This window comes from Equus quagga, chromosome 14 (genome assembly GCF_021613505.1).
Source record: "Equus quagga isolate Etosha38 chromosome 14, UCLA_HA_Equagga_1.0, whole genome shotgun sequence".
NCBI classification, from domain to species: domain Eukaryota; kingdom Metazoa; phylum Chordata; class Mammalia; order Perissodactyla; family Equidae; genus Equus; species Equus quagga.
In genome coordinates, this window is record NC_060280.1 from 76,337,335 (window position 1) to 76,481,513 (window position 144,179).

General features: G+C 37.8%; 1 non-coding gene across 1 annotated transcript; it reads right to left on the reverse strand.

Moving 5' to 3' along the window:
• Nucleotides 1-103,781: 103,781 nt before the first annotated feature.
• On the reverse strand, nt 103,782-103,888 carry LOC124225903 (U6 spliceosomal RNA). The gene has a single exon (XR_006885126.1). It is a non-coding gene; the product is annotated as a U6 spliceosomal RNA (small nuclear RNA).
• Between the last annotated feature and the right edge of the window lie 40,291 nt (nt 103,889-144,179).

Sequence of the window (144,179 nt, forward strand, 5' to 3'; positions counted from 1 at the left end):
CAGCATTTGCCCCTTAAACACTGATCCTTTGCAAATGCTAGACTCTCCATCTGGGACTTCATCCTTCTAACTCCTGTGCTTTCAGGGTCAACAACTCCCTGTCTGCTTAAGACTATGTTAGAGGCTTATCCTATACTATCGTAGCACCTTTTTTATGGCACTCACCCATTCTATTGGGATCAGTGATTTTCTTACGCATACCACCATTATTCTAAGAGCTTTGTGAGAGCAGGGATGTTTCCCTTTCAATTATGTATTCCAAATATCTACCTTGGCATATAGTAAAACAGTAAGTGGATACTCAGTGTTTATACTTTAAGAAGAAATTGCGAATACAAAATATATTAATTGACTTACTTTTCATAATCTTGCAATTTTTTTTTTCTTGAGGAAGATTTGCCCTGAGCTAGCATCTGCCAATCCTCCTCTTTTTGCTGAGGAAAACTGGCCCTGAGCTAACATCCATGCCCATCTTGCTCTACATTATATGTGGGACACCTGCCACAGCATGACTTGACTTGACGTAGGTCTGCACCCAGGATCCAAACCAGCAAACCCCAGGCTGCCAGAGCAGAACGTGTGAACTTCACCACCGCACCATCGGGTCAGCCCCTACAATCTTAGAATTTTTTAATCTCAGTTTTTGAAATCTAAGTAACATATATGCCATGCAAAAAAATGCACATTTCCTCCAGGCATATTTTGTGACTTTTGAAATTTGTAAGCTGGCATTCGTGGTTCATTTTGGGTACAAACTGAACTCACAGGTGCTGAGCTGTGGCAAGGATGAAGGTGAATAAAAAAGAATGGGCAGCTGAGTATGGACTCTAGAAGGTAGCATGTAAAATTCAAAAGGCTTCAGCTGGTAAGCTGGTAAGTGGGGACTGATGTCCAGGAAACCAGTTCAATGTCAGTACCAGCATGTTAGGGAATAATGGAGGGAGCCACACTGTTTATTGAGAAAATATCCACATAGGAAACCTCCACATAGGGGGAAATTGAGCATATTGCAGAAACTTATAGAAAAGTAATAGGTATATAAGGCATACTTTTCATCTCCAAAAATTGGCTCATTTATTTTTCCCACAAATCACTTCCTTCTCCAGACTTTACTATTCTTCAGCATACTGCTGCCTCCCAGTCACCTAAAAATATGAAACTTTCAGACTTTGGAGCTTTGTGTACTCCTTTATTTCCAATCATTAGTGATAATAAAAATAATTAATGAGATTGATAGCCCCATTTTAAAAATGAGAAAACTGAAGTAATGAGACACTAAGTAACTTTCCCAAGGTCACATGCTTAACAAAGAGTGGAGCCAGGGTTTGTACCCAGGCTGTCTGTTTCTAGAAGTCATATTCTTAACCACCAATTCCTAGTTATTTTAATGCTAAAATATATGCCGTTTCTTTTCACAAGTTGACATTCCCACATCCACTGATTTTGTTACAGCCCTGCCAGCCAACCTGTGGGTGAGTCTCCTTACCTCAGTCCCCCTCTGTTCTGGGTCATCCCTTACCCCTGAGGGATTAGGAAGACAATATGGCATTGGTGGATAGAAATGGGCTTGAGAATCGTACAAACCTAGATTTTACTGTCAGATTATTATCCATCAAATGATTTCTGAGATATTCCTTTCAATTTACTCTATTCCATAGCTTTGCTTACAAAATTTTCTCTATGTAGGATGCATTCTCTTTAAATTCAATTAAAATTCCAGCTGTTCTTCAAAGTTTATATTCTTCTTTAATTATTATCTTTGAGCATAATGGTGGCCTTCTGAATCTAAATATCTCCAAACATTGTCCCTGAAACCCATAAGTGCAGCAAGGGCAGAAATAAAACACATAATCTACATATTTGGCATTTTTTAGGGATAAATAATTTAAATTACCTGACAATAGAAAAATTACCATTTAGTTGCAAAAGAATTCCCACCATAGCCACAAGCCCATGGAAATGAAATGTGGGGGTGAGGGGAGCCTTAAGAGACGACAGGGAAAAGCAAAGAGAGGAGTGGAAGACATGGATGAATCACCTCAGACGCTAAGTGCCAAAAAAATGCACATAGATCTGGGACATGGTTGTTCACAGAATTGGCTGCAGGGAAGTTGCTCATTTGTTATTGCAACCAGAAGTGATGCCTCACAGGAACATTGCTTCTTTGAGTAAAAAAGATAAACAGAGAAGAAGTGGCGTCCCTTGAAAATGCAACAGCAATGTGAAAGGATGAATAAAAGGGGGAAACTGAAGGATCCTAAAGAAATGAGAGAAACAAGGTATGCCAAATCATTTTTTCTCTCCCCTCACCTCTTATGCATTATCTATGAAATTAACTGCATTTGAGTACACTCGCAAAGGAGAACAGTCTTAAACTAGAAACTTATCCACAAAATGCCTTGGAATAAGAAAAAAAAATCAAATAAACTCCAACAAAGTCACTGTAAAAAATGAAGGCAGAAAATATGAATAAAAACATTTCAGCTAATGAAAACGCTTCTTTCTAAACCAAACACAAAGCAGAAGAAAACTAATGCACAACTATTCAAATTAAGATAAATATTCTGAAAAAAATATCAGAAGATTTAAAAGAACATAAATACAGCAAGAATTAGAAATACAAATCTTAGAGCATGAATGGACAAAAAAAGGGAATAGATGAAATTAGAGTTGCTGAGTTCATTAAACCAAGGAAAAAAAAATTGGAGACAAAGACAGAACCATCTCATAAATGGAGAATAAATTACAACATGCTCTGGGGGGAATATGGAAATGAAAACGTCATAAGGGACATTAACAAAAGGCATGAAAACAGCTAAAGGATTGAAAATGAAATGAAAAAAAGAAAGAAAAGCATCAGAGAGAAAGAGAACATAGAAAAGAATCAAAGAAAGTCCAATATGCACATAATTGGCATCCCTGGAAAAGATAAAATAAACCAATAGAACAAAATTAATTAAAAATATAATCCAAGACAAAAAATAAAGTGAATTTATACATGTAAAGGGCTCACTGTATACCTGATAACATTGACCAAGAACAATTAAATCTGAGGATAACTTGCGAAATTATTGGGCTTTAGCAACAAAGAAGAAAATAATGTTTCCCACACAAAAAATATCCATTCCTTATAAGGATGAAAGGAAATGAGGCAGGCATTAGACTTCTCAAGAGCAACATAGAAAGCAAGGCAACAGTGAAGGAGCACTTTTAAGAAACTCAAGGAAAATGTTTGTGTCAAGATTTTTTATTCAGCCACGTCATCCCTTGTGTATAAAAGCTATGAAAATCAGATTTGAGAATGCAGTAACTCCATCAAAGAACTCTATCTAAGAATTCATGAGCACTTCCTAAGATTTCTACTAAAGGATGAACTTCACTCAAACAAAAGATAACAGGAAATTTCAACAAAAGAATACATGGTAATGTATGTGTGTGTGTTGTGTGTATACATATACACACACAGACACACATATATGATATATGCACCCCAAGGCTCATTGTAGCATTATTCATGGATATAACATTTTCTTTATCCATTCATCAGTCGATGCACACTTAGGTTGTTTCTATGTCTTGGCTATTATGAATACACACAATGGAATATTAATCATATATAAAAAAGAAGGAAATCCTGCCATTTGCAACAATATGGATAAATCTTGAGAGCATAATGCTAAGTGAAATAAATCAGACAGAGAAAGACAAACATTGCACGATTTCACGTATATGTGGAATTTAAAAAGCTGAGCTCATAGAAACAGAGTGTAGATTGATGGTTGCCAGTGATTTGGGAGTGGAGAGATGTTGGTTAAAGGGTATAACTGTCCAGTTATATGATGAATAAGTTTTGGGGATCTAATGTACAACACAGTGACTATAGTTAACAATACTGTATTGTATACTTGAAGGTTGCTATGAGCATAAATCTTAAATGTTCTCCCTACACACAAACACAATTGTAATTACATGAGGTGATGGATGTGCTAACTAATCTTATTGCGGTAAACATTTTGCAACATATACATGTATAAAATTATATTGTACACCTTAACATTATATAATATTATGAGTCAATTATGTTTCAATAAAGCTTGAAGAAAAAAGCAAAGCAATTTCTTTATAAATGTCAACAATGATTTGACAATCCTTTAGCTCAACTTACCAAACACTACAGGATACATTTAAAGTAATTATCAGAAAAAAATTCGTAGTCTTAAACATCAACATTAATAAAAATGGATAAATGAATTATATTCTCAATTCCAAAGCAAGAAGAAGAACAAAAAAGTAAAAAAAGGGAAAGTACATTGACGTTAATAAGAACAAGGGGGAAAAAAGAACAGTAGATAAAAGTAACAAAAATCTTGGTTCTTGGAAAAAAATTAACAAAGTATTTTTAAATCTTAAAAAAAATGCTGATTTAATCAAGATAAACCTAAGCTTCATAAATATACAATATCAGGGGTAAATAATCTTTGATATAGATGTAACCTAAAAAACTGTCAGGGACTACTTTCATACTTCTATGCAAATAAATTTTAAAATTTAGATACAATAAATAATTTCTTAGAAAATAGTTTTCTAAAGTTGAGCTACTATATCCATAGAGTGAATAGTGAAAATATCAAGAAACTACTCTATTAAAATTCACCAGATAGTCCCAACGCTAACTAAAGTGTTTCTGAGCATAGAAAATGAATAGGAACATCCAAATGCTTTTTATGAATGTGTTACAATATATCCTAAACCAATAAAGATAGCAAAAAATAAGAAAATTATAGATTAATATAATTTATGAACATTGATAAAAATCCTAAATAAAAAAATGTGTATATAATGTTTATATACCATTACTAAATGGGGTTTATAATAGGGATATGAGGATGATTCAATACTAGGAAGTCCATTAAGATAATTCGCCATATTAGTAGGTGTAATGAGTAAAATCATATGATTATCTACATATGCTGAAAAATCCTATGACAAAATACAACACCCATTGTTAAGAAAAAGCTCTTGAGAAAATAGGAAAAACACTAGAGGCATTAACACTTAGGTAGGAAGAATGCAAAGCATACCTAAAATTTGCACTACTGTATAATATTTTATTGGAGGTGTTAAGTCAACATTGGACAAGAGAAAATAACTAGAGGCATAAGAATTGGGGGTGGGGGATGGGAGTACTATCTCTATTTGCAGATAACATGATAGAATTTCTGCAAAACCCTGGAAAATCAAGGACAAAACTCAAACGGTTAAAAATTCTCAAAGCAGCAAGATATAAAATTAGCAATAAAAAATTAATAGCTTTTGCATATACAAATAATGTTAGAAAATATGAGAGAGAAATTTCATTTACGATAACAGAAATATAAAGATAAATAGGATAAATCAATAAGAAATGTTCAAAACTTCTGTGCAGAAGACTGTTATGCACTCCTGAATGACACAAAGGTGGACTTGAGGAAATGAAAAGACATCAATCTTTCATGGTTTGTATGACTCAACATCAAGATGTCATTTCTTGAAAGAGGAGAGATTACAATGGACACCTCAGAAATACAAAAGATAATAAGAGAATACTATGAAAAGCTATATGCCAACAAATTGAATAATCTAGAAGAAATGGATAAATTCTTAGAAACATAAAACCTTCCAAAACTGGACCAAGAAGAAGTAGAGAATTTGAATAGACCAATCATGAGTAAGGAGATCAAAACAGCAATCAAAAACCTCCCCCAAAATAAAAGCCCAGGACCAGATGGCTTCCCTGGTGAATTCTACCAAACATTCAAGAAGACTTAATACCTATCCTTCTCAAACTCTTCCAAAAAATTGGAGGAGGGGAGGCTTCCTAACTCCTTCTACAGGTCAACAATATCCTGATACCAAAAATAGACAAGGACAACACAAAAAAATAAAATTACAGGTCAATATCACTGATGAATATCAATGCAAAAATCCTCAACAAAATACTAGCAAATTGAATACAACAATACATTAAAAGGATCATGATCAAGTGGGTTTCCTTCCAGGGATGCAGGGATGGTTCAACATCCGCAAATCTATCAATGTGATACACCACATTAACAAAATGAAGAATAAAAATCACATGATCATCTCAATAGATGCAGAGAAAGCATTTGACAAGATACAGCATCCATTTATGATAAAAACTCTAAATAAATTGAGTATAGAAGGAAAATACCTCAACATAATAAAGGCCATATATGACAAACCCAAGCAAATATCATTCTCAATGGAGAAAAACTGAAAGCTATCCCTCTAAGAACAGGAACCAGACAAGGATGCCCACTGTCACCACTCTTATTTAGCATAGTATTGGAAGTCCTAGCCAGAGCAATCAGGCAAGGAAAAGAAATAAAAGGGATCCATATTGTAAAAGAAGAAGTGAAACTGTCACTCTTTGCAGAAGACATGATTTTATATGTAGAAAACACTAAAGAATCCACTAAAAAACTTTTAGAAACGATAAAGGAATACAGTCAAGTCGCAGGATACAACATCAACATACAAAAATTGGTTGCGTTTCTATACACTAACAATGAAGTAGCAAAAAGAGAAATTAAGAATACAATCCCATTTACAATTGCAACAAAAAGAACAAAATACCTAGGAATAAACTTAACCGAAGAGGTGAAAGCTCTGTACACTGAAAAGTATAAAACATTGTTGAAAGAAATCGAAGAAAACACAAAGAAATGGAAAGATATTCTGTGTTCTTGGATTGGAAGAATTAACATCATTAAAATGTCCATACATCCTAAAGCAATCTATAGATTCAATGCAATCCCTATTAAAGTTCCAACAACATTTTTCACAGGAATAGAATAAAGAATCCTAAAATTTATATGGAACAACAAAAGACCCTGAATAGCCAAAGGATTCCTGAGAAAAAAGAACAAAGCTGGAGGTATAACACTCCCTGATTTCAAAATATACTTCAAAGCCATAGTAACCAAAACAGCTTAGTACTGGCACAAAAACAGACACACAGATCAATGGAACAGAATCAAGAGCACAGAAGGAAACCCACACATGTACGGACAGCTAATATTTGACAAGGTAGCCAAGAGCTACGATGGAGAAAGGAGAGTCTCTTCAATAAATGGTGTTGCAAAAACTGGACAGCCACATGCAAAAAAATGAAAGTAGACCATTCCCTTACACCATGCACAAAAATCAACTCAAAATGGATTAAAGACTTGAATGTAAGACCTGAAACCATGAAACTTCTAGAAGAAAACATAGGCAGTAAGCTCTTTGACATCAGTCTTAGCAGCACATTTTCAAGTCCCATGTCTCACGGGCAAGAGAAACAAAAGAAAAAATGAACAAATGGGACTACATCAAACTAAAAATCTTCTGCACAGCAAAACAAACCATCAACAAAACGAAAAGACAACCTAACAATTGGGAGAAGATATTTGCAAACCGTATATCAGATAAGGGGGTAATATCCAAAATATACAAAGAACTCATACACCTCAACAACAGAAAAACAACAACCCAGTTAAAAAATGGGCAAAAGATCTGAACAGAGATTTCTCCAAAGGAGATATACAGATGGCCAACAGGCATACGAAAAGATGCTCAACATCATTAGCCATCAGGGAAATGCAAATCAAAACTATAATGAGGTATCACCTCACTCCGATCAGAATGGTTATAATTAACAAGACAGGAAACAACAAATGTTGGAGAGGATGTGGAGAGAAGGGAACCCTTGTACACTGCTGGTGGGAGTGCAAACTGGTGCAACCACTATGGAAAGCAGTATGGAGTATCCTCAGAAAGTTAAGAATAGATCTACCATATGATCCAGCTATCCCACTGCTGGGTATTTATCCAAAGAACTTGAAAACACAAAGGCATAAAGATACATGCACCCCTATGTCCAATGCAGAATTAGTCACAATAGCCAAGACTTGGAAGCAACCTAGGTGCCCATCAAGGGACGAATGGATAAAGATGTGGTATTTATACATGATGGAATACTACTCAGCCGTAAGAAATGATGAAATCCAGCCATTTTTGACAACATGGATGGTCCTTGAGGGTATTATGCTGAGTGAAATTTGTCAGAGGGAGAAAGTCAAATACCATATGATCTCAATCATAAGTAGAAGATAAAAACAATGACAAACAAACACATAGCAATAGAAATTGGTTTGGTGGTTACCATAGGGGAAGGTGGGGGGAGGGTAAAAGGGGTGATTAGGCTCACATGTGAGGGGATGGACTATAGTTAGTTTTTGGGTGGTGAACATGATGTAATCCACACAAAATTTGAAATATATTATGATGTACATCTGAAAATAACAACAAAAAATTTTAAAAGATATCATTTCTTTCTAAGTAAGTGTATAAACTTAGTACAATCTTCATTTTAGAGAGAGTTTTTCTGGAGTGAATCAAGTTGATACTAAAGGCTGTATGAAGAAAAGAAACATGCAAAATAACATAACTAGGGAAACACTTGAAAAGAAGAGCTGTGAAGGGAACGAGCCCTAACAGATGAAAAAAACATATTATAATGTCCCTATAATTAAAACGTGTTATTGGCACACAAATAGTCAGGCGTAAGAATCAAATTGAACAAAAGTCCAGAAATACACACAACCACATGTAAAACTCTAATATGATAAAGATGCATCTCAAATCACTGAATGGACTTTGGGATAAAAGGTATTGATATGACAGGAGAGCCATTTTAATAAAGATAAAATATAGATCCAGTTGTCAAATCATACACAAGAAAAAATTCCAAATGAGTTACCCATCTCCACATAAAACAATGAAATAAGACAAGGACTCGAAGAAAACATGAGGGAATAATCTATAATTTATAACCTGGCTGTAGGGAAAAGCTTTATAAAAATGATTCAAAATATAGATTCACTAGGTTGAGAATATGACAAAAAGGCAAAAGATATATCATGCATTATTAAAAAATCACATCAAGCAGTCAAAGACAAGTGAAAAATGAGGAGAATATATTTGTAACATGCATTACAGATATAGGACTAATATCCCTAATACGTTCAGATCTTCTAAAATTTGAAGGAAAATGATCAAAATTGTAGAAGTATGGGCAAAATATAGAACTAATCTACAAAAAAACTCGTGTATACATGTCTATGTGTACGCATATATGCCTTAGCCATATGAAAAATGTGACTTCACTCATAATTTAAAAATTGTAAATTAAAAGTACACAGAGATACCATTGATTATCCATCAGATTAACAGAAGTTCAAAGACTTAGCAATACGATTTGATGGTGGGTTTGTGGGGAAATATACTCTCGTACAATGCTGATGAGAATGCAAAATACTTTAATAACTATGGGGGCTGTCTGTATCTAATAAACCTACAAATGCATTTTACTTTTGAACTAAAAATCCCACTTCTAGGAATTTACCATAAAATATGCATCTAACAATAAAACATATACATATCTGATATTATCTATTGCAGTTTATTTGTAACTACAAAATAATTGGAAACTATGTATGTGCTCAAACAGGAAATTGTTTGAATAAACTTTGGCTTATAGACACAGTGGTGTATTATGCAGCTTCAAAAAAGAATTAGGAAGGTCTCTATGAAATGATAGAAAATTATGTTTGGGATATATGTTAATTGAAAAAAGCAAAGTGCTTATTTTTGCAAAAAGAAACAGAAAACAGTAAAATTGATTATCCACAAGCGGGTCAGAAGCGGAGGAGTAGTAGGGAGCTGTCCAGGGTGGAAGGGAGAAGAGAGCATTGACATTTTTCTGAATATAATTTATTGTACAGTTTTGACTTTTGGAAGCATATTAATATTATCTACATATTCAAACAAGTTAAATCAAGACGGGAGTTAACAAAAGAAAAATCTAAAGCTAAATGCCAACATAGAAATAAAACCCACTGAATTTCAAATAAATAACACAACCACACTGAAAAGTGAGAAAAAAATGGCTAAACCAAGTAATTTTTGAACATGGAATTTTGACTACGTACACTTAGTGTGGAGGTCGGGGAAACAGAGTGCAAACACATCTTGAATTCGTTTTCACAGGCTAGGGTTTTTCTAGTGGTATGGAGAGAGCAATACTGAACATTATTTGACGTGTTGAACAAATTGTAGAATTGAACAAATGCATGAGTCTGTTAATAGTGTTAGAATCCAGAGTTTTTCTGTGAAAGAAAGATAAAAATACGGAATAGCAGATGACAAGGGATAATGGGGTTGAATTAGCATTGGAGGTTGTGATGTGGAAAGAGCCCTGGGCATCATATTTTGAGAAATTTTGCCTTGCTGGGGATGTTTTAGTATGTTCCATAATAACTTTTAAGTATATTTGTTCAACTAGTCCTCAAAGATTCCAATTCTTCCTTATTCCTCAGACATACCTAGATGACCATGTATTTTATCTTCCAAATCTGGACTCTCTGAAAAACGTAAGAGTCATCATAATAGTTACTCTGGATCTGTCCCAGGCAAATTGGGATATATGGTCACCCTACAGGTACTCCTTGGATGCATGTGGTCATTTTTGATCTTTATCTCCCCTGTAGCAACGTTTACCTTGTAAATACATTGAGAGTAAGGAAATGCAAGCCTGAACTGGGTCCCTTATATGCCCCCTGAAAATGGTACTTTCTTTTCAGGACTAGCAATCACAGGATGCTTAAGTTATCCTGGAACTTTGGATTGGTTAAAATCCAATGCCCATCATTAACAGGTCAGTGACTCATTTTTCTCATTTGTAAATGTGGGGAATAATAGTTAGCTTATCGGTTGCTGTAGAATTAAACAAGATGATCTGTTACAAAGTACCTAGAGTAGTTCATTGCGCTCAATAAGTCATATTATTATTTTTATTGTTATTATTGTTTTCCTTTAGCATCACCCTCCAAAGTTAGCTTGAAAATACAATCTAATTTTCATTAATAACCCATTACAGATCAGTCATCTATGAATTTATTTAAGCCTCTTTAGGAACTATAATTCCTGTTTCACTTCTTAAAGTAATGAGTTCCATAAACTTTATTACTGCTGCGTAACATGGCATTTCCTTTAAATTGTTTTAACTTAGCTCCTCCAAGGATCAATAGATTCCTCACAACTCTAAAAACCCAGTATGTTTGTTTTGATCTAATTCATATCCCTAAAATTTTTATAGATGTCTGTCATAGCCTTTCACACTCATCATCATTCTAGACCCAATGATTTTATTTGTATTGTTTTAAAATTTGATTTGAAGCCAGAGATCTGAAACCTAGTGATAGCTTCATGAGTTGAAGTGAAGGAGGGAGGTCATTCTAGGACAGAAGCTTCTCTCTGCCCTTCACACTTATCGTCTCTATTACCCTAGCCTTCAGAGTGGGATTCTGAGGGTCTGGATGCTTCTTGTCACCAATGCAATGAATGACTTTAGGCAAATGATCCCTAACCTGGACCCAATATTATTACACTATCGGATCCATGTGAATGCTCTCCCTCAAACTGAAGGGAGATTTCCTAGAGTCTTTTTTGTGTGTACTTTAGCCTTGTCTGGGTTACAGGTAGAACATTGCTCCAAAGAGTGGAAAAGCAGAATCAATAATTTGCATTTTCTGAATGCATTTTAGAGATTAGTACAGTGCTGTCTCTGTGAGAGACACAAAAGCAACATCAGGTGTGATTTACATCTTTGTGGACCAAAAGTCTAAGGTAAGTTAGACAAAGACATGTAAAAACCAGACAGCAAGACAGTGCAGGCTCCTTGGGTTGTACGTCAGAAAAAAATTACTATAAGGAAGAAATTGGTATACCTCACTAGTGTACTCAAAATCCTTGGCAAGGGGAGGGATAAAATAGGAGAAAAACAAGCATAATATATTATTTTATGAAATGTATATGCACCTATTATTTTATAAATTTTTTCACGTACATAGTTTAAAAATCAAATAATTATCAAAGCTTTACAATTTAAAAAGCAGTTCCCTCCCCCCCCACCAAGTACCAATCCCAGGTGTAAATTATGTTCCACTCTTAGAGATTTTTTACTAATATTAGCCAAAATATTTCAAAACAACATTTAAATACTCCTACCTTCTATTTGCTTGAGTTTTAGATAGGTTCTATTGACTTTCTCCTTTGTAAAAGGGGGACTTTGCTTTCTTACAACTCCCTAAACACACATATTCTCACAGACACATACGCTTGTATGCATATTCACATCATACTCTTCTCACATCTTCCCAATATAGTTCTGCTATAAATTTTACATAAAAATACAGTTATTTAATTTTTTCTTGCTGAGCCAAGTAATTTTGATTTAACTTTCCTTTAGTAAATTTAGGTTTACATTTCATTTCCTATACAATCTTTTACGCTCCTTGGGGTTGATAATTGAGTCAATCCCCAGTCCCTCCCCTCCCCCCATCCTGTTCCCCTTTTCTCTCCCTCCCCCTCCCTCCCGCTTCCCTCTCCTCCTCCTCCCTGTCTTCCTCCTTCCCCCTCTCCTTTCCATTTCCCAGGGACCTAATATCCATTTATATACATTCTTTCAGTAGTGTAAATATCCTCTCAAAGTTTCAGCTACTACACTCTAAGCTGTCAATTTTTATTTCTTGGAGAAATCCCTCTGGGTGCCCTTTCTCTTCTTCTCCAGTGTGGGCTGGTGCTGCCAGGCTTGCTAGACACACCTGTTGTCCTCAGTTTGCCTTTGCCATCACTCAGGAATTCCCTTCGTCTCCTTCCTGTGATGGATTTATTTCTTGGATCTCATATCTTGCTTGCCCTTGATTTGTTTTGCCATGTTGCTGAAGCATTTCCTTTAGTAGCCTCCTTAGAAAGAATACTGGGGAAGTAAATGTTTGAGTACTCAGTACACATATAAAACTATCTCTATTTTTACCTCTTCCTTATTTATAGTTTGTCTGTAGATAGTTCTAGGTTGGAAATTATATTTCCTCAGAACTGTGAAAGTATTGCTGCATTCTCTTTTATCTTCTAATATTGATATTGACAAATATGATTCCTTATATTCTGTATGTGACATTTTCTTTCTATCTGGAAATTTTTAGAATCTTCTCCCCAAGATTTTCAAAACTTGAAAATAATATGGTTTGATGTGGTTCTGTGCTTTTTTCAGTCATTATTATGGGTACATATTGAGCTCATTAATCAAGAAACTTGTGTTCTTTAGTTATGGAAATTGTACTTCATATTTTTTGTTATTTATTTTTTTATTTTGTAGGTTTCTTCCTCTGTTTCTCTTTTCTCTCTGCTACTTCTCTTAGTAGATATTGGAGACCTAAACTGTCTTATCATTTCTCCTATTTTCATAGCTTTATCTTATTTTTTCTTTTACTTTCATGCATATTTCTTTAGATTAATCTACTGCTTTAAATTGAACGTTTTATACCTGCTTTCATATTTTTAATTTCGAAAAGATTTTGTTCTCTGAGTCCTCCTTTTCTACCTCATTTCCTCCTTATCTCAAGGAATCAATAAGTTGAATCTTCTCGCTCTGAAGACTGCAATTTCTTTTTCAAGTTTTCTTTTGATCCGTCAATTGCTTTTCTCTTCTCCAATTTTCATTTTTAATGTTTTTGTTTTTATATGAAAGGTGTTTCTCAAATATCTGATGTTTCTTAGCTGACAGTTAATATTTAAAGAGCCAGTTACAAAAACCTCACTTGGTTCTGTGTGCCTTGGAGGGGGTCTTGCCTGGTGGGGGTTTATCTGGATGGGAGAATTGAGGGACCCCTTCCTGTAAGTCTCAATTCAATTTCTCAGAAAGAAATCACTAATCTAAATCTCTAAAGCTCTAATAGAAAAACAAGAGTTTCTTGATAAAATGGGTTCAACGTATACCCAGGATAATCTCCTATCAGAGCATTGTAAGCCTGGCTATCAGCCAAGTGGAGAAAGGAGACTGGACATGGTGGGGAGCAGGCTCACCATTCCACAGAGAGACTTTCAGTCAATTCCCGTTTCTACTAAACAGTCAATTGGGTCTGTTAGTCAAATATCCAAACTGTTTCTGGATCACTTCTTCTAGGAGTATGTTTCTGGTGTTCTGTCTGGAAGAGGAGGGGCAGTTTCCACAGCTTGCTGGGGTTGGGGGGAGGGGATCTGGGGCTCAGGAGCCTGAAACAGTGCTGCTAGAAAAAGATCAGGCACCCAGTTAAATCTGATTTTAAGATAAACAATGTTTTTTTCATATAAATTATTACACACAAATTAAAATATTTGTAATTTACCTGAAATTCAAATTGAATTGAGCATATGCTAAACCTTCTGGAGACAGCAACTAGTCTAAGGAGACAGGGCCATCTGCAAGTCCCCTGGCCTAAGAAGATAAGGCCCCTAAGCAATTGGCAAGCTAGGAGAACCAGATAGAGGCCACCAAGATCCACATTCCAGAGCCTCTGGACTTTCCTGGGCTTACGCATGCACCATAGCACCCAGGAGTCCACTGAAGGTGACCCTAGCCCCATCGGCATAGTACAAATCACACCCAGGGGTGGAGAGCTAGCATGCTAAGGATACATGCAACAACGTGTGTGGTGGCATGTTGAACAACAGCACAGGCACAAGGAAAACCCCATCTCTACACACCATGACAAGGCCCTCCTCCTTGGCCTTCACCTAATAAAAGCCCCACAATCCTGCCCCCTAACAAGCTGATCACCTGCCCCTTTCCTTTCTGCACTGGCATCCTTGTGCCTCTCCTGTGCACAAGCTAATAAACGTTTATTTTTCTACTCCCGTTTGTTGTCTCTCTTGATTTCCAGCCTGGGGAAAAATAAGAGGGAATGTGCCAGTAACATTGTGACCCTAATCTGGAATGACTACAGACTTTTACCCACTGTTATTGATTTTAAACCAATCTGTGCTTCTACTCTCTAAGGTGCCTGGCTGGAGTCACTAATGTTTGAAGCTTTCTGGGCTTCTGTGGTAAAAGTAAGACTGCTTTGGCTCATTCTTGCCTCTACCACCAGCACTTCAGTTTTCTTTTTATACTAAGTCAGCTGAAATTTTCCAGCTTGTTTCCAGATTCTAGAATGATATTAATGTTTCCCCTTATTTTCTCTATACTTGAGGGTTTATATTAAACATGTACACACACACAAAAACTCCATTTTGGTGGAATTTCATATGTTCTTCAATTCACTGTGTTTAATCAGGATTATTAATAATGTTTCTAAATGTGTGAATAGTCAGTGGCAATGAATATCATATCCTGGCTGTCTGGTTAAAATAGAAGATTAACCATATGCATTTATCTTCCTTTTCTCTCCAAAACCCACTAAATGATGCCCAAAGAATTTAAAAACCTAACAGTTGCAGAACACCTTTCAAGTTGTTTTTTGGAAGATAGAACCATATTAACTGGCTGCCCAGTATGGAGGGAGTTACAACTCAGAACCTGGACATGGGAAGACTGTTAAGAAGCAGCAGGTTTTTCCCACTCTCCCCTGAGATTGCTTATCCTTTGGAAACACCAACTGCCACAGCAATCCAGGGTGATAGGCTGGCTGGCAACAGGCTCACTAGTTTAATATCTCTGTACGGGAAACTCCTCAGACACCTTCTCACACACTGGCATCCGGGTAACTCTCCCTCCACCCACCCCCATCCTGATGCAAGAATGACTGTTCTCTGGACAAATAGAAATGGAAAGAGCCTCTTATGTGCATTAACGCAGAAGATAGAAGGGGTGATCTGTGACACCCAAACGAGGGAGATTAATTAAAAAGTACCTACAGAGAGAACCCCAGTGTCCTTCTCTCATCATGCTTCCAGAATTCTTCCAGACGTTACGTCTTCACACCTCATGTAAGACCTTAGGAGATTCTCTGGAGACAGAGCATCCCAGAACCGAGATCTCCCTCCATATCCTGATATTGAAGGGTCCCCTAATGAAGAGGACAACTCATGACTTCATTGTCCTCAAGTGCTACCCACAATTGAGAGGTCTACACTTACAGAAATTCCAATCAGCTTGCTATGGCCTTGCTCTTTAATATGAACAGACTTTAATATGAACAAATATGGATTACAAGGCTTCAGACTTTTCAAGAACAACTCCAATATGAAAGAAAAAACAAACTGGATAAAGGCACTCAGAGAAAAAGCAACAATACATGCAGCACTAAAAGTCTTCAAAACATTATGATTAATATTTTCTGAGAACAAACAGAAGATACTGAATCCATCAAAAAAATGAACAGAGTGCTGTAAAATGAAATAATCAAACAAGAAAGAGAAGTTATAAACTGAATATAACTAACTCAATAATTAAAATGTTGGAAGATAAAATTAAGGAAATATCCCAGAAAGTAAAAGAAACTAAAAGAAGAGGAGAAAGATTAAAAAATTAAGGATGAGTATAGACAGTCCAACATCCAACTAGGAATTAGAGAAAAACAGGACAGCGAAGAAAAAATTACAGAAGAAATAATAGGAGAAAATTCTCCGAAGCAACTGATTCTTGTGAGTGTCCAGAGCACCTGAGTGCCCAGCATAATAAATCACACACACACGGACATAGCAATATTATTGTGAAATTTCAGAACAATGGGGACAAAAAGAAGATTGATCACACCAAAGATACTGGATTCAGGATAGCGGTGGATTTTTCATCAGCAATCTGGGATTCTAGAAGATATTAATTCTGAGGGAAAAAGATTTCCAGCCTAAAAATCTATCTCCATATCTGATATATGGTTTGCAAATATACTCTCCCAATTGTTAGGTTGTCTTTTTGTTTTGTTGATGGTTTCCTTTGCTGTGTAGAAGCTTTTTAGTTTGATGTAGTCCCATTTGTTCATTTTTTCTTTTGTTTCTCTTGCCCAGTCAGACATGGGACTTGAAAATATGCTGCTCAGAGCTATGTCAAAGAGCGTACTGCCTGTTTTATTCTAGAAGTCTCATGGTTTGGGGTCTTACATTCAAGTCTTTAATCCATTTTGACTTGACTTTTGTGCATGGTGTAAGGGAATGGTCTACTTTCAATCTTTTGCATGTGGCTGTCCAGTTTTCGCAACACCATTTATTGAAGAGACTCTCCTTTCTCCATCATATGCTCTTGGCTCCCTTGTTGAATATTAGCTGTCCATAAACGTATGGGTTTACTTCTGGGCTCTCAATTCTGTTCCATTGATCTGTGTGTCTGTTTTTGTTCCAGAACCATGCTGTTTTGTTTACTATGGCTTTGTAGTAAAATATACAAAGAGCTGATACAGCTCAACAACAAAAACCCCAACAATCCAATTAGAAAATGGGCAAAAGATCTGAACAGAGATTTCTCCAAAGGAGCTATACGGATGGCCAACAGGTATATGAAAAGATGCTCAACATCATTAGCTATCAGGGAAATGCAAATCAAAACTACACTGAGGTATCACCTCACTCCAGTCAGAATGGCTATAAGTAACAAGACAGGAAACAACAAATGTTAGAGAGGATGTGGAGAGAAGGGAACCCTTGTACACTGCTGGTGGGAGTGCAAACTGGTGCAACCACTATGGAAAGCAGTATGGAGTATCCTCAGAAAGTTAAGAATAGAGCTACAATATGATCCAGCTATCCCACTGCTGGGTATTTATCCAAAGAACTTGAAAACACAAAGGCATAAAGATACATGCACCCCTATGTTCGTAGCAGCATTATTCACAATAGCCAAGACATGGAAGCAACCTAGGTGCCCATCAAGGGACGAATGGATAAAGAAGATGTGGTATTTACACATGATGGAATACTACTTAGCCATAAGAAATGATGAAATCCGGCCATTTGTGACAACATGGATGGACCTTGAGGGTATTATGATGAGTGAAATTAGTCAGAGGGAGAAAGTCAAATACCATATGATCTCAATTATAAGTAGAAGATAAAAACAATGACAAACAAACACATAGCAATGGAGAATGGATTGATGGCTACCATGGGGGAAGGGGGGGGCCAAGAGGTGATTAGGCTCACATGTGAGGGGATGGACTATAATTAGTTTTTGGGTGGTGAACATGATGTAATCTACACAGAATTCGAAATATGATGTACATCCAAAAATTAATTAATTTAAAAAAATCTATCTCCATCCCAAATATCTACTAATGTTTACAGTACTCATTCTCAAACTTTAATGTGTATGTAAATCGCCTGGGGATCTTATTAAACTGTAGATTGTCATTCAGTTAGTTACCCATAGAGCCTGAGATTCAGCATTTCTAACAGACCCCCAGGAGATGCCAATGCTGCTGGGCCGTGGCTCACACTTTGAGTAGCATGGTTTGAGAAGATGACTCGAAAATCTAAAGGAGTAAACCAGATAAGAGTAAATCAGGAGATACGGGAGACAGGTGAATAAACAGAGGAACCTGGCAAATGGAAAACCCAAGACCATGAATGTGAAAAAAGCACAGAGAACAATCAGTTCAGACTGTAGCAGGTGGATGGAGGTGTGTGAAATAGAGTTTTTCATAGGAAAGTATGAAGAAGTGAATATTTTCAGAGATTTGAGAAGAAAATCCTTTTTCAAGTATTGGAGATAACTGGAGGATTTGGAAAAACGAGGCTTAGGTACATAGAGACCAAGCAAATTTAAAAAGACCAGGCAATCATTAATTCTAGGGGAAAAAACAGTTGTACAAGTAATAAAACATGCTCATGGAACAATGCTTGGCTCAGTACTGAACTATATTTACAAGGTCATTATTTCAACCATAATTTGTACTAGTTAGTGGAAGCTTGGTAGAGATTGTATAATATGTGTTGGTGGTAACTAGTATAAAGGGAAGTAAACAGAGTCTACCTAAAATTAATAAAAATGAAACAGCAGTGTAAGCTTAATTGTTGAATATAGAGACTAACAAACGAAACGGCTAAATCCTTTGAAAGAGATTGCTTCTGGGGAGAAGAATGAGGGTAGGCATGAGGTGAGCGACTGCTGACTTTTGCATAAGTTTTTTAGTACCATCTGACTTTAAACTTCCTAAATGTATTACTTTGATAAAATTGAGTGTGGTTGTGCACATGTGTAGTTCTATTTTGACTGTAAAAAAAATGGTAAAAGTTGTTTTTTTTTTTTTTTTTGCGTTCATGCTGCTGGATTGTGGCACTCTGTCTAATTCTATCATTTCTTACTCTTTGAAGGTGCCTGGGGGCTTGGGGAACTAGACACTGGGAACTCAGGGCCCATTCACTGCTGAGTCTGATGAGTGTTCCTTGTGTTCCATTTGTCTCCACCAGCAGACAGATCCCAGACCTACAGGCCCAGGCAATGGCAACCTGATCTTGCTAGTGTCCTTCGTTCATTCTGACAAGCCACAAGAAAGGGTCACCTGGTACTTTTTAACAAGCCAGTGGCTAGATCCAGAAGAGAGGATTTTCACGAATGTGAAAAAAAAAAAGTCCTGCTGTGTTGCAAAACAAGAAAAATAGACAAAGGTATTTTTCTCCATGAATAATTTAGAAAACCATGTGGTGCATTTGGAGCAAGAGACACTATGTGCATTTTGCCAAAGCGCCGACCCTCTTTTGGGGATGCTCTCAGATTCCTCAGCCACAACCACTCCATGCCAAGTACCGCATCACCATTCTCAATTATACATACTGCATAATGAAGAAATGCAGTGGAGTGGATAATCCCAAACACCCCATAACCTCCAAATAATCATTTAAACCTTCCTTTGAAATTCGCTTATTTTTCCAGAGGATTTCCTTTTCTAATTATATTTTGATTGGGCTAATATTTGTTTGAATATCCTGACTTTATGCCTCCCCTATCACTCATGTAGCTAATAGCGTGGGAATGGGTGCAGTTTATAAATCTGTTGCAAGTGGGAAAGAAGAAAAGCTATCCTCGGCTTAATAATTTGTTATAGATAATTTATACATCCACACATGAATGTCCATTCATGAAGTCTTTTTGTCCCTGCAATGGAGAGAATTCTAATTAAGATCAGACTTTAACTGAAATAATAGTTCCCAAAGTTAATTATTCTCTATACCAGTCAAATGCTGGAAGATTAGTCATCCTGTGAATTCATTCATCCATTTGTTCTTTCACTAATTCACCTGTTCCTTTATTCCTCTATGCATTCTACTTTTATTCATTCATTCAGCAAATACATAGTGAGCGCTATACATCCTAGGACATGTGCTGGGTACAGCGAAGAGAAGGATTAACTAACGCAGTATAATCTTTGCCTTTATGGAGCTTATAGGCTAACCTAGTGCAGTGAGCACATTAAGAAGGTGAGCTTATTAAAATGCAGATTCCTGGGTTCTATCCCTGTAGCCTCTAACCAGCAGACATGAGTTTGAACATAGGCATGCATTTTAACAAGTGTTCTAAAAAAGTCTGGGGATGATCCTTTGAGAATCACTGGGGGTGGACTTGTTCCAATTATCAGCAGGGAAGAAGGTCATGGACTGCCTGGCAGCAGATCTCAAGGACAGTCCTAGGGTCACCGGACACCAGTGGCACACGTGCCTCCCACTGCTGCCACTGTCTCTCCTGCTTGGCCAGTCAGGCCAGGTGCTATTCTGGGGCAATTGCTTGAGCTCTTGTGGATGCTCCAGGAGTGCACTAGCAGTGGTGTTATGTGGTCCTACATAAGCTATGGCTACTACTATGTTATTGGAGCAGCAGTTAGACTCTGTGAGAGGGGGCTGCCAGTACTAAGAAGGTTCCTACATCAAAGCAAGCCAGCCAGCTAGCGGTGCAAGATGCCACTACTCTTTGAGGTTTCTTGCCATAGAATCCCTGTGTATTACTGCAAAACAAACACCAGAAATGCATTGACTGGAGTAGAGGTCCTCAAATGTTTGCAGGGATCAGCGTCACATGAAGGGCTTGCTAAAATCAGGTATCTGTCCCACACCCCCTGCCCAGTTTTTGATTCAGGAGGTCTGGGGCAGAGTTTGAGAACTTGTATTCCCAACAAGTTCCCAGATGATCCTTGCTGTGGGTCCAGGAACCACACATTGAGAACCTCTGAGCTAGAAGGCCAGGAAACTGTGCACTTCAACAAAGTGGACCTTAAGGTACTTCTGTCCCACACTCTTCTATGAAAGACACCTACCCAATGCAAATGACTGTAAAGTCTGGAAACGCCATTTGCAAAAGTAGCTAAACATTATTTTCTATCTGCAAATATGGCAGTAATTTCTGAAGCGAGGGGAAACAGTAGCAGAATTACAAAAAAACACATAGTTTGCATTTGTTTTCTCTTTTTTCAACACAGAATCCTCAGGCTGGGAACTATTTCATCACCATTTTGAGTAAAATCAATAGATGCAGGTCTCTTTTCTCACACCTCAACTGAATACAAAATCGTACTTGGAATTAAACTCTAATGGAAGTTTCATAAGATATGTCTTCTTACTTACCTGTTTCTCCTAGTTTTTAATTTAAAAAGGAGTAATAAACCCTAACCTTGATTCATTTTTAACAGCTAAATAATTTTATTTCCTAATTATAAAAGTAATAAATGCTCATTGAAAAATAGAACATAAAATTACAAATAAGTCATGGATTCACTTAAATATTTGAGGCGAGTTTTCTCACATGTGGCATTATAAGTATTTGCTCATAGCATTAAAATATTCCTTGGAGGAAAAAGAAAGATTCTACCCAAATGACAAAGTAAAAAAAGAAAAATATAGCTGCCAGAAAAATAGTTGTATGTGTAGACAGGAGACAAAGTAAAGTTGTAGATGGAAATTAGCTTTTATTGTTTAATCAAGTTCTACAACGTAAAATGGAGAGATGGGACACAAAGTGCAGTTTCCAAAAGGAAAGTTGCCCTAAGCTCTCACAGAAATGAAAACGATTACATTTTATCTACCAACAATGCCCAGGTGAATTAAAACTTCATCTCGCTACTCCAAGTATAACTTTTGTTGTCTGTTAATGTGTAAATGTTGTATGGCTGCCATTTTCTACCCTAAGGTTGTCTTTTCAACCCTACTTCTTTGCCCAATAAATATAGCATCTTAATTATAAACCCTGCCTTTATTACCAAAAATCAAGCCATTGTTTGGGTTACCCAAATAAAATATTTCTCCTTCTTTAACCAAGATAGCTTTTGTTGGTGGTTTTCAATTTGGGCCACATAGCAGAAACAAAGGGAAGCTTTTAAAAAATTGCTAAGGCCAGAGACCCACTCCTCAGAGATTCTGTTTTAAAGATTACAGGGGGAGTGTGAGTTGAGGGGAGGCCCCTGGACCAGCAGCATAGGTATTACTTGGGAACTTGTTAGAAATATAAAATCTCAAGTACCATCTTGGACCCAAGGAATCAGAAATTCTGAGGATGGGACCCAGCACCAGCGCTTTAACGAGCCCTCCAGGTGATTCAGCTGCCTGCTAAAGTTTAAGAACCATGACTGAAGGCCATTGAATCATTCAGATACGGAAAAAAGGGCAAAGTATTTGTTCAACTTCACAAATTATTAAAAACCACTAACAGGTAAGAGCACTTACTTTGCACCAGGCACTGTACTAATTGTTTTACATGATTTTACATTGATCGTTTCAACACCCACTGAGGAGGTACTATCATTATTCCCGTTATTTCAGTGAGACATCAGACACAGAGGTGAAGTTATTTGCCCAAGCATACACACCTAGTTTCAATTCAAACAATCTATTCTAAAAACTCAGGCTCTGAGCATGATGATAACATCATAAGGACTCTAAATGTATGCCTTTATTCTGCCCTCCATCTTGGCAGTCGTTACCAGGTCTCCAAACGATCAAAATGTTAATTGTTAATTGTGGTTTAAATATATAACCCTTTGTAACTAATAGCCTGTGTCGCCAATTTCACAGGGCTCCCCAGCTAGGGCCTCCTTGCTTGTTTTGAGTGTCTCGGTTAGTATAACAGGGAATTCGAGGTATATTTGTGAAAGAGAAAAACAAAACAACAAAGACAACAACAAACAAACAAGTGTCTGGTGCAGTGATCTACCATCCAGATCATGCTTACCTTGGGCAGGGTCAAAAAGCAATCTGTGGAACTCAACCACTTGTATTTCAGTCCTATGTCTCCTAATATTCTCCAATGGATTTGTTTTGGTTTCTGGACTTGAACTTGAATCTTTGGCTCATGAGCCGAAGCAGTGATACTGTAATAGCTCCTCAGAGATGTGGATAGTACTCCTTTCTATGCAAGAAAAGATATAATGTATGGGAAAGTATCATGTAAGGAGTAAAGCTCTATACAGCTGTAAGGCATTAGTACTAAGAACATGCACCACAAGGAGAGACTTAAGCAATTAGGAAAAAAGAGTTTGGCTTGTTAAAAGGAAGACAGATTCCCCATAAAATAATTTCAGATGATGAGATGGACTCCTTCCATCTCCTTCTGGCAAGACGTAGGACACTGGGGAAATCACCCTGTGTCTTTAGGTCTCAGTTCAAGTTCCATCCTGATGTTAACATTTTTATAACTGGACCTGACAAGTCTCTTTTCTTTCCCTGATTTTCTGATCCACACACTGCAGTGAAACATTTTTGTCCTTGTATCTATAATTTTCTTCCCAAGGAACATCCCTAAGTGGGGTTTTTCTCTCTTAACATCATTTCCTCCTTTTCTATGACCTGAGAGCCTCTCTCTCCTTCCCGCTCACCCAAGAGGCCCATCTCTCCCTCCTCTCGTGTGCCTCATTAGTTGCTTCTGGCCCTTGCTAGCCCACGCCCTGCTGTGCTTTTGATTGTTTCCACCTGGTTCACCTGAATCTTTCAATGAGCCAGTGGTTTTCTTACTCATGGGATACTTTGTGCTCAACCCAGAGAATTGCCTTCCAACAATTCATTTACGAACAAATGCTTAAAGATAAAGTAAAAAAATAGTCTGGGTATGATTAAGTCCAGAACATAAAAGGAAATGGCTAATATGACTTAAGGCCAACTTGGGAAAGTGATCCAGAGGTAATTAGAAGACTCAGTTTTCTCTTCTGCTTTGTTGTCATCAAAATTTGCACCTTGAGTTTTGATTACCTTAATTTTACATCTGAACTGGCTTTTATCAAATCATAGTGTTCCAACCAATATCAGCCTTTTGACTGTGTCTCAGAGCCATGTGAGATCAGTAAAAAGAATTAAAAAATAAAGAGGAGTATCATCAGCCTGATGCCTACCCTAAATCCTTACACTAAACAATGCGGTCAAGGGAAATGCCATGATAATTTCTACACAAGATGATAAAAGGGGTTAAACAAAACTATGCCTAGCAAATTTTGCAAAGCCATCCTGTTATTAGTAAGTCAAGGCTTGTCAGAATGGATCCCATATTGTTACCGAACCTGAAGTGAGTTCGCTCACCCGTTGCGCAGCAAGCCAATCTCTGACACCGGGTGTGGTGGAAGAAAGTAGGAATTTTATTTTTTTGCACAGCGTTGAGCAAGGAGAGAGGGCAGCTAACGCTCAAATCCCAAACTCCCCAAAAAGCTAAAAGGAAGGGTTTTTATTTGGGGTTTTAGGTAGGGGAGGGGGAGCATATGGCCTTGCTAGTCGGAGCTTTCCCACCAGCCTGTATCTCTTTGTGGGGAGGAGATGGTCCAGGTGCTTGTCCTTGACGGTGTCTCTCTCCATGGAGGATAGTGGATTCTTGAGCCAGGAAGCCAGAGAGTAAGCAGGGAATGAGTGTTTTAGTTTTAACCCCATATATGCTGGGTTTAATGTGGGGAAACTGATACCAGGGTCGGTATCAATATCCCTCCAGAGTAACTCCTGGTCCTTGAATATGGCTGTATATATGTGAATCTGGCCAAGTGGTGAATCACTTGCTCATGTATGTAACAGAAAGAAATTGAAAGGCTTTCTTCTTTCTGAAACGGTAAAGCATCTGTAGTTCTGCCAAATAGAGCACTTGTACATTTCAGTTACCTCCCAGAGGAGGGAGGGAAGAGAGTTAGAATGGTCGTGACCCTTTTATCTAAAGGAGCTACAAACCTGCATCTGAAAGGAAAAATTAGGTAGACTAAATAAGAAGATAGGAAAACCTCCTTCTCCTTTAAACATTTTAGTTTTCAATCCAATTAAATTTGTGTGCTTAAAACAAAATCCACCTGGATATGCCCTCTCTGCTTCTACACAACAGCGGAAAGAAGCAATAACTATGGATACCAAGCATGTCAGGTACTAGATGAAAAGAACTCTATCTTCTAAAATGAGTGACTGAATCAAAGACAATGTGTATTTTGTTTTTGTTTTTATTTTCTAACCCTGTTAGCTTTTTCGCCTAGTAACAGACTAGTCAGTGGTAGTCTCACCTTTGTTTTCCTGGTGTTCTAGGCTTCTTCTAGTCCACTCACAAAATTTTGGCTCCATCTTTCCAGAGCCAGCAATGGCAGCTCAAGTATAGGAGTGAGTGATTGCTGTTAATACACCAAATCTAAATGGTAACACCTTCTTTTATTCTATGGCTAGAATCCATTAAGTGGGACAAAAGGAACTGTGGATTAACGCAAGCGGATGAGATTTTGGTTTTAACAACAGCAGACTTATTGGGGTGAAAATCTCAGATATTAGAAGGAGGAATTGTGTTTGCGGAAAGAAGAGAAGAGATGAGTTTTGGTGCTAAGGAAACTCCAGGGGACTGCTCTTTCATTGGGATGGCAATGATGTAAATCCTCCTTCTGACTCTCAGGCTTTATAGCCATGCTGTCTTTTGGATCTCTCATTCTTCCTCCTTCCCATTCTGCAGATGGAGACTCTGCCACTGGGAGAAGTGAGATCCTCCTCACTCCTTGTTTGGAATAAAGTCAAGCCTGAGGACAGGAGATATGCTCCAGGCTTCTCAGACAATTTTAAAATCTAGACTTTAAGCAAAAAAAAAAAAAGTTTTCTGACATGCCATGAGGCTCAGCTTGGATCATATCTAAAGATCACAAGGCATGGGGGCCAAACCCCTAGATAAAAATTAAGAAGTCGGGGGCTGTTCACAGGCTCTGCTTCAGCAGCCCAGGGTTTCACTGGTTCAGCTCCTGGACGTGGACATGGCACTGCTTGTCAGGCTGTGCTGAGGTAGCATCCCACATGCCACAATTAGAAGGACCCACAACTAAATATACACAACTATGTGTTGGGGGCATTTGGGGAGAAAAAGCAGAAAAAAAAAAAAAGAAGATCAGAAACAGTTGTTAGCTCAGGTGCCAATCTTTAAAAAAATAATAAAATAAATTTAAAAAAATTAAGAAGTGGAAATTAAAGAAAATGCCCTTGCTTGGAGTATCCTTCTGTATCCTTCTTGCCACAGGGGCCGGAGGCCATAGCAGATAACCAGTGGAATTTGGAGGAGTCATCATTCTGGCCTGGATCTCATTTGTCCTGGCTAGTTTGGAATAAGTGAAAGCATGGTAGCAAAAAAAAATCTCTTCAAACAGCCAGAGGTCTCGTCTCCAGTTTAGACTCCATTGTTTACTAAACAAGTGACTCTGAGCAGCTCAGTTGGTGATTCCAGTCTAAATTTCATGGTTGCCAAATGAAGACAATGATGTCCTCTTGTAATTGTTGTTCAAGTGAGACTTGCATGTAAAAATGTTTAGGAAACTTAAAGTACTCCAAAACACTAAGAAGTGTGATTTTTATTGAACTGTAGCATGTCTTTCCTGATAGCTGATAACTCTTTAAGAGAAGGTATTTGCTTTTTATTTGTTTGCATCCACATGGCAGAGGTGGGGTGGGTAGCATAGGTCTACAGCTTAATAATCATTCAGTAATTATTTGCAGATGCAGTGCCTAATAAATTCCCTGACCTTAACCCCAATTTTACTATTGCTTTTACTAAAGTGGAATATTCTCACTATGAAGATTTTACTTTAGAATGAAAATTCCAAACCGTTATTTAACAAGATGATCAGGTCGATGCCAGAGTTTCAGCTGTCAGCTTCCTCTTCTTTCCAAACTAAAAACGACACCCTCCCTTCTTGCCTGAACAAAGTTTTATGCAACTATAAAACAACTCCAGGGGGTGTGGTTATAATGAGACAGCCACCTCCCTGGGGCTTCGCAGGCGCTGGTTATGCACTCAGACTTCACGCCAGGGGTATGAGTACATCTCCATAACCACCCCCTCTTCTCTACTCAGCCCCCATCCCAATAGTTATCAGACATCCTTCTTGCTTACCTCATTTAAATAGAATAATAATTTTTAAAAGACTTGCAAAATTGCAAGTTAATTGTGTCTTATATTTTGTGAATGCAAATGTCTCAGGCACTTTAATCCAGTCTCTCTGTGGCATATTAGATCAGATGCTGCTGTCCTTAGTTCTGCCCCTGAGGCATCAGGCTCAGTGATCAGAAAACCTACTGGAGAGCCAAGTGCCAACAAAAGATGCAACTCAATTAGCTCAAACCTTTACAGTTTTCCAGCCTGAATGGAGACGCAAATCCCAGGAGTCCTTCCCATGAAATCAGAATATGCACCATGATGCAGGAAGTGAGATTTACAGGGTCACTTTTTGATTACTGCTTAGTACGGGGTGCAAACAGCTTTGAGGAAATGGAACCCCAGAGAACACTTCCTGTGAGTGGGATGATCGGAACCCCTGTGATGGTGGTTGACGTGCGATCCATGTAGGTCACTTCAAGGATACTGCTCATTCCCTATGCAAATTCGTCTAGAACCAGGTGGAGGAGGGCCGCCCTGTTTCCTGATTCCCAACATTGCTGAAGCTGAAGGGAATGCACAAGTGTTTGAAGAACTTCCTAATTTTCTTTAGAAATTGGTATCATTCAGAATATGTTTGGGATACTTTCCAACCAGTCAGCAAACATTTTTTTAGCTCTCACAAAGTGCTCACTGCTAAGCTAAGCATTGCGTGGATATGCAGAAATGAGGTAGTCAGTGACTTATACCATTTGGGAAAAACAAAAAGGAAAACAATGAATGAAGGCAAAAAAATGACTAGGAAAGTTTAAAACCTCCTTTTCCCCAATAAATTATAATTCAATGAAAGTAAGAGTTGTGAATATTTTAATTTTTATTTATTGCACCCACCTCTCTCACTGCAATGTGTAGCACAGCACTCCACATGTAAGAGAGCTTCAGTAACTGCCAGACGAACAAGGGAGTGAATGATAAATAGTGTGGGGAGACTGTAAGCTTCAAGGAGGTAAGTGCTGAAGACAATTCTTGGTAGCTAAAGGAGAATAGTATAGCCAGGGGCGTCTGGTAGAGACCTGGCGTCACAGTGCTTCCTTTTTTAGTTGTTGTTTTTTGTTTTAACAGCTTCATTGAGATATAATTCACATACCATACAATTCACCTATTTAAATTGTACACTACAATTTTTTTTTAGCATATTCACAGAGTTGTGTAACCATAATCTCATTTTAGAACATTTCCATCCTCCTCAAACGAAACCCTGTATCCATTAGCTGTTGATTTCCATTCTCCCACCCTAACCCCAGTGCGAGACAACCACTAATCTACTTTCTGTCACTATGGATTTGCCTATTCTGAACATTTCATATAAATATAACCATAAGATATGTGATCTTCTGTTACTAACTTCCTTTGGTTACCACATTTTCAAAGTCCATCCAAGTTGTAGCATATATTAATATTTCATTCCATTTTTATAATCAAAAAGTATTCTGTCTTATGGATATATTACCGTTTATTTATCCATTCACCATTTGATGGATATCTGTATTATTTCTACTTTTTGACTGTTATGACTAATGCTGCTATGAAAATTTGTATAGAGTTTTCATGTAGATGTATGTTTTCATTTCTCTTGGGTATAAACTTAGGAAGGGAATTACTGGGTAATATGGTAACTCTCTGTTTAACATTTTGAGAATTACAAAACACTTTTCTAAAGTGACTATGCCGTTTTATATTTTCATCAACAACATAAGGACATTTCAATTTCCCCGCATTCTTGAAACACTTGTTATGGTCAGTCTTTTTGATTATTGCCATCCTAGTGGGTATGAAATGATATCTCATTATGATTTTGAATCGCGTATCCTTAATGCCTAATGAGGTTGAGAGTCTTTTCATGGGCTTATTGGCCATTATTAGTATTTTTTGGGAGGTGATGTCTATTCATATCTTTTTCACATTTTTTCACTTGAGTGATTTGTTGTTTTATTGAATTATGAGTTCTTTATATATTCTAGATGCAAGTCCCTTATCTGATGTATAATTTTCAAATATATGAAAATTCTCAATGTATGGGTTGTCTACTCACTTTCTTGATGATATTGTTTTTAGTATAATAGTCTTTAATTTTGATGTGGTACAATTTATATTTTTTTGTTTTTGTCACCTTGCTTTTAGTGTTGTATGTAAGAAACCAAGTTTTCTTGGTTTCATGTCTAACCCAAGGTTATGAAGATTTACTTTTATATTTTCTTCTAATAGTTTATGGTTTTGGTGCTTATATTTTGAGGTAATTTTTTGTACAGTATGATGTAGGTGGAGGACTGGGTGTTGGTTCCAGTTCGTTCTTTAAGCATGTGGATATCCAGTTATTCCAACACCATTTGTCAAAAAGATAATTCTTTCCCTGATTAAATTGTCTTGGCACCCATGTTGAAATTTAATTAACCATAAATGTAAGAGTTTATTTCTAGACTCCCAGTTCTATTCTAATGTTCTATATGTTCATCCTTATGCCAGTACTACAGTGTCTTGATTATAGTATATTAATTTGTAATAAGTTTTAAAAATCAGGAAGTATGAGTCCTCCAACTTTTTTCTTCTTCAGATTGGTTTGGTTATTCTGGGTCCCTTGCATTTCCATAAGAATTTTAGCAACGGCTCCTCAATTTCTGCAAAAAAGCCAACTGGGATTCATAGGGATTGTGTTGAATCTGTAAATCAATTTAAGTAGTATTGACGTCTTAACAATATTAGGTCTTCTGATCAATGACCATGGGATATCTTTCCATTTATTTAGATCTCCTTTAATTTCTTTCAGTAATGTTTTGTAGCTTTCAGTGTATAATTCTTACACTTTTGTTAAATTTATGCCCAAGTATTTTATTCTTTTTGATGGTATTTAAAATGTAATTGTTTTCTTAATTTTATTTTCAGAATGTTCATTTCATTGCTAATGTAAAGAAATACAGTTGATCTTTGCATATTGATCTTGTATTCTACAACATTCCTGAACTCCTTTATTAGTTCTAATAGGTTTTTCAGTTTATTCCTTAGTATCTTCTCTTTATTGTTATGCTTCTTAAAGCTTGTACTTGAGTGTGGCTCGTGTTATGCCTGCTCACATTCCATTTGGCAAAGCATATCACCTAGAAAAACCTAATGTGTTTCTGCACTTATCATTTATGCATTTTGTCACACAGGATATTAAAACTATGAGTACTCAGGGGTCAATATTTAATAACAGCAATAATTTTATTACTTTATCAAGGAGAGTCTTATGTGGAATTTGCTTTTTTGCTTTGCTTTTCTTACTAGTGCACTGCAGCTATTACAATGACTACTGGGACAGTTGCTATTCACTGTTCTGATTTGTAGTTTTACCCATCACAGCTTTTGAATGATTAGTGCAAATGTTGGCACAGCGAAAAATGCAAATGATATTTTAGTATTAATATTAAAAAAGTTTTGACCTTGAGGGCCCCTTGAAAGGGTTTCAGAGACTCCCAGAGTCTGTAGACTACACATTAAGAGGCACTGCAATATACCATTGGGAGATGTTAAAAGAAAGAAAAGAGATTCTCCAACATGAGCTAAGGCAAGGAAGTATGTATGGGAGCAGGTAACATGCTTGTTGGACTTGAAGAAAGCAACTTTGCTGGAGAGAAGATTGCATATCTAAAAAGATCCAATGAAGATGGAATGAGGGTAGATAAAATATTCAGAGGATATTAACGTAGTAGAGCAGGAAACGGGGAGCCTTTGAAATTAGACAATCACATTCAGGATCTATAGTGATTTTGTTGTTGTTGTGTTGTTTGCTTGGTTTGGTTTGATTTCTGATTCGTGTGTCAAGATGTGCTCAGTCATCCTGTTCTCCATTAACCCAGGTTAAAGGCCCTTACACCTATATGATATGCTAAAGAGTTGCCACAGATACTATATATTGTAAAGTGTTATGTTTCATATTACAAATCAAGAAGTCTCAAAGTAATAATTGGGCGGGCAGTTTATGCATGGGCACAAGGAGTTCAGGCAAACACTGGAGGCAGAGTTACCGAGAAGCGAATAAGACTGGCTTATCATGACCACTCACTTCATTGGGCCCCTTCCAAGATCCTGAACCTAATTTTGTATGTGCAATTTTGTATTGTTTTTCTTTAATAGGTTATCTCAAATTTTGTAAATGTTAGGGCCCACAAAGCCCAGATCTACCCCTGGTGGGGACTGCTCTCTAGGGACCATCTTTCATTTGCAATGCACTCTTCATCCTTTCTGAGCCATGTGGTGATGAGACATGGCCTCTGTAGAGGGAACTACACTCATCATGAGCAACAGGCACTCACCAGGAAAGCCCAGGAAATGAAGCAAGGTGAAGGCCCACTAAACAGGGCAGGGTCTCTTCTGCCCACTGCCTTCAAGCTAGAAGGCCCTTGCCAAAGCACAAGAGACTGATCATCTTCCAAGGTGAGCATGAGTTTTATCCTGAATAAGTCAGTTACGAACTCTCAAGTAAGAAAAAAGAAAAAACATGACAATGTTTTAATTTGCAGACACATTGTGTCTTCTTTTATTTTTATGGATTCATTTGTGGGCATTTAACCCACGCTGTCTTCATTGGCTTTAGAACTTAACTTGAACAAGTGATGGAGGCCTCAGGAATAACCCATGTGCTCTAAGGACATCCCTTTGGGTCTCTGACAAACAGTTATGGACTCACATTATGTGAATGCGTTAGGTAGTTAATTTCATTCCAAAATAAGCAAATCCTTTAAAATGAAGTTCAAAAAAGCATACAGTTAGATAACAAGGGCCATTCAAACCTGAAGTCCTCCCACAGGGACTAAACTAACTCAGAACTGTCAATAAAATGAAAAGAAAACACATTTTAATGAGAGAAAAATGCACTTCCATCTTTAAAGAAATAAAATTCCATTTTATTCCCTGCAGACCTATAAGGATCGAATCACCTGATGTTGTCCAGCTCTGTGGATTTGATCTGAGACTTCACAGCTTTGAAAATACTCGTACCTCTTTCTGTGACATAGTCATAACTCTCCCTATCAAGGTATATGAATTCTGTAGAGAGGCATTGATATGGAAGTGGAAGAATGAAGAAGGTGGATGTGGTTTTCAGGTCACTTCACACTTAAAAATATAGGAAAGGCTAGATTTTCAGTAGTCCATTCAATAACAATGAGACTCCAACCTTTCTTGTTGATGGAGGTGATATCTGATACCCACATTACAGATATCTGTGGTCTCTCATTCCATTTCTTTTTATCTACCCTAAACCTAACTACTTAATTAGGTAAAAGGGGTCAAATTCTAGGGATCTGGCTATGTATATAGTATTTCTATTTATGTGTGTGTAGCCAGGCAGCCTCAGGCTATGCAATATTCTTTAATATGTTTCTGGTCAACTTTACCTGTCTAGAGGGACTAGGCTGTGACTACAAGATGAGATAGTAGCCACATGAAGGCACTATGCTTTCTTGAGTAGTTTCCCCTGCTTCCTTGGTGACAACAAAGAAGATTAAGAATGTATGGCCTATGTCCCTATGGCACACCACAGAAGGCAATATGCCCAACTGAAAGTTCTTGAGATAATCTCCCAAAACTAGTATGCTCTTAGATTTTCTTCCATTGTCTCCATGGTTTCCACTTTCCTTTCATTGGCCCCTGGTATCCGTTTAACCCAGTCAGAGCACAGGGAAATCAAGACAGGGATTTCATGTTTAATCCTTCTATGGACTATTCAACTTTGTTTATCAAAACTGATAGAGGGTTAGTACTCAGACATAGGCATCATCAGTCTCTCTCTTTCAAGTATTCACATTCTGATATGAGAACACTTTTGAGAGACTGGCTAATGAAACTCTTGATGAGGAATAGTTACAAGTTACACCAAGTAAGCAAGATATATCAGCTTACCACTGTAGTCTCTTACTGAACTGGAGACTAAAAGAAGGAAAGGATCATTTCTCAAGGAGAGGTTTTTTTGTTTTTTTTCTTGAAGTAAGAGTGGCTTTGCTAACCTAGTGAGCTAGGAGACTCACAAAGTCAAACAATATCTCACTCAGCTTTTTGGGTTCCTCTAATTTAGACAAAGGCAAGAGTTATAATGCCTAGTATGTATGTTATAGGCTAAATGTGTACACTGGCACTGTGGAATAGTGGGACAAGCACTGGATTTTGATCCAGAATTTCTGAATTGTCTGCTGCTTTCATTTATATGATCTAAACTTCAGTACCTCAAAGGTGAAGAAGAGCCAACTGATACATATTCCAAAGATCTGTTGTGAGAAAATAAGAGAAAATGAATTGAAGTGTTGATAACCTAAGAATAATTACAGAATCGATTTTATAAATAATTTTTAGAGAAGCATTAGAACTCTTTATAAAACCTAATTTACTCTTCTCCTGTAAATGTATAGTGCGGTTCCCAGGTGGGCAGAAGTTAGCATGTAAAATTACATGACACCTTTAATTGACATTCCTGCCCACTATCTCTATGTATCCAATGATTCACATGGGAGCTAGGATATTCCTGGCTAGACATTCCTGAATCATGCATACACTTGGGATCCAAGTGCATGCTTGGTTAACTTATGAGTCCCTAGTGGGATTTCAGGGCCTCTGTGAGAAAAATCCCTCATGAGGAAATGAGTCAGGCAAAACAGATGGACTTGGAAGCCAGAGAAGAGAATAAAAAGGGGAAATGTTTCAAATAACAGGATGGTGGCTTTTGCTAAATTCCACCTGACTCAGCTACCCTCATATTCTGTGTGTGCCTTAGGGAATGACAGCTGTGTGTGTGAAAAGTGTAGGCCTCAGGGCCCAAGCAAACCTATTGAAGAGCCCTTCTAAGAAGGTAAAGCGTAGAGGAAGGAAAGTTGTTTACAAACTTAAAAAAAGAAATGTGAGCAATGGTGGCCTGAAATGGCAGCAGCAATGAGTGCCAGGGGCAGCCCCAGGGCACTCTGAGTAGTGGCCCCCAAACATCCATCATGAGAGCAGAGGCTCACTGGAGAACTGCTGTCTAAGTCAGGCCATTCCTAGACCACTCTTGGGAGCCTCATAGGAGCTGCCAATATAGCGATACAGCCCAGGAAATGTTGGTACCAGTATGGGCAGCAGACCATGGAGAGATCAACAGCCCAGAGGTCAGTGGTAGCATGACCGGCAGCAATTCATGCCAAAGAGAAAACGCTAGACTATTGTAGGCAACAGAAGCAGCATGGTCAGTGGCCAACAGAGTGTCCAGAGAACAGCTCTGAGCAAAGTGGCAAAAGCAACAGCCACTCAAGACAAGATTCATGAATAATAAGCAGAGGTGGGCCCCAGGTCTCTAGACGGAAATGACTTGAGCGTACAATTCGGACATTTACCTAAGATTACCAGGTATATCTCCAGGACAGTGCCTCCAAAGCAAGGATTCAGGTGACCTACAATTACACATATAATTAAACTCAGCCTGGTCAGTATGTAGGGTGAACCTATTATATACAGTTACTGTGAAAACAGATTCAGATAAAGAAAATTCCTCCAGAAAGTCATGTGAAATGTTTATTATCTATCTTCTTTCTTATAGAAGAAAGCTCCTTGAGTTCTGTGACCCTATCTATCTTATATGCTGCTATATCCCAGTGCCTAGAACAGTACCCAGTACCCAGTAAGTGCTCAGTACATACTTATGGAATGAATGACAACATTAGTGGATAAAATCACAAAGCAATACAGTAAATGGAACAATATGAAGAGGAAATAGAGAGAATAATGTCTATTGAGAAAATGCAGGGTGTGATGGAAGCTTTCTGGAGGAGATAATGAGTAACATTTTTTAAAAACAATAGGCAAGGAATAAAAAAATTAAGCATTTTGTGCAGAGGGAACAATATTTACTAAGCTATGTATTTAACTGGTTGCTGGAGAAATCACCTAAGATCTGATTGAAGAACTAGTGGTACTTACTTTTATAACTCCTGAAATAATAGCAGCAGGCAGAAGGCCTTGGGTAACTATGTATTTGGTGACAATTCACGGGGCCAAGGAAAGCCCACTGAGTCCACCGATGGGTCTGATTCGTTGGTTCAGAGGACTGACTTTAATTCTTCCAGTTTCCCGGAGGAACCCAAGTTCAGGAACCCAAGAGCCTTTTACTGGCTCACTGAAAACTGGTTTTTGGGATTTGGAAGGAATACCAAGCTGTCTAGTCTTCCAGTCCTGAGTCTTCAGATTTCAGTCAAATCCTCTTGCATATCAGGTTATGTGTGTGCTTTTCCAAAGTCTAGGTGCCATTATACTTGAACTGCCATTCCAAAAAGGCTTTTCTCCTTTAAGGATTTGGAAACATTCATATTATCTCTTATAAGATACCATGATTGATGTGGTCAGTACTGTGGTGTGCAAGATTATTAGCATAGTCTTTCTTTTTCACCTTTCTTGATGGCACGTAGACTTACATTTTCTGAAAAATGCAGGTTAATACAGATCAGATCCCACTCCAGAGGACAGCTGTTACTACCAACAAAAGAAGAAATTCAAGTTCAACTAATTTCATTGCCAGATTTATGCTATTCTAGGGGAATTTGATTTGATTTCTCTAAAAAGGCAGTTGAGCTGAAGAGAGAGCCTAGGCTAAAATTTTGGAATTAGCTTGTTATTATGGCTTCTTTAGTCAATCATTTTCCCTGTTTTATTCATGTAAGTATAGACCTCACACACAATTACTGTCTGTCAATTTCCAACTTTGTAAATTGATATTAGACAAACCTTCATTATAACCAATCATGGGAAGGTAAAACTGAAACCAAGACATGTTGCCAAAGAGGGAACCAAGGAGAGGACAACTAATCATTTCTAAGGTTCATTTTGATATTGATAGAAATTATTTATGATGAAGGTAGAAGTAAGGGAAGAAAGAGATTCTGAATTTACTGCTTTAAAATTTTGGGTGAGTTCTTTATATATTTTTTATATTAACCCCTTATCAGATATATCGTTTGCAAATATCTTCTCCCATTCAGTAGGTTGTCTTTTCATTTTGTTGATGGTTTCCTTTGCTGTGTAGAAGCTTTTTAGTTTGATGTCATCTCATTTGCTTATTTTTGCTTTTATTGTCCTTGCCTGAGGAGACTGGTCCAAAAATATTGATTGGACTGATGTCAAAGGGCTTGTTGCCTATGTTTTCTTCTAGGAGTTTTATGGTTTCAGGTCTTACATTCAACTCTTTAATCCACTTTGAGTTTGTTTTTGTATCTGGTGTAAGAAAGTAGTCCAGTTACATTCTTTTGCATGTAGCTGTCCTGTTTTCCCAACACCATTTATTGAGGAGACTGTCCTTTCCCCATGGTATATTCTTGCCTCCTTTGTCATAGATTGATTGACCATATACGCATGAGTTTATTTCTGGGTTCTCTATTCTGTTCCATTGATCTATGTGTCTGTTTTTGTGCCAGTACCATACCATTTTGATTACTATAGTTTTTTAGTATAGTTTGATATTAGGGAGCATGATTCCTCCAGCTATGTTCTTCTTTCTTAAGATTCCTTTGGCTATTATGGATCTTTTGTGGTGCAGCATTGTTTACAATAGCCAAGATACAGAAACAACCCAAGTATTCAACAATGGATGAAGGGATAAGGAAGATGTGGTAACGAGATATATATATATATATACATAAATATATATATATAAGGAATACTACTTGGCCATAAAAAAAGAATGAAATCTCGCCATTTGCAACAACATGGATGGACCTTGAGGGTATTATGCTAAGTGAAATAAGTCAGATGGAGAAAAAAACAAAACAAATGAACAAATAAAACAAAAACAAACTCGTAGATACCAGAGAACATATAGTGGTTACCTGATGGGAAGGAGGTCAGGGGTGGGTGAAATGGGTGAAGGGGGTGATGGTGTGGTAACTAGATTGGTGATGGGTGGTATCTAGATTTGCAGTGGTGATCACATTGTGGTGTATACAGATGTTGGATTATAAAGCTGTACACCTGAAACTTATACAATAAAATAAACAAATAAATACAATTTTAAAAATAAATAAAATTTTGGATGGAACCATGTATGCTATAGCACCATATGCCAAAACATAACCCAGTTTGGGTACTTTCTGAGATGAGAGTTTGGGGCCTTGTATGTTACCGAGGTGGTGGTCTGTAAGTCCTTCTTTTCCCTGCTCTTACATGTTCATGATGATTTCCTTCTGTAAAATTATTACTCATAGTCATACCACAATGAAAATAACGACTAGAATTTTTGCAAGTGTCACTGGCTCATGGATACAAAGGCGGTCCACCAACAATAACACAAATTTCCCTTTACCTTCTGCTAAAGATCACAATCACTTGAATCAATCTTCTCCAGCACAAGGAAGTCTTTCCCTGATATTACTTGGAGGCCTTCTGGGTATTTCACATCTCATCACAAATAGCTCTATGTTATTTTTCCACTCCAACCTTCTTCAATGTCATATTGATTTAAGTAACTCCTCTATAACAAAGATAATGTTTAAAAAGAAGATTAAGACCTGCCCATGTTTTTATGTGTTAAGATCAGATAAATTAGAAAATGATAATGAAGAGCTTATAACAGTGTCTGTAAATCTCTGGGAGAACTTATTTTTTTACATAACTTTTTATTTTAACCAAGAAGGCCTATAAAACTTGCTATTTGCACTCTAAGATAATACTATCCTGGCTGCCATGCCCTGGAGAGGTAACCTAATGTGTCATATGGCGATGGGGACATCTTCTGCCAGTTGAAAGGACAGTGATCATGGGTAGGAACAGAGCTAAGCACTTATATATTTTTCATTTAAAGATAAGAGCTTAAAGGGAAGCCTGTCCTTGCTAGTTGATTCTCTCCATCTTTCTCAGCCTTCTCTTATTCTCACTCGGACTCATTTGCAGACACAGACACCCATGAAGAGACCAACAAAAGCACATTGTGATTGGTAAGTCATGAGACAGTTTTTCATTATCCAAGAAAGAAACCCTGTCTCATTACTTCATAGGTTGTCCTTGTAATATGCAATCCTCTGTCCCCATCCTACTCTTTTCCTTTTTACTTGCTTCATCTCTAGATCTTTAGTCTATTTCTCACCCTCTAGGGGTTAAGTAACCTTCTGAAAATCCCTAAGGTGAAAAAAAAAACAAACCCTCCAGGCGAAAGTGAGAACCTTGTGTCCATAAACTTTTATGGGGACTCACATCCCAGGCAGGAGCCCAGGCTCACAAACAAGCTATAAAACCAGGAGATGCACCCGAGATGAGACTGGCCTCTCCCACCACAACCTCCCCACACCCTGCTGCAGATTTCTAATTGGGCTCCAACTGCAAAAAGAATGTTCCTTGGGTCTCTAAGTAGGAAATGAAAGTGTCACCTAGAGGTTAAAGACAGCAAAAATTAACAGCTGTGAGATATTTAGTGGCAAAGTCAGTATTTATGTACCCTAGGGAGATGAGGGCGGGAGGAGGAAGGCGTAGGAAGTGGGGTCACAGGGAAGTCTGCTCAGTTAATTTATCTCTCTCCTGATTGCCATGTTATTCGGTTGGAAATCTGCATCCCTGACACCATTTTCTCTGTACCCACGATCAGGTAAAAAGGAAACAAGAGAATGATCTTGCTTGTTCGAATTATTTTAATATAGTCCACAGTATTTTTACTGTTAACAATTTTTATTGCTAATAGGTTTTAAATTATCTTGCTAAATTATTATTATTGATTTAAGAGAAAAACATGGCATCGTGCCTCTTTCTGAGATGTGTGGAGAGCCTCCAGAAAGTGTGCCCAAACCTAATTTATCCTCTTGCAAGGAAGCTGAAGCCAAGGCCTCCTCAAGCCCTTAACCTAAACTTCATTTCAGAGGAGAGAATCTCACTTGTACAGTTCAAAAGGCAGTCTTTGTGCTATTACAACTTTAATTTTTTAAAGCTTTGTCTTTTTACAAGAAGCTCTTTGCCTTCTACTTTGTCTTTTGTCTCTTGGCGTCATTCTTCCTCTTCCCAGAGCGCGTGTCTATTTATACCCCCGCAGTCTGGCATGAGGGTACACTGGGAAAACTATAACCCAGATAATCACAGTTGGTTGCAGATTATTCAATTATGACTTCTCTTATTTCTCTAAGGATTGCTTAGGACTCTTTCTTGGCTGCTGTTTGGTTCTTTATGCAATCATCGCAGGCAAGAGGGTAAAATGGCAATACATTAAAATTTTTTAATAAAAATAGAAATGAAAGACAATCCCTATAGCTTCATTTCCAAAAGAGGGTAGAAAGGTGAACTTTTAATAGCCAAAGAAAGCACAATAGTCAGGAAACTAATGGCTTGATAAGAGGTGATGCCATGATCCAGATCCCCAGAAAATAATAGCTTCTGCATCAATAAGAACTCCCAGGAATGGAAAAAGAAGGTGTGATTCCCCTATATGACCCATTAAAAAACTTTTTGCCCTTAATTAGTGAGGTCCTTTCAATATCCCTGATGGGAAACATGAAGGTGAAATGACATGGGGAAAATGAAGTTATAACAAATTAGAGAAAATGCCCACAAAATTGGAAATTTGCACTTTTCATCTCATATGAGTCCTGTTCTTATTGTGTGATCTAGGAAAAATGAAATTCTTCTTATTTTGCAACATTGACACCTTTAGAAAGGTCTGGTAAGAAATTAGGAAATTTTAAATGGTCCTTCTTTCCGCTATGGCTCTCCTTTCTACACTTTATTTGCTGATTAACTCTCCTTCTTCTTGCTTCTGCCCTGCTTTTACTTCTTCTAAGTTGTCTTCCTCTGTAGACTAGACATCTGCAAAGGCAATAAAAGAAATGAAGGGATCAAAATTCTTACTGCTGGTAGAAAAAGTTAGCTTATAGACTGCATGGAAAAGTCAGGGTTGAAAAAGGTTTAATCAAGCTGAGAAAAACAAGTTAAGACCAGAATGCTAAATAAATATCCATAAATGTGAACTCTTGCATACAGGTCAAAAATCAATTACACCTGTAAAAGATTAAAAAACAAATCTCCCTTTAGCAGGAGGTGAAACTGATGGGGCAATGTTAGCTGATGTTAATATGAGTCATCAGTATGATGGGTCTTATGCAGGATTGAATCATGTCTGGCACAAGGGAGGAAGAAATCTCATTTTGCTCCGTGCTGGTCAGACTGGATCTAGAGTGTTGGTACTCATTGTGAGCATCACGCTTTAAAGAGACTGACAGAGAAGAGGTTACATTTTGTGGAAAGGAGACTTGAATGGACACCCCAAAATAGAGATTTTTACCTGATAATGAGAAGGCATAAATTGGGGGAGGTGAGAAACAGTCAGAAGTTTTTCTGAGTCTTTCCTGGGGTTTCCGTTACCTCCTGTGCTGCACAGTCACTAAAGGAGAGCTACTCTGAAGAGGAGAACCAAGGACAGGGATGGACAATTCTAAATTTAAAAATGCTATCTTTTGGGGCCAGCCTGGTGGCGTAGGGATTAAGTTTGCCCAGTCCTGCTTTTGTGGCTGGGGTTGGCTGCTTCAGATCCCAGGCACGGACCTATGTACTGCTTATCAAGCCATTCTGTGGCAGGCATCCCACATATAAAACAAATAGAGGAAGACAGGTACGAATGTTAGCTCAGGGCTAATCTTCCTCCCCCCAAAATAAATAAATAAACATTAGAAAAATAAAAATGCTATCTTTTAAACTAGTAGAATCTTCCAACTCAAAAATCTGTGAGTTTAAGAATCAAGATTTTGCCTCTGTTTTTTTTTTCCTCCTGTGTCCTTAGGAGAATGGGTTCATATCTTTCTACCTCAGTTTTTCCATCATTGAGGTGAGAATCGATGAGCCAATCTTCCTTGTTTTGGTACATTCCACTTTGTGAAATATTTTGAAGTGAGCAAAATGGCATGTCTATGCCAAGAATTAATTAGCACTGGCTCTGCGCTGCCATGCTTCCCTCAGCCCACGGGGGAAGGCTCTGAGTCATTGCTCCTCAGAGATGCCTGGCAAGGCGGGAAGTAATGGGAAGGTGCTCTGCACTCTTCAGGCACATTGGCACTTTTCAATTATTTATGCAATTTAATCCCACTGAAAAAGCACATTCTCCAAAGAACACCCCCAGGTCCTCTGCATGCTAGAGCTGGCAGAAAGTAATATGGAAAAAATGAGAGTGAGGGCTGTGCTTAAGGGAGCTTGTCTGACCTTCCCAGAGACCCTTGGTATTAAAGCAGGCAGTTTGCTTAGCTAATAATAACTATGCTCAGGACTTGTCATCTTCAAAGAACTTTAATTAATCCTTATAACACCCTGGTGGGCTGCAGGAGGTAAGTGTTATTATCTTCATTTCACAAGAAACAAAATGCAGGCACAAACAGAGAGGGAAAATGGCTTGCTCGAGATAGCTAGTGTACAGCTAAATTTAGCACCAAGGAATACCTTAGGCCACAAGCTTCTTCCTGCAAAGTCCCTTTAGTGACGTATCTGGGCAGAGCACATGGGGCCAAAGTTAGGAGCCACAGAGGGGGCAGGTAAAGAGCACAGCCTGACCCAAATGTCTTACTTGAGACACAGAAGTGGAAGAAGGATGAAGAGTGAGAGCAGAGGAAAAATTGATCTGGGACAGAGTTTCATAGAAAACAAAGGGAGATAGATCCTCCAGTTTTGCTCTGAGCATGCAGAATTGTTAATCTCTGATGCAATAAGCTTCTAGGCCAAAATAAAACAAACAAAAAAATGAAATACTACTATAACTTCAAAGTCTTAATTGTTATATAAACAGAAACTGAGGAAGAAATTGAGGCATTGAGCTGTGTAAGAACATGATGCTGTGATGTCTCCAAATGGGTAGATGAGTGACTAGAGACCAATGTGGACTGATCTCTTGCTTTTTCTTCCAAATCACAGATTTCCTCTATTCTCTAACACTGTTTGCCTCTCTGATTTCACCCTATGAAGTTTATGATATTCATTATATGCAGTTTATCAAACTCTCTTGAGCTTGCTTTTTCTTAGAAGGATAAAAGATTCATTCAACTGGCTAGTTGATAGTGAATATCACCCCACCAGATCCTGTAGTCATAAGATCAGAGATTAGAGGATCCTAAAGAGCATGTAGTCTAAAATCATCTTTTCCAGCGGAAGATACAGAAAGCCAGAAATTAAATATGACTTGCTCAAGGTCACCTAGATAGTAAATGAATGCATGAGAACTGGAAACCGGGTATTTTGCCTTCTGTGATCACTCTCATCAGAAGAAATTCTTATGCTTGCACTCATAATACTTGCATTAAGAGTCTGTGCAATGGAAATCTTTGAATGAGCTATTAAACATATCAAAAATACAGTCAATGACAGTGGACTCTCAGGAGAGCCAGACAGATGGCTGAAACTTACATCTTACCTGTAATTTAGTAGTATAGCTTTAAAGAGCTTCAATTGCCAAAGCTAAGGTCTGCTTTCTGGATTGGCGAAACTGCAGTGAAAAGGAGAAAGAGGATTATACAGTCCTTGGTGCTCTCTTTAGGCTTTCAAAATTATCTGACTCAATAAAGTCAACAAGTGTTCCATTGTAAGCTCAGAAAGAAAGTAGAACTGTGGGTATATTTCCTTAGCCATTTCTCTGAAATAGAATAAACCATGTTAGGAGACTCTCTCAAGGAATCATCTTGTACCTTCTGAGTTTCTAAAAATAATACATTAAAAAGGCCAAAGAAAATTATCAGAGAACACCAATGCTATACCAAAGGAGGAATTTGAAATGGGACCTGAAATGGGACATGAGAAGTGTCCAATGTCTCAGCACACTGAGATAAATTTTCCCCAGCTCATCGGAGATGATTTGATATACGTGTTGGGAGGGGAGGTCTAAGGAGAGCTAGAGAAGAAAGTCATGGTAATTTCATATTTGGACAAATCTGAGTTCTGGGGAAAAACAAAATAACCTTATTTCTTATTAATCCCAGGAAGATGGAAACAGACACAGAAAAGGAGAGAGTAAAGATTGCAGTGACTATGAGAAATTGAGATAGGAAGAGCAGAATTTGACAGGATAACGTGTATGTGTTTTGTGTTGGAGTCAGTTGTTTGTGTTAGGTTCGGGAGGGATGCTGGAAGATAGGTTTTGTCTGAGTTGGCTGGTTGTTTCTCACTCACACACGTTTGTTTTAGAATGAGACATCAGTCACCGCCTCTGCAAGGAGCACGCTGAGTGGAAATCACTTCTCCACTTCCCAGGCATCACATGAAATGGACACCTTCCAAAGCAGGTCATGTCTCCAGGGCAATAGACGTCAGAGGATTACTGAATTAGCCTCCTCCTCTTAAGCCAAGTGGCCCATGCGAGTGTAAGATGGCCACTCTGATGAGATGCCAGTGGCTCACAGATAACAAAGGAGCCTCCTGACCATGCAATTCTCATCAGGATCCTTTCTCCCTCACATAGTGTCTGCCCCAAATGTTTAATATGCTTCATCGACTAGAAGGATCCAGTGAAAGGAAGATTCAACTGACAGCTTTAATGATTCCCCAAATATGTGCCCTTCCCTAGAGTCTAGATTCACTGTCTTATGAAGGAATCCTTCTTTAAGAGGCTGTAGATTTCTAAGACAAAATATGCATCACCACCCTCTTCAGATTCCTTTCTGTAGGGAGCCAGCCCTGTGGCCTAGTGGTTAAGTTTGACTCGCTGTGCTTTGGCGGCCATGGGTTCCTTTCTTGGGCACAGACCTACATCACTTGTCGACAGACATGCTGTGGTGGCAACCCACACACAAAATAGGGGAAGACTGGGGCAGATGTTAGCTCAGGGCAAATCTTCCTCAAGCAAAACGAGGAAGATTGGTAACAGAAGTTAGCTCAGGGAGAATCTTCCTCAGAAAAAAAAAAAAATTCCTTTCTGCAAATGAAATTGTCATGAGTCATGCAATTTTTTTAAAAAGTCAGTATGTTTGGACTGAATCAAAGAAAACATTTTTCATGGGGTTTGGTTTCTTTTTCATTTTTGCTATGGCAGAATATTTCACTTTGGACTGAGTATCTGTTCATTTTCTCGTGTTCGCTGTGCTAAGAAAGTCGTCTTCTGAAACTCCTACCAGGCCCTGCACATACCCACACTCCTGCTACTTGAAATGATTCTATTTATCCTTCACATTCTAGCCCTCCATAATTCTCTAGCAGATTTAATTGCTCCCATGTTGATCTTCCCATAATAATGTGTTGATAAAAGTCCTATGAATGTCAATTAAGTAATTGAATGAATCGATGAATGAATACAACTGACATACTCTATTGTGAAGATAATGACTTTGGAATCAAAAGATCCTGGGTTTGAGTCCTGGCTCCACCACTCAGTAGATCTTTGACCCTGAGTCGGCCCCCTACCTCTTGAAGCCTCAGATTCCTCATCTGTACAACGGGAATAGTAATACTCACCCTGCAGGATAGTTGTGAGATTTAGATACTGTATATATAAGGCACTCACCATAGTGCACTTAAAAGGGCTGAATAAATGCTAGCTGCTATTGGTTAACTGTATTCTAGTTAATTGTGCATGCAAGTTTACCTTATAGGCAATGAGGAGCCATTACAGCTTATTAAGAAGGGAAGTGCGTTAGAAAGGTGTCTTAAAATCCAAACTATGGAATGAGCAAGGAAATGAAGAGCTGAGAGGTGATCTAGATAAGAAATAAACAAAATCAAAATCAGGCATTGGTTATATCAGGACCAGAGGTCGCCCTGTTGAGCTGAGCGGGGCCAAGTGAAAACGCCCAGCAACCGAGGAAAGCAGTTCCCTGGATCCTTGCTGCTTCCTGCTGCTCTCCTTGTCTGCTGACTGCTCCTCGGGGCTGCATGTCTACTTCCTCTTCTGCTTCCTCTATGTGAGCCTGGGGCTCAAAATCGTTGCATCACTTGAGCTGAAAACCTACTCCATTCCCTGTTTGCAAAAGGGCAGCAAAAGCTGGTAACATGTAACCCATGCCTCAAATTTCTAATTCTGCTTGATTTTATTTCTATATTTGTAGCACAAGAGAAAAACATAAAATTATGAGGATGGAGTTATCTAGGCATAAAATATGTGGTGCTGTCTTTTTTTAGTCAAATTATAGCGTTGTTTTTATAGGGAAGAAGAGAACCAATGAGAATAGGGCACAGTTGTTGAGGGATTGCCACAATACTGTTCCATTGTGGAGGGGAGAAAAGGAGGGCAGAACAAGCTGAGATGAAAAAAAGGGAAATTAGAGTTAGGCATTAGAGGGAGTGTCTTGAATTTCAGGATGGGCGTATAATGGAGTAAGCTACACAGAAAATTCTCAGAATCTTCTTCTCTAATATGTTCAAGAATAGGAGAAAGAGCCTCATCCCTAAGCAGCTTCAGGTCACTAGGCCTGATGTTACTAGAGCATTCTGAAGGGCCCTTGGTAGCCCTGGTCTCCGTGCCTTTGGATGTGACCCTAAGAATAGAAGCTACACTTCTAGTCAGAAGGAAAAGCCTATCTCGCACTCCTCTGATCCCAGCTCGGGCTCTGAGAATCCAGAGAGAGATTAGGACTTGGAGGTTTTTCATCACCGGTGATGTGCTGACGCTGCTTCAATAAAACCAGCGCTCCAAAGACTCCATTACTCCGCTTCCAGAATCTCCATGACCTTAGTTGGCAACAGGGTGTAGATCACAGGGAGCTGAAGTAACCCAATAACACAGGCATCTTAACCATTTTAGGAGAGTGAAAACCACTTAACCCCCAATGTAATGGCTGCAGTGTTGGTCTGAGAAAGAAATAAATTGGTTTTAACTTACACTGCTTGAGCATTGGAGAGAAATAAAAAGGCAAAATGGAAAGACAAAATCATTGAGCATCTCTCAATAGATACCTTTTAGCAGTTTGTGACTGCAGAAACAAGAAGCACTGGCATGGAGTAAATCTAATCACATTTGGACACAGCCCTGTAGTAAACAGAGGGAAGAAGAAAGACATTAGAGCACTATAATCCTCTTGGAGATAGAAGCTGGGAAGAAAAATCCAGTGAAGGATTATGAAGTTAGCTGACCTGCTGTTAAACACAGAAGAGTCACAGAGGTGAACATGGCCTGGACAAGCCCAGAGTGTACTTGGTGTTAACAGGGTCTTCAGAGACACATTCTGTAGGGCTGGAGGTAGCCTTCAGCGCTGCCAGAGCTTAGCAGGGGCTGGAAGTAGTTCAGCAGAGAGCTGCTTGGGCTGAATCTGCCTTTAGTTGCCACCTGCAAATGATTGCAAAGAAGTAACTTGAGAGATGGCTGGACCCCCAGGAGCTGCTACACTCCTTGTCCCCAGGATGCTTCTCCTTTCTATATTGTTAAAGCCGCTTGATCTCCATATGCAGCCTACAGTGTTATCCTGACGTCTGGGGCCTATCCTGTCCTTAATCAGTGAGGGATGGAAGAGCACTGGTTGGATGCTCAGTCCTCAGCATCAAGGCAGTCTGACTGCTGATTCACTCTCACCTTGTACTGCAATTCTAGAAGTTTGATCCTAGTCTAGTTCTCAGATTAGCTGCTTTTGTGATAATACATATAACATCTATTATACATATTATATATATTACATATAATACATTTATAATATTATATATTGTGTATAATCATAAGCAAAGCTAATCTGAGAACTAGACTAGGATACACACACACGCACGTAGAAGTTTATGTCTCGCACACATAAATTTTAAACAAACAACTCTCACTGAAACAGTGGTTGCAGGCAACAGGCTCCACCAATTTGGGGCCTCCACCAGCTTCCACCATGGCTTCTGAAGTCTCCCTATTCTCTGCATCAAGTCATCAGAAGGTGAAAGAGCATGGAGGGTTGTGTCAGGGAGGTTTTTATGGGCCAGGCGTAGGTGAGCAAATCGGGGCCTCCTTTCCTTGAATGTTTCTGTCTAGGGTTAGGTGGCAGCTGTACCCACTCCCTTATACAATTTTCATCCCTTTGTGAACCACATTTGAAAGGTCTTCTTGGATTGGAACCTGGCCCAAATAAGGTAGGCTTTGACAAACTCCCATAGTTCTGGGTCCTGTGAAATATTCTGCCATGATAAATAGCGAGTATTAATGACATGACTGTTTTGAGTTTAGGTAACAGCTGGGAGGCCTCTCTCTCTGCATGAAATTGAGAAGGAAATTTCCCTACCCACTAATTTTGTAATATATTGTTCTGACTGTACAAAGACAAAAAGCCATGCTTCAAAATAAGATTCCAAGTCGTCTAGTTTTTAATTACGCTTATTAGAATAATAATTATTATTAATATTAATACTACTTATATAACACACTTTATTTGCAAAGCACTGTGTAAGCACTAGTTCCCAAATAGGAGAATGAATTAGCAAACATTAATTACAAAGTCAATAAAGGAAGAGTAGGTGAATTGGGACTTCAATTTGGGGTTAGAACCCCCATTCTTTTTGGGTTTCTTTCCCTAATACTGACACTGTCGCTTTGGGTTTTGTAATTTCCTTACCTGAACAAATGGAGGGCTGTAAAAACTCAGTGAATATTATAAAGATCAGATCCTGTTTGAGCATTAAGAATAGTGCACATTAAGGGCCTGCTACATATTCATAGTCTTAGAGAGTGCAGATAAAAATATGACTTTTGAAATTTTGATTTGTGATCATTTCTGAATCCATATGTACTCATTAAATGCCACTGACTACATTTTTAATAATGAGAAGGAATGTGACAAATGACCTGTCTGAGCTGAACAAAGAGATTTAAAGCAGCAGATCTCACATAGCAGGGAAAATACCTGGAGAGTGTTAAAATCCCATTTGTTAAAGTATATTGTATTATGTTCAAACTGTCCATTTTAATGCTGGTTGCTTATAACAATCATTGTCATGGTGCCATATAGTCCTATCTTAGTAACCAAAGGGGCAATTTACCCCATATCTGCAAAATAAATAGGTTTGACATCTAGTTTTGAGAGCATGCATTTCCTCACAATGCCCTAACAGGAAGGGAAACTATTCTTATTGTCACACTAAGCTCTGCCGTGGAATAAGGCTTCAACATTTTTTCTTTTGTATTTGTGATCTCTTTATTCTCAACAGATTGAAATCAATAGAGAAGAAGATAAGAAACTACCTTCGTATAAATTAGTTAAAGAAAGAAACAACAGGAACCTCTCCTAATGATCAAGAAAAGAAAGAAGAAAATCAATATTTATTGAGCTGTTTTGTGCCAGGCACTGTGTTAGGACATTTACACACTAGGTCATTTACATTTGGGGATAGTCAAACAGAGCTAAGCTTATTTGGTTAAGTCTCCATTGTTCAATGGATTTATTTGTTGATTGCCTTTGGAAATCTTAGCCTGCTCTTTTTCTTCCCATTAGGGCAAGTCCAGAACTCTTCATCCCCTTTCCTCCTAGCTGATAATTACCTGGAGAATACAAACTTTGTTTAGTTTACAATATAATTAAGAAAGTACACTGACAAAATACATAAAGTTACTGTGTGGTCCAAATCCAAATGTAAATGGCTTTTTAATTATCTCATGTTCAAATTATCATCAGTGATGCTAAATTCCATTTGTGTGGCTAAGAGTTATCTGCATAGATTACTGTGTTTTTACTGATTTTGTCTTTTGGGAAGCAGAAGAAAACCACATGTATCTCAGTTATTTAAAGTTCATTTTTAGCAAATAGCAGATATAATTCCAAAATAATGGAAAACTGGTAAAGTACAGAAGGCAATGTGGTGCACATGATGAGTATAAAGATATAGGAGGGGGCTGGCCTAGTAGCGCAGCAGTTAAATTCACACATTCTGCTTCTGTGGTCTGGGGTTTAATGGTTCAGATCCCGAGTGCAGAACTACACACAGATTGTCAAGCCATGCTGTGGCAGGTGTCCCACATAAAATAGAGGAAGATGGGTATGGATGTTAGCTCAGGGCCAGTCTTCCTCAGCAAAAAGAGGAGGATGGGCAGCAGATGTTAGCTCAGGGCTAATCTTACTCAAAAAAAAAAAAAAAAATAAGACATAGGATCCTGATCCTAGGTAAATGCTTAAAGATCATCTAGTTAGTCCAGTTTACAATAGAGGTTGAAAATTCATGATAAGACATGTCAAGTGACTTTCCCAAAGTCACACAGCATAGAATGCCAAAGACTCAGGCATTCTGAATTTCTTAACAGAAACCTGAGGATTTTATTTCTTTTGCTACCTCTCAAAAAGAGATTGCTTATCTACTAGATTCTTTTTTTTTCTTTTTCTGGATTTTAGGTGTTCTTTTTCTTTTTTTTTTTTTAAAGATTGGCACCTGGGCTAACAACAGTTGCCAATCGTTTTTTTTCTTTTTTTTTTTTTTTTTCTGCTTTATCTCCTCAAACCCCCCTTGTACACAGCTGTATACCCTAGTTGCAGGTCCCTCCAGCTGTGGGATGTCACCTCAATATGGCCTGACGAGCGGTGCCATGTCTGCGCCCAGGATCTGAACCCTGGGCCACCGCAGTGGAGCGCGCGAACCCAACCACTCGGCCACGGAGCCGGCCCCTATCTACTAGATTCTATTCCTTCATGACAGGAAGTAGGGTGAATATAATCTTTGTAATGACATTTTTAGATGTCCCTTGTCCCCATTTCCTCCTGAAATAAAGCAAAACAAAATAAACCCTATATGTTAATGCCATCAACCCCCTCCTATTTACTTTCTTACTGTCCTCTATATTCCTGATGACTGTCTTTGCTTTCTCTTCAGCACCCAACACCTATAACTGTTCTTTAATATGATCCAATATTCTAATCCTTTCTTTCTCAATAAACTTTTCTACACTCTTCTTCAGTCACCCAATGCCCTGGTTTCTGGTGTTCCACCTTTCAAATCTCTCTATCAAGTATTCCTTTCTCCGATTTTCATCTCATTTCAGCTCAATTACTCTAACGCTCACTCTGCTACAATTCACCTCACATCTAAATCTTCATTAACACTACCAATATCTCACTATCTCTAACCTTCCTTCAATCTTCTCATTCCTTTTTGCCCACCTTAGATTTCATGACTCATTCCATATAATCATTATATACAAACATCATCTCCTCTGGTCTCCCTTTCTCTGTCCATCACACTCCAGTGGCAAAACTCCTGCTCATAACTAACAATTCTCCCTCTTTTCTGTGCCTGCACTCAAACCGCCAAACATAATAAGAGGAAAATGATATGATTGGACTGAATAAATTAACTTTAAATTCATAATTACAAAACTATAATGGGCACTAAACATGTTCTGGAAATACTACTTTTGTAGATATTTTAATTTCTTATTCACTAAAATATACTTTCTCTTCTTTCCTCATGCTTATCCCAAATTCCACACATTCTAATCTTGCCTAATACTTCACTGAGCTAATAAAGACCAGCAAACAGGGAATCCTTTATCTTCCTCCCACCAAGCCCTTAATCATCTCCTCCATTGTCTCCCTTGTTACAATAGAGGGATTTCTTACCTCCCATTAAAGGCTAGTTTCTCCACTTGTGCCCACCACCTTTCACCAACTCAAGTTTCTTACTCCTTCAGTGATCCTTTTCCCCATTCATTTATTCATCCACAAACCTATGTTTTTGGTTACATAAAACATAAAAGTGCCTTTGGTTTCATGGAAGCCATAGAAAGGAATCTGTATTTTGTTTCAAGTGTGGATTTGAACAGGTTTGTGGCATGATGTAATTCACATTTTAAAAGATAACAAGGCCATCGCTGAACTAGAGAGAGTAAGAGGAGGAATACCCGTTAGTATCTGTTGCGGTAGGGTAGGAAAGAGAAGACGGTGGCTTGGATGGTGATGACAGTAGCTGAAGTGGTCGGAAGTAGTCAGATCTGAGATATACATTTTAAGCTAAAATCAGTATGACAGTGTGAATGCAGAGCAATGAGGGGAAGAGAGGAATTATGAATGAAACCTAGATTTAGAGCCAGAGAAAGTGAATGAACAATGAAAGTGGTTACAGAGATGATATGATGGGGAAGGAGCAGGCTTTGCTGGGGGCAAGAATGGAGAGTCAAAAATTTTTTGGCTAGGTTAAGTTTGGGGTATCCATTGGATACTCATGAAGAGATGTTGACTAGATAGTTGTGTGTACATGAGTCTACTGCTCACAGGAGAGGTTGGAGTTGGGAATAAAAATGTCGGAGTTATCAGTATATAAATGATCTTAAAGTAAGACGTCTGAATGAGATCAACCAGGATGGACATTCTCTAATCAAATGCTCTCGGCTCCCTTCCTCCGTTTCCCAACTATCATTCATTATTTAAAAATGAATTATGAAATATTTCAGACACGTAGAAAACTGAAGAAAATAATGAACTTTCAAGTAACCACTACCAAAATTTAAATAAAAATGTTAACATTTTGCCATATTTCCTCATATCTCTCTGTTTTAGTTTTAAGAATTAAAGTATTATAGAAAGAGCTAACGGTCTGTGTTGCTGTTCCTTCTCTCCTTCCCTCTCTGTGGGTAACCATTCTCCTGAAGTTGATGTGCATCTTTCCCAAGAACGTTCTTTTATTTCATTTTTCTATATACATCTATATCCACAATTTTTAAATACTGTACCATGTTTAACAATTTAGATAAGTGGTATCATACTCTGCAATTATTTACCACCTCTCCTTTGACTCAAAATTTTGAGTGAAATTTATCATGCTGACGTGGATTAATTTCTTGCATTTTACTTACAACACATATTATAGCATTGTTTGAATAAATTCATCGTGTTCATTCCCAGGAATGTACTGTTAGACTGTCTCCCTTGAATCTCTCTTATCGCAGGGCTTCAACAAACACTCACGGGTATCACTCCCTTGCATATAGACGAGCTTCTCCAGGGCAAATTCTAAGACATAAAGTAGCTGGGTCATAAAGATAGATATCTTCTCCTTTTTTTTTTTTTTTAAGTATTGCCAAATTGCCTTCCAAAAATGTTTTCCTAATTTTCGAATTACTTGACGTGTATGAACACTCTCGTTTCCTCACATCTCCAATAGTGCTTGGCGTTTTTAGTTTGTTTAGTTTTGCCCAACCTGTTGCATGTAAAATGACATTTTGGTGTTGTCCTTTTCTCTTTTCTCACTCTAGTATGGCTTTCAGTCTTGTCACTCCACTAAACCTGGTGCTTTCAGTCACCAGTGATCTCTTTTGTCAAATGGAATAGGTGATTCTTTGTCTTCATCATCTGACGGTGCAGTGCAGTAGCACCCAACTCAGTTGATCATTCTCTCTTTGAAACACTCTCCTTTCAATCGTCTTGACAACTCACATTCTCCCTACCACTCTTACAGCTACTTTTTAGTGCCTTTTCTTACTATCTTCTCCTGTTCTTCAAGACCTGGCTTGGTCCTTCATTTCTTTGCTATCATTTCTTTCTTGGTAATAAATTCTTTCCCATGACTTTAAATACCAACTTCATGATGAAGCTTACCAATGATATTGTTCTGCACTTCCGTGCTTCTAACTTCTGCTTGATGTCTCTATTTTAATGTATCACAAGCATCTCAAACTCAAAATGTCAAAAAATGGAACCCTTTATTTTCATCACTTTGGCTTCCTCCAAATGCCCCTCTTTCAGTCAACAGCCCGTCATCATTGATAGATTTACTAATTCAAAAGCATAGGTGTGGGACCCTACACTTCTATTCCTCTCAGTCCTCATATCCAATTTATAACCTAGATATCTTGTTTTTCCCTCTGGAATGCATTTTGTATCTCTCTACGTCTATCCTTGGTCTCTGTCACAACTCTAGTTCAAGTTTACTACAACCTTTAAGATTATATTCCCAACGAATTTCCTCAATTCAGCTATTGTTCCACTATAGGCCATTTCTACATGGTAATCAGAGTGAAGTTTTAAAATGCAAATCAGTCTATCATTCTTTCCTGCTTGAACTTGTCCAATGACTTCCTGTTCCACCTATTGCACTGAGAAACTAAATCTAAAATGTTTACTATAGACTCAACACCTCTGCCAGCCTCTCCTTTATCTCACACCCCTCCCCTTTTTCTCACTGTGCTTCATTCACATCGGTCTATTGGCAGTTCCTGAAACATGCTCTTTCTTGCCTTAAATCCATGGTTATTGCTCTTCTCTTTGATGAAGATACCATTCATATGGCTTGTTTCTCATCCTTAAGGTCTCAGCTGCAATGCAAGTTCCTCAAAGAGATCTTCCTGGACCATGGTATCTAAGGATGTCTTCCTGTTATTATTTAACATATTACCTGGCTTTTTGAAAACTGAGTCTAAATAATGTGTTAATGCTTTATTTGGGAAGTGCCAGACTAAAGCAGTGAGAGTAAGAATAAAGGAAAGTGAAGCAGGGAAGAATGGGAAGCAGACACAGGAGATGTGTTTCTGTGCCAGCCTCTGCTTCGCTGCTTTATGACAGTGAAGAGATATAACTGGCACATTAGCACCTGCTCAGCCACAGCAAACATCTTTCAATTGGCTGGACGTAGAAACCGTACATCAAACTGGTAAAAAGAGGAGAGCATTTTGTGCCCTATTTCCTCTATTCCCCTCTCTCCTCTTGGTCAGTGTTTAACTCACAGGGGAGTTAATCCTCGGCATTTTTGGGTTACGCCATGGAGCCTCTCGGCATCAGTTCAGGAAGCCAAGCCCCAACTGTGCCTTGTGGAATTTCACTGAGTTCTCAAAGTGGCAAAAGGAACCAGAGACCCAGAGCATGTGTCTGGATGCTTAGAAGATAGAACCATGTGGAATCAATCAGCTGTGGCATTTTCTGTGTCTTAAGAAGTGCCGCAAGTACGAGAGACAGGTGAGGCCAAGATAATCAGAAGAGGGGCTTAACATGCATCAGCTATACATCTTGTTGCTTTTATTTCTGCCATTTATTAGAAACTGTATGTAGCTGGTACACTCACCAGGTTTAACTGAAGAGGGAAAGGAAAAATAGCATGAAGAAAGGATGGTGAAGCACCTAGGACTAGGAAGAGTAGAAAGTTGTTACCACTTGTCATCCTGAAAGGATGTTAAAACTTGGTGAGAGCTGGAGCTAGAAAGAGCCATCTAACAAGTGTTACAAGCATATAAGAAAATAATTGCAACCAAAACCCTGGCAAGGGTGGCGGGGGAAGGGGAATAGGTGATAAATACTCTCACTGCAACCATTCAGTCTTCTACCAGTACCTCCCATTGGCGAAATCCAGCGAGAAAATGGAGGGTAACAAAGCCAAGCTCATGCCATTTGTAAGGGTTAGCATTCCAGGGCACCAGGTGCAAAAAAGAAGAGTAGACAATCGGATTTGGGGATGAAGTACTGACAGAGAGTATCTAGCACAGGAGGCCAGACTTTAGGGTACACCTGGACAGGGCTCGTTCACTGTTGTATCACTTGATACAAGCTCACCAAGTTATTTCAGTGTGAATGAATGAATGAATGAATGGACTCAAAAAGTATGCTTCCAGGCTTCAGCTTCACTTATAGAAACTGTAGGAATATTGAAACTCTATAATACTCATATTTAATATTTTCCAGGAAAACAGAGTTGCTGACCTATGTAAGAAACAATGTGGAAGTATCACTTCTCCGAGATAGTGTCCAGTATAGAAAATAATCAAGATTTTAAATATGTAAATTTTAATACTTCTATCTACATATATTTTGTGTTTTGTTATGAATTATGTCATATATAAAAAGCATAGATATGTGTGTATATATGCATATACAAGCATCCATACTATTTAAGGAAAAAACATGAAAATAAACGTTTTGGTACCACCACACAGTTTAAGAAATAAAACTACTTTTGAAGCATCTATGTGCTCCTTTCCTGTTACATGTTTCTTATGTTCACATTTAAATCTTTAATCCATCTGGAAGTAATTTTTCTGTATGATGTGAGGAGGCAAAGGTTTTTTTCCTTAAGAGTATACAATTGTCAAAAGTACCAAATAGACCATCATTTTCTTAATTATCTGCAATATTAACTCTCTTATATATCAGATTTTCATTTTTATATGGTTATTCTAGGTTCTCCATTCTGTTCCATTGGTCCATTTGTCTAAGTTTCTGTTAATCTTACACTATCTTAATTTCAATAGTATTAAAATAATTCTTGATATTGTCAACGCAAATAGTCCATAACCAACCTATAAATCAAAACTGGAGTGAGCTTATTATGACCCAGAGTGAGGATTATAATCCAGGAAGGCCTGAGAAGGCGTTCCAGAGAAGAACAGCTTTCAGTAGAGTCTTCTATCTTTTTAGAACAAAGAGCATACATTAAACACACCTAGGATACCTTTCCATCAAAATTTCAAAGAGGTATTCAGTTGCAAATTACGAGGTCAACCTTACCCTGATGTCAGGAAAGGGACTAATCTGGGTGTTGCCAATAGGGCATTGCCAATAGGGTGGAGGAGGGGAAGTCTGCATTCTTGTCTTAAGGGAGGGCATTCTTTACTTTGGTGGTTAAGCAGATGTACAATGTGTGTTTGATAGGCCATAAGTCAGGCTTTTTCATTCAAGCCGAATCAGTTTGGAACTTGAATAGTTACCCCATATACCTCACTATGGCAAAATCTTTTGTCAATATCTTTTAGGGAAAGTCTCTTGCCTGGTTCTAACGGTTCAGAGATGGCCTTAGCAATTCTTGGCTCCTTATCTATATTAATTTTATAATCAGCTTGTCCAATTTCATGAAAATAATTTTGTTGGGTTTTTTAAAATTAGAATTGTATTTTCAGCAAAACGAATATTACTAAGTTTTTTATTGTGAGCAATGTGTGTCTCTCCATTTATTTAGGTCCTCTGTAATGTCTTTCAATTTTATACTGTTATAATAATTTCCCCAAAAGTTTTGTACATCTTTTGAAAATCATTTTCCCAAAGAAACTTTTGTTTTGTTTCCATTGGAAATGTGCTCTGATTTCTCCCTGAAAATCACATATTCTAATTTAACTTTTGACCATTGATCTTATATTAGCTAACACTGATAAACTTTTTATTAACTTTAATAAATTTACTGTAGATTATTTTTGTTTTTCTGTTTATACTGCCATATCATTTGAGAAAAATGATTCTATTTCTTCCATCCTATCATTTTATACTTCCTTTTATTTTGCACTGACCAGATCCTCTGATATAATGCTGTTTAAATGTAGTGATTGTTATTCTTTATTTTAGGGAAATACGGTGTTCTCTCCTATTTTTAACACTGAGATTTACTTCATAAATTTCCTAAAGGGATTAAAGTATTAGTTAAGAATTGAAAGCAGAACCAAGAAGATGCAGCCCCTGGCCTGTGATAAAGGCACAGAACTACTACGTGGACTGAGCCCCCCAACACTCTCCTTTACTGAAGCTACCACGGAGTTTGAGGGCTACAGAGCCCAGGTTTTGAGAACAATTACCTCAGTTTCAGCCCTGTTCTCTTTAGTTTTCAGTCAAACACATGAAGAAAATAAGGCATAAGGGGATGGTGTTGGAGAGAGAGAGACAGAGAGACCAGTGCCCTTATCCATCCACAGATTGACCAGGAGAAGGGGGAGATTCTTTCTAAGCAGTACAATTATCTATGGAATTGATAATGATTTTGGAAAGGAAAGCAGGCACTTAAATAAGGAAAGGAGGCAGAAGGGAGGCAGGGAGGAATGGAAAAAGTGAGGAAGCAATTAGTTATTAGGTTAGTTCTCTTTCCATCAATTATATTCTAAAATTTCTTCTATTTAGAAAATATATATATACTTCCTTTTTTGTCCAGTCCTCCTTCTATAACCAACTATTCCTGTTCATCTCCACTCATATGACTTGGGAATACGCAGACACACTCCATCTGCCACAAGAGGAATTAACATCTGTCAGGACAATGAGCAATCAAGGGTCTCCCAGCATCCACTTCTGGTCCTTAAAAAAGAAATAACCTTACATAAATCAAAGACTTTTATATTCAGTATTTTCCATTATTAAGTGTTCTCTATATGTGAATTTTTTTGGTAACTAAAGGTAATTTAAATGTATCATATATATGTGTGTGTATATATAGATATATATAATCATTTTTAATGGAAATATTTCCAAAATGTATTGCAAACTTATTTTCCTTACTTAACAGAATATTCTTGACATAAGTTAATCTTTTCTCGATGACTCAGGGCCATTGGTATGGCTCAAATATAGTGATGCCCTCAGGGATAATTGTGGTACTAAGGGCTATGTGGCCAACACTTACTGGCCTTGGGCTGCTAGGCATTTCCAGTTAGCGTACCTTCTGTCTCTTCTCTTTCTGACACCTGTCACTTTTCAGTGTGCCTGCTTCTAATTTGTCATCCACTGTAACCTTGGAAGAACTGTGGTTGCCATGGGAAACCAGGCAACCAAGTTTATAAAATTAGTAACTGAATATCCCTGGCTCTGGCCTGAAGAGGGTTTCATCTTTTGCCTCCAGAATAGAGAAGAGTACAAGCATTGGACAACTACCTTCCTTGGGGTTCAGAGGCCTAGTTAGGGCGCTTAAGACATTGTACATTTTTTGAAACTGCATTATAAAGACTTGCTTGTCTTTGACTCATTTGTTGGGGAAAACAAAGATCCTTTCCTGGTTGAAGTGTTGGTGAAGGCTCAGCATAACCCTTATGTAAAGACTATCCTAGGCTGGGGCCCATATTAAGCATAATTAGTAAAATAGGACCACATTCTATCATGGTTCTAAAAAAGGATTTAGTCAGCATCAGGCCCTGGTCAGAAACATTCCTCTAGGCAAACAATTCTCTTATAGGCATTTGTGGGCCACTCGATCAGAAGAAAATAACTGATCGTTTCAACAGTTTTTTGTTCTTGTTGTTAGACATCTGGAAATCTTAAGGAAAGCTAAAGATTGAATTTGCTGAAAAATTTTAGAGGATAGATCAACAGATCTTGATGATGGCAAATAATCTTAAAGATACCATTCTTTGATTAAATAAACTAATTTTTATAGATATCTATCTACTATTAATAACTTTTTGATATTAGTGTGGGAGTTTTTCTGGAATCAATTCTGAGATTCACAAAATATTAACTCTGGAAGACTGGCAAAACAGGTCCAAACATATAAAAAGTAGTGTTGATCACTGGATTATTTTTTCTCTTTCTCATTCTCATTCTTTCTACTTCTTTCTGCCTCTGCCTTTTTCTGTCTTCTATATTTGGGAACAGATCAATGACAGGAGCCCAGTTATCAAGACCTGTATGCTGGAACAGTAAAAGATAGATACTTAATTACTTAAGCACTTACTGACCTTAAGTACAAAATGGTAGCAAATTGACTCAATCTGAGTTGATGCTAGGATAATGTAAATCTCTCCCACCTAAGGTATAGCTGGACCTTGAGACAAAGGAGGAGACTGAGACTCAGGTGAACATCAAATGACACTTTTCTCTTAGGAACAAATGCATCCAGTAGGTCATGGGAACCAGTGAATGTAACATAATCTTCATTAGTGACTGCTACTTCTACTGCTAGTTAAAATGGAGAGCTGATTCTGAGATGGTTTTCATTATGAGACAGGGGTTGTTTAACTAAGATACTCACCACAGAGAACTATCATCCCTAGAAACACCGAGCAATATGGTTCCCAGATTTTTCCAAAAGATTTTTTCCCTTACTTAACTTACAGGCAGTAGTTAGATCTCTAAGGCCTGCCCTTTACCTGCTGTTAATAGAATTTGACACCCTTGACTACCTGGTGTCCTGGGTGTCTTCAATTTGTCCCTTCAGATTAGGTTATATCCTCCTTCACCATCCTACTCTGTGACCTGGGAGGCTGACTTTTATGGACTTCATCAATAGGATTCCATTATCTTTGGTTTCTTATTGATTTTGGCTAATTTCAGCAACTATCAAGAGATCAAAATTGGGAGGAGAATGAAATCGAGGTGCTTATTTCCTCTCTTCCCTTCATCTGTTTCACAAGTTGGCTGCTTCCTTTTACTGGGACGCAGCCTTCTCTCCCCAGGGGTCAGTAACTGTTCATCTCCTTGCCTTTTCAGGCATTGTGGTAGGAGCTCTAGCTATTGCCAGCCCTGGGAGAGTAACCATTCTCTTCTGGTTGCCCATATTCCTCTCACCATCTTCGAAAAATTGTCTTTATTAAAACTCTTTCACTATTTCCTTTAGATATGTCATTTATTTCTGCTAAGATACCGGGACATCTGGCAAAGGTGGAATAAGAAGGGAAGGTTCAGTGGGGGAGGAGAGGATGGGGACTGGGGCCATAACACTCTGGAACAGAAAGTCTTAGTTATCCCACCACCGAGAAATATGATTTAGGACTATTCCCTGGCAAAAATGGAAGCAAAACATATGATTTCTTCACTAAAGCATAGTACAGTGTAAAGAATATTTGAACCAAAGTCAGAAGACCTAGAGCCAAGTCAAAACTCTTCATTTTTATCACTGTATATATTTCAGAAGGGCACTTAAGATCCTTGAGCTATTTTTTCCTATAAAATTGTTTAGCCTGAGGATCAAAAGAGATAACAAAGAGGAAGCACTTTATAAACTATGAGGCACTGTACAAATAGTAGTTGTTATTTTTGTTATTCCCTTAGATTCCCCACTTCCCCACATTCTTTTTATAGCGCTTCCTAAATTGTATTCTGCAGAACATTGGTTTTGATACCTTTTTTTTGAAAGGGCTTGAATCCAAGTAGGTTTGAGAAATACTGCGTATTATAGCCTATTTGGAGATTCATAATACATCTTAATACGCTAAAGACTCTGATAATTATAATAGTAAAGAAACTCACTTAGTTTAATTTAGCAGTTCCCAAACTGATCTACCCAGAAGCCCTTATAACCTGCAAATTATATGATCATTTGGTAGAACTAGTGTTTCATGGGACATGGTTGGTAAAGTCTGTCGCCCCAGGATTTCTCTATTTACCCTAGAGCCTCGGTAACTTTTAGCTCCAGACTAGCTTCCATAGGAGTGTGTATGATATATATTCAACTCCTCAAACCCCAAGGGATCGATCTACTAATCTAATAAGTCACAATCAATTTTTTCTACAAAATCTATTTTTAACAAATCACACGGATGTTACATTCACATGAGCTTATTGGTTTACCCTAAAACTTCAAAAGGAAGTAAAGTACCTCCACAGTTGTCTATAATCACAACTTAATAGAATGCAACTGGAAGGCTGCATAAGGGAGGTCACGTATGTAAAATGATTGGAGCATATACAATTTCTAGGGCACCATGCAGAGTGCAAACTTCAACGCATTTTTTTTCCAGCAAAGAAATGCAAATGAGTGAGTGTGATATCAACATAGATTTAAAGTTGAGCCAATTTTCATTCATTTTTAAAGTAAACTCCAGTACTTTATAGTAACAAACTGTTTGCTATATATCTCTCAACTCATTTCAATAGACACAATTGAGGAAAATTGAAGAGCTGACAGTAGATTTTTTCCTGATGGTAATGATGAGGCCCTGATGGGCAGTCTAGCCACTAGTGAATAGAAATTTAAGACTAATTTCTCTAAAAGATTTTGGGCGTAAAGAGGGAGAGTAGGAAGTGCTGGTGAAAGTCTGGCTTGTATCACCAAGATGCTCATTTGCTCAAAGTGAGGGTTTTAGTTCTCAATATTCTTCTTTCACTCAATAGATTTTTTAGTTTTTTTCCACTGTTCCCCATTTTCTCAGAAGCTTCTTGGCAGTGGGATTAAAAAAGAGAACTAAGCTTTGAGGCATACATGGGAGTAAAAACAAAGAAATATTTAAACTTGAAAGGTAAATGCCAGCATCATTCCATCCTTTTGTAAATTTCACTTTATCTATTTGGGTAGAAAAGCACTGTGAAAATCTTTGGTGATCTGTGGGGGACTTGGTCCTGAAGTGGTCAGATAATGACGTGAGTTCCTGGGTTCACAAAAGACTTTCCTGAGAACAACATCACACTGAACTAGATTTGTATTCAGGTTCATGTATTTGCATAAGATATGTGTATACTTCCCATAAAGCTGTGATGGAAATTTTTCAAACGAAGATTTTGTAGGGAAAGTCTTGAGGATTGAGTCATTTTGATTCTTGATTTGTCTCTTCTCTGATTCTTACCTACCCATCATTGAGAAGCAGTATAATAATGTGAATTTCCCAAAGGAAAGCACTCAGGTAAGTAACAAATCATTCGATTCCCTTCTTTCATTAATCTGTTCTGACAGTGATTTTTCATGGCCCAGGCATAGTTTATTATAATTCTAGGTTTTCCCAAATCCATTATGTGTGCTTATCTATGGAAATAACCTCCTAGAGAAAGTCTTGCCACATTCTTCAGTGCAGAGTTTGGGTGCTGTGTTTTTAAAAAGAAGTAAGAGAGCACCTATGTCAAGAGCAAGAGGATTTACGGATTCCTGTTATCTGTGGGTCTTCTACATTGCTCTGCTTGTGATTGCGTGAGGTGATAAACTGAAAGAGGGTCATGGATTTGACATTCATTATGGGAAGTGAAGAGGTGTGCTTATCACTAAGTAGACAGGAAGGACCTTATGAAGTCAAAAGAAAGTAAACTACCTTCTTGTCTTAGAAATATCAGCATATTTTAAGTGAAGGGTTGGTCCCTAGCAGGTCTGGTGGAGAAGATTAGATTAGTTTCCTATTCATTCCAATTGGCAAAATTAGATCCCAAATATGAACATGGAGGTTTGGGATCTGGGCCTAATTTACACAAGGAATGAATTGTCCCTGTCTCCACTGGTGACTCACCTTTTCATGACAATGCCATTAACCTATAGAACATCAACAGCCAGCTGTTCCCAGTAAATTTCTGAGTTTTGGGCATGAAATATACAATTTAAGCCCTTTCAGGAAGTAATTTTGTTTTTCCTCATTCCAAAAGACTACTGGATTAGAATACACCAGCATTTTGCTTACATCATCATTATATAGAAGCGAGCTTACGATAAAGATTTTCTCTTAAAAGTGATCACTGTTCAAATCGTAATTATCATAATTAAATTATCCTTATTAAGTGATTGTTTACATACATTCATGTAATGGTGGCAATATAATACTTGACTGTATTCAACTAACAAAATTAAAACATTGCCAAGGCGAAAATGCATTAAATTGTTCCGGCTGTTCCCCATACTCTTTCTCTCTCTCTCCCTTCTTTCCTGTGCCCCCATACACACACACACATGCGCACACACACACACACACACAAACATCTATATCACTATCTATACACACACATGCATATTCAGAACTTTCTCATAGCATGTCTTTTCCAATTCAATACTTATAATTCCATACATGAATCTACCTAAAAGCAAGCCCCTAGTTCCCTCCCCACACCAACCAGAAAATTCTAACCAATAAGGAGAGTCTGTCTCTGATTGGACATGTATTGCTGTTCCTATGGCTATTAAACATCAGAGGGGAATGTTTTTTCATCATTCGTGATGTTCTATCCTTGTAGAAGAAGCCCAATTGGTCTAACCCCTGACTTCTCTATACCCATTTACTCACTCTGACTAGAGGGGAGAAGTGGCTTAAATTGATAGATGAATTTGGAAAAAAATAAGTTAGGCATGCTTGGCTCAGCTCCTCTCTTTTTCCTTTTAGGGATCAGTTGCCTAAAAGAAGCAGAAGTTCAAGTCTCCTCCAGGAGTGATGCTCTGCTTTGGAGCAGGAGGATGCCTTTCCCAGTCCAGTGCTCTGAAATTGGGAAGAGTGACTCAGTTCGTTTCCAGGATTTAGTTACTAGGCCCCTTTGGCTCTGACACCAAAGCACATCCTCCAGCTTAAACTCTATGATGAAGTTTCCTAATTGATGTTCTTTGACAGTCTCAAATACACAGAAATATCAATATTCTCAGGACTTAGGGTGGCTGGCTGAGACTTTATGGTTACTAATGCTCCATACCATTCATTACTAGCCATAAGAAGCCGTATCTGTTTATCTGAGTTTCCATAAAACTATTATCGTTTTCTATACATGCTCTGAGGCCAAAAAAAAGAAGCCTGGAAAACAAACTTCTTTATCAGTAATAAAGGTGATATTTTGATATCTTTTGTCCTAAGTTATTCAGCCCACAGCTGGAAAGAAGATTGCTCTTTATTGAGCTGCCTCAGAGACGTTCACTTTGGTGCATAGTACAGAATAAACTGCCTAGTTCTCCTTCCTCCTTGAGACTGATCCTTCATTTTTCTCCTGACGTGTCTAGTCTTCATTCTGTGAATATTCCTTTTGGGTGTTTTCTAGGTATTCAATGCTTTCTTGCCTTCTCTGCAACAACTGGCATCTTCTGTATAAGATCACTGGCTTCACCACATGCCCTTAGTTTTTTCTAATAGTTGATATTTCTCAACAAAAAGGTACATGATGAATAGCATGGACTATGCAATCAGAAAAACGTGGTTTTAATTCTCAAACACTTCCTTTGACCTTAGACCACTTCTATCAAAACAGTCACAAAAATTTACACAATGGGAAAGATGTCCTTTCTACGGAAATTTACTTATGTACATGAAATATTCGTTCCCTAATGATGACAGTGAATAAGATACTATTTGAAGAATTGCTTCTATATGCACATTGGTTTTTAACTGTTCAAAAACCTTTCATATCTATAGATCTTGTTTTGATCTCATAACAGTCTTATGACATATTTGATCAGATATTGTAATCTCTATACGAAAAATAAAGAAATCTAGATGAAGAGAACTAGAAAGGCTGCTGAAACTAGAGATCTCTCTCCAAAGAGATGGCGTAACTGAAGAGCTGTAGTCTCATCTTTCTCTTATAGATGTTGCTATTATACTTACTGAATAGATTTTTCTGATGACTCATATTTTATCACTATTTGGACTTTGCTCTCCTTTCTTTAAGAGAGAATTTAATTTTACAGAGAATGATGTAAGGCTCATCTCTTTTAGTATAGTAGCCATATTGAATATTTTTTAAATGATGGGATCAAGACAATAAAGTTACCACGTCTTTTTTCAGAATGTCATATAATGTCTATATATTAACTTATTTAACCCTCACAATAATTTACAATATAGTATTACCATCCCCATTTTATATATCAAGAAAACACAAAAACATGAAACCCGGGTTTTGGATCCTCTCACCCGTGTTATTTCTGCCCTCACACATTATCTTCCACAATGAGTCTTGAGAGCAGCTATCAAGAATGACCAAGAGTCTGAGCAGCAAGAATATTGAATTTGTCTATAAATATCCTTGGATCATCCTCAAGGAAATGTGAATTCAAGAGGAAACAAGGTATGTGGAAAAGTCTGTAAATGTTTTAAAATTTGGAAAATGTTGCAGCTTTTCCAGGAGGTGCATTCAACATATAGAGAGTCTCCAAGAGTCTATAGACCCTGAACTTCAATTGTTCCCAAGGATCTGAGTGAAAGAAATCTCTGCTAAATCAGGGAATATTTGCAGAGCATTTTCAGTGACTCATAAACCACTGCTCTTTGACTTGCCATCAAGCCTACCCATAACCTGTAAAGAGCGAGTGCTGAGGTGCAGGTGATCAGATTCTGGACAACACAGAACAATAGAAAAGGCAACGACGAGCAGGTCAGCGTGAGAGTATAAGGCAAACCTTAACCAGATGCCTTATTTGTTCTCCTTTCAGGGACATAAATGTCACATAAACCATTTCTACACATCAGAGGAGCTAGAGATCTAGATATTCTTCAATTAAGAAAGAAGCAAGGACCCACAACTAAAAATATACAACTATGTACTAGGGGGATTTGGGGAGAAAAAGCAAAAAATAAAAAAAGAAGATTGGCAATAGTTGTTAGCTCAGGTGCCAATCTTTAAAAGAACAAAAGAAAGAAACAAAGAACCAGAGACCTCTTTCCTAAATTTATGTCTTAGGAGCCCCCAAATATTTCTCTCTTCTGATATGATTCATGCTTTCAGAAAGTTAACATGTACGAAGTTTTCTTACTATGAGTGTACTTTTTTTTAAAGATGTTTTTATTTTTCCTTTTTCTCCCCAAAAGCCCCCTGTACATAGTTGTGTATTTTTTTCGTTGGGGGCCTTCTAGTTGTGGCATATGGGATGCTGCCTCAGCATACCTTGGTGAGCGGTGCCATGTCCGCGCCCTGGATCCAAACCTGCGAAACCCTGGGCCGCGAAAGGGGAGCGCGCGAACTTAACCACACGGCCACGGGGCCTGCCCTGAACATACTTTTGAGGAAGGCTTAGATATGGTTCTGGAAAGAAGGGGACTCTGCAACTTCACATCAGTCAATCTTGATATACTTGCTACCTCAGGAAAAAGTGAATTTTTTGTATTACTGATTATAGAGGCAAGAGGAATAAAGACTTAGAATATGATTCATTGTATGCTATTATTTCAGTCAGTATCTGGTTCATTGCTGTGCTAAGTACAGTGGAGGGAGTACAATGGGAAGGAGATGAAAGAAAAACTAAGATAGGAGAACTTGCCCCAAGTAAACTGAACAAATTTGTTGGCGAGACAAGGCTTACATCAATGAAGTTATCACTTAGACTGCTGCCGATGCAGAGTGAAAATGCTCTTTCTCAGAAATCACAACCTAAATTGGACAAATAATCTACCATGTGAAACAATCAGAAAAGCACCCCAGTGGACTTATAGAACTAGAAGCCTGGCATGACTAACCTAATGAGTCCTTTGAGTCAAAGTTAGACATCCTGAAGTGTTTTAGGAGAACCTTTCCCGAGTAGCTGAATGCTTAAAAGAAGGAAGTGGGAAGTGGGATACAATTCTGTTAACCTTCCCTGCTTTCTTTACCTGGCTTTATCTGATGGTCTGTGGATTCTCTTGTCCTTTCTAATCCTTTGAAAGAGGAACTTAAACAACCATAATAAGAAGTGCTGATATCCTAGACCTAAACCCTTAGATATGACACCTTCCAGTGCTCAGCATTTGACAAAAGTGATGTCTGTGCCTGTCTTCCTGCCAGCTTTCTCTCACTACGTATTATTCCTCTTACTTCTTTGAGCCTCAGTGCTTTACATTGCCTAAGGATAAACCTGGCACTTTTTACCATTCATGATCCAATTAGCAGAGAAGGGAGCAGCTCAGCTTGCAACAACACACAGACTTTGGTATGAGCCCCACAAAGGAAAAGCAACACTTTAGACACTGTTTGTGCATAGCTGCCTATCTATTCTCTCTGTAATCTTAGAGCAAAGGCCCAGGGACCTTTGCTGGCTGCCCAAGGTTACCATTCAAGTCTAGAATGGATGGAAAAGGAATCATGTAAGATGTTTCTTTTGGTGCAGGTTCGCTAAATACCTCCCACAATCTGGACCTTCCTGACAGCCATTTACTATTTTTTTTAGACTGGGCAATAGGTAAAGAGAATTTTACTTGAGGATAAAAATCTCAGGAGAGAGTGTATTTATACCCTGAACTAAGAGGCACCAGTATGAGTAACTTCTCACATTTTTTCTTCTGAAATTTCAGAAATTCTGCTTCCAGTATATAAATTCCCTGTGAATTGAAGATGATGAGACTGTGGTCCTCTTTTTGGAATAGATCAGAACTCTAAATGATCTTAGTTTATTCAATATTTTAAGAACTATTGCTCACGTAATAGCATTTATTAAGACTGGAGGAGATGCAAAGCAGCACAGGATTCTCTTTCTGCTCTCTAGGGCTCTATGTTTAGATCGTCACTTACCTTCCACATACTCTCAGTTTGCAGTTTGTAGGCATCAGCTGGTCTAGGGGTTCCCAGGCAAGGGCAGTGCCACCATCCACCAGAGATATTTTTTTAATGATTGGAGTTTTATAACTGGCGTGGAGGTGTTGGTGATACACAAATCACCTGAGGGATCAAAGATTCAAACATCTTGGAATGCTCCTTAAAAGAAAAAAATGGCCTAATCGAAAGTGTAAAAAGCAACCCTCCCATTCATACTTGAGAAACGCTTCGTAGAATCCTCCACATCAGCCCCAGGCTCTTTAGCTTAGTCTATCTCCTTGGCCCATTCTTTAGGACAGCAAAGCAGAACTCTGAGTTGTGGTCTCTCTTAGCCAACTTAGGTTAAGCTATGCTTCAGTAACAAACAAGCCAACAATCTTAATGGCTTGCAACAATAAAGTTTCTTTCTCGTTCATGCTCCATGTCCATTTTGGGGCCTCTTATGGTCTCATCCATGCAGTCTTATATCTGGGATCCAGGCTAATGGAGAGCCCCTCTCTGGGACATTGTCAGTTCGGAGTCAGACTAGGACATAGTGAAATCCTGAGATGGCTCTTAAACTTCTGCTTGAAAGTAGTACACCATAATCGCTCACATTTCATTGACTAAAGCAAACCACATGACCAAGCCTGATCTCAGCGTGGCACGAATGTATAAAATCTTCTTTCCAGGAGGCATAGCAAATACTCTGACAATAATACAATCCACTTTAGGGGAAGTGGACTGGAGGGAGAGGTTTCTATTATGACAAAGCTGCTTAAAAATGGGCTCTTGAAAGAAAATCTGCTTCCAAACAGTAACCCAGAACAAGCTATTTTTCTGATTCCCTTGAACCCAAGCTTCAGAAGAATAAGGTAGAAACTCAATGGGAAAAGTAAAAAATCAAATTGATTTTGTCTCTGCCAAAAATGTATTTCTATTTCTAGGAATTTCCCATGCCTGGAAGCATTATGGTTTGCTCTTCCAGTTCCTGTTATATCTTCTTGCAAGTGAGTACACCTTAACAAAGAGGTCTATAGCTGCCATCATCCTCATTTCCCTCCTCCACATCTAGCTGCTCTAGCTTGACAAATAAATGTGAATAATCACGAGGATTTTCTTTAAGGCTCTCATCGTTTTCCATCTTTGTGCTCTCCCTTAGAGACTGTGTCTAATTTTGACACTTCACTGATCAATAAATGATCCTAAAATCTGAGTGGCCTTTCTTTTAAGATTCAATACCATATTTTCTTTTAGCTATTGAACTTTTCATCATCAAATCAACTACATCTGAAACCAACCTGATCATCTTCAACACCCCTTATTCTCTCCTCTTCAGCTTCTACTGCCAAATCATATTCACATCCTAACTCTATCACCAGTACTACCATTATCCTAGCCATGCAGGAGTAAGTCTTCGTATTACCTTTTGGTCTTAAATCTCCTTTGCCTTCACTCAACTCCATCCACACAGTCACTACTTCCTATTAATTATTCATGTACTTTTTTTCTTTTTATCACTCTCTACTCATGGAAGTCTAAAACACATCTTTTCCAAATGGGAAAAATATCCTGTATATAAGAAAAAGAATAGTGTAATCACCTTCATAGAAAAACTTAAAGATTATAAATATGAATCTGAAATAGTACTTATAAGTTATTAATGTTAATATTTATCATTAAAAATTTTAATAGTCTAATTTTAAAACGTTGGCAATGTGGTACATCAGTAATGATATTACAGCTGCTAGATTAATTCTACAGTCACTATATTGCACACTAGCAATACTAAATAGACATAGTCAGCGGGCACATTTAATGATATCACTAACATTTTTGTACACAACAGAATTGATTAATGGGAAAAAATGTTATACGTTTTCTAAAAAAATTTAGTAGCTGGGATTGTACGTCGGGTGAATGTCAAAAATCTTTCAACTACTAAAAATAATTAGGAGTGTATAGAAATCATTTTGACAAGCTTGTGTTTAAAAAGTTAGCCTCTGTAAACTCACATCTATGAAATTTGCTTTTTTTTAAAAAAATTTTATTTTTTTTCTTTTTTCTCTCCAAAGCCCCCAGTACACAGTTGTATATTCTTCATTGTGGGTCCTTCTAGTTGTGGCATGTGGGACGCCGCCCCAGCGTGGCTTGACGAGCAGTGCCATGTCCGTGTCCAGGATACGAACCAACGAAACACTGAGCCGCCTGCAGCGGAGCGCGTGAACCCAACCACTTGGCCACGGGGCCAGCCCCTATAAAATTTGCTTTTTAAACAATGTTTGTAATTTATGCTGGTTTTCAGTTTGATCAGTAAGAACAAACTTTCATCATAGTTTTTATATACTTTACTTGGCTAAATTAAATATGGTTTCTCATGAATATTGTTGTGATATATAATTTGGGAATTTTTTATTCTCCTGAAATTTTGAGGTAGGAAAGTTGAAATTTTGATTTTGCAATATTTTTACAGAAAATAAATAATTTTGAGATAGAAATTTCCTTTGAAGAGTCATAGTTTAAATAGAATGAAATGAACAATGGTTAAATAAGATTTTTAATTTTTTGATGTTATAAATACTGGAGTACTAAACATATCAAACAAATTTAGATTTAAAATATAACCTACTATTCTGATTTGGATTATCATTGACATTTTATAAACATTTATTGTCTCAAAGAAGGCATAATGTTCTTCTGGAAGTTATTTAGCTAATACAAAGTCTTGTCATATTTACACTTACATCAATCTATTTATTATTTATTGATCCCTTGAAAGTTCTCAATCTTTGTAATTAAAGCTGTTTTGAGAGACACTGTGATTCTTCATTGTTTCTTGCCTTCACTCCTTCCTGGCTGTATGCTCTTTAGAAATCTATGAACCTCTGCCTGAGGGTCCTCATCTACTAAATAAGCAAAAATGTATACAGTTCTTAGAAAAACTATTGGCATATAGCAAACCTTACATATGCTAGGAGTGATAAGTTTTGTTATTGCTGTGACAGGCATATGTTTTGTTTGCATAGGTTATCACAAAGTCGTCATTATCTTAAATATGTAGTTGAGAAAACGAAGGCTCAGACTAGTCCAGAGACTCACGTGTGTCAAATAGAACAACTGATCTGAACCTATGTCCGTGTGGCCCCCAAGACTATCTTGCCCCTCCAATGCTCAAGATCAACGGATCTTCTTCTCAGAACTTCAAAGAATATGGAGAACTTAGAGAAAATATGAGATAAATCAGTAATTAAGAGTTTTGAAGATAGTGCTAAAAACTTTCCCTTCGTTTCTTCATTATTTGTATTTTCCCAGGTGGGATATATCTCATTTCCACAAGTAGGTTGTAAATTTTCTGAGGGAAGAAACTATATAGTGTTCTATTTGGCATCATTTTCAGTGCTTAGTAGAATGTTATGATAATAACTTAAATATGAATACGTTTTTAATAGCTTAAATTGATTCAGTTGATCTCAAAACAATACTGGGATGTAGACAGGAATGATATTCTCTTTATTTTACAGATGAGGAAATTTGGAAAAAGCCAGGTCAAGAAATTTATCTAAGATCACACATCTCGCTCACAGAAACCTGGGTCCAATATTAGCAGTAAATCCTTAATAAATGTGTCGGAAAAAGAAATTCATCCTAGAGGAGATTTGTGATATGGAGCAAAAACAAAAAAGCAGTGTAATAAATTTAGAAAATATTCAAAGATTTTATTATTTTTAAGACTGGGGTTTATTTTACTTCAGAAATTTCAAATGACATCTTAATAATAATAATAATAGTAAGCAACAACTTACGACTATTTACTATTTATAGTGTCCTAGCATTATGTTAAATATTTGCATATATTATTTTATTTAATACTCATAACTCATACACCCATGAAATAGATGTAGCTTTCTGAAAATTTTATTGATATAAACATACATAAAGAAAAAGGCACAAATCATAAGTGAATTTTCACAAAATGAATACATCTAAGTAAAAAATATCCAGACTGAAAAGCCAGCATTAAGAGCAACCCAGAGCCCTCCCAGTATCCCGCCCAGGATACACCCTCTCAACAGTAACCACTATCCTAACTTCTAACACCACAGATTAGGGCTGCCTATATTTGAACGTTATATAAGCAAAATGATACAACCTGTGCTTTTTGGTACTTAGGCTTTTTGTTTTTAACATTATGTCTGTGACATCCATCCACATTGTTGCATGTAACAATAAATTATTTATTCTCGTTGTTGTATAATATTTCATTGTGTGTTTTCCTACTGCTTCATAATGTACCACCCTAGCATGCAAGGCCTGAAGCGCAACCGTTTTATTCCATCTCATGATTTTGCGGGTCAAGATCGAGAAGTTCGGCAGAGCTTGGCTGGGCAATGCTCCTGCTCCTTGTGGCATCAACTGAGATCACTTATTGATATGTTGCTGTCAACAGGCTGGTCTGGAGGATTTAAGAAAGATTCATCAAATTTTAGCAACTTAAGAGGAACAGCTAGAAGGCTGGGCTTAGCTGGGACTGTCCCGTTATAAAACCAAAAACTTCTGTCCAGCAGAAGATACTGTTAAGACATTAAGAGACTGAAAAGACAACTACCAATGAGGAGAAAATATTTGCAGAACAGATATCTGCTGTGGTAAGCAGAATAATGTCCACCCCCCTCCGCTAAATTCCCATGTCCTAATTTCTGGAATCTGTAAATCCGTGACTTACAAGACGAATGGGTCTTTGAAGATGTGACTAAGTTAAGGACCTTAAAACGGGGACAATATCTTGAATTTTCTAGCAAGCCCAATCTAATCACAGAAGTCCTTAAAAGCAGAAAACCTGCTTTTCATAGAGATGCAGGGTGCTGGCTTTGAAGATGGAGGAAGGGGGCCATGAACCTAAGAATGTGGGCAGCCTCTCAAAGCTGGAAAAGCAAGGAAATTGATTCTCCCATGGAGCTTCCAAGAAGGAATTATAGCCTTGCCAACACCTTGATTTCAGTCCAGCAAGACCCCTATTAGACTTCTAACCTACAGAACTGTAGATAACAAATTTTTGTTGTTCTGAGTCACTAAGTTTGTGGTAAGTTGTTTTGGAAGCAATAGAATACTACTACATCTGATAAAGGACATGTGTCCAAACTATACAGAAGAATTTTTTTAACTCAAAGATAAGAAAATAAAAACCCAATTAAAATATGGGCAAAAGATCTGCAGAGACACCTCAACAAAGAAGGTATACCAAAGCCAAATAAGCATGTGTAAGGAGGCACAGCATTTTTTTGTTATTCGGGAAATGCAAAATCTGCAATTAAAACCACAGAGAGGTACCATTACACACCTAATAGAATAGCTAAAATCCATCCAATTGTTGGCAAGAATGCAGAGGAGCATAAACTCCTATCATTACTTATGGTAACACAAAATGGAACAGCCACTTTGGAAGCTAGTTTGGCAGTTTCTCACAAAACTAAACATAGTTTTGCCACATGATCCATCAACAACACTCCTAGAATTTACCCAACTGATTCGAAAGCTATGTGCTCACCAAAACCTGGACATGAATGTTTACAGCAGCTTTATTCATAATGTCTGAAAACTGAAAGCTACCAAGATGTTCTTCAGTAGCTGAATGGATAAACAAAGTAGTGTATCCAGACAATGGAATATTATTCAGAGATATAAAGAAATGAGCTATGAAGTCATGCAAAGATGTGGATGAATTTTTAAATGCATTTTGCTAAGTGAAAGAAGCCAGTGTGAAAAAGCTGCATAGTGTATGATTCAATTTATATGACATTCTGGAAAAGGCAAAACTAGACAGATGGTAAACAGATTGGGGATTGCCAGGGCTCAGGGGAGGGAAGGTAAATAAGTGAACCACAAGGGACTTTTTAGGGTAGTGAGGTTATTCTGTATGATATTGTAATGGTGGGTACATAACAATACGCATTTGTCAACACCCACAGAACTTGATAGCACAGAGTGAATGTTAGGGTATACAGATTTTAAGATATCATTTAAGAGTTTAGGGGAATCCTGGGATTGACTACTGAATGTGACAAATGGTCTAAGGTTTTTACAACTTCACTGAAGTGAGGGAGAGGAAAGATGCTGAACTATATATCTTTGGAAATGAATGGTGTTTAAGACTAAAGGCCAAAGGAACTGTACATAAGCACTATACTCTGATTGATAAAGTTATTTCCTTTGGCAGTGTGGATTAACAGTTTTCTGCAGTTGTTATGCACATATACTGAAATCAGACAATTAAGGAGACGGATGGTGGAAAGTGGGAGCCAAGTTTCTCACTATTAGAGTGAGATTTACAGATAAGAGAAGAAAGAAGCTGGAATCATCCATTTGATAATGTGTAGCTTAATGTAGTGAAATATTTGTATATGTATATATACAACAATAGCTAGTATATAGACATATATATTCCTTGCTCTGTCATCTGAGAGAGTCTAGAAGTAATGACACTCCAGTAGCAACAAGTGTACCTAGGATCGAAAACTTGATTTCTAATACTATTTTCAAAGAAATGAAGTAGGTCTCATTAGAGAAATGAATGATTCTGAATACTGGGGAAGGACAAATACAAGATGAGCCTGGAACATCTTATAATACCAGAAAGTAAAGAAGTACTTAAAACACATACACACACACACACACACACACACACACGATAATGGGGATATTTCACAGAGACACAAGAGCCAATTTGTAGAGCTCTCGAAGACCAAAGATGGGGCAATTTGAGCAACATATTGATAGAAATAAGCAGTTGGATACATGAAATAGATTGGGGAGAGGCAACAATTCTCCTATGTTGAAGAAGTCCAAATAATTTACGTAGACACTCCGCCTTTACAGAGGTGGAGCGTAATTTCGCACTCCCTGAGTGTGGGCTGTGCATAGTGACTTCCTTCCTATGAGTACAGTCTGAAAAGGAGTGATAGAGTAACTTTATGCTGGATAAATCTGGCAAGCACTGCCCAAGCCAGGTGATCAAGGTTAACATCAATAGTGTAACTCATGTTGGTCATACAAACCCTTGATATGATGTGACGAGAATATCACCCTGCCTCAGACGTCTTCCTTATCTAAACCCATAACCCCAGTCTAATCATGGGACAAGCATGAGACAAACCCCAATTGCAGAGCATTTGACAAAATACCTAGCCAGTACTCCTCAAAACTGTCAGATCATCAAAACTAAAATCTGTAAAACTATCACAGCCAAGAGGAGCCTAAGTGGATGTGATGGCTAAATTTAATGTCGTATCCTGGATGGGATCCTTGGACAAAAAAAGAAGGACATTATGTAAAAACTAAGGAAATTTAGATAAAGTATAGACTAATTAATAATACTGTATCGATATCTATTCATTAATTGTGACAAATGCACCATATTAATGTAAGATGTTAGTAACAGGGAAAACTGGGTGTAGGATATATGGAAATTCTCTATACTGTCTTTTCAATTTTTCTCTAAAACTAAACTATTCTAAAATTTAAAATTTACTTTAATGAGCTTGAAAGATAAGCTACAGACCTAATAAACGATATACTTCATGCTCTCCCCAAAATAGAGATAATTAAGCAAAATGAGTGTGACTTTGAAATAAGATGCTTAAAATTCTCTAAGAGATAAATGAGGAAATAATATCTAAGCAAAAGAATAAGAAGTTCTAAAACAAGTTCAGGCAGATGTGTAAAAGAGCCAAGATCTGTTATTTAGAAAAACACAGTCTTAGTCAATTAGTTTGACTCAATTAAAGAAATTCCTCAGTCACCCTCAGGTCTTCCTTAATTTACTTGCTATACTCAAAAGCAAAGATGTGACCTTGATTGAATTCCGGGGGTCAGTGTTAAGCAGTTTAAGCAGATGAGTGTCATGTGTTGTAACTTGTTCAGGATTGAGTTGAATGTGGGAAAGCTGAAGCCTGGGAAATTAGATAAAGGTTTTTCTAATAATTCAAGTGCAAAAATATTACATATAACAAAGCCTGCACTAGCAAGAAGATGAAAAGGAGAGTGGATTTTAGGGGTGTCATGAAGGAGGCGGAATCCGTCAGTCTTGGTGATTGATTATGTGCAGGTATATTGGGGAAGAAGTAGCATGTATTAAGTATGACCATTTAACTAATAAGTCTATCAACTGAAACAAGATACGTGCATTCATTCAGTCAATGTGGAGACATTTATTAAGCACCGATTAGTGCAAGACGTGGTGTTAGGTCCTCGAGATAAAACACTGAACAAGGCAGATGTGGTTCCTGCTCTCACAGAGGTCATAGTCTATTTGGGAAAAACATATACTAAACAAATAACTATATAAACATTGTTTCGTATGAAATATCCTATGAAAGTTAAGTGCTTTTAGAGAATTAATAGGGTGATGAAATGAATTATGAGGGTTAGGGAAGCTTTGCTGAGCAATGTAAGAGGAAGGTGAAAGGAATGTTAAGACAAAAACCTGATGATTCCTACTTTGAACGATTTAAGTTTGTATAGCCTTTGGTGTAAACTTCCCCTGGATAAGTACAAGATGCCTACGTTTCATTCAGCTTTTTTCAGTCAGCTGAGGAGCACTAAAAATCATTTTGTATCACAGGTTGCCAATATCAGCCCCAGTCCATTGGGATCATGACCATACACACACACACATACACACACACACACAAACATACATCATGGAAGAATAGAAGAAGTGGTTTTTTGTTGTTAGTGACATGACGTGGAGTGGATTCTGACTCCTAGTGACCCTGTGAACAGCAGTGGAACCCTGCCCATCCTCTCCCCTTCTGGCGCTCTGTCAGACGATGCTCCACTGCTATTCACAGGGTTTTCATGGCTAATTGTTTCTGGAAGTAGGTGGCCAGGTCCTTCTTCCTAGTCTGTCTTGTTCTGGAAGCTCTGCCAAAACCTGTCCACCATGGGTGACCTTGCAGGTATTTAAAATATCGGCAGCTTAGCTTTCAGCATGACAGCAACACACAGCCTCTGCAGTATGACAACCAACAGACAGGTGGTCTGGTTCTCTGACCAGGAAATGAACTGTGACCTCGGCGGTGAGAGTGCAGAATCTTAACCACTAGACCACCTGGGCTGAGAACTAGAAGCATTAGGTAGGGTAAATGTTTGGATGGGGAGCCGTTTTGGCCATAATATCACAGTTGCTTTTTGTTTTTATTTTTTGGAGGCACGATTTTCATTTTTTCTGAGGTGAGTGAGACAAGAATCTTCCTACAGGCAGATGCTTTGAGGTCAAGAACTCTAGAGTCCCTTCGAGCCTGAAAACACAGGCATCTGCTTCCCTGATGCCTGTCTTCCAAACCACGCCTTCTCTCTTCCAACTAAATTTTTTCCACTATCTTTAGCTCCTATCCCAAACCAGAGTCCTGGTTTAAAGCTACAGTTCTAGAGAATATATTATTAGAAAATGATAAAACAGGAAATAGAAAAAGTTCCGAGTATGGAGAGAAATTTCTTTCTGTGATTCGAACTCTCTGCAGTTAGCACCAGCTCTCAAATGGAGATAATAAGCTGTTGTACATGGTTGTTTAAGGATTACGTGGAATAGTGCATGTAAAGTGCTTAGCAGAATAAGGACGGAAATGTTAGCTTTTATTGTAACTATTAGTGGTATCATTACTATTATGTAATCATATTTTCCATCATGCCCTTAGAAAGTTATCTGTGAAAACTTGATCCCTTGTTTCTTCTCATCACTTTCTCTCCTCCTCTAGGTTCTTCCTGTTCCTTTCTTACTTCCAAGTAAATTGAAATCTTAACACAAATTCAAATGTCTTTTTGGGGAATTCTTTGTATAGCTTTAATCTTTTTTATTTGAGTTGCCTCATTTTAGGAAAATGCAGGGGTGAGGGAAAAAAAAATACTTCTAAGTCTGCCCACGAACTGAAATTAAAAATTTTAAAACAGTTCGGCTTTAGGGGAGACTTTTTCACAAGATGCTTTATGAGCTCTTGCAGGCTGCTGTGTCCATAGAGACCAGACGAGGCCTGGTGAGCTGTGTCACATAGGCCAACTCCAAAATTGCAAGTCACCTGGGAAGCCTGAGCTTTGCAGAGAATCCATAGGAGGCCACTTGGTCGAGTCGAACTTCCTCTGCTGCTGGTAGTCCTCCACGGGAAGATGAGCTGCGCCTTTCTGCAGCTAGAAGATCCAGCAGGAAGCTGCAGAGCTGCAACTTTTTTGTGGGTCAGGAATATCTCATTATTTCTGGAACAGCTGTCACATGTGAGGTAAATGCAGTGAGCCCACATGGCAGACTCAGGGAGCAGCATCTGGGTTCTTTGGCCCCTGCTGCCCTGGCTGGCTTGGTGGGAGTTCATGAGGTTCTCAGGGGCATGGTAAGCTCAAGAGCATTTGCTTGTAGCAATTACCTGGGAATCATCTGACTAATCTGCACAACTAACATACAGTGTTGGAGACGTTATTTCCAGGGAGTGATAAATGGCAACTACTTAATTGTTTGGAGAAAAGGTGATGTAGTTTCGATTTGGCCTGGTTCCCAGTCTGGATAACCATGAGTGCCTTCCAAAATGGCATCAGTAATAACATTTGGCAGAGACCCCATTCCATTGCTATTTCTTAGAGGCAGTATTTCTTATGCATATTCTCAGGCGAGGGCTAGTATAATATTCCTAATCTATTTTTCCCATTAGGGAAAATTAGATATACGAAAGCAATGATAAATGCTCCAAGTCATACAATAGATATCAATGCTAGAGGCAAAACTGAAACCCAGGTGATCAGACCCTTAGTAATCCAGATTACATGAGAATGAACAGTGTAAGATGTTGCACTTGAAGAGTTTTGTTTGGTTGTTTGTTTGTCCGTTTGTTTTTACCTGAAATGGGATTTAATAAGGATGTTAGACATTTAAAAAAACATAGTACAGTACCTTATACACAATAAGTGAATAAATGTCCATTTCCTTCCCCTTCCTTTTCCTCCTTTTTTTTTTTAACATTTCTCCTTTGAATTTTCATCTCTGCAAAAAATTATTTCAACCTCATCTGAATCTTGCAATGATTCTAACTCTCCACGAATTAAACACAATTTTTCCCTTTCTCCCTCTTCTGTCCTTCCCTTCTGCTCCCTTCTCACCCCTAACTCCATCCCCCACACATATTCAAGATGACAGAGATGGTATCTGGGAAAGAGTTAACAATCAAAGTCAACAGATGGTGATTCAGTGCAACAGATCCTAGAGAAAGAAGAGATGAGAGCTTCCTTTTTTCCTTTGGCCTTTGGAAACTTGAGAAAAGGAAAAAAAAAATGACTCCTGTAGGTTAGTGTTTGATTTTTCACACCTTCGTGTTCCTCTCATTCTTGGCCAGCCCCACCACCTGCTGGCGCCTGACCTGACAGAGTTAAGGTTAGCCTGACAGGAAGTGCTGAAAGGACGTAGACAGAAAGTTCGATAGTAGAACATGCTGTGCTCACAGCCAGAGTTTTCTCACACACCTGTCCAATTAAGAATCTGGGCCCTTCCTGAATAAATTATATTGCAGCTTTTACTCTGAAGTGAAGGGAGATGCTGTGTGCTCCTGCTGGAGCCAGACTCCTCCTGGGACCATGGCGAATGCACCTGGCCCAATGTCCGAGAACAGAGAGGTGCTCATCTGCTCCATCCAGGTGTGCAGCAAGCTTCATGGCTGCCACAGTACATGCCACCTGGTGACTGCATGTAAGTGGACCACATGCTCACGTCCCAATGATCTTGTGTGGTTGGAATTTGTCTTCAGTGATCAGTTATCTGTATTTGACTTCACGATGTCTGCAAGCTATGTCTGCCAAATGGTAGGGAAGCCCACACACTAGCCAACTCGCTCAAATTTGAAGCTCTCTTTGGTTTTAGCTGTCTTCTTCAAGGGAGGACATTTTCTCAGGTTCAATTTTAGTAAATGAAGGAATGCCAAAATACAGAAATTCCTTTAATGGTACTAATGTCTTATGCTTTCTGGCTTGTGCTCACCGTCATGGTCATACCCCACATTAGTGACTATACCCTTTCTTCTTTCTGTCCGTCTAAACACACACACATACATACACACACATACATACACACATCTTGCTACTTGCCATTGAAGAGGAGAGTGCTATGTTATCCACAAAATTGGGGTTTTTCACATTATAGTTTGGGGTAGAGAGAACCCAGCTTGGATCTCAGTTGTATTTAAGACCAGGATCCTGATGTAGGTTAGTGGGCTGACTGAGAAAGAATTCGTCAGAAAGGAATAAATGCCGGGTATATGCTCTCGGTCCAATGACAATGCCTCAGCTGTCAGAGAGGAGCTAGAGATTCTTTGCAAAATATAACATCTGTTATTCAGATTAGTTCACTAATTGAACTTTCAAGAACTCAGAAAAAACAGCTATAAGTAAGAAACTGTAAGAACTAATGAACTCACCGTGAGAATGAGGCAGGCGGGGCAGTCTAGCTTTGGGACCTGTTTAGTAGAATGAATCATAGGAGGGAAAAACTCTTCCTTCTGTTCAAGGGCCTCAGCTTCAAGGCATCTGAAACCGCTGCTCCTGGCCATCGCTCCACCCACAGTGCATTCGTGATTATGGCTTCAGGGGCAGACACAGCAGGGCCGCAAGTGTGTGGTGAGGTTCTAGGGAAGGGACATGGGCCTTTCTGGGACCATGTGGGACAAGTCTCTTTGAGCTGAGCCTTCACATGGACACAACAGTGAGGATGACGAGACACTCTCAGGGAGCCGTAGCAGCAGCAGAGTACCCCCCTTGGAGGAGAGTGGAATGTGATGTGGCAGGTGTCACATGGAAACTGTGAAATAGACGGGGGATTCCCAGACATGATTATAGGTCTTGCTTCAATAGCAGGTGGGGCTCAAGTCATAAACACACAAGAGACACCCTCTTTCTTTATTCCCAGGTATGTGTGTTCTGAAGAAACATGAAATAGTCATGAAATAGCAAAATGTTAGGGCTCAAAATCGCCTAAGAGAGTTCAAGAGAAATGCAGTGAACTATTGAAAGGCACATGGCCTGTGAGAGGTAACACTGTGGGTAAAAAGTTATTGTGCCTCTTAGTGAATGAATCTTATTGCTTTTGTGCAGGATTTTTTTTTAACCCTTTAAAAGTATAACCACCCATGAGTAGCAAGGTGGCGTGGTGTTTACGAGTATGGTCTCTGGTGGCTGACTGCCTGGGCTTGGATCCTGGCTCTACCTCTTACTAACTGTGTGACTTTACACAAGTTCATTACCCTCTCTGTGCCTCAGTTTCCCTGGATATAATAACAGAACTACATCAGAGGGTTTTAGTCAGAATAAAATATGTTCTTATAAGTCTCTTAGACAAAGTTTCTATGAACAAATCGCTTATACAAGAAGATTGAATGGTTTTTGACTCAAAATCATCCTAGAAGCAATGAGAGAGCCTTAACAATTATAACTCAATGAATGAAAAAAACAAGGAAATAGAGTCTGAGTGACTTGGAAGGAAATAGCTACAAACACATACCACACATACGGATTGAAAAGTGACTGCTAGTTAAGAGTCAACAATCACACCTAGGAAATAATTCAAAATAAATCAGAACTGTATGTGAGCCACTGTTGATTTTAATTAATAACGTGCCAAAAGAATGGAACAGACTTCAAGGAGGTCAGTGAGAGTTGCTCTCATTGTCTAACATATTTCCAAAATATCTTATGCAGGAGGTGGAAAATTAAAATTATTGAATTGCTAGGTGTCCCAGCAAAATTTTGGAAAGAGTTTTTTTTTTAGTCAACTGCAAAACTTCATATCTATTGTTTCCATCATTTAAGTCAACTTAGAAGGAGTGGCAATCACTGCTTTTCATCAGCGTACCCTTGGAAAATTAGTCATGCGGCAGAGCAATGTCAAGCAGATTCAGTTCTCCCTTAGAAGCTTTAGTTTATTTATTCATTGACAATACTTTTATTGAACTCCTACTATTTGCTAACACACTGAACAAGGAGCTGGAGACATAAGGTCACTGCCGACAGTGAGACTCAGCACTGAGGAAAAAAGGGATGCGACCAGACAGCTCCAGCACAGCTGGATGAATGCTCTGATAGAAGAGCGTGTGGACCAACAGTCCAGGCCAGAGTGTGTCAGGGGGGTCCTGGTGAGGGGATTGTTTCAAGGAAAGGAAAGGGCATATGGGTATAAGGCCTGACCTGGGTTCTTATGGGTGAGTGGGAGTCAGCCAGGCATAGAAGAGTGAAAGAACATTCCACACAAGGGAAGCCATATGAATTCAAGGAGGCGGGAGAAGCATAGATCCTTTGGGAAACTCTGTGCATCTCGGTGTGACTGAACACTGAGTAAGAAGAGGTGGTGAGAGATAACACTGCAGAGGTAGGTGGAGGGAGGACATAGAGTCATGAGCTACCCTGTGTGCCAAGCAAGGGGGTTGAATATTATTTAGTGGAACCTAACGCAAGGAAGTAAGGAATACTGGAAATGGTCATGGTCCAAGCAGAAGCTTTCAGTGCTTGATTGTGACCAGCTTTTTGATGGAGTGATGCAAAGTATGCAGCAGAGCATGGTAGAGCTAGACTGGGTTAAAGCTGGACCCTGTACTTAAGAGCTCTCTGACGTTGGGCACATTGTCTAAGCCTTTTGTGACTCAGTTTCCTGATCTGTAAATGGCACTTTGGCAGAGGGGTGTTTAGAGGATTGAAAGAGTCTGTATATGTACAGCTCTTAGAAGAAGGCATGGCATGTAGTGAGTATTCGATCAACGTGAGCAATCACCATTAATACAGCACTGCTCTGATTGGAGACCGTGCGCTCCGTTTGTGTAAAGTGGGAACATCAGCAAAAGCTGTGGGGGAGAGATCAAGTCTGTCCTTTAAAAAGGAGGAAGAAACAGCAGTAGCAGAAGCAGCAGCGCCTACAACAAGTACACATCCCTTTGAACACTTGTTACTCTCAGCCAAGGAGTAAGTATGATGGAGGAATTCGGCCTCTGTTGGCTTGCTATGAGGATATTTACTGAAACAAAATACATAAATCAGCTATTTCAGATTTCCTTAGGCAGCTGAATGTAAAGCTTTTAAAAGTATGTAATATAGGGTCCTGATACAAAATTCAAAATGCCTGAAAGGTTATAAAGTTAAAACAAAAGACTTCCTATTTTCCCTGGCCTCCTGGAGGCATCCTTTCCTCCTTTGAGGTAACTAGTTTTATTTTGTTTTGTTCCATTTTTCCCTCTTGGTACTTCTGCCCCTAGAAAGGATGTATCATTTTACATGGACAAAACACATGTGAACACATAGATTGATATTGGTAGATAAAGATATTTTTACATAAATGACATATACTGACGTAACTATTAAGAAATAAAGCAATATATATGGGAGCTCTTTCAATAGCAATGTATACAGGAATCATCTCATTTTCTTTAAAACTACCTACCGTTTCGTTACGTAGATATATAATAATTTATTAACTGATCCTATATTGATGGGATTTAGATTTTCCAATGATTTAGTTTTATATATAATTCTGTAATTTATTTACTAAAACACTCACTTTTCACATAAGAGACATAGTATTTACAGGTAGTATTTCTGAGTCAAGATTATGTGATTTTTAATAAGTATTGTAAGATTGTACCCTCAAAGAATATTTGGACATTCTATTTCAAAAATTTCAAGAAGTAAAATAAAGTGAATGTCAACTATGTAATTAACATTTATTTTATGTAACATTTAAGTTAAATGTAAGATAAAGCACAGTTCTATTTTGTGTGTGACTTACATATATTTTCTCAGCTCCCTTTGCACATAAAATATATATGCCCATTTTAAAAACTTAGAATATACTTTTATATTTCAAACGAGTGCAGGCTTTTATAGTCTCTCTTTCTTTCTGTTACATAAGTTGGTCGTATCAGTGATTCATTTGGTGCTGAGATCTTGTTCGGAAATGCAGCCCCAAATCTCAACGCTGCATTTCTAAAACACAGATTTGACCATGTCAGTTCAGTGCTTAAAGCCCTTTGGTGGTCTCTCCCAGCCCCTCACAACCAACTACGTCAAAAAAATTAGGGCAGGCTCTTTGTACAATGTCAAGTCACTCCATCACTATTGTAGTCTATGTGCTCAAAGGGGCCGGTCACACATAACGCAATGAGAATGGTGCTCCTGGAATTGGACAGCAGAGCAGCTCTGACAATAAAAGCTCAGACCCTCTCCACTTTAAAGGATCCATTGCCCTTTTCTAGGGGAAAACCCACAAGCGTGACTTTGAAGAGGAAAGCACATGAACTTTGAAATCAGATAAGCCTGTACTTTCTTGACTCTCTACTTTGCATTTAAAATATCACAATTTGAAACTCTCCTTTCCACTTGTATAAAATGGTCAAAATATTATAGTATATAACTCCAAGAGATTTTTGTAGTGAGTAAATTAGGTGACACCTACAAATACGTGTTCTCTAATTATTGCCTATTCACTTTTCATCTTTTCCAGTCATGGGACATATGCTGTAATGTCAGAAATGGACTTTAAAATTTCATGGCTTAGATGGTGGGTTTGCAAACTATACCTTATAGACCAAATACTGCCCACTGCCTGTTCAGGGATGGCCCACAATTCTGAGCTGAGAATAGTTTTTACATTTTTAAATGTTTTAAAAAGTAAAAAAGAATTAAAATTTCATGTTATGCAAAAATTATATGAAATTCAGATTTCATTATCCATAAATAAAGTACCAGAACGCACTCATGTTTTTTCCCTTACATACTGTCTATGACTGCATTCACGCTACAATGGGAGAGTTGAGTCATTGCAACATAGACATCGCTACATAGATGCTGCTGCAGAGACTGAAAAACCTAAAATATTTACTATCTGGCTCTTTACAAAAAATGTTTGTTGACATCTAATCTAGCCAATGTTATTATAATGTGTGTGCACATATGCATATATGTACACATGTTTATATGTGTATGTATGTTTTTCCCTATTTAGTGGTGATATATGATATGTGAATTGGGTAGAATATTTTAGACATGCTCCATCCTTGCATAAATGCGATGTTAGGATATAGAGTGGCCTATTACCTGCACCGTTAAGAGACACCTGAGGCTAGTTCCCTAGTGGTCCTATGTCCAGCCATTGAGTGGGGGGATTTCTGTTCGGCTAATAATGACTATAAGCATAACAGAATATTGCTTTTGGAAAGTTGTGACTGCTTTGAATAAATCCTTTATATTGGTGTAGTTGGATCACCCAAAAATATCAGAGTGTTGGAAATTCACTGACTTTCAAAACTGGTTGCATGAAGTGTTCCGTGCCTCCTTACTAATGAATGTTTGCTCAGTAAATGTCTATGTGAGTGATAGAATTTGGCCTGAGGTTTTACTTTATCACAAATTGGTAGTGAGACTGTAGATGAGTAGCTAACCCTCAACCGCTTCAAACTACTACTATTTCCAAAAAGAATCAAAGAGTTGTGCATAATCAAATTGACTTGGGGAAGTTTGTAAACCCACTTAATATTTTGTTGACAGATATGTTTCACACTGAAAGAGGAAACCATAAAATAATTATTGAATATTTGTGCATCCTTTTTTAAAAAAGTTTTTTCCAATAGAGCTTTCTCATTTAAAAAAATCTACAATGTCATAAAACTATACTTATTTTTATCTCTCTTGGTTCTAAATGTAGAGAGGACTGGAAAATATATGAGCACAAATTCAGTGAAGGGCCTTCACTAGGAATCTTAAATGATTGAAAGCAGAACATGAAAAGCCATGAAAGACAGGACATGTGGGTGTTATTTCCATGGAGAAGGAGCAAATGAGTTGACTGACCTCGCCAGTCTTCTAGTTTCTCCCTCTTTTTCACTCTCCATGGCTTGTTCCTTTTCTGGGGTTTATAAGAAACACATGACTAATTGTTTCATTGGTCTTCAAATGTAGAAAACATTCTCTTTTTTTAGAGTGGTTAGCTGAAATTGTCTGTAAGTTAGTTTGACCAATCTCTTTGGACCTCAAAATTAGCTCTTTTGTGTTTATTTCTTCACCCAACAAACGGGCATTTATTTACTGCCCACAAGGTGCCGGGAAATTTGCTGGAAAAGAAAAATACCCCCAAATTCTACATTTTATAAGGCTTTATAGCTTACAAAGCTATCTCACAGTATACTACCTCTAATTTATCTTCATATAGTCCGGATTTCCCCAGGCCCCTTCCAGCCTGTAAGCGGGAACATTAACAGAAATCATTCAAACTCTACTGGCTCCTTGCCCCCACCTATGTAGTCAAGTACATTAACATCCCTCCTTACTCTCTATACTAATCATTTCTGGGAGTACCCGAGGGTGTCACATATGTAAGGGTGAAAAAAATTGGAGTTATTTAATTCCCCTCATTTTCGCTGGTGTGAAATTTTCACTCATTTAATTCCCTTATTTCCACTGGTGCCCATAAAGTCACTGGACAACAGTGAATCGCTCTCCCGTTGATCCTGGCACCCAGCCTCCAGAGATGCAAGTTCTCTGGATGCCCTGTCCTGATTCTTCTTCCAAAGGAAACTGAGTGGTACTTCAAAATGTCCTTCCAACCCTAGGACTCTGGAGCCATATGCTGTTTTCCTTGTAGAAATCCAGGCATGGCTCATCTGTCCCACTCCTTCCTCACCTGGTCACCAGCGTCTGTGTCCTCATCCGCTGAGCCTCCTCCCAGCTCTTCCTGACATCACCTCTCTCCAGGGGAGCTCAGTTTTCATTGTTGGGAACCAGAGGCAGAGATAAGATTCCGGTCTCTCTTCTTCACACCCTACTCTGTCCAATTTTACCTACCCTTCGGTGCTTAGACACAAACTTCTATCTGACACTCTTTCCTACCTTGCCAGCTAAAGTGAGCAAATGGAACCCTGGGTCTATTGGGACATGCGCTTCATTTGCAATAACCCTTAAAGGTTGCCATAGTAAGCACATTCACACAACTGTAAGAACCTGCATGATTAAACAACATGTCTTTGATCACGCAATTAGTGAATAGCAAAGCAGGCGTTTGAGTCCAACTCCTTTACCTCCGAGCATTTTCTCGCTCAGCTTTTGACCCAAAGTCTTAAAGTGGTTGTGAGTAAAAACCTTTGTTGCCTGGCTTGTCATCTCTTAGCCAAATTTAAAAGAAGGGGATGATAAACTATTGTCTTTGTCCTTTTTTTTTCCTCCAAAAAAGGAGTTCTGTAGACTGCCTAACAGAATATATAAATAAAAAATGGGAAAAAAATCCAGTTTGATCATGTGCTAAAAACACATTCCTTTTATTGTCCCCTATTCTCCTTATCGACAATGACTGTGGAAGCACGTAATTGGAAAGAAAGGCTATTTTGCTCCTGTTCTGCCACCTGAGGTTTCAGAAGAATAAAAGCTTCTTGCTCTGTAAAGGATTTAGTGAGGTCAAAAGGACCAGTTGCCTGAAATCTGCGTTAATAAATGGATATTAGTTGCTTGAATTTGTGTTGGTACTTCCTGAAATATTCAGAACAGCTCTTCCCTTGAATCCTAACCATAAATATTGCCTTATACCTTTAAACACCAAGAATCCTTTCAAAAAGAAAGAAGATTATATATATATACATATCAGCTCAGGAGGAAAAGAATATAGTACACGATAACCAGGGGCATATTGTTTTCCAAGTTTAGTTGAAGCAAAAGAAAATGCCACCACAAAACCTACAAGGCACGAGTTGGCAGCAAACTAAACAAAACCTATTTTTCTTCTATTTTCTTTTGTTTGCAGTTACAATACACAAGGATTATTAAGCTTCTTTGTGGCATGAACCTCTTCAGAAATCTGACATAGCATAAGAATATCTTCTTAGAATAATGTTTTTCAATGCACACAGTAAAATACACAGGGTTACAAAGTAAACTACTTATATCAAAATGAAGTTATCAAACTATTTTTAAATGAGTCATGTAGTAACACTTTAAATAACAAAATCAGAGTGACAAAGTGGTGATGTGAAAACATCCATGAGAAAGTCAGCAGGACTGCTGATACTATTATAATTTGTTGCCTTCTTTAATAATGGAAGGAGACATTTGATTCCAGTTAGAATGTAGTGAAAATAAAGATTTAACTTTCTCTCTACCAGGATCTTGGACCCTCTGGATTCTATCCTCGGACCGTTTTGGGAGTTCAGAAGGCTTGCAATACAGCGACAATGGGCGGGTTGTAGATTGAAGGTGACAGCAGGTCTGGGTGTTTCTCAGCCTTTCTGCTAGAAGACATGAGATGCAGTTAAGCGTTCAGCGGGTGTCCTGCTCCTCTCTTTGAGGTCCTGCCTTTTTGTAGCTGCTGCTACCCAGCTGCTTCCCAGTCAAGATTCCAGTCACATCATCATCCTCTGTCTCTTTAGTCCTGATGTTTAAAACTCACTTCTTATATAGAAAAAGTGTCCTCTGGCTTACCTGAGACATGATCAGCATCTTGAAAAAGTTCCCAACGATGATCAAGGTCCCAGTTAGGGGCCCTTAAGAACACAGAAGTTTCCCCTGAACTGCTCCTGTCTGAACTTGAACCACACTTGTTGATACTCTCTACAGACGGCCTCTGGGAGAACAAAATGACTACACACAAAGGTGGTGAAGGGAGGTTACACAGAAAGCAGGGAGACTGCACCAGGCCATGGCTCACGGTATCGCAGTGGAGCAGCGGCTGCCACGCGCACATAGCACTGAAGGAGGTGCAGGAGGAGCGAACCACCGCCATTAGCGGGCAGCCCACGTGCAACATGCGTGGAGTTAGGATCTAAAGACTGATCTGTAGTGTTATGAAAACATTTCCAAGACTTAGAAAGAAGGCCATGAGGATGTCTGCCTGTCCCTTCAATGTCATTCTGGAGGATTATTTAGCAGGCCTACTCAAGAAGTATTTAATTTTCTAGGAGATTGTAGCATATTTTTGACTTTACTATTTACTATTAATTAAGTGCCCAGGCTCTGTAAAGTTGTGCTAACTTGCAGATTTGTATCTCATAGAGATGTAAACGATCTATATTCCAGAGAAAAAGATAATCCCCAAAGCTATGATATTATTACCAATAGGCATTAAACACTTCTGTTTCTAATCTTATTCTAACATTCTTCTTTTATTTTTAATTGCATATAAATATCCAGTTCCTCAGCTTTACCATTTTCCCAGTTTCCTCATCAATTAATGGGTTGAATAAAATCTTTGACAATGTACTTATTCTGTATTTGTATAAACCATGTTTCTAACTTTTTGGAAACTGTGTTTTGACGGTAGTTTGAACTGGCTAATTCTTTCTGAAACAGATAGTTAGGATCATCCCCAGTGTTCACCAGAAGCCTTTATTCTATGAAACGAGGGTGCCATCCTGACACTAGGTCTACTCGATGGCTCCCTCATGAGTTGAAGAACCTCACATGGTTCAGACTGAGAGGAATTTAAGACTAATTCCTTCGGTCACAGATTACACCAGTGGTTCTCAGACTTCAGAGAGCTTCATGATTGTCCACAGGGCTCATTCAAATACAGAGTTTCTGACTTAGCAGGTCCAGGATGGAGCCTGAGAGGCTGCATTTCTTACAAGTTCTCAGGTGTTGCTGACGCTGCTAGTCTGGGAGACCACTTTGGCAGGGGCGAGGAGACAGGCTCAGCTGGGGCTCAGGCTCACATTTTCAGAAGGATTCTGCCCTAGCACACCAGGAAGAAAACAGCTTTATGTTTGATAAATTAGTCTCTTTGAAACTAATTCTTCCCCTGTTTTAGTTAGGCGCTGGGCTTATTCTTTTGCTTTGTATTCTGGGGTTATTCCTCTTCTCTACTTCCCTTTTTCCTTCCCTTGAATAATCAGCAAGTGCAAATTTAGCTTTGCACTTTCTTGGGACTAGGTCCTCCGCATGCAGAAATGGTGCAGGTTATCCCGTGATCGTGGCAGCTGTACCCATTCGCCTGATGGATCGGCGCTGTCAGTGCTGCAGGCTATCTCCCCTTTGGCATCACGCAGATAGATGGAAAGTTTCTCACTAACATGCACATCCTTTCATCAGGCTCATGCCATTTGCATTTCAACTAGCCAGGGTCAGGCTGTGTGGAGAAGCAGGCTTTTCTATTTCTCTCCTGTAAAGGACACATTATTTCTATTTACCATGTTCAGGTCTGCCTATATATTCTCTTTTTTTCATATTGTCATTAAGCCAGCCAATTCAAAACCATTGATTAAGCATTACTCTGTGTAAGTCTCCAGGTGAGGTTCTCAGGGATCCTAAAAACAACAAATAAATAACAAAACAAGGTAGGAACCCTACCTTTCAGGAGCTCATAACCATTTATCAAAACTGTTAAACTACCCCACACCAGAGCCACCCTCAGACCAGCCCCAACCACACGTGTTTGAAATCTGCAATTTTCTCCAGGCCTCCACAGTCTGTTTCCTGCTGTGGGAACGTCAGGCTGCTGACCTCGCCCCTTTGTCAGCTTGTGTCTCTGGAGTACCTGGGATGTTTTTATTTCCCCCTCTTCCACGTCTTTGTCTTCTGTGACTGAGTTAAGACAAAGGACTGCACCCCAAGAAACTGGGAGAGGCCTCCTGCCTGACTCCCTTCTGGGAACTGTCTCTTTTGAAACTGAAGATTTTTCTCTTCTCATCCTGTTTTCTGATGCAAAATTCCTACAATGAGCCTGTTCAGTGTCAGACGGACTCATTAGAGCTGTTCTGGACTTCTCAAGTTATCAAACCAACCCATTATCTGAGTCTTAGACTGCATCTGCCACACTGGCCATTTGCTCCCTGCCTGAGGGCTGCTATTTCCTCCCCCATTTGACTTCAGCTTCCCAGGTTTCTTGTAAGTCCTGTCTTCTGCCACCTCCCCAGCCAAGCCCCAAGGTCAGCAGGGTGCATGGTGCATTCTAACACTATGCTGAGTCCCGTTGTCTCCCTTTTGTAGTTTTCCCATCCTGTTTCCCTCCTCTTTGGCCATCTCGCCTCCAAGGGAAGAATGGCTGTAATTTCATCAAGTCGTTAAATTTCATTTTCTGCTCTCTTCACCTGTCATCTTCAGGTTAAAGCATATGGCAGGGGTTATAGAATGAGCGTTTTGTTAAAGGATAGTTTAACCTTGATGTTCTTTTCTGGTTGGGAGTTAGTTGAAAGGGCAGGTATGTCTGAGACAGTTTTTGTCTCCTCCAATCAGAGAAAACTCTCCATCAGCACTTCTCTCTCCCTCCTCTCCCACTTCAAAATATTAAGTTTTCTGCCGACCCATTAGGGAATTTGTTAGTCCCTCTTCCCATTCCCATAACCTCCTGCACTGAGTGCCCTCCACCCCTAGTCTAAATGAATGATCTCTTCCCTGAACATTGCCCAGGTCACTCCTTCAGCATTGAAAACAACATTTGCTTCCTCATTTTCCTTCTTCTAAGTGTGTCCAGCTGTCTCATCTAGATTTTAAAGGTTCCTAAGAATAGGATTTAGCAATTTCTTTGGAGCCAAACTGACCTGAGTTTTAATTCTAGCTCTACTCAGAATTAGTGTCTATCTTGGGAGAAATCACTTTATTTCAAATTCATTTGTGTGATGAGACTACTGATAGCTTATTTTGGAAGGATGTTGTGAGAATGAACTCAGCCATAAGCCATGTAGCGCATAGCAGGCCTGGAAAATCAGAATTATTTAACTGGTAGCTGCTATTGTTATTATTATCACTTATCAAGTCGATGCACAGAGCGGGCAGATAGCGTGAATTGGTTCATATGGCAAACAATGAACTGTCATTAATGACAGATACAAAGCCTGTGTTTATAAGCTTTGATGAGAATGCACACCTATTAGGTGAGCTGCAGAGATTGTCCTGGCCTAGGCAGGAAACAGCTCTGGGATAACAGCTATTGCATTATGAACAAACCATGGAGACCTGGATAAACACTCCTCCGATGGCTTTATAAAGTGTGGAGCAGATAGCCCATTGCTATTGTGGGTTTTGTTTCTGTTTTGTTTTCTGCCTCCCAATATTCAGGTTATGTTTAAACATTTGGGGAAAAAAGTCCTTGCTGTTTTGCAGGTTTTGATTTCCAAGATTGTTTACCACTTTGGTTCAGCGAGAGACAAAAATCCTTTTCAATTTCCCCAGTCTCCAATTATTCATGAAAAATATCAAACTGAGAAACAAAGGCTTTTCTTTAGGAAAAAAATGAATGGGTGTTTTTCAAGCTCAGCAACATCAAATAATCTTTCATATCGAATGGTGCCAACTTCAAGAGAAAAGGCTATGATTCTATCATTTTGCTAAGGAAACCTTTCTTTCTCCTGGTATGCACTTGTGTTAATAATTTAAAAGTCAGCAATTTCCAAACCAAATTATTCTTTGCTTACAAGAACTGCCGCCAGATAGCTCTGTGTCAAGATGCTGCCCCAGATCCTGGGGCTGAAACATGACATGAATGAATTGACATACAAATTTTAATGGGAGTCAAAAATAAGGTAACAAATTTAGAGAAGAATGCAGTGGAGCCTCTCTTTAACATTTAACATTGAAGTTTTGGTGAGATTGTTCAGGAAAAAAGAAAAAGAATTGTAATTTTTAGAAAAGCGTGTTTTGGTCAGAAATAAAAGAGTTAGAAAAAAATAATTTGATCAACACTTACTCACCTACTATTGAGTGTTTCAACAAAAATATTAACATTTCAAGAGATAGTAACATGTACATTATACAAATATGAAGAATATTTTAGTGTTGAGGGTAAGCATGTTAAATATTTGTATTCCTAAGATTTTCACACTGGCATTGGTTAATTCCTGTCCACTCAACTTGTTAGATGCATATTAATAATGGCAGGAGGTTTAGTTGACACTCTCCGGCTATGGAGCGCTAGCTGTGCACATACTAAGCAGAGCTTAGTACAAGACATGAGTCACCTTCCTACACAAGGGGATCAGGGCCTAATTCGGGGGTGGGGGAGGGGCAGGCAAGAAGCAGACACATCCAGTTGACTAGAAGTTAAGTAACAGAATAAAATGACGCGATAGAGAATTAATAAACAGAATAAAGGATGCCATGAGGCAGAATGTGCTAAAGCCCCGTTCAGCCACTTGGACAGCATGATGGGCCAGAGGACGGTGAGCTCATTGTAGGCTGAGGTCTCTGTGAGAACGCTTCCAGGAGGAAGTAGGAATTGAAGCAACAGGGTCCTGTTGCATTTTCACTCACTGTACTGAAGAAAGAAATAGAGCATGTCCAGGAAAAAGTATTTTTTAATCACAAATTAGCACTTATGAAAAAATGTGCTTTATATTTAATTTTTGTATAAAAAGAATTATTATACAGTGCTCGGACAAAATGGATAACTTTATAACAATTAACACTAATTCAAAAATACTGAAAAAGAATTTATGGAACCTTAGAGTATTAAACCTGAAAAGAACTTGAGTGCAAATAATTCAACACTTTCCTTTTACAGGAAGAAACCTGGGGTTCAGAGACTTGAAGTGACTTACTCAAAGACTGAAGGATACATCGTTCCTTAATGTCAGAGCAGAGCTAAAACCCAGGTATTCTGTGGCCAAAGGGAGTACGCTTTTTATTATAGCACATCATCTCTCTCGCTTTGGTTTTTCAAAGCAGAATTTGAAAACAAAAATGTATAGTGTTTAAAACCTGAAAGTGGATTATTGGTTTGTCCCAGTTGGAGCCAATAGCTCAGAGAAGTTTCTCCAGTCAGCAGCAACAGTTGACAGTCCTCAAGAATACATTTCTTAGGACTTTGCCTCTCTTGTTGCCTGCATTCTTAACCAGGGTAATAAGTGATGCTCAAATAAAAAATAAATATCTTTTTAGTTGCCGAGACAAAGAGATATTGGACTTGGAATTAGAGGACCTGGTTTGGGGACTGATTTTGGTCACTTACTAGCAGAATCCCGAAAACCTTGATTTATTCATCTATAAGTTACAATTATTAATAGCATCTAACTCAAAACACAAATGCGTTGGTCCACATAAAAGTTCTTTCTACATAAAAGAGCGCTCTGCAGAGGTAAGTTAACATCTTCACATGGGGCAAGGCAGAAAAAACAAAAACCCATTTTATGGGAACTGGTAAGGAAAATTTTTTTTGAAGTATTTGTGTGGCAAATGTTATCCTTTATTTTAAAACTGGAAGTAGAAAAGAGCTATCTACGTATAGCTTGAGGAAAACATGACTACTTTGGAAGAAGTGTGTTTGAGATCCAGGAGATTATACCTTCAGCAAGAGCACAGCCACTTCCGCCTTAAGCCCCACGATACCTCCTGTCACCTAAGATATCTTTCACATGCAGTAGATGCTTAATAAAGCGTGCTGAATGAGTGAATGACTGAATACATAATGAGGGTAGTCTCCCAACATAGTATCCTTTGATACTACAAGATTTACATCATCTTCTGAGAGAAATGGTAAATCATCCTCTTATGTGCTCTAAATAAACTCAGGAGAGATGTTCCTCAGACCTTCAAATACTGGTGGTCATCTTACTTACTATTTAACTTCTCCTAGGAGATTACCTCTCAGGACTCGTGCCAACAGGTCAGCAAATGTTTTCTGTAAAGGGACAGCAAATAAATATTTTAGGCTTTGTGGGCCATCTGGTCTCTGTCACCAGCATGGAAGAAGCTGCACGTAAATGAATGGGCGTGACTGGATTCCAATAAATGGACTCTGAAATTTGAATTTCACCTGATTCTCGTATCTCAGGAAGTGTTCTTCTGATTCTTTTCAAACAGTTGAAAATGGAACAGCCATTCTTAGTACAAAAGCAGGTGACCAGTTGGATTTGGCCCAGGGAAAGAGCTTGTGGACCCTTGGCCTATCCTGACGACAGGCTGACAGGAAGAGCTTCCTTTCAGATTAGCGCTCGAGCTCTCTGATCCTCTCAGGAGTCGCTGAACGAGCCCGTCCTGGGGCATACTTAGGAAAACTTCTAAATGATGCTCCTCTCTGTGGAGAAGATTTGACCCACTTTGCCCACAGAAATTAACCTCTTCTTTTTGTCATGGTGATAACTCCGTAAAGTAAAGAGGTGCTGTGTTCTTGTGCCCTAAGGTTCTGTCCTTCTGCCCTTCCTCTCTCCTCTCGGGTACTCTTTCCTGTCAGCTTTGAGTTCACAAAGACTTGTTCAGACCACTGATAGACTCTAATTCTGAGAATTTTCAGGGCCAGAGAGAAGGCACATTTAATGCTACTCTCTGTTATCAGGTTAACAGGACACAACCCCAGCCCCTTCCAGCCTCTGAGCTGAGGACAGCAATCCTATCCCTTCAGCAGTCCTTATAACAGAGCAACCAGAGGCCATTGGAAGAGAACACGCAGCTAATCTAGTTACTACTAAAAGAAGTATCACTGACTGAATGAAAGAAGGGTAAGAATGTTGGTTGGTAATGTGTGTAGGGGTGTGTGTGTGTGAGTTTTAAAAGCGGAACAAGAAATGCAGTGGCTTTGCTGTGGGCACAGTGCTTTTTTGGAGTGACTCAGCTGTGTCCCATCTGAAGTAGAAACAGTAAACGACTCCAAGCAACTTCATGGCGCTATATGCACTTGGAGGTCCCTTCAGCTCTGACATTTTGTGATTCTGGTATTCTGCTAATGTATTAGTTCAGAAATATGCAGCATCTGAAAAGTGTTTCCACATATTCTTTTCTTTCTGTGGCATTATTAAGCATTTTGAAAGGATACTGAATACCAAGTGTTAAAGAGGGGATCTTGCTAAAATTGCAGGGGCAATGGTCAGGGAGCATGTTTTCAATTCTGAAGGATAGATTTTCACTTACAATTATAGAAATAAATGAACATCTGTGTCTTTCAACAGGAAAAATATTTGTTACACTTTGGATTCCTTTGGTGTTTGAATCTTGTAAATCCTGTGCCTCTAAACCCCACAGGACAAAGTGTCTGCTTAGCTCATTTTACATTTTCTTCACCTTCAGGGTCCCTCTCCCCAATCCCCCTCCCCCATTCCCAGTTTCTGTGATCCCCAACCATCAGCAAAAACCTCTAACCTTGTGACCATGTGCCTATGAGAAAGCACACCTTATCATTTTCGTGCCAAACACCCACAGACACACATATTTTTCAAACACATTCACATCTGCTCCACATTCTAGAAATAAATGATTTGTTTTTGTTAAACATGCTGACCTGAAGATCTGAGCTGTTAATTTTTATGAAAAGCAGTAACTAATGTAACTATGTACCCTCCCCCACCCAGCAAAAAAACTGCCCAGATGTTCATCAGACACAGCTGCTGGCTGTTTTTAGACATGGCATTTACTGATTCCACAGCACGTTCCTTCTCTACAGTTCCTCTTGAGCAAGGGCGGTGAACGCAAGTCCAATAATCACTGGGCCTTGCCATTATGGTTGCACTCCTTCAAGAATAATACAGGCCCCTCCAGGATGATCAGTGCTTGAAAAGAGGAATCAATTTTCTGATTTGTCTCACTGAAAACAGATGTAAGAGTTCCAGAAAGAATAGTATTTTGGGAGACAGGAGTCCTGTCTTCTGGTTTTGTTTTTCCTCTAACACTCACAATAGCAGATTGTGACAACAGCAGAATGGAAAACAATATCATAACACAGCACATAGTGATGAAAAGGACTGGATTTGTAGTTGGACAATTTGAGGTTCTACTCTTGGTATAGCTATTAATCAGCTATATGATATTAGACCATTCAACTCAACTATCTGTTCCTTGATTTCCTCATTGTTGAAATAGGGGTGATTGTAGTACCTATTTATTATTATTCTTTCAGTTACAAGCACTAGAAAACTCTACTTAGCTGGCTTAAACATAAAAACATTGTATTGGTTTGTGTTTCTTGCAGAACATGGGTAGGACGGTTGTCAGTTTGTTTGTTTCAGTGGCTCACTCATGTCTTCAAGAATCCAATTCCATTTCTTCTCTCTACTGTCTCCCATTGTGGCACTTTATTCCAAGTTCGGCTTCCTTCATGGTGGCAAAATGGCTGTGGCAGTTTCAAGGCTCATGTATCCATAGTTAATCATCCAGAATAGAGACAGAACCTCTATCCAGCGTTCTAAACAAGATCACCTGCCAACTTTGAACAAAGGACTAAGGCCATGCGACTAGAATGTCATTATTGGCTTAGGTCAAGAGGCACCCACCCCTTGATTTGGAATTGCATTCAGACTTCATAACAGTCAAGATAGGCAGAGCTCTGCTGCAGTAATAATATGTGGTGAGATTTTAAGGACTTAACATAATCAAAGTTAGTTTCTGATTCAAGTCATAGTTTCCTGTTGGTCAAGCAACTCTCCTCTAAGCTACAACTTGGAAACATGGACTACTTCAGTTTTGTGTCTCTTCTGTCTTGTAGCTTTCAAAGCTCCCCCTCAATCATCTGTCCAGCATATGGGAGGAAGGGCGCAAGGGTAAGGATATCATCAGACACTTAATCTACCATCATTTCCATTTACTTTCCATTTGACAAAACAAGTCAAGTGGCAAATCCAAATCCAAGGGATTCTGGGTTATGTAGAAGAGTAAGTAGATAGTGGTGAGCCCTGATGGTTTTTGACCTCGTCTTTGAAAATCCCTTTCTTTTTTTCTACCCACATGTAGAACATGCTCACCCCATCCTCAAGAGATATAACCCAAAATGTCATCCATTTCCTACTTCCATCACAAAATCCAGGTGACACATGAGCTTGTCCATCAGATGTGAATGTGTCTCCTCCTAGATTATCAACCTGTAAACTAAAAAGCAGAATTATCTATTTTTACACATACACATTTGATATATGATGGACTTAAAATAAGCATACTGGATATATCCATTTAGTAAAGGGAAGAATAGGAAATGTAGTAGACGCTGTTTATTAGGTGGATTCTGAAATCCTGAGATTCTAGAAACATGGAATTTCTATGCTTGGGAGGCAGAGGAATTCCTTTGATTGGATTCTGAATTCCTCTCTGAGAGTAATTCCCCTGCCCATTGTTGACCAGGGTCCCTGACTGCTCCCTTGGAGATTCTGCTATTCTTTTTGTCTTTCTAGCCTTGTCTACACCGGACTTTGTAAAGCATGCACTTTTTTGAAGATTCTACTACTTTCAATTCCTGCCTTTCAGTCATGAACAGTTTGGGGACCCCAGGGTTCTTTCAAGATGAAAGTATCAGAGCTCTTTTTGGTCCACACTCTGACTTTTGTTTGTTTGTTTGTTTTGTTTTCACAATACAATTTCCTCAAAAAATCATTAGGTCTCTGATTTATTTACTTCAGTTCCACAGACAGTAACAACAAGCCAAGTTACTTTTCAGATATAATTCTAGAATCTGACCGGTTTTGTTTCCTTAACTCAGCATCTCTCCTCCTTTTCAATTTAAGAGCTGCTCCCTTGAGACTGTCTGGAATAGTAGGTGGGAAAACTACACTTTTAATTTGATCTTTGCCATTAGTAACTTTTTTCATTGAGAAGTACCTTGAGTTACTTTAATCAAATGAGAAGCTTCACTGGGCCTTGGTTTCTCAATGTCTTTTTTGTTTGCTTGTTTGTTTCATGCTGGGGAAGATTCGTCCTGAGCTAACATTTGTTGCCAATCTTGCTCTTCTTTTTTCTTTTTTTTTTAATGTGAGCTGCTACCACAGCATGGCCACTAACAAATGAGTGGTGAGGTTCTACGTTCGGGAACCGAACCTGGGCTGCCAATGAACTATGAACTTTTTCACCCACCCTCAGATCCATAAAATGATTAGTAGAAAACTATATATGTCTTCAGATAATTTCTCCAAAAAGAAAAATTTAAAAGTAAGAATCAACATGTCAGCTCTTGAAATATCTCCCCCATCAATCCTCCCAGTAACAATAATAATTTTAAAAAACCTGAAGCAGAAAAAAATTAACTCAACACTGCAAACTAAGTTCTATGTGCTCAAACAAGCATTTGGAGATAGGAAAAAACACTTAAATCAGAAATTCAAAACTTAAAGACAGAAATGGATAAAAAGAAAACCCAGGAAGAAATTAAAATAGAATGTATTGAAGGAAAATAGAAGAAAAAGGCAAAATCATCTCCGATAAAAAAAATTATAATGTGAAATTTAATAAGAGACTTTGAAGAGAGATACGAAAACAACCAAGAAAATAAAAATGAGATAAAGAAACATGTAAAAAGTGTCAGAGAGAAAGTGGTGGAAATGGAAGACAGGCAAAGAACGAATAACATTGGTTTAATTGGAGCCCCTGAAGATGCTAAGCAAAAAAGGGAACAAAACTAATATCTAAAACTATAATCTGAGAAAACACTGCAGGAATTTTTTTAAAAAATGTAAATCTACATATCAAAAGGGTCAATGAAATACCTGGAGAGAAATTTGTCTGGGAAAATCTACCCTGAGATGTTTTTTAGTAAAACAGGTAGATTTCAAAGATTAAAAAAAAATCACAAAGTTTCCAGACAAAAATGTTAAATGACTTAAAAGGCAAAAAGTTTCATATTTCCACCAAAAAGTAATTGTTTAGGCAAGAAACTTCAAAGATACTGAACTATGGATAAAACATGATAAGAAACAGGATATTTATATAGTCTCAAATCAATTATCTGCAGGATGCTTATTAATAACAAAAGTAAGAATGAAAATTTTTTTAATGAAACAGTCTTGTAGTGATATCTTTAACCAAGTGATTGTAGTTAACATCACCAGGAATGGGACAAATCAACATTATGTACTTTTAGATGTTAAGCAATGAGAGAGACACAACATCACTTCTATGGTACTCCTGCCAAAACATGTAACATGAGTCTAATCATGAGGAAACATCAGAAAACCAAAACTAAGTCACGTTCTACCAAGTAACTGGCCAATACTCTTCAAAATCTCAAGACCATGAAAGAACATGTTAAGTCTAATACATGTCTTTGATTGGAAAAGACAAACAGACAAGACAACGAAAGGCGTTATGTGGTTCTGGATTGAATTAGACTGGAAAAGTACATTGAATTAGGGGGACAACTGGTAAAATTTTGAATAAGATCTATAAATTAGACAATAGTGTTTTATCAATATTAATTTCCTGATTTTGATAACTGTACCATAGTTTTATAAGGAAATTTTCTTGTTTTTACGAAATATAAGTTGAGGCCAGCCCGATGGTGCAGCGGTTAAGTTCCCACATTCTGCTTTTTGACATCCTGGGGTTCATCCATTCGGATCCCGGGTACAGACACGGCACCGCTTGGCAAAAGCCATGCTGTGGTAGGCGTCCCACATATAAAGTGGAGGAAGATGGGCATGGATGTTAGCTCAGGGCCAGTCTTCCTCAGCAAAAAAGAGGAGGATTGGCAGTAGTTAGCTTAGGGCTAATCTTCCTCAAAGAAAAAAAAGAAAGAAAGAAATATAAGCAAGTATTTTGAGATAAAATGCCACCACATTAAAACCAGCAAACAGCATTGAAGATTAAGTAGCTAGTAATTAAAGTTTTCTTTCCCTTTTTGGAATTACTGATTATAGCTTTTAGTTGTTCACCCACCTACTGTTGACTGTGCTGTGTAGGCAATATGCTATCTGACTCCTCTAGGCTCCTATAGATAATATTCCCCTGGTGTCTGGGTCACCATGACAATGGGCGTTTGAGCTGTTTTTCAGGAATTAGAACCCCTTGCCGATTTCAGGCCAATTGAGATCACCAGCCCATCAACTGGGTTTGCACAGATGGCCAGTAAGTGACTATTTGACGTCAAGAGGCTAGAAACTCCACCCTCAGGTTATGCTCACACCGCCATTTTATGAACATGGGTCTTATGAAGAGACATGAAGTCTGACTACGCTTGCACAGATCATCAATTACCTCACCTCTTCTCACCTCCAATTGTCTATCTCCACATTTTAGACCACTTTGCACCCCTAACCCGTAAATATCCCTAAGTCTCCATTTTCAGGGAGGTGGATTTGAGACACGTTCTCCTGTTTCCTCACTTGGCTGCCTTGCGATTAAAACTCTCTCTCTGCTGCAGTCTTGTCATCTTGGTGTTTGGCTTTCCAGGTGGGGGGGTGAAAACAAACCTGGTTCATAACAATATCTGCAACTTACTCTGGAATATTTCAAAAAATATATATTTGAATATGTATATGTAAATATGTATGTAAATGCCTGTGTTTGTTGAGAGAGAGGGAAGAATAAATCATAAAGCAAGAGGGCCAGAATGTTAACATCTCAAGAATCTGAGTGGGAGGTTTACAGGAATTCTTTGAATTATTTTTTCAGTGTATATATATATGTGAGAAATCATTTCAAAATAAAGCAAAAAGAAAAAGCAAAAGTGAAGGTAAGCTTTTGATACAAGGAATAGTGCTGTAACACACTTAGTGATCCACTAAAATGTATCTGATCAAAGTTCCCAATAAACATTTTAGTTCTTTAAAAGTTCACCAATAAAATCAGCTAGTTCTCAGATATGTGGTTTAACTGGCTCATCTGGTCCAGATTCTGCAAATACACATACATGCACTCTTACATACTGACAAGGACACACACTCACACACACACACATGCTCACACATGCAAGAACATGTAAGCTCTCATGTGAATTTTTTTTCAAAACTAAGCGAAATGTCAATATAGGCTTCAAGACGACATTTGACAATTTAAACTTAAAATTGGTTAATCTGCTTTCATGAAAAGCATAGTTAACACAACAGTAGTACTCATCACAGACAAATACCCTAGTTTTAGAATTTAATTTTCACAGTTTGTAAGGAAAAGACAGTCAGCAGAACTAGTAACAATTTTATTAATTTGGGAGTCACATCAAACAATTCCAATGGCTTTAAAAGTACCTAAATGTATCTTCCCATTTTTGACAGGACTCAGAGACCCATTGGTAAATTGGCATATTGACCCGCATTTTCCATCATTTCCAACATAAACCATAGGTCTGAAAGAAGCATAGAGCTGAAAGATGGACTTTAGAGTTGAAATATCTGGGTTATGGAATCCTGACTCTCCCATTAACTAGCTTTGTGATTTTTATGAGGTTCCTTCACTCCTCTAAGCCTCAATTTTCTCTTCTGTAAAATGCATATAATTATACCTGTCAAAAATGTGAATTATTCAAATGGTATTAATTATGTGAAAGTACATTTCAAACTTTAAGTCCAATTTCTATGTATATGTACACTGAAAGATTCTTTGAAACATAAAGTTGACTTTATAAACATAATCTTAAGAATTTAATTGTTAAAATATTCAGTCTTCTTTTCTCTATTACACATAAACCTTAGAATACATTTTTGACATATTTGTCCAGGATTAGGGATACAATCATGACTTGAGACTTTTGTGTGCTTGTGTACTTGGTTCATTCTGTTTTCTATTAGTGAAACTTGCTCATAAAGAGAACAAAACTAGACCCTGTTCTCTAATTAGTAGCATACGCTAACCAATCCATTAGCTAGTGGCTACTCAATATTTACATCTACCTCTCAGGCAGGGTCTTTGTTTATTTTTACATCTACTTTTGTTTTACCATCTGTATATATTTTACATTTGTTTTACCACTTATATTAGTTTGCATTAGTTTTCTATTGCTGCTGTGGAGAATTAAACCAGTGACATAAATAGTACAAGTTTATTATCTTATGGTTCTGGAGGTCAGAGGTCTCAGCAAGCTAAAATCAAGGTGTCAGCAAGGGAACATTTCTTCTGGAAGCTCCAGGGGTGAATCCATTCCTTGCCTTTTCCAGTGTCTAGAAGCTGTCCACATTCCTTGACTTGTCCTCGCTTACCCATCTTCAAAGGCAGAAATGGAGGGTTGAGTCCACAAAATCCCCCTGAGCATCCTGTCTCCCTCTTCCAATTATAAAGACCCTTGTGATTACGTTAGACACACCCAGATAATTAAGGATAAACTTTCAATCTCAAGATCCTTACCTAAAATCACATCTGCAAAGTTACTTTTGCCATATCACTTAACATATCCACAGGTCCTGTTAACTGGTATATGTCATCTTTGGGGGGACATTGTTCTGCCTCCCACCTCACCCAATTGTTTATTTTTACAGAACGCATATATAATACATCTAAAATATTTTCCAGATATTAATTTACACATTTCCATGAGATGAGTACTAGATAAACACATTATTCTCGTTAGAGTTGGAAAGACTGAAGCTCAGAGGAGTTACACGACATGCACAAATTCATTCGATGATACGAGCAGGAGAAATATGACATCTTCAGTTCTTGATGGTCTTTATTTAACAATAACAATACAACCCCACATCTTTGCAACTTCGACATCTGCCTAAATTTTCTGCCACAAATCTCATTTTGGAAGCCACTTCCCGAGAGGTCTGGTCATTTGTATTTCCCAGAGAGCTTACCTCCTGGAAATCCCAATGCAAAAATGGAACCATCTTGCTTTTGTGAGACCAGTATGCTCTAGGTGGGCATAGATCATGCTGGAATCTTCTGTTTTCTAGTTGCTTTCATTTATTTGTTTAATTCTGCCACAAACTGTTTAAAAATATTTGAATTCATTGTGTCTCTATTATGTTCACACCTTGAGGCACTTTTGCAGGGAATGTAATTTTAAAACTCTGAAAAAATGAATTAAATGGGAACATATTTTGGGAAATGAGCTATAGAGGTCATGTACTTTTGCCTCCCACCTACAAAATTATCCCCAAGCCACTTTTAGATAAGTTGTTTATTATCTATCTGGTATACCATGGTCAACAAGAAAGAATCCAGTAAATATGATAGACATTACTTTACCAGCAAACAAAACATAAAGAGAAGAAATCTCACCTAAAAAATAAATACATAAATATTTACATGGTCTTACTACACACAAACCATTCAGGGTTTAGATTACTATCTCATTCAATAGAGGAGCCCAAAAGCTGGGCAATCACCAAAGTTCACTAAAATGTCAGGGTTGTGCAATTTATTTTGATCGGTGTTTCATACAAATTGGCTTTCTATTCTATTGAGACCAAACATTCTTTAGGAACAAGAAAAATGTACCTTCTCTTCTCTGGTGTTGTGATGTTTTCTGTAAGGTAACCTCACCAGCAGGGAACACCCACAGAGAGCCTGCTCCCTCTCTGTTAGTTAGATTTTATAAAACAAATGCACAAAAATCTAAAATTACCAATTTTAAAGTCGCATGTCGATTTTTGTTGTCTGGGTGATGACATGTATTCATGTGTTTACACATACATTGGTTCACCCAACAAACTTGCTTATGATCTGTTATCTACTAAGTACTGTGCTAGACATCAGAAAACAAAGTAACTCAGGTGAACTCTTTCCTCTATAACAGGGGCATTTAAACATTTTGCCCACGATCCACAGTAAGAAATACATTTTACATTGAGACCCTAAATAGCGCAAATACCGTAAAACGGAAACAAATGTCCACGAAATAATATCTTAATAACACTTTTTCATTTTATCTTCTCTTTCTTGTTCTTCTTTGCATCTCTAGTCTTCGCTCTTATTAAAAAAAATGCTGAACAGCAGCCACTAAATAGATTTTACCACCTTGTAATGTGTAGTGACCTGCAGTTTGCAAAGTACTACTGCAGAACCATGTTACTCCAAATATAATCTATGGACTACAACTAGCACGGCCATTGTTTAGGAGCTCATTAGAATTGCGGAATTTCAGTCTGTTCCTATCTCCAGGTATATAGAATTAGAATCTACCTTTTTACAAGATCCCCCAAATAATTCATGCACCTTTAAGTTTGAGAAACAATACTCTAGGACTCACTCTAAATGCAGAGGACTCCCAGAAGAATTTTGAGAAAATATGTAGACCCTCACACATTTCAAAATGGATATAAGTTTTAAGAATTTTATAAAAGCATTATAAATTGTAAATAATTTCAAAGAGTATAACTTTTGTATTTTAAGTATTAGTATTTTATTTTATTTTTTTAAATATACAAGGCTTCACAAATTTGCGTGTCATCCTTGCACAGGGGCCATGCTAATCTTCTCTGTATCGTTCCAATATTAGTATATGTGCTAACGAAGGGAGCACAAGCATGAGTATCTTAAATTCATATTTTTCTACATCTATCTGATGAACTTTAATACAATAGTGATTTGATACCCATTATAGCCATTTACAAAATTACATAAACAAACCCTTCTTTAAAGACAAAATTTACATCTTTTTTTTAAATTCCTGAAATCATATTTTCAATCATCTTCTCCAAGGAATTTTACCCTAAATTAATAGTTTCATCCTGGAAAATCTCTTATTTATCACTGTACCAAAATTCTTTGCTTTAAAAATATTTATACACACACACTTAATTGTCAAAACTTTCTTCTGGATCAAGTTACATTGCAATTGATTAGGTAGAATTAATCTATTACAAAATTTGTTAAGTAATTATTAAATACACAATGTTCTTTTTGGGGGGCAATTTACCTCATAATACAAGAGATGGAGACACATGAATCATTGAGTAAAGGAAGCTTTAGCCAACAGTAGTGTTTCAAATTATGCTTTGCTTAGTTAAGGGTAACGTTCAATTGCAAAATGAGGGGAAAGTTTTGTCTTTATTTTGTTAAGTGTGAGTGAGAAGAGCAATGACAAAAGGAATGGAAGACCCAGAATAACTATAATCGAGTTCAGAAGAAAATCAATTTTAGAAAAGAGTACAAAAGGAAGTTGAGAATAGGAAACTTGATTCCCTCAACACTATTCATTCCCAGGTACCCTTTAGGAAGTCTTTACTTATCTCGGCTCTAAGAGAGCTCCAGTTGGAGACCCTTTGCCCTAGATACTCAGTCTAAATACAGACATAACTCATTACAGTACACACGCATGGCCATGAAATACCTACTATATGCTACATAGCACAGAGAAATGAGCTACCAACTGCCTAGTGGGGAAAGTAAGGCTATCGGAAGGAGTGATATTTAATTCCTGAATGACGACAAATAAACCAACATGGATAAAGGCACAACATATAAATGCAAAACTAATGACAAAAGATGAGGCTGGGGCCAGGTCGCAAAGGGACTTCTAAGTTGAACTTGTTTTTGGCACTATTTGTGGAGCAGATTCATGTCTAGACTTTTTAAAGCAAGAATAACATGATCAAGTTCTCTCCAGGGATATAAACATAGGAGCTCTAAACCTGGGGTTAGCAAATGCCTGGGAGCTAAAGAATGTTTCTAAGACATATGAGAATCAATATCAATGCTTTAAAGAAAAAAACTGTTTTCCACATAAGGGCACTGCTATTTTTCAAAATGTATATAGATGCAGTCGTGGTAGAAAAATAATTTGGAAGGGTTCCAATATCCTTGGTAGCTTGTGTGTTTGGCAAAGATTTGGGGGTCGGGAGGGGTCTGTCATGTATTCTCTTAATCTACAGACACTTACCATGAGGGTATAGTCCAAATCTTTTCTTGCCATAAAAAGTGAGATTACTTTTATGGTATGGGCAAGAAAAGTCTGATTACTCATTAAGTAGAAAATGGAATAAGCTGGTACAGGTCTGAAAAAGGACATTCAGCAACTTTCAAAGTTATGAAGAACACAAATGAAAGAGGCTTGTGCTCCCTTCTGCAGAGAATCTTACTTTAGGCAATCCCGAAGTTTAAAAATCTAGGTTTATATAAAGGCTAAATTTAGAAACTAATTATTCACTTTTTAAAGAATTCACAGTAGGACATAAGTCAATAGAAAACTCTCTAGCATATTTAAAATAGGATTCAATTTACATGCAACTTTTTGGAAGCTCTCCTATTGTACCAAACAAGGTCAACTTCTAAGCCAGTTTAGTGCACTGTTTAATTGCCATGCCATGAAGAGATGGAGCATAACATTGTTTAGAAGTCCAAAGTTGAATCTATGGCTCTGAATACCCATAATACCCACAATCCACAGGTCACCTTTAAAGCAAAGCAAAAGTAGATACTTTTTATGCATAAACTGTCAATATCAATATCATGTGCAATTAGTATCATCTCCACAGTTATTGGATAAGGATCAACAGTTGACTCATAGAATAGGTGTCTTTGAGGGACCTGGCAGGAGAACTCTGCCCAGGAGTAGCTCAATTCTGCAAGATGAATTGTCAACCCATCAGATCATAACTCCTGAGTAATTTGAATGTGAGTTCTACATTTAGGTAGAAAGATTCAGTCAGTAGAAGCAAAAACAATGAAAATAATAACTGAGTCATCATAATGGTAAATATGTTAGGTAATTTTCAATTACAAGTGAAAGAACTTTATGCAAATTGATTTAGGCAAGAAAGAAAATGTATTTGTTCATGCAACTGAAAGGTATATGAGTAAGTGGAATTCAGGAGCAGTTGGATCCAGGTGTTGAAAAATTGTCATTGGGAATCTGCTCCTTTTCATCTCTTGGCTTTGTTTTCTCATGAGTTGACTTCATTTCCAGGCAGTTTCTACAAATTATGATAAAAATATCCACCAGCAAATCTTCAAGAAACATTTTTACCATTAGCTTCAACCAGATTGACGAAACTATGAGAAGTCTTCTGGTGTAATTTGGGATTAGGAAAAGTTTTCCCCTTGATGGCAATCCCTATCCATCAAAGTGTTGCATGCATTTCAAAAGGTGCAAAACTGTATCAGTTTCTATGGAAAAGCTTTCCCCAACAACACTTAGAGGAATCACTAATAAGTTTACTAAGAAATCAAGTTGCAATTGGAAGTTATTCAGGATTCTTAAAAACCCTCCAACTCTTCTGCTTTCTTGCTATTTGCTCCAGCCATTCTTTTACTTCCAGAGATCCATAACCACTGTTCACCCGATCACTCACTTTTTGACCTTGAGCAAGTCACCTAAGCAGCTATGAATCTCAATTTTTTCATCAACATGAAGATCACATGAATGTCAGTCTCAAAGAGTTGTGAAAATTAAATTATTAAATAAAATAATATTTGTAAATCTCCTAGATTAGAGTCTGACACACAGTAGGTTCTTAAATTATGTTTATTCTTTTAGAAACTGGACTCATAGGTACTATGATAGGCATTCATGGGACAAAAGACTACTTTATGATACTTTTGAGCCCAGATCTCCTATTACAGCACACAGTACAGCAGAAAATAACCTTAGATCAGATGCTAGTGTTAACTCTCCAGCTAACAAGATATAAGACCTGAAGTAATTCTCCTCACTCCTTTGGGTTTTAAATTTACTCATTTGGACAAACAACTTCTTGGACAAAATATTTCTAGAGCTTCTTCTTGAGCTCTAGAAATCCTTCTATACATGTAATACCTTCTACGTATGTAACATATCTGTTTCGTATGTGATTCTTAAAATCAAGAATTTCAAATTTCTACAACCAGTTAGTATACTTTTATCTTCAGGGACAGTAAATCCCGACTTATAGGTATAAAAAATAAGGAACTTACTACCTCACATAACAAGAAAACTGAACAGAAGGTGATTTGGGAGTTGATTTTTTCAGTGGCTTATAGCTTCACAGGTCCAGATTCCTTCTGTCTTTCCACTTTGTTATCCTTGGCAAGTTGATCACAAGAGAGTTACATCAGCTCCAGGCAACACATATTGCACATTATTGTCCAAAGCAAAATGGAAACTCTTTCCTCTTGAACATTTTTTTTAAGTATTTTCTAGAAGAACCATAGCTAGGATGACTAAATAATTTATATTCCAGAGAGATTTTTGAGAGTGACCATGGTCCCATGTCTGGCTTGGACTAATTATGTTTTGCCCTTTGCATGGGAGTGGGGCTGGAGTTTTCCTCCCCCAGACACTTGGAAGGTAAATACCTGCACAAAGACTAGAATAGTTGCTGGAAAGTGACAGTGTCTGTTGCAGCTGTTAATGATTAACTGTCCATTAATCTCTCTCCAATCTCATCTCTTCCTTTTCTTTGATTCACACTTAAGCTTGGAACAGCCTCAATTCCAGAACACATCATGCTGTTGCTTGCCTTTGTTCTTACTTTTCCTTTTGCTTGGAATTATTGTCACCACATCTATTGTCCCCTGGCCCCACCTGCCTAATGATTCTCCATCATTAAAGTAAAAATACTCTAACCTCCCTCCTCCAGTTTCCACCCTTGACCTGCTTCGGCTGGGATGCCCCTTCCCGGTGTTCCCAAAGAACTGGAACTTTTGCCTCTACATTTTTGGCTTTGTAGGGTTGGCTCAAGAGTTAATTTGTCATTTTTAACTTGGAAATGAATGAATAAGGGCAGAAACTGTTTTATTCGTCTTTGTGTCCTCGGTACCTCGCACAGTTGAGCAACTGGCATAAGCTCATGTAACATGAATTAAATTAAGAAACAAATGAATAAATTGTAGTCTGGGAAAGAGAGTTCAAATGCTTTTCACCATGAAGGGCCTGAGATTGAGAAATAAAAATTGGATTCCCAGAGTGCTAACTCCTAGTGTCTATCCTACCCGATCCAAATAAAGTCCTCAGCTAAAGAGTAAAGTGAGCTAATGGGGTCTAGAAGGAAAAAAGAGCAGGGCTGGCTGCTGACAGCATCTGGGGCTGGGAGAAACATTCCTATTATTAGGGTATAATTCACAACTTTCCTTTCATAGACATTAATTTATTTTGTCATTAAATTAATTAGAATTAAACAGGCCTTTAAATCACTGCTTGTTCCTAGAAGGAGAGAAAGATTTTTAAATGCTAAATCAAACAAAGTTTTCCACCACATTCCTGACCCTAAAGAGACAGAGAAGAGAGAGGCCACCTCCTGGAGAGAGTCACCTAGCTTCCCGGAGACAGGGTTGGGGGCAAGAGCACACTTTATAGGGAATGATGGTGGGTTGTACTTCTCTAAAGACAATGAGGCAAGAAAAACCTGCCAGTGGAACGCATTTAAAGTTATCAAAGGTCTGTATCCCACCGTAGTTTTGAGCATGCTAATTTTTTTTACTAGTTTTCTCTTTGGTGAAACGAGGTAACAAATTCTACCTCATAGGGTTATTGTGAAATAATTAGGTAGAAAATATAAGTAAAGAGCCAAGAATTTATTAGGCTTTTAATAAATGCTACTTAACTTCTTCCTCTCCCTTAAACTGAGATTCAAATTTTACTTCAGATAAAGATTGTCATGAATTTCCAAGAAAAAATTCAGAATCTTACACCCTGCAAGCAAAAACCAAAACCAACACCAAAACTTTGCAACTAGATGATTACGTCAATTCTTTGTATATTTACTTACTCCGTCGAATTTGTCCAGATAAATTTCTTTTTTGATCTCTTCTCCTCGGCTTCTCTAAATTCTGTGTTCTTCTCAGTTCACTCTGTTTTCAACCCAAATTCATCTATTGCTTCTTTTCTTTTCCCTCAAACACTACCTGCACCCGCTCTACTGCCTAAGAATCTCTCCCTGATTAAAGCAAAAAGGGATATGGTTATCTCTTTATCTTCCTTTTCATGCAGAGATCCATGAAGCAAAAATGGATACCAAACATAGTACATGTTTATATTACAATATGCATCATGCATTTAGTTTTTATTGCAAATTTCCACCTGCTCCTTTTCAAAGCAATACATAGCCTTGATAGAACTGACTGTTTTGCAATTTGAACTTTCAGAAAGTGAGACTCTGTCTGAATTACAGCCCAGAGGGTCTTTTTAGAATTTGATATGCTTAAAGACTGTATGGGACAATCTCTTGAGACATCTTACGGCTCTGGAGCTCTATGGATCTATGAGGCAACGGTATTCCTTAGCTTCGAAAAAAGCACATGACTTCTCTGAATGAGAACAGGGCTAAAAGGGTATACTCCTTATTGATGAATCCACAATTCAGTCCTACTAGGATTTCGATAGAGGTGCCTTCATAGACTCTTAGGACAGCTCAATTTTAGAGTGGACATGCAAATATCGGTCTAGAGCTAGACTTTTTGAAAGACAGTAATGGGGAAATGGATTGCCATAAAGAGTGCCTCAGATTTAGAGAAAGGTGCAGCACAATAGCTTAAATCTACCTTCGAGTCTGATGGCCAACTAGATAGTTCAGTTGCAACAAGCTGAGAATTTACTGCTTCTGGTCTTAGATCCACCATCAAGATGTTCAACTTTCATATTTAACCTTGAAACAAAAACATGTGTAAATGTAAAACATGTACTCTAATATGATTTTCTGGCCTGACTGATATTTAGCTGAATAAAATCAACCTGTAATTGAACAATGCTGAGTGATGTTGACAGAGGTGCTGGAACTTTTTCCTCTTGATCTAACAGAATAAAACTAAAAGCTGCATTTGTTTTTTTTTCCTTTAATTAAGACTACAGAATTATCAGGCTTAGAAGACTGAACAGAATGCACAGATGAATTCCTATTTAATTAAGCTTTCCAAGAAACTTTGAAGGCAGCAGATTAAATGTGGGCTTTTGTTTTTTACAGTTTTTAAAAGAAGTTTTAATTGTTTTTCTCATGGTTGATAAATTTTAAAAAATGTAAAATCAATGAAATGTAAGCTGAGAAGAAGCAGCCAATTCTTTTTTCTTTACTTATTGCTAATGTCAAGAGGCCAGCATTGAGAGGTTTTTGTGGCTACATCTCTGTGTGTGTTTGGAAGGTACGTATATGGTCCTATGCCTTGCTTAAGATGACAATTCTAAGAACAAATTTCCCCTAAATTCATAGGGGAAAAGAGTCACTTTTATCAAAAGAGCTAATTTAAAGTTTCTTCCGCACTTATCTAGCTGCAACCTATAGTGTATGAGTAAATTTAGACCTAAAGAGCTTTGAGTGTAAAAGAAGATTGCCTGTCCTTTAATAACCAAATTGAAATGTTTTTGAATCTCCACCCATTTAACTAGCAGTGACCTCAGTCTTTTATATAGGACTCCTCTCCAAATGTAGCCTAGAATCCCCAAAGATATTACATGCATCATTGAAGGTATACTTGTCATCACTCAACCATTACTGCTTCCAGGGATCAATAAGTCAGCTGTGTCCACGAACAGCTGCAGGTGCGGGTTCTTTAGTGCCTGTCAGGTGAATAGCTGTGCTGAAAACTCTGCAGTCCTACGGATATGTGATCCTGATGGGGCTGCTGACCCTGATGCTTTCCTCTCCATCTCCTCTAATGTCACTAAGTTACCACTCTTCCATTAACTTCTCAGGATAAAAAGAACTAGTCAATGGAAGTTTTCTGAAAAAAGCAACGATGCCCCAGTTTTACGGCTTTTTGAAAACACGGACAGTCATTTTACTCAAGGCACAACCACCATGCCAGGATAGCAGAACCAGATGGCTTCCAGCGTCAGATTCATTCTGTCTTCTTTCTGGAATAACACCTGTCTGCCTCTATCTAGGTCAGTTAATGAATCAGGTCCCAGTCCAGACTCTCTTCTGTTAAGGTGCATTTATATTTATTGACTCTCATCCCTTCCTGTAATCACATCTCAGTTGGGTTTTGCAGACTTGTTTTATTTATCAGACATATTTTTATGGAGGAAGAGGGAGAGAGTAGCATTCCAATCTCTTTCCCCTCAGAAGACTCTTAGAATTATATTTGAATCAATGCATGCAGATATCTAAGAGGGTTAGGTTCTGCCTGTTTCTAAGACTCAAATGCAAAGAGAAATCTTGGGGAAGAAATATTCAGAAACTTCCCCTGTGAACTGCATATGACTTCCAGGTTCCTGCCTCTCTTAAACGATCACTTACAAATCATTCCCGTTTATTACGTGCCAAAGTTGTAGAAAAACCACTGCCGAGTGACAGAAGTACTCAAAAATGTATGACAGCTCCTTCCTCTAGGAGGTTAATAGTTTAGTGCCGTAGTTTTCAAATAAGTTTCATGTTTAAGTGTTTTTTAAGGTATTTGATTAAACTTTTATTTTATTTTTATATTTAAACTATTTTTAAAAGTAATGAAACTAGAGCTTTTAAATGTGTTTTATTCTGATTTTTTATACACTTGTGGTTATTAATTTGTTGACTCATTTTGCCAGATTAACTTGGTTTGAAGTAGACCTTGAAATGAAACTTTGTTTTCTCCGTTAGTTCAAAGAATTGAACTTTTTATAAATGTATAAGTTATTAGGAAAGATGTAGCTTGGCAATGGTCCTTTTAATTAGGCTTCTAAATGCCTACTAAGGTAAACTTGTACAAGGAAGTACAGTGTTACACTTCTTTAAATGCCAGATGAGTCCCATATCTGGTAGGCTCCTATACATAACATGTAATGTGTTGTCTTATGATACTTCAGTATGTAAAATGCAGTTTTATTATAAGTTTTCGTCGTTTATTTTCTTCTTTAACCTTCTATAACATTAAAGTTTTGATATTTTTGTGCTTACATCCACAGAAAATTTTTCAGGAAAAAACCCCAGAAATTTTAAGTTTGGATTTCATAAGTCATTGAAATGACCTGAAAAGTTTTGATATTTTGGGTGAATATTTGACATAGATGAACAAAGTATCTAAGTTTTTACTTTTTCTATGATATTAAACAGCTCAGAAGGTTACAAGATATCAAGGTACCTTTTACCTAACAATGGTGCTTTGAAATGATTACATAACCCATTCTTTGACAGTCACTAAATTAAGAAATTCTAACATTCATTAGGTATGGTTAGTAATTGAAGTCTGAAAAAAGTTTCCAGTATTTTTCTCTTAGACTTTTGGATAAGACTTTCAGATTTTTTGGATAAGTTTTATTAAAAGGTATTCTGACATTGCAGGGAACACTGTCAAGAAAAAAATTAATATCACTTGAAATTTCTTATCAGTATATAATATGTGACTCTCAATGTTGGGCACACAAAACAAAACGTAGAATTAAATTGTATTCTTACCTTTAGAATTCTTACTTATTCTTACTATAAGATAAAAGATTTAAAATTTTTCCATACTATAACATAGCTTCCTTGCTCTCTTGTGATGACTTTATAATAAAACAAAAATTAAAAACATGAATCAGTTCTGCTTAAATGTTTGAAAACCCACTAATCTAGTGAATGGATTATGAAGTCCTTAATGATGATTAAAATATTTCACATTGGATTACATTTGAATTTTGAAAAAATGGAGGCATGGAACCCAAATGATGAAAACGCAGAGAAAGGAAGAAGGACCAAGTTGGTCTTCTTTAATCTCCCATTGATTCTTAGAAATTAGGAGACATTAAAGCTGTCTTGGGAGAAGGTAGGAAGAAATATAGTATTATCTGGGGAAAGATGACAATAAAGGCATATAGATGGAGGTGAGGTAAATACTGAAGATAAATGTGGGTATTTATTCTATGGTAGTAATTATTTACAGTCAGAGTTGTTCATTTAAAAAACATCTTATGGGACCTTTGCTTCCAGGAAAACAGAGCAGATGTGCCTTTCTCTATTTTTCCCAATAAGTACAACTAAAAACCCTGGACTTCATATATAAAACAACATAAGAAGACTCTGAAATATGGAGAGAAGAAGGCAAAAACATAAAAGCCCCAACAAATGCATACTCTCTTGAGACAAAGGACCAGAAAAGGGCAGGCTAGTAAAACAATAAACTTGTAGACAATACCACTCTACTTCAACCAAGCATCATAGAAAAAAGCACCACCCGAATTAGCAAAAGCTGAGTGGGGAACCTAACTTCCCCATTCATGAGGCTGTAATGAAGCCCCAACACCCGCACTGAGTGCTATGAAAGAAGACTAGGTAGGGAGCCAAGCTCTTAATCAACCTGCAAGTGTCAGTTCAAATTTGATATCTGTAGGAAGACTTCCTGACTCCCCTAAGTAAGATGTCCCTTCCATGTGCTCCCATAAGTTTCCTCAAAATACATATGAGACATCACAGAATATTACACTCTTGTTTTGACATTTGACTCTCCCCTGGGTTATGATGCACTTGAATATAAGAATTGTGGCTTTTTTTTCCTTACCCCAAACAACACTGGTTGGAATTCAATAAGGTTTGCTTTATGGCTGAATATATTAGAAATTTAATGACGTAATTATAGATTAGAGTAATATTGAATGTTATGTCAGAAAAAAAGAATACTGTGGGATACCAAGACAGCTGTTTTCAGATATGTGAAAGGATGTCTTATAAAAAATAAAGGACCCTTTGTTCTTGTTCTTGTTCCATAAGGTTGAACTAGGTTTGTTTCGTGGACATTATGGAAATGTAAATTTCAAGTCGATATCTTAGGACATTTCAAAATATAATGTTTCATTTTTTATTGGCCTAAGAGGTCATCTGGGATGACATATTGATAATTTTCTCATATTGATAAATTTCTCATTGATGTCAGATGTGAGGACCAGTAAGTTATTGGAGATAGGTCTGCTCACTTTGAATCAGAAGAAAGGTCTAATTTTTGCCTTTTCCAGCATTCAGCTCACAAAAATTCTATTTTTATTCATAAATGAAGGGAATTAAATAAATAAAACAGAAACAACATACTTGGTAACTTTAGGTCAAAATTTTAAATTTGGTTGAAATTTTTCTCAAGTTTAAGGAGATAATTTTCTACTCCTCACTGAAAGAAAACCAACATATGCCTCCTTCCAATTTTCTAGGCTTTTTGTTTGTTCTGATTTGGTTCTGTGCTTGGCTTTGTTGTGTTTGTTTGTTTATCTTCAAACATTTATTAAGTTGTTAATACAGGTAACACTATGTGACAGCTTTTACACTTTACCATATTCAGTCATTAGAACTACCCAGGGAGTTAAGTTTGGAGAGTGTCTCATTCCACAAATAAAGAAATTGAGGCTGACGCATATCACGTATCTTGCCCGAAGTCATACATGGTAATCACAGTTACCTCTGATGGAGTACTTTTAGATGACAGATGCTTCACACATGTTACTTTTAATCCACACAACTCAAAGGATGTAAATTTTTATTGAACTACACGTTACAAAGAAAAGTGCACAAATTAAAGATTCTAGGTCCATGAATTCTCTGAAAGTGAATACATTTATATAACCACTTTCCAGATGAAAATATAGAACATACTAGAGCCCTAGAAATCTGATTTTCCAACTCTCTTTGTCATTACTTGCTGCCAACAGTAAGCACTATCTGATTTCTGTAACCATCAATTAATTGTGCCTGGATTTGAACTTTAAAATCAATGGATTCACTTATGTTTGCTCTTGTGTTTGTGATAACCATCTCTGTGATTTTACATAGTAGGGCTTCACTATTTTCATTGCTATGTATTTTTCTATTTTAAAAATACAACATGAGTTATTTATCCATTCTACAGTCAATGGTGTTGTTTTCAGTTTGGGCTGTTTCGAAAAGTATCATCATAAACAATTTTATCTATATTTTTCAGTGAATATGTGTACAGGCATACCTTGTTTTATTGTGCTTCACTTTATTGGGCTTTGCAGATATTGTGGTTTTTACAAATTGAAGGTTTGTGGCAATTTTGCTTTTGAGTAAGTCTATTGGTGCTATTTTTCCAACAGAATTTGCTCATTTCACGTTTCTGGGTCACCTTTTGGTAATTCTCACAATATTTCAAACTTTTTCATTATTGTTGCATTTGTTATAGTGATCAATGATCTTTGATGTCACTGTTGTAATTATTTTGGGGCGCCACAAATTGCACCCATATAAGATGGCAAACTTAATCAATAAATGTGTGTGTTCTTACTGTTCTACTAACCAGCTGTTCCCCAGTCTCCCTCCCTCTCCTTGGGTTACCCTAACCCTGAGACACAATAACATTGAAATTAGGACAATTAATAGCCCTACAGTGGCCTCTAAGTGAAATGAAATGTCACACATCTCTCTCTCTAAATCAAAAGCTAGAAATGATTAAGCTTAGTGAGGGAGGCATGTTGAAAGCCAACATAAGCTGAAAACTAGGATGCTTGTGCTAAACAGCCACATTGTGAAGGCAAAGAAAAAATTCTTGAGGAAAAATAAAAGCGCTGCTCCAGTGAACACACAAATGAAAAGAAGGCAAAACAGCCTTATTGCTAATATGGAGAAAGGTTTAGTGTTCTGAATAGAAGATCAAACCAGCCATGACATTCCCTTAAGCCAAAGCCTAATCCAGAGCAAGGCCCTAACTCTCTTTAATTCTGTGAAGGCTGAGAGAGCTGAGGAAGCTGCAGAAGAAAAGTCTGAAGCTAGCAGAAGTTGATTCATGATGTTTAAGGAAAGAAGCCATCTCCATAACATAAAAGTGCAAGATGAAGCAGCAAGTGCTGGTGTAAAAGCTGCAGCAAGTTATCCAGAAGATCTAGCTAAGATAATCAATGAAGATGGCTACACTAAACAACAGACTTTCAATGTAGATGAAATAGCCTTTTATTGGAAGAAGATGACATCTAGGACTTTCATAGCTGGAGAGGAGAAGTCAATGCCTGGCTTCAAAGCTTCACGACAGGCTGACTCTCTTGTGAGGGGCTAATGCAGCTGGTGACTTTAAGTTGAAGCTCATGCTCATTTAGTATTCCAAAAATCCTAGGGCCCTAAGAACTATACTGAATCTACTCTGCCTGTGCTCTACAAATGGAACAGTGAAGCCTGGATAATAGCACATGTGTTTACAAGATGGTTTGCTGAATATTTTACGTCCACCGTTGAGATCTAATGCTCAGAAAATAAAGATTCCTTTCAAAATATTACTGCTCACTGACAATGCCCCTGGTCCCCAAGAGCTCTGATAGATATGTGCAGTATGATTAATGTTTTCATGCCTGCAAACCAACATCCATTCTGCAGCCCATGGATCAAGGGGTAGCTTTGTCTTCCAACATTATTTAAGAAATACGTTTCATAAGACTATTCCTGCCATAGATTGTGATTCCTCTGATGGATCTGGGCAAAGTAAATTGAAAACTTCTGGAGAGTATTCACCATTCTAGATGCCATTAAGAACATTCGTGATTCATGGGAAGAGGTCAAAATATCAACATTAGTAGGAGTTTGGAAGAAGTTGATGCCAGCCCTCGTGGATGACTTGGAAGGATTCAAGACCTTAGTGGAGGAGGAAACTGCAGATGTGGTGGGAAAAGCAGCAGAACTAAAATTAGAAATGGAGGTTGAAGATGTGATGGAATTGCTGCAATCCCATGATAAAACTTTAACAGATTGAGGAGTTGCTTCTTATGGAGGAGCAAAAAAAGTGGTTTCTTGAGATGGAATCTACTCCTGGTGAAGATGCTGTGGAAATTATTGAAATAACCACAAAAGACTTAGAATAATAAATAAACTTGGTTGATAAAGCAGTCGCAGGGTTTGAGAGGATTGACTCCAACTTTTAAAAGAAGTTCTACTATGGGTAAAATGCTATCAAACAGCATCACATGCCACAGAGAAACCATTCATGAAAGGAAAAGTCAATCAATGGGGCAAACTTCATTGTTGTCTTCTTTTAAGAAAGTGCCACAATCACCCCGCCCTTTAGCAACCTCCACCCTTATCAATCAGCAGTCATCAACATGGAGGCAAGACCCTCCACCAGCAAAAAGATTAGTCTCACTGAAGGCCTAGATGAACAATTTTTAGCAATGAGCATTTTTAAATTAAGGTATGTACATTGTTTTTTTAGTCATTATACTAATACACACTTAATAGACTACAGTATAGTATAAACATAACTTGATTATACATTCTGTGTGACTCACTTTATTGTGATATTCACTTTATTGCAGTGGTCTGGAACGAAACCTGCAATATCTCTGAGGCATGCCTGTATACATTTTTCTTTGGGTGTCTGTTTAGGAGTAGAATTGTTGAATCACAAGGTATATCTAAACTGTACTTTAATAGACAATACAAAATCTTTTCTAAAATTTAAAACTTACACCACCAGCAGCGTGGTACAGTTCCCATTGCTAAATATATTTTCCTAAATTTGATATCGCTAACTTTTTCCTTTTCATTTTAGATATTCTAGTGGATAAGGTAGCTCCTTAAAGCCTTATGATATTAAGCACCTTTACAATTAAGCCATTCATGTACCTCATTGGTGGGGTGTCTGTTCATACTTTTGCCTAATTTTTTAAATGTGGTATTGTCTTTTTTTGTAAAGTATTTGTATATTGATTTTGTATTTTGACATTGAAATTCCTGTAGCCATGCTATAATAACTCATTATTTCTAATAACTTATTTATAGATGTTTTGTACACACATGATCATATTGTCTATGAATAGTACCAGGTTTTTCTTCCTTCCAATGCATATATCTTTCTATTTTATTTCTTATTTTTGTGCCTGAATGCCCTGACTAGGACTCTGCTACAACTTGACAAATAGTGATGGCAGGAAGTCATGCATCTTTTTCAAATTCAGGGCAATGCAGACTTTACATGATTAACTATTAAATGCAATGTTTGCCCTATGTTTTTTGGTAGATATAATTTATCAGATTAAGGAAATTTCCTAAGAGTTTTTGTTTGTTTGTCCTTTTTGGTTGGTTGATCAGTATTAATTAGGAAGAGAACATTTTTTATTAATTAGTAGACTTTACTTTTTAGAAAAAATTTAATTTACACAAGAATTGAGTACATATTACGCGGAATTCCTATAAATCCTTTCCAGCACACACACACACACACACACACACACACACACAGAGTTTCTTATTATTGACGTCTTGCATTAGGTTGGTACATTTGTTACAGTTAATGAATCATATTGATATATTATTATTAAGTAAAATCCCTATTTTATATTACCATTTGCTCTTCATGTATTAAGGTACTATAGTTCTTGAGAAAGGCATAATGCCATTCATTCACCATTCCACTATCATGTAAAATAGTTTACCATCCCCAAATTCTCTGTGTTTTAGCTACTTATCCCACCATCTGAGCTTGGCAACAACTGATATTTTTTTGTTATTTTAAAATGAGTCTTTTGTAAACAAAATATAGCTAGTCTTGTTTCTTTTATTTGCTCTGTCTTTTAATTGGTATATTTAGCCCACTTAGATTTAAAATGATTATTGATACAGGTGGATAAATATCTACCATATTTCTTACTATTTGTTGAACTTTTAGCTTCTCTTTTTCTAACTTCTTGGGTTTTATTAGAATATTTCATATGACTCCATTTTCTCTCCTCTCTTAGAACATTTATTCTACTTTTTAAAAAATTTAAATCTAGGTTTCCCTAGAGTTTGCAATATACATTAACTACTAATCTAAGTACATTTTGTAATACATTATACCACTTCATGTGTAGTGCAGGTAACTTATAAGAGAGTATTCCTATTTTTCCCTCTCATCTATTATAACATTTCTGTCATTCTCTTAATTTAGCTATATGCTATAATCACCTGATACATTGTTGCTAGTATTAATTTAAATGAATTAGGTCAAGAAGAATAAGTAAAATGGAAGATTTTATTTTACCTTTATATACATTTTCTCCAGTAATCTCTCTCTCTTTCTTTCTGCAGATCCAAATTTCTGACCTATATTATTTCCCTTCCTTCTAAATAACTTATTTTAACCATTCTTGTAAGGTAGGTCTACTAGCAACATATTCTCTCAGCTTTTGTTAATCTGAGAAATTCTTTATTTCTCATTCACTTTTCAAGGAAAATGTTACTCTATACAGATTTCTAGGTGGTTTTTGTTTCCTTTCAACACATTAAATAGTTTACTATTATTTAGCATAGTACTTCTTGTAAGCACAATTTCTGACAAGAAGTCCAATACAATTTTTTACCCTTCTTCCTCTAAAGGGAAAATATCCTCCCACCCTGGCTTCTTTGAAGACTTTTCTCTGTCTTTGGTTCCTGCAATCTGAGCATGATATGACTATGTGTGCACTTTTTGATATTTATCCCACTAGGTGTTCTTTGAGCTTCCTGCATCCATGGTTTGATGTCTGTCATTAATTTTGGAAAATTTTCAATCACTTTAACATCAATATTTGTTCTGATCAATTTTCTCTTTCTTCTCCTTCTGGTGTTCTCACTACACATATGTTACTTCTTTTTAATTGTCCGATAATTCTTGGATATTGTCTTCTGTTTGTTTTTCATTCTTTTTTTCTCTTTGTTTGTCAGTTTGTGAAATGTTATTAACATATTTTTAAGCTCCCTGATTATTTCCTTGGCTATGGCCAATCTACTGATGGGCTTATCAAAAGCATTGTGCATTTCTATTATAGTGTTTCTGATTTCTAGCATTTCATTTTGATACTTTCTTAGAGTTTCCCTCTCTCCTCTTGCTTACTCATCTGTTCCTGCCTGTTGCTCACTTTTCTGTAAGATCCCCTAGCATATTAATCATAGCTATTTTAAGTTCTCTATCTGATAATTTCAACCGCTTTTGTCATAACTGAGTATGATTCTGATGTTTCATTTCTCTCTTGAGACTATTTTTTTTTTGCCATTTACCACGCCTTGCAATTTTCTGTTGCAAGCAAGGCATGATCTATCAAGCAATAGAAACTAAGGTATTTAGAGTTTTAGTCTGAGGGTTTGCATTAATCCAGCTAGGAATTGGCCTGTGTTTAATGTTTCCTTTAGCTTTAGCTGCTAGAGGCTTCAATTTCTTCCAGTTTTCTTTTTGTTCTACTCTGTTGACTTAGGGATTTCCTAATAACTCCTTCTTAAGTAGAGTCTATGTCTTGCAGCTCTCTGAGTTATAATATTCTCTTGTTTTACTGGAGCCCTCTTATGTGTTGCTAAGGTGTTGGGGAGGAGAAGTGTTCTATGCTTTTATAATTAAATCTCAGTTGTTTATTGAGTCTTGTTCCCTGGGCTATGACCTTCAGAAGCTTTTCTTGGACTTCTTTTCTCTCCTTTTGTGAAACTGGAGTTGTCTAATTGCACTTCCACCAGATCAAATGAGCCTCTGGTAAAGTTGTTTGTCTTAGAGGACAGTCTTTTCTTGTGGAGAATGTTCTGGGCATATTTCAAAACAGTTATTTTTCTTGGTTATTTTTACATTGCCTAAAATATGAGTGGATTTTTCTTTGATCAAACTTAGTTGCGTGTGGCTACAAAATTCTGGTCCTTTGGCACAGTGACTCTCAGAGAGAGAGTTAGAGCTACATATGCAGCTACCCAATGGTCAATGGAAAGGATGTATGACAAGAGTTCAAGTAAATGACTGGGAGGTATTTGATATACACTGTAGCAATTAATCCAATAATCAGTCTTATAAAGTAGATCAATATTGTTAAACTCATCTTACAGATGAGAAAATTGATGCTTTGAGAGGCAAATTGTAGCTTAAAGGAAATATTCTTCTGAGCAACATACTGAAAAAACTTGTAATTTTCTCTATTTTAAAATTCTGCATTCTATAAAGGCTTTCAGATGCCATTTTCTAAAAAAGGTTGCATCCTTTTGCATAAAATATCTCTTTAGTAAAAAAATATTAAATAAAAATTATACATAGCAACTTAAAGTGTTGTTTTATGACAGATTCTTTATCTGTGAATGTTTTGCACATGGGCATGCAAATTGATGGGAGTATCCTTGATTGAAATAAAGGTTCTTCCAGCCCTGGCAGAATGTTTCACATTTTGAAAACCTAATTGGACCAATTAAATTCTAAAAGCTCCACAGAGATATCTTCAATCTAAGAAAATGATGACCGCAATTCTAAGAATGAGTAGTGACTCTGTCAGATAACTTTGCTTGTAAATTCAGAACCCATGAAGACTTTTATTTTCCTTATTTTTTATTTTCTTGTTTTGTTATTAGTATTTTTCAGGTGGACTGAATTTCTACTCATTGAGTACGGTATTCTTAACTTTATTATGTAGAGGTAAAGGAAAGATACAGAGATCAACTTCTGGAATGGGGAGGGACTTGGTGAAGTTGCTTTCCCTCTAAAACAATGAGAATTCAGGGAGACAACTAAAATCAATCATTTTAGAACTCTGGCAGGTAACAAAAACCACTGCAAGAACTGAAAATCATCTACCCAAGAGAAACTACTAAAATGATAATGGGATCTGTGAAGTTTTAACCTGGAGCTATCCCCATTCTCTCTCTTGCCCAGCTCAATGGTGTGGTAACCAAAATTCAGCAGCCCTGTAGACAGTGGAGAGATCTGATTGCCTTTGGAGCTCTGTCAAACAGCACAATCCCCAGAGCATAGTCGGTTTGTAATGCAAACTTAGAACCCTCTTGGAATTGGAATGTGTTGGTTATTTGATTTGACTCAGAGTGCAGCTTAGTTGGGGTAAGGGAGACTGAACTCGGGGACATCACTCAATTGATGGCAAGTGACTGGCAATATTTCAACTCCGTAAGGTTGTGATTTCAGTTGTGGCAAGCAAGAACCTGCTTGGGAATTTTGAAAAAGTGCTGGGGAACTAGAAAGCATGGGGAACTTTAAAAAGTTCCAACAAATTCCTGAGGATCTAAAAGTCTGCTCAAGCCTCTATACATGCCTAGGAAAGTGCTGGGAAAAGAAAAAAACAATAGCCACTCACCTCTAGCCTACCTTTACGCTCTGTGCAAGAAAAAAAATGACAGCTAAGTAAGAGCAAGCATCTGTCACAGCCTTTTCAGACAGATCTCCTTCCAAAAAAAGCCAGAAGACATACAAACAAGGCTTTTAATGAAATATTAGGAACATCCGTTATTTGTTCACTAAATTATACTAAGCAAAGTGTGACTCCTAGGAAGCCAGGTTGAAAAATGAAAACAAGAAATTAAAGGTGGAAAAAAACTAGCACAGAACTCAGTGGACAAACACTGACAGGAATTCAAAATCTGGCTACTAACAACAATGGGGAATATACCCAGAAAAGCTATCACACATGAGAGGAAAGAAAAGCCTGCTTTTAAAGGGTCCTCAAAAAATTCACCCATTTCAGAAAGCAACCTAAAATCACCAGAAAGAAAGGTGCACAGTCCTTTGGTGACAAGAGATTCACCTGATAGGCTCTGGGCATATCTTGGTGAGAGGTGAGACCTCCCCAGGCTGGGACCACCTCCCAAAGGACTGAAACATTGGTGGCAGCCATTATTGTGACCCAGTTCAAGAGAGCTGACACAGACACTGACAGATGCCATTGGAGTTCTTCCCCTGGCCTGTTAATGGAAGGGGTCTACCCCACCCACTAGACCACTGATTTAATCCAGCTCAGGCAAGGCAGGCAGCCTACCCTAGGGACTGGCCCTACCCAACAGCAAGCCCTTGGGGAACTTGGGGGCCAGCATAGGATAGGTGCCTGGAATCTCTGCAGCCAGGCAAGTGGGTCCACCTCTGTGGGGCAGGGCATGTGGGAAGAGTGAGTGGAGTGTGTGTGGCATTGGTGAAGCGTGTAGGGCCTTGGCAGCAGAATGAAAGGGACCACTTCAGTGGGTCAGGGTGAGCACACAGGGCAGGACTGTGTTGACAGGGTGTGTGGCCCTGTTGGTGGTCAGGCATGTGGGCTGCAGCGGTCTTGTGCTTCTCAAACAGCCATGTAGGGGCTTGGTTCCATCTTCCAAAGCCTGAAACAATTGGGTGCTGCTGTGCCTGCGGCTGGCCCCAGTAAGCTGCAATCCTGAGAGAGCTGACAATAAACAGCCTTGCAGGCCAGAGGCCTATAGCAATTGTAAGATGCTGAGACTAGAACCAGCCATACTGGGGACCAACTCACTTAACAGAAAAACTGCAACAGTAATGTGCTATTAGACTTTGCAGCCAACTGTGATGGGGCTCCCCACACCAGATAAAGTGACTAAAGGGTTCATAGCAGCTGCATGCAGCTGAGCATTACAACCAGCCAGCCAGGGGAACAGCTTAGCCTCCCTGGGCACCTGCAGCAAGAACAACACTGCCAGAACAGAAAGATGTATGTAGCCCACACAGGGGTCACTCCTGGAACATTTGGAACTGGTGATGAGAGGGAAGCACACTGCTGTGCCATATAAGGCATCTCTTAAATAAAAGCAACTGTCCAAGATCAGGAGATGTAGCTGACCTGTGCAATACACAGATAAGCACAAAGAAAGAGGAAACATGAGGAGAAAAAAGAATACATTCCAAGTAAAGGAACAGGACAAAACACCAGAGAAAGAACTAAGTGAAACAGAGATAAACAATCCACCAGACAAAGAGTACAAGTAATAGTCATAAGGATGCTCACTGATCTTGGGAGAAGAATGGATGAACTCAGTGAGAACTTCAATGAAGAATTTAAAAATATAAAGAGCCAATCAGAAATGAAGAATACAATATGAGAAATGAAAAATTCACTGGAGGGACTCAATAGCGGAGTGGATGATACAGAAGAACGGATCTGCGAGCTGGATGAAAGACCAGACGGAATAACCGAAGCTGAATAGATAAAAGAAAAAAGAATTCAAGAAAACAAAGATAGTCTAAGGAACTTCTGGGACAACATCAAGTGCACTAACAACTGTATTATAGGTATCCCAGTAGGAAAAGAAAGAGACAAAGGGGCAGAGAATCTATTTGAAGAAATAATAGCTGAAAACTTTCCTAACCTAAGAAAGGAAACAGATGTTCAGGTACAGGAAACACAGAGAACACCAAACAAGATAAACCCAAAGAGGCCCACACCAAGACACATTATAATAGAAATGTCAAAAATTAGAGATAAAGAGAGAATCTTAAAAGCTGCAAGAGAAACACAAGCTATATACAAAGGAAACCCCATAAGGCTATTAGCTGACTTCTCAGCAGAAACCACACAGTCATGACATATTTAAAGTACTGAAAAGACAAAATCTACAGCCAAGAATACTCTACCTGACAAGGTTATCATTCAGAATGAAAGGTGAGATAAAGAGTTTTGCAGACAAGCAAAAATTAAGGGAGTTTATCACCAAGAAACCAGCCTTATAAGAAATGATAAGGTACTTATTTAGGTGGAAAAAAGAAGAGCACAAATAGGAATAAGATTATCAAAAATTAATTAATTAATTAATTAAATAGTAAAGGCAAATATACAGTTAAAGTTGAAGATCAACCACCTGTCATGCTAATATGAAGATCAAAAAACAAAAGTTCTAAAATTATCTATTTCCACAATAAGAGGGTAATAGATACACATGCACAAAAAAGAGGTCACATTTGATAACAAAAACGTTAAATGTGGCAGGGGGGGAGTAAGAGAGTAGAGCTTTTAGCAAGAAGTCAAACGAAAGAGACCATCTACCTAATACAGATTGCTATATACAAAGGTTATTGTATATGAACCTCATGGTAATCACAAACCAGAAACCAATAATAAATGTACACAAGGAAAAACACAAGAGAAAGGAACTCAAACATAATACTAAAGAAAGCCATCAAATCACAAGGGAAGAGAGCAAGAGAAGAAGAAAAGAACAAAGAAGAACTACTAAAACATCCAGAAAAAAGTAACAAAGTGGCAATAAGTACATTCTTATCAATAGCTACTTTAAATGTCAGTGGACTAAATGCTCCAATCAAAAGGCATAAGGTGGCCAATTAGATAAAAAAAAAAAACAAGACCCATATATATGCTACATACAGGAGACACACTTCAGACCTAAAGACACTCACAAACGGAAAGTGAAGTGATGGACAAAGATACTCCATGCAAATGGCAAAGAAAAGAAAGCTGGGGTGAGAATACTTGTATCAAACAAAACAGACTTTAAAACAACAGCTGTAAGAAGAGAAAAAGAAGGGCACTACAGAATAATAAAGGGAACAATCCAACAAGAGGATGTAACACATATAAATATCGGTGCACCCAACATAGGAGCACTTTAATATAGAGAGCAATTATTAAAGGACATAAAAGGAAAATTAGACAGCAACACAATAACAGTGGTGGATTTTAACACCCCACATACACCAACAGATAGATCATCCAAACAGAAGATCAAAAAGGAAACATTGGCCATAAATGACACAGTAGACCAGATGAACTTAGATATATACAGAACATTCCATCCAAAACCTATAGAACACATATTCTTTTCAAATGCACATGGAATATTCTCCAGGATTGATCACATAATTAGGCCATAAAACAAGTATCAATAAATTTAAGAAAATTGAAATTATACTCTGCACCATTTCTGACCACAATGGTGTGAAACTAGAAATCAAGAACAGGAAAGAAATGGGAAAATCCACTAATATGTGGAGAGTAAAAAAATGCTACTGAACAATGATGGGGTCAACAAGGAAATCAAAGGAGAAATAAAAAAAAAACTTGGAAACAAATGAAAATATGACATGCCAAAATTTATGGGATACAGCAAAAGCAGTTCTAAGGGGGAAGATTATAGCAACACAGGCCTACTTCAACAAACAAGAAAAATCTCAAATAAACAATGTAACAGTACACCTAAAGGAACTGGAAAAAGAAGAACAAACAAAGCCCCAAATCAGTAGAGGGAAGGAAATAATAAAACTGAGAGCAGAAATAAATGACGTAGAGACTGGAAAAAGAAAAAGGAAAAAAATTAATGAAAGCAAGAACTAGTTCTTTGAAAAGATAAACAAAAGTGACAAACATTTAGCTAGACTCACCAAGAAAAAGAGAGAGAAAGGTCAAAAGAATAAAATCAGAAATGAAAAAGGGGAAATTAAAACAGACACCTCAGAAATACACAAAATTATAAAAGAATTCTTCAAAAAGCTATAGACCAACAAATCAGACAATCTAGAAGAAATGGATAAAATCTTAGAATCATACAACCTTCCAAAACTGAGTCAAGAGAAAATAGAGAATTTGAATAAACCACTGAGCAGTAAGGAGATTGAAACAGTAATCAAAAATCTGCCAAAAAACAAAAGTCCAGGACCAGATGGCTTCCCTGGTAAATTCTACCAAACATTGAAAGAAGATTTAATACCTATCCTTCTCAAACTCTTCCACAAAATTAAAGAAGAGAGCAAGCTTCCTAGGTCATTCTACAAAGCCAACATTATCTTAATACCAAAACCAAACAAGGATAACACAAAAAAAGAAAATTACTGGCCAATATCACTGACAACATCGATGCAAAAATCCTCAACAAAATAACAAAATACTAGCAAATCAAATAGAACAATACATTAAAAAGATCATGCACCTTGATTAAGTGGGATATATTCCAAGGTTGCAGGGTTGATTAAACATCAGCAAATCAATCAACATGATACACCACATTAACAAAATGAGAATAATCACATGATCATCTTAATAGATATAGAGAAAGCATTTGACAAAGTCCAGCAGGTATTTATGATAAAAATACTGAATAAAGTGGGTATAGAAGGAAAGTACCTCAACATAATAAATGCCACATATGACAAAGCCAGAAAAACTGACAGCTGTCCCTCTAAGAACAGGAACCAGACAAGGATGCCCACTGTCACCACTCTTATTTAACATAATATTAGAACTCCTAGACATAGCAATTAGAGAAGGAAAAGAAATGAAAAGGATCCAAATCGGAAAGGAAAAAGTGAAACCGTCACTATTTGCAGATGACATGATTTTATATATAGAAAACCCTAAAGAGTCAACCAAAAAAGTTTTAGAAACAATAAATGAATACGGTAAATTTGCAGGTTACAAAATAAACATAAAAAAATCAGTTGTATTTTTATACACTAAAAATGAAGGAGCAGGGAGAAAAATTAACAATACAATCCCCCTTACAATTGCAAGAATAAAGTACCTAGGAATAAATTTAACCAAAGAGGTGAAAGACTGTAAAACACTGAAAACTGCAAAGTACTGTCTAAAGAAAAAGAAGAAGACACAAAGAAATGGAAAGATATTCTGTGCTCATGGATTGGATGAATTAACACAGTTAAAACAGCCACACTTCCTAAAGCAATCTATAGATTCAGTGCAATTTCTTTCAAAGTTCCAATGACATTTTTCACAGAAATAGAACAAAGAATCATCAAATTTCTGTGGAAAAACAAAAGACTCCAAATAGCCAAAGGAATCTGGAGAAAAAGGACAAAGATGGAGGTATCACACTCCCTGATTTCAAAATATACTACAAAGCTATAGTAACAAAAATCAGCACGATACTGGCACAAAGACAGACACACAGATTAATGGAACAGAATTGAGAGCCCAGAAATAGACCCACACATGTATGGACAGCTAATATTCAACAAGGGAGCCAAGAGCATACAGTGGAGAAAGGAAAGCCTCTTCAATAAATGGTGTTGGGAAAACTGGACAGCCACATGCAAAAGAATGAACGTAGATCATTATCTCATACCATGCACAAAAATTAACTCAAAATGGATTAGAGACTTGAACGTAGACCTAAAACCATGAAACTTCTAGATGAAAACATAGGCAGGATGCTCTTCAGCATGGGTCTTAGCAGCATGTTTTCAAGTATTTTGTCTGACTGGGCAAGGGAAATAATAGAAAAAATTTACAAAATGGTACTACATGAAACTCAAAAGCTCCTGCACAGCTAAGGAAACCATCAACAAAAGGAAAAGGCAAACTAACAATTGGGAGAAAATATTTGCAAACTATATACCTGATAAGGGGTTAATATCCAAAGTATATAAAGAACTCATATATCTCAACAACCAAAAAACTAACAACGCAATTAAAAAACGGGCAAAAAATCTTAACAGACATTTCTCCAAAGGAGGTATACAAATGTCTAACAGGCATGTGAAAAAATGTTCAATAACACTAATTATCAGAGAAATGCAAATAAAATCTACAATGAGAAATCACCTCACTCTGGTCAGAATGGCTGTAATTAACAAGTTGGGAAACAGCCAGTGTTGGAGAGGATGTGGGGAGAAGGGAACCCTCATACAGTGCTGGTGGGAGTGTAAACTGGTGCACCCACTATGGAAAACAGTATGGTGTATCCTCAGAAAATTAAGAATAGATCTACCATATGATCCAGCTATTCCACTGCTGGGTGCTTATCCAAAGAACATGAAAACACAAATGTGTAAAGATATGTGAACCCTTATTTTCATTGCAGCGTTATTCACAATAACTGAGACTTGGAAGCAAGCTAGCTGCGCATCAAGTGTCAAATGGATAAAAAAGAGTTGTTATATATACACAATGGAATAGTACTCAGCCATAAAAAAGATGAAATCTGGCCACTTGTGACAACATGGATGGCCCCTGAGGGTATTATGCTAAGCGAAATAAGTCAGAGGGAGAAAGTCAAATACCATATGATCTCACTCAGAAATAGAAGATAAAACAACAGCAAATGCATAGAGACAGAGATTGGGTTGAAGGTTACCTGAGGGGAAATGGGGAGGGAGGAGGGTAAAAGGGGTAATTAGACAGATGTGGTATAGTGATGGATTGTAATTAGTCTTTGTGTGGTGAACATGATGTAATCTACACAGAAGTTGAAATATCATGATGTACACCTGAAATTTATATAATCTTATACAACAATGTTACTACAATAAAAAATAAATAAATAAATATCTTTGAGACCCTCAAAAATAAGAAAAAAGGAGAATAAATAAAAAATAACAATCAGGGGCTGGCCCCATCACACAGTGGTTAAGTTTGTGTGCTCCACTTCAGCAGCCCCGGGTTTGCCAGTTCAGATCCCAGGTGTGGACCTATGCACCACTTATCAAGCCATCCTGTGTCAGACATCCCATATATAAAATAGAAGAAGATGGACACAGATGTTAGCTCAGGGCCAATCTTTCCCAGCAAGAAAGAGGAGGATTGTCTGCCTAGCTGAGGGCTAATCTTCCTAATAAATAAATAAATAAATAAATAAAAAGAAAATCCAGTAAATAGGATCTCATTAAGATGGCTGTGTAAACACACTCTGAACTCATCTCCTCCCATCAACACAATCAGGTTACAACTATTTTTGGAAAAAATACCCTGAATAGAAAACTGGATAAAAAGAACCCCCACAAAAACGGACAGTCCTGACTAAGGTGGAAGAGGCAGAAATTTCTGCTGGAGAGGAAAAAAGCCACCTTTGGGAGCAGCGGAGTTTCTCAGCTGGCCAGGCAGGAGACACCCTAAGGTATGCAGCCCTCGCTGGAGGAGTGAGGTCCCGAGCAGGGGCCATACTTCTATAAGCATCCTTCAGACTCAGCCCAACTGAGAAGAGGGTCATACTGTCTGGCTTCCCTGGCTATCAACTGCAGGGAGGATACCCCCAGAGGCAGAAAGCCTAAAACGCTCGGGTCTTAAAGGGCCCACGCACAAACTCACTCATTGCAGCAACCTAAAATCACCAGAGAGAAGGCTGACAGTCCTTTGGTGAAACAAAACTCACCTGGTGGGCTCTGGGGTCATCTTGGTGAGAGGAGGGACCTCTCTGGATACTGAGACATTGGTGGGGGCCATTGTTCTGACCTGGTCCAGGTGTGCTGACACAGACCCCAGTGGGCAGCATTGAGGATCTTCCCTTGGCCTGTTAGCCTAGGGGTCTGCCACATCCACTAGAGCACAGGTTTAATCCAGTTCAGCCACAGCAGGCAGCCCACCCTAGGGATAAGCCCCACCTAACAGCAAGCCCTCAGGCTACTTTCCAGCCTGCATTGACTGGATGCCTTGATCCTCTACAGGAAGGGGAGTGTGTCCACCTCTGTGGGTCAGGGGCTGTGTGAGGACCAGGTAAACTGTGGGGGGCATTGGTGGAGAGGTGGAGGCCTCTGCAGTGCAGCATCAGGGTGTGTTCCAGGGAGCTGAGAAGTTTGCATGGACCAGGACTGTGTTGATGGTGTGTGTGGTCCTGTGAGGGGTGAGGCTTATCAGTGGCAGAAGAACTGTGCTTCACAAATAGCCATAAAAAGGATCAGCCCCACCTTCCAAAGCCTGAAACAACTGAGTGCCTCCATGCCAAGGGCTAGCCCCACTCAGCTGCACTCCTAAGAGAACTGACACAGCCTTGTAGGCCTGAGGCCTATTGCAATTGTAAGCCCCTAAGGCTAGCAACCAGCTACACTGGGTACCAACCCAATTAATAGGAAAACTGCAATAGGAGTGTGCTAATACACTTTGTAGCCAATGGTGTTGAGGCTCCCCAAACTGGATTTACAAACAGCTGGCCAGGGAGGGAAAATACCTCAACATAATAAAGGCCATATATGAGAAACCCACAGCAAATACCATTCTCTCTTTGAGGGTATTATGCTGAGTGAAATAAGTCAGAGGGAGAAAGTCAAATACTGTATGATCTCACTCATAAATAGAAGATAAAAACAACGACAAACAAACACATAGTGATGGAGATTGGATTGGTGGTTACCATAGGGGAAGGCAGGGGGAGGGCAAAAGGGGTGATTAGGCTCACATGTGAGGTGATGTACTATAATTAGTTTTTGGGTGGTGAACATGATGTAATCTACACAGAATTTGAAATATATTACGATGTACATTTGAAAGCTATATAATGTTATAATCCAATGTCACTGCAATTAAAAAAATAAAAAATAAATAAAATAAAATAAAAAATATAAATAAAATAAAATCCAGCAACGATTACATATATATATTACACACTATGAGCAAGTGTAATTTATCCCATAAATGCAAGTTTGGCTTAACATTTGAAAATGCACCATATTAATAACATAAATAATAAAAATCTCACAATCATTTCAATAGATACAGCAAAAGCATTTAACAAAATCACTCCTGGGAAAGGAAGCAAGGGGCTGTTACACCTGTCCTGGCTTTGCAGGAGTGGGATTAGGCATACAACCTTAGGAATTCCCCCTCAAGAGAAAACAAGACGTGTTGAGCAGAACTATCCATTGAAAAGGTTCAAGAAAGCCTCAGAATCTCTAGCAGAGCTAAAAGAAGGTATTTTTCCCCCAAAGCCAGTCAGTAAATGCTGCAGGTGGTGACTGCTTCCTCAAATATAAACACAGCAACACAAAACTTCAAAGAACACGAAAAATCAAAGAATCATGACACCACCAAAGAAACACAAAAATTTCCCATTAATCAACCCTAAAGAAATGGAGATCAGTGATCTGCCTGTTAAAAACTTCAAGAGTTCTTCTAAGTAAGCTCAGTGACCTACAAGAAACCACAGAAAGACAAACAAAATTGGAGAAACAATACATGAACAAAACAAAAAGTTTAAGAGACATAGCAATTAAAAAAGAAACAAACCAAAGCTGGAGCTGAAATATAAAACAAATGAAATTTAAAAAGCAGTAAAAAGAGTATCAACAGCAGACTTAATCAATCAGGAGAAAGAATTTGTGAAGTTTAGCATAATGCCCTCTAGGTCCATCCATGTTGTTGTAAATGGCAAGATTTCATCTTTTGTTATTTTTGACCTTGAGCGCATTACACTAAGCAAAATAAGTCAGACAGAGAAAACCAAATACCATGTGATTTCACTCATATGTAGAAGATAAACAACAACAACAAACAAACACAGAGACACAGAGAACAGATTGGTAGTTACCAGAGGGGAAGGCTGAAGCTGAAAGGGGTAAAAGGGCACATGTGTTCGGTAGTGGATGGCAATTTGACTTTGGGTGGTGAACATGATGTAGTCTGCACAAAAACTGAAATATAATGATGTGCACCTGAAATTTTTTCAATGTTATAAACCAATGTTATCTCAATAAAAAATTAAATAAGAAAAAAAAGGATTTGTGAAGTTGAGGACAAGTCATTTGAAATTATTCAGTCAGAGGAAAACAAAGAAAAATGATGGACAAGTGTGAAGAAAGCTGATGTGAATTATGAGATGCCATCAGGGAGACAATCTATGCATTATTACAGTCCAAGAAGGAGAAGAGGAGAAAGGGGCACAAAACTTATTTAAAGAAGTAATGGCTGAGGACTTCCCAAATCTGGGGAAAGATTTGGCCATCCAAGTTTATAAAGCTCATAGGTCCCCAAAAATATCAACCCAATATTCAACCCAAAAATATCTTCCCCAAGACACATAACAAAGATTTTTAAAAGCAGAAAGACAGAAAAAAATTCTTCACATGCAAGGGAACACCCATAAGGCTATCAGCAAAAATCGCAGCAGAAACTTGCAGGCCAGGAGAGAATAGTGTGATATACTCAGTGCTGAAAGAAAAAAACCAAAACTACAAACTAAGAATACTTTATTTGGCAAAACTGTCCTTTAGAAATGAAGGAGAGAGAAAGAAAGACTTTTCTGGACAAACAAAAGACAAAGCAATTTATTACCACTCAAACTGCCTTCCAAGAAATGCCAAAAGGAGCTCTTCAAGCTGAAGTGAATCACACTAATTAGTAACATGACAATGTGAAAATATAAAATTCACTGCTAAAGGTAAGAAAATAATCAAATCTAATATTGTAATATGGTGATACGCTAACAATGAACTCTTGTATAGAGGTTAAAGGACGGAGGTATTAAAACTAGCTATAGCTACAATAATTTGTTAATGGATACACAATATAAAAAGATGTAAATTGTGACATCAGAAACATAAAATGAGGGAGGGTGGGTAAAAGGGTAGAGCTTTTGTATGTGATCAGTGTGACTGAATGGATTTTATATGCTGCTTACAAAAGACTCACTTCAACTTTAATAACACACAGGCTCAAAGCTAAAGGGTGGACAAAAATACTTCATGCAAAATAGACTTTAAGTCAAAAACTGTAATAAGAGACAAAGAAGATCACTGTATAATGAAAAAGGGATCAATTCAACAAGATGATATGAAAATTGTAAATACATAGGCACTCAGCATCGGAGCACATAAATATATTAGGCAAATACTAACAGATCTGAAGGGAGAAACATACAACAATGCAATAATTGTAGGGGACTTTAATAGCTCACTTTCAACAAAAGATAGATTATGCAAACAGAAAGTCAGTAAGGAAACACTGGACTTGAACTATACTTTGGACCAAGTGGAACTAAGCCATAAACAGAACATTCCATCCAACAGCAGCAGAATACACATTCCTCTCAAGTGCACACTGAACTTCTCCAGGATAGATCATATGTTACGTCACAAAAAAAGTCATAGCAAATTTAAGATGATTGAAATAATACCAAATATCTTTTTTTAAAACTAGAAATCAATAACAGGAGGAATACTGGAAAACTCACAGATGTGTGGAAATTAAGCAACACACTCATGAATAACAAATAGATCAAAGATGAAATCAAAAGAGAAATTTAAAAAATCCTGAAACAAATGAAAATAGAAGAACTGCATACCAAAACTTATGAGAGGTAGCAAAAACAGTTCTAAAAGGAAAGTTTATAGTGATAAATACCTACATTAAGAAAAAAGAAGGATCTCAAATAAGCAACCTAACTTTGCATCTCAAAGAACTAGAAAAATAAGAACAATCTAAGGCCAAAGTTAGCAGAAGGAAGGAAATAACAAAGATCAGAGAAGAAATAAGTGAAATAGAAACCCCAAAACAAAAAAAGAGCGGTGAAACTAAGACCTGCTTTTTTAAAAGAGATAAAAAAAATTGACAAACATTCAGCTAGACTAAGAAAAAACTGAGAGAATACTCAGATAAAAAAAATAAGAAATGAAAGAGGAGACATTACAACTAATGCCATAGAAATACAAAGAGTCATAAGAGACTATGAATAACTATATGCCAAGAAATTGGGTAGCATAGAAGAAATGGATAAATTCCTAGAAACAATAGCCTAGCAATAACCTAACAAAGATGAATCATAAAGAAGTAGAAAATGAACAGATCAGTAATGAGTAAGAAAATTAAATCAGTAATCAAAAAACCCTCAAAAAGGAAATCCCAAGACATGATGACTTTATGGTAAATTCCACTAAACATTTAAAGAATTCATACCAATCTTTCTCAAACTCTTCCAAAAAATTGAAGAGGAGGTAACACTCCCAAACTTGTTTTGTGGGGCCAGCATTTTCCTGATGCCAAAGCCAGGCAAAGATACCACAAGAAAGAAAAATTTTAGGCCACTATTCCACATGAAAAAAGATGAAAAATTTTTCATCAAAATATTAACAAACTGAGTTTAACAGCACATTAAAAATATCATACTTCACAATCAAGTTGGATTTATTCCTGTGATGCAAGTATGGTTCAACATACACAAATCAATAAATGTGTTATTCTACTTTAGCAGAAAGAAAAACAAAAATCATATTATTATCTTAATGAATCTGGATAAAAGCATGTGACAAAATTTAGCTCCCTTTCCTGATAAAAACTCTCAAAAAATTAGGAATAAAAGGAAAGTACCTCAGCGTAATAAAGACCATATATGACAAATCCACACTCGACATCATACTCAACGCTGAAAACCTGAAAACTTTCTCTCTCAGATCAGGAACAAGACAAGATGCTCAGTCTTATTACCTTTATTCAAAATGGTACTGGAAGTTGTAGCCAGAACAATTAAACAAGGAAAAGAAATAAAAGGTATCCAAATCAGAAATGAAGTAAAATTGTCTCTATATGTAGATTACATAATCTTACATATAAAGATAACTCTAAAGACTCCACTAAGAAACCGTTAGAACTAATAAATCCAGTAAAGTTGCAGAATACAAAATCAGTGTACAAGAATCAGTTGCATCTATACACTAACAACAAACTATTGGAAAGAGAAATTAAGGAAACATTCCCATTTACAATAGTATCAAACACAATAAAATATTTAGGAATAAATTTAACCAAGGAGGTGAAAGACTTATACACTGAAACTTTTAAGACATTGATGAAAGAAATAGAGGGAGACACAAGTAAATTTTAAAAACCCCATCTTCATAGATCAGAAGAATTAATGTTGTTGAAATGTCCATACTCCCCAAAGTGATCTACAGATTCAATGCAATCCCTGTCAATATTCCACTGGCATTTCCCACAAAAATAGAAAAAGCAATCTCAAATTTGTATAAAACCATAAAAGACCTCAAATATCCAAAGCAATCTTAAGAAAGAAGAACAAAACTGGAGGTGTCACACTTCCTGATTTCAAACTATACTACAAAGCTAAAGTAATCAAAACAGTTTGGTACTGGAATAAAAATAGACACATAGAACAATGGACCAGAATCAACAACCCAGAAATAAGCCCCCGCATATACAGTCAACTAATATTTGACAAGTAAGCCAAGAATGCTTAATGGGGAAAGGATAGTTTCTTCAATGAATGGTGTTGGGGAAACCAGATATCTATATGCAAAAGAATGAAATTAGACCCCTGTCTTACACCACACACAAAAATTAACTCAAAATGGATTAAAGACTTAAATGTAAAACCTGAAACTGTGGGGCTGGTCCAGTGGCGCAGCAGTTAATTTCACACGTTCTGCTTCCGTGGCCCGGGGTTTGCTGGTTGGGATTCCAGGTGCGGACATGGTACCACATGGCAAGCCATGCTGTGGTAGGCGTCCCACATATAAAGTAGAGGAAGATGGGCACGGATGTTAGCTCAGGGCCAGTCTTCCTCAGCAAAAAGAGAAGGATTGGCAGCAGATGTTAGCTCAGGGCTAATCTTCCTTAAAAAAAAAAAACCTGAAACTGTAAAACTACTAGAAGAAAACATAGGGAAAAATCTCCCTGACATTGGTCTTGACAATGATTTTTTGGAGATGACCCCAAAAGCATAATCAAAAAAGCAAAAATAAACAAGTGGCACTACATTAACAAAAACCCTGCTTTTCTGCAAAGGATACAATTGAAAGAATTAAAAGAAATCTGTGGAACGAGAGAAAGTGTTTGCAAACCATATATCTGATAAGGGATTAATTTCCAAAATATATAAGGAAATATACAACTCGATAGCAAAGCCACAAATAATCTGGCTAAAAATAGGCAAAAGACCTGAAAAGTCATTTTTCCAAGGAAGACGTAAAAATGGCAGGTATATGAAAAAACAGGTACATAAAAAGGTGCTCAACATCACAAATCATTAGGGAAATACAAATCAAAACACAATGAGATACCATCTCACATATGTTAGGATAACTTTTATCAAAAAAACAACAGATAGCAAGTGTTGGCAAGGATGTGGAGAAAAGGGAAGCTTTGTGCACTGTGGGTGGGAATGTAATTTGGCACAGCTATTATGGAAAACAGTATGGCGATCCCTCAAAAAATTAAAAATAGTGCTACCAAATGATCCAACAATCCCACTTATGGATAAAAAAAATCAGTATCTATGAGAGATGTCTGCACTCCCATGTTCACTGAAACATTATCCATAATAGCAAAGATATGGAAACCTAAATGTCTATCATTGGATGAGTGGATAAAGAAGATGTGGTTTATATATACAATGGAATATTATTCAACAATGAAAAAGAAGGAAATTCTGCCATTTGCAACAACATGGATAAACCAAAAAGACATTACACTAAGTGAAATTAGCCAGAGAAAGACAAATAATGTATAAAATCAATTATATTGGAATTTTTAAAAAGATGATTCATAACAAAAGAGAGTGAATGGTAATTACCAAGGTTTGGAGGGTTGAGGAGATGGGAAGATCCTGGTCAAAGTGTACAAGGCTTTAGTTATAAGATAAACAATCTCTGGGGATCTAATGTACAGCATGGCAACTATTGTTAATAATACTGTCTTGTACTCGAAATTTGCTAAGGGAGTAATCTTAAGCATTCTCATCACACACACAAAAGGTAACTGTATGAGGTGATGGATGTGTTAATTAATGTGATTTAGGTAATCATTTCATAAAGTATACTTATGACAAATCTTCACACTGTACACTTTAAATATATAGTTTTATTTGTCAATTAGACTTCCATAAAGCTGAAAAAAAACTATAAAAAACAGCACTTAACAAACTAGAAATAGAAGGGAACTTCCTCAATCTGATAATGAGTATCTATGAAAACTGCACACTTAACATTTATACTTAATTGAGAAAGACTGAACGCTTACTCCCGAAGATCAGGCACAATAAAAATATGCCTTCTCTTGCCACTTCTATTCAACATTGTGCTGGTGGTTCTAGCCATTGCAAATAGGCAAGAAAAAGAAATAAAATGCATCCTATTTGGAACAGGAGAAGTAAAACTATCTCTACTTCCAGAGGACATGATATTTTATGTAGAAAGTCCTAAGGATTCCACTAAAAAGCTACTTGTAATTCAATAATGTAGCATTGTGTATGCAAAAATGAGGGAAAGTTTTCATTTATAATAGCAAAAAAGAAACTATCCATAAATAAATTTAATAAATAATCTACAAGACTTCCACACTGAAAATTATAAAATATTGTTGATAAAAATTAAAGAAAATATAAATAAATGGGAATACATACCATGTTCATGGATCAAAGGATTAGACTTTACCCTAAAGGCTATGAAGTCACTAAAATCATTAAAGGAAGAGGGTGACATAGTCAATTTTGAATTAAGAAAGATCTCACTGTCTGAAGTAAGGAGGGTAGACTGGAGTAAACTGGATGCATACATGAGATAGGAATATGAGTTAGGATGTTGTTGCAGAAAATAAAGGATAGAAACTATAAGGACCATATCTCAGGTGGGAGCAGTAAAACCTTAAAAAAATAGACAGATATGAGAGCCTATAAGTGATATCACGGAGAGGAATTGATAGGTTTGTGGATAAAGGAGGTGAAAGGAGAAGGAGACTCTCAGATTTGTGTCTTGGGCTACTTAGTGAAAAGTGATATCATTTTCTGATATAGAAAAGAGAGAAGCAGCAGGCCTATTGGAAGGAGAAAGACAGTAAGTTGAAGTTTGGAAATTTTGAGTTTGAGTTGCATGTAAGATAACTACTTGGAGATGTACAGTAACCTTGGGGGTGAGGCTATGATGGATTTGGAGTTTGGAGAATCGTTAGCCTGAAGATAGTAGCTGAAGCCATGGCACTGAATGAGATGATCCATGAAGAAGGTATATGGTAAAGGAGGGGGAAACTTCAAAAACAGAAATCTGGAAAGTATAGAGGAACTAAAGGATAAAAAAGGAAGGAAGAAAAAAAACAGGACGAATGATGTCAGAAAGCCAAGAAATTAGATTTTCAGGGAGAAGGTAGTCAACCAGTCAATTGATTCAGAGACCTCAAATATCTTAAAGGCTGAAAAATTTTCACTTCCTCAACAACAATAATGTAGTTAATAATCTTTACAAAGTTGTTTCAAAGAAGTGGTAGAGAACAGAAGCTAGAATAGTGAATGGATTTTTTTTAAAAAAAGGAGAGAAATCTACATCGAGGGGAAATCAGAGCAAAGGAGTTTTTGTTAGAGTATTTGTAGAAGACATTATAACATGTTTTAAAACTCATTTTAAAAAAGTGGATAATTAAATAATCAGTTTTCTTGAAAAATTGAGAAGGAATGGATCCATGAGAAAGATGAGAGATGAGGCCAAGAGAGATTTGTACTCCAACATAAAGAAAGAAAAAAAGGGAAAATTACTGGATGTGGCTGCTTTAGTGGATAGGTTATGGGTGTTATCTACCTGTTGACTTCTATTTTGTGTGAGGAGTGGGAAGTGAGAGCATTTGTAGAGTTAGGAAAGAGGCATTGGCATTGGTGCCTTTAGCAGAATAGCGAAGGTGTGAAATATTTATTATGGGGTACGGGTGAGGGCTGGATATGGAGGTCGTGTTGAAGCTCTTTGGTTAGAGACCAAATAGCCATACACATTCTATTTGAATGTTTCTCTCTAGGAATGTTCAGCAGGCCAAGTGTCGGGCAGAGAAGGAAGGTTAGATCTACCCAGGGTCCATTTGAAATGGTCAATTTCAAACTCTAACTGTACAGTGAAGGACGGATCACTGTCCTTTTCCCCCAATCTGGAATGTAATATAAACTTAATGAAGACTGGGGCCTTAACTGTTTTATTGTCCATTTATATGTTTATCACCTAGCGTGACACCTTGTAGGTTTGAGGAATTAAAAAAAAAAAAAGGAAGTATGAAGGTATGAACATTTGGGATGCTCAATTACACTCATGTCAGCCCTTATTTATGTTGTCACATATCCCCTAATAAATTGCTTCATAAGCACTTATTTTCATGTCCTATACACCAGAAGACACTTGAGGATGTGGACTGTTTTGATATACCCGATCGTGTATAGGTTTACATTATACTACTTCACAATTACATACTTTTAACTTGTGATCAATGCTAGCACATAGAACACCATACAGAATAAGGTCAGCATCAAGTAACAGAATATCAGTGTTATGGGCTAAATGTTTGTGTCCTCCAAAAATTCATATGTTGAAGCTCTAACCCCCAATGTCATGGTATAGGAGGTGAGGCCTTTGGGAGGTGATTAGTTTTAGATGAGGTCATGAAGATGAGGTCCTCATGGTGGGGTTTGTGCCCTTACAAGAAGAGACCAGAGAGCTTGCTCTCTCTTTCTTTCTCTGGCATGTGAGGACCAGCAATAGGAGCCATCTTCAAGCCAGGAAGAGAGCTGGTACCAGGAAATGAATCTGCTGGTACCTTGATCTTGGACTTCCCAGCCTCTAGAACTGTGAGAAATAAATGCCTGTTGTTTAAGCTCCTCAGTCTACAGTATTCTGTTACAGCAGCCCGAGTTGACTAGGACAACTGGACGATGACTACTTTAAAAATAAAGATATTTATTTCACACGATAATGTGTCTGGAGGTTAATTTTGCCAAAGTTGGCATTTAGCTGCTCTGCAGAGTAAGCCTTCTTTTCATCCTTCAGCTCCTCTACCCTCAGAATTGTGGCTTCCTGTTCTCCGACTTGTTTTATGGTAACAAGATGGCTTCTACAGGTCAAAGCATCATGTCCTGTGATAATCATATCCAAAAACAGGTCAAGGTTTCTATCTTCTACCACTTCCTTCTCAGGAAAGAAAATCTTCTCTAAAATCTAACAGATTTTCCTGAAGGTCCCATTGGCCAGAGTTAGAGGCCATTCTCACTAAAAAGGAGGCTGAGAAATCAGATATCTGGCATCACTGGTCTCTACTGTGAGACCACCTTATTAGTAAGGAAGAGGGATCAAGGAAAACGTGCTGGGTAGGCAGTACTAGAGGTTCTGTGCCAGATGCTGGGTATGCATCTCTCGGAAGTTAATGCCCTCAGAACCCTTAGGAAATTGCATATCATTGTGATACGGACCTGTCACTTACCATCTGGAGCCAACTTTCTCTCTTCCTCAGCCATCCTCTTACTCTCTGGCTATCCCAAAAGATTTTGTTCAGATACCCCAGATGGGCCTGGCCTTCTTTGAAGTGACCTGCATGCTAAGATCGCCCCTTCCACTAGCAGAGTCTTCTCAATCCAAACTCACATTCCAGGTGTTTGGTCAAATGAGGTTACGAATCCATGCTTAAAAATGAAAAAGACAAAGCCTTAACTCTCTTCCAATAAGAATTTTCAATTTGAAAGAGAATTTATTTGCTTTATATTATTGTGTAATTAGGGCAAGTTTGCAGGAGCAATTTTGAATGTGGAGCCTCGTGGAGCTAGGGTGTGTTGGGAGTGCTCTTCTCCCTTTTGGGCCTAATAACCTGCTACCTCTCTCCTCTGAGACGTTGAGTGGAAGGATGAATGTCCCATATCTTCCCCTTCCTTCTGCTCTCTACCACTAAGGAACTCAGCTATACTCCCATAAAGCACATACAGCCACACAAACCGTATGTCATCAGACAATGCCTCCAATGATGGAGGGTAGAGCCATAGCATGGTTTTTGAGATATTATCCTCTGATACACGTAACATATCGTAAATACAAATAGCATGTAGCAAAATTTATTGGGGGCCTAGAAATTATGGGACAAAGTCATGCAATGAAGCTGAAAGCACATGGGCTCTTTCGAGAGATGTGTGCATTTCCATCATCTCCTGTTTGCTTCCTGAAGCAATAGCTTTCTAATGCACTATTGCTTAAAGTCCAGAATAGCATTACCATCATCATTACTTTTACTAAATACTCCATATATCTCTGCTTTAAAATGTTCATCTTCTAATATATTGTAGTTGATTTTTCCTTAGGCCAAAGTAATCATTGAGATTAAAATGTGAGTGTTGACGAAAAATACAGTAAAGAAGTACACGCACTCTACTAACTACTACCTTGCCCACGGATGCCTTGAGAGGACCAGAAATAAACCATTTTCTGTGTGTATGATCAAAATTGCCTTATTTTATTTTTTTCTAAAAACCTTCTACCCTTTTCACAGTAGCTTCATGAAACTCAAGTTTAGAAGCAATATGTATTAGAGCTGAAATCTTATACCCCTCTCACTAGTTACACCTACTATGTGTTGTGTTTTCTCAAGCTCACCAACTAATTTTAAGTCTTGATAGGATGGAAACAATATTTTACATAGCTTAGGTCCTAAGCACCCATACTCAGCAAAGTACCCTGAACACAGTAGATGCCTACTCGGGCAATTGTTATTTGAAGTTGAAAATTCAGATGGTGATAATGCCATATCAGCCTTCCTGGAGAGCTTAGACAAGAAGTATACACACAGTGCTGCAGCTCCATCTGAGTATCATCTTCCCAACCATCAACCATTATGCCTTCAGGCGCCCACGAGTCTACCAGGGAAACAGGACTTAGATCAGAGCACAGGATGTGAGGATCTTACCTTCATATTAAGAAGCAATTGCCTGGCTCTATCCACAAATGTGGGATCTAGAAATGAATTTCAAGAAAATCCTTAGATGTTATTTATTTATTTATTTTTTGAGGAAGATTAGCCCTAAGCTAACAACTGCCAATCCTCCTCTTTCTGCTGAGGAAGACTGGCCCTGACCTAACATCTGTGCCCACCTTCCTCTATTTTATATGTGGGACGCCCGCCACAGCATGTCTTGCCAAGCAGTCCCATGTGCGCACCGGGGATCAAAACTGGCAAACCCAGGACCGCCAAAGTGGAACATGAGAACTTAACCACTGAGCCACCTGCCAGCCCCACATATGTTTTTTTAATCAATGTCTTTATCTTACCTGGGATACAAACTATCTGGTGTGCATCATGATTCAGTAAGAGATAAATTAAAAAGCTCAGCCAGAAATACATTAATTCTCTCCTGGGTGTAAAGTCACTGAAAGAAGACCCATGATCGTAGATGGGTCCCTGTATTAGTTTCTTAGGGCTGCTGTAACAAGATAACACAAACTGGGTGGCTTAAACAACAGAAATGTATTGTCGCACAGTTCTGTAGGCCAGAAGTCCAAGATCAAGGTGTAGGCAGTGTTGGTGCCTTCTGACGGTTGTGAGGGAGAATCTCTTTCATGCTTCTCTCTTAGCTTCTAGTGGTTTGCTAGCAATCTTTGTCATTTCTTTGCTGGGAGACCTGCACCCTGGTTTCTGTCTTCATCTTCACTCTGCAGTCTCCCTGTGTGCATGTCTGTCTTTGTGCCCAAATTTCCCCTTTTATATGGATACCAGTCATATTTGATTAGGGCCCATCCTAACAACCTCGTTGGAACTTGATTATGTCTGTAGAGGCCCTACCTCCAAATAAGGCCACTTCTAAGGTACTAGGGCTTAGGACTCCAATATATCTTTTTTATGTTGGTGGCATGATTCAATTCATGACCATCTCAGCCTAGTGTGTACCGTGAACACTGTTATTTTAATATTAATCATATGCATATGTGGTTTTGTTTCTTTCTACCATAAGAACAATTTTCATTGCATTATTAGCCCAGGGAAAAGCAATGCTGCTGCTTGAAGAGAGAGGTGCAGGAAGGGAAGGATCATCAGAGGGGAAAGGAAGAGTTTGACTAATGAAAGGAAGTTGTGTGCACTTGCAGAGAGGACAGCTGGTGGGCACGGCTTGTTCAGGTGAAGAGGAGCTGAAGAGAGTCAAAGAGTGGGCAGTCTTTAATGCTCGTTTCTGAAAAGCTAAATGGAACCTGGCAGTCAAAACTACATTTTGAGCATCTAGTGCCTACTTAACTGGGTCACCATCTGGAAGGGCTGTTGGCTATAACCCCAGGGAGTTTCTGCGCCTTTGTATTTTGACAACAGTAGCCGGCATGTCCTGGACTCTTACTGTAGCCCAGGTAGTATGCTAAGCACTACGTTACATTATTGCATCCTGTGCTCTTAACAGACCTATAAGGCGGCTTGTACAGATGAGAGTATGAGTCTCAGAGTGGTTAGCTATCTTTTTCAGCACAAGTTTGTGATGGAAACAGAGTCTGAACTCTGGTTTTTTGAGCTCAAAGTTTCAGTCTTTCACTACGTTGTTGCCCTTGGAACCAATGCCTTTTCTTTTCCTGGTTCACAGTAGTCAAGCTGTGTGGCAGAAATACACCACTAGACTGCAATCAATATGCACTGCCCAACTGGCAAGCACGGTGCCCTAAAAGCATCTCAGAGGCCAGAGACCTGAGGCCTGCTGCAGAGCGTGTTCCATGTTCCTTTTGTAAGATTCAGAGCTGGGCGGCATATACACACACACCAATGGAGTACATGTCAGCTCTTATCTTGCAGGAAAGACACCTCTGGCTCTCTTCCCATCTTATCATCTGCTATAGACTATTGTTTGTGTGCCCCTTCCCCAAATGCACGT